General features: G+C 36.8%; 7 protein-coding genes, 2 long non-coding RNA genes and 3 other non-coding genes across 49 annotated transcripts in view; 2 read left to right on the top strand and 10 right to left on the bottom strand.

Annotated features, from left to right (window-relative positions):
• The window catches only part of tnrc6c1 (trinucleotide repeat containing adaptor 6C1), a 77,157-nt gene extending 56,642 nt beyond the window's left edge, over nt 1-20,515 (top strand). For 2 of the 12 annotated variants that reach the window (XM_073944709.1, XM_005164093.6), the window contains 19 exons: nt 2,305-4,677; nt 5,761-5,955; nt 6,848-7,011; nt 7,607-7,684; nt 7,760-7,817; nt 7,903-8,051; nt 8,557-8,688; nt 8,855-8,998; nt 9,088-9,207; nt 9,307-9,390; nt 10,278-10,524; nt 11,025-11,189; nt 11,303-11,491; nt 11,822-11,971; nt 12,218-12,319; nt 12,823-13,038; nt 15,805-15,875; nt 15,977-16,116; nt 16,202-20,515. In XM_073944709.1, coding sequence (XP_073800810.1) covers nt 2,305-4,677; nt 5,761-5,955; nt 6,848-7,011; nt 7,607-7,684; nt 7,760-7,817; nt 7,903-8,051; nt 8,557-8,688; nt 8,855-8,998; nt 9,088-9,207; nt 9,307-9,390; nt 10,278-10,524; nt 11,025-11,189; nt 11,303-11,491; nt 11,822-11,971; nt 12,218-12,319; nt 12,823-13,038; nt 15,805-15,875; nt 15,977-16,116; nt 16,202-16,577 — 5,153 coding nt within the window. In that variant the 3' untranslated portion in view covers nt 16,578-20,515. Of the gene's footprint in view, nt 1-1,085; nt 1,160-2,304; nt 4,678-5,760; nt 5,956-6,847; nt 7,012-7,606; nt 7,685-7,759; nt 7,818-7,902; nt 8,052-8,556; nt 8,689-8,854; nt 8,999-9,087; nt 9,208-9,306; nt 9,391-10,277; nt 10,525-11,024; nt 11,190-11,302; nt 11,492-11,821; nt 11,972-12,217; nt 12,320-12,822; nt 13,039-15,801; nt 15,876-15,976; nt 16,117-16,201 lie in introns of those variants that run through there. The other 10 variants (XM_009299599.5, XM_009299597.5, XM_073944712.1 and 7 more) reach the window with 7 other exon arrangements.
• A 10,501-nt stretch (nt 20,516-31,016) lies between these two features.
• On the bottom strand, nt 31,017-47,654 carry znf207a (zinc finger protein 207, a). Of its 14 annotated transcripts, XR_012398296.1 has the most exons (14): nt 47,546-47,654; nt 44,606-44,732; nt 44,363-44,501; nt 44,088-44,264; nt 42,991-43,066; nt 42,816-42,886; nt 42,590-42,735; nt 41,975-42,055; nt 38,428-38,646; nt 37,972-38,128; nt 37,198-37,382; nt 36,917-37,001; nt 35,224-35,278; nt 31,017-31,913 (listed from the first exon to the last, which is right to left on the bottom strand). XR_012398296.1 is itself a non-coding variant. In XM_009299526.5 (12 exons), the coding sequence occupies exons 1-11, from the start codon at nt 47,584-47,586 to the stop codon at nt 37,222-37,224; spliced, it is 1,395 nt and encodes a 464-aa protein (XP_009297801.1). In that variant the 5' UTR covers nt 47,587-47,654; the 3' UTR covers nt 36,669-37,001; nt 37,198-37,221. The 14 variants fall into 14 exon arrangements, 4 of the variants coding, with proteins under 4 accessions (XP_009297801.1, XP_005164066.1, XP_068072467.1 ...); XR_012398295.1 differs by lacking the exon at nt 31,017-31,913 and having other exon boundaries at nt 32,768-35,278; XR_012398305.1 differs by lacking the exons at nt 31,017-31,913; nt 41,975-42,055 and adding an exon at nt 32,768-33,360.
• Nucleotides 47,655-47,928: 274 nt separating this feature from the next.
• slc25a23b (solute carrier family 25 member 23b) lies at nt 47,929-62,134 on the bottom strand. 2 transcript variants are annotated; one of them, XM_021470903.3, is made up of 10 exons: nt 61,358-62,134; nt 59,260-59,383; nt 57,467-57,554; nt 57,147-57,289; nt 56,913-57,071; nt 56,669-56,815; nt 56,045-56,158; nt 53,921-54,088; nt 51,441-51,591; nt 47,929-51,310 (listed from the first exon to the last, which is right to left on the bottom strand). In XM_021470903.3, the coding sequence occupies exons 5-10, from the start codon at nt 57,069-57,071 to the stop codon at nt 51,129-51,131; spliced, it is 921 nt and encodes a 306-aa protein (XP_021326578.1). In that variant the 5' UTR covers nt 57,147-57,289; nt 57,467-57,554; nt 59,260-59,383; nt 61,358-62,134; the 3' UTR covers nt 47,929-51,128. The 2 variants fall into 2 exon arrangements, with proteins under 2 accessions (XP_021326578.1, NP_001038417.1); NM_001044952.1 differs by having other exon boundaries at nt 51,129-51,310; nt 57,178-57,289; nt 61,358-61,558.
• Nucleotides 62,135-64,838: 2,704 nt separating this feature from the next.
• LOC103910280 (uncharacterized) lies at nt 64,839-71,392 on the bottom strand. 2 transcript variants are annotated; one of them, XR_011010551.2, is made up of 6 exons: nt 71,318-71,392; nt 70,668-70,735; nt 70,508-70,578; nt 69,055-69,204; nt 68,869-68,960; nt 64,839-65,224 (listed from the first exon to the last, which is right to left on the bottom strand). It is a non-coding gene; the product is annotated as an uncharacterized lncRNA (long non-coding RNA). The 2 variants fall into 2 exon arrangements; XR_011010550.2 differs by lacking the exons at nt 64,839-65,224; nt 68,869-68,960; nt 69,055-69,204 and having other exon boundaries at nt 69,946-70,578; nt 71,318-71,389.
• A 12,643-nt stretch (nt 71,393-84,035) lies between these two features.
• mir181c (microRNA 181c) lies at nt 84,036-84,113 on the bottom strand. The gene has a single exon (NR_030100.1). It is a non-coding gene; the product is annotated as a microRNA 181c (primary transcript).
• Nucleotides 84,114-84,276: 163 nt separating this feature from the next.
• Nucleotides 84,277-84,360, bottom strand: mir181a-3 (microRNA mir-181a-3). Its single transcript, NR_161921.1, has one exon. It is a non-coding gene; the product is annotated as a microRNA mir-181a-3 (primary transcript).
• A 14,934-nt stretch (nt 84,361-99,294) lies between these two features.
• On the bottom strand, nt 99,295-100,915 carry timm29 (translocase of inner mitochondrial membrane 29). The gene is made up of 2 exons (NM_001020561.1): nt 100,803-100,915; nt 99,295-100,169 (listed from the first exon to the last, which is right to left on the bottom strand). Exons 1-2 carry the CDS (start codon nt 100,903-100,905, stop codon nt 99,514-99,516), a joined length of 759 nt encoding a protein of 252 aa, NP_001018397.1. The 5' UTR covers nt 100,906-100,915; the 3' UTR covers nt 99,295-99,513.
• On the top strand, nt 100,904-108,670 carry yipf2 (Yip1 domain family, member 2). 10 transcript variants are annotated; one of them, XR_012398690.1, is made up of 11 exons: nt 101,417-101,447; nt 101,617-101,674; nt 101,770-101,824; nt 101,924-102,075; nt 102,170-102,250; nt 103,096-103,183; nt 103,335-103,451; nt 104,739-104,905; nt 104,992-105,174; nt 107,370-108,000; nt 108,183-108,670. XR_012398690.1 is itself a non-coding variant. In XM_073939300.1 (10 exons), exons 3-10 carry the CDS (start codon nt 101,794-101,796, stop codon nt 107,463-107,465), a joined length of 915 nt encoding a protein of 304 aa, XP_073795401.1. In that variant the 5' UTR covers nt 100,904-101,051; nt 101,617-101,674; nt 101,753-101,793; the 3' UTR covers nt 107,466-108,670. The 10 variants fall into 10 exon arrangements, 6 of the variants coding, with proteins under 6 accessions (XP_073795401.1, XP_073795412.1, XP_021325990.1 ...); XR_012398676.1 differs by having other exon boundaries at nt 101,753-101,824; XM_073939300.1 differs by lacking the exon at nt 101,417-101,447 and adding an exon at nt 100,904-101,051 and having other exon boundaries at nt 101,753-101,824; nt 107,370-108,670.
• Nucleotides 106,597-107,439, bottom strand: LOC141381233 (uncharacterized). Its single transcript, XR_012401097.1, has 2 exons — nt 107,333-107,439; nt 106,597-107,074 (listed from the first exon to the last, which is right to left on the bottom strand). It is a non-coding gene; the product is annotated as an uncharacterized lncRNA (long non-coding RNA).
• Nucleotides 108,671-109,666: 996 nt separating the features above from the next.
• Nucleotides 109,667-132,559, bottom strand: carm1 (coactivator-associated arginine methyltransferase 1). 3 transcript variants are annotated; one of them, XR_012398746.1, is made up of 16 exons: nt 132,399-132,559; nt 128,595-128,720; nt 128,335-128,441; nt 128,074-128,178; nt 127,581-127,691; nt 124,710-124,887; nt 124,541-124,631; nt 124,223-124,304; nt 122,630-122,715; nt 122,441-122,530; nt 120,617-120,754; nt 119,847-119,936; nt 117,150-117,262; nt 115,547-115,645; nt 112,822-113,378; nt 109,667-112,218 (listed from the first exon to the last, which is right to left on the bottom strand). XR_012398746.1 is itself a non-coding variant. In XM_005164016.5 (16 exons), exons 1-16 carry the CDS (start codon nt 132,538-132,540, stop codon nt 111,230-111,232), a joined length of 1,749 nt encoding a protein of 582 aa, XP_005164073.1. In that variant the 5' UTR covers nt 132,541-132,559; the 3' UTR covers nt 109,667-111,229.
• On the bottom strand, nt 122,809-123,006 carry LOC137490804 (small nucleolar RNA SNORA74). The gene has a single exon (XR_011010865.1). It is a non-coding gene; the product is annotated as a small nucleolar RNA SNORA74 (small nucleolar RNA).
• A 2,221-nt stretch (nt 132,560-134,780) lies between the features above and the next one.
• si:dkey-204f11.64 lies at nt 134,781-141,394 on the bottom strand. Its single transcript, NM_001288641.1, has 3 exons — nt 141,242-141,394; nt 137,681-137,807; nt 134,781-137,573 (listed from the first exon to the last, which is right to left on the bottom strand). The coding sequence occupies exons 1-2, from the start codon at nt 141,326-141,328 to the stop codon at nt 137,682-137,684; spliced, it is 213 nt and encodes a 70-aa protein (NP_001275570.1). The 5' UTR covers nt 141,329-141,394; the 3' UTR covers nt 134,781-137,573; nt 137,681.
• Between the last annotated feature and the right edge of the window lie 2,785 nt (nt 141,395-144,179).

Below are 144,179 nucleotides of genomic sequence, written 5' to 3'. Positions count from 1 at the left end.
ACTCTTAGTATAATAGTTATAATAGGCACAAATAAAATCAACCCTTTAGTGTTTTGCTTGTGAAAGCAAACACATTTATATTTTCTTGTTTGAGTTTTTGTAAAGGGTCATTTGCAGACAAGGGAATAATCAATAATGAGGCTTTTATTACATCACTGCATTTCTGGCTAGAAAAAGCTAACATTGAGTTGGAGTATAATAAGAGTCTGTTCTCTTCGGACTTTGGTGTATTGTGTACATGGGAGGCTCTGGGATCATTTGTAAACAATGCCCTCCTTGATGCCAGGAGCTAGTGTGCTTCTGTAAGTGTTCATCTTGTTTTGCGAATTTCTATCTCCAGTGCTGGAGCCATCCCTTCTTTTCTCCCAGCATGCATGCTTTCCGGTTGTCTTTCTCCTCTGCATCATTAAAGCATGGGCACACACTGCATAGACATTTAGCCCTTGGCTACCTGCCTGCCTCTATGTGAGCTTTATTTGGTGCGTTTATCCTGTTTCCTATTCATGCTTTGAAGTGTTGTTTTCCTGTAAACTTGGTGACAACAAGCTACCACTTCACACACACCCACCGTACATTTAATATTACAAGAAATCAAGCAGTACACCAGGAGCTGTGTGGACGTTTCTGTGTTTGCAGTCCTGGCAGTGCAGCCTATGCTCTGAGGCTGGCTCGCTTTTGTGCATCTATTCAGCTCTCTCTATTGTGAGCAGCGGTGCTAATTGCAGCCTGAATGGTCTCAGCTAAATGTTTTGTGACAGTTTGAAAGCATGAAAGAAGAGAGGGGCGACAAGAAAAGGATTCCCTCTTTTTGTTTTGTTTTTCCTCCGTCCTAATGGCACAACGGAATGCTCTTGGCTTTAACCTTCAACTCCCATGCAACCCCATTCCCCTCCCTCACAAGAGAGAGTCTTCTCTCCGAATCAGGAATAGAGGTAGATATAAATAAAGCCTGGGTGAGGGAAGAGAGATCGGATACTGCCGAAGCCGAGTGGGACGAATGGGGCGGTCGCTCGCGTACTGAGCTGCAGCTACTTGGCAGCATTTCAAATATGAGCCTCAGAAGCCTCGCGAGCAGCAGACATATTGTAACAGGGATGGCCAGCGCTCTGCACACAGCTTAGGGCTTCTCTCAGGATGGTCGGGCGACATCTCTCTTCAGGTACTTTTCCACTTCTCTCCGACCCCACCCCCTCTATCCTCATAGTACAGTCTTCCGCGCACTGATAACAGGCATTTCCTTTGCTTTGCTTTGCTCTCTTCTGTACTGCTGCTGTTTGATTTGGAAGCAAAGCATTCAAATAACTGCAAATAAAATGCAAATCCCTGAAGCTATTGCATTGCTTGTTAGAGATTATTAGGGGGTAGAGGTTTGCTGTGCTTATCTGATAAGCTTTCTTTCGCTAGACACTGTAAGATCTTGACGGCAGCTCTAAGCTTTTTTGGCTTCAGTTCAGATTTGATAAAATGGCGTCCTTTACTACGCAGTGACTTTTCAGAAGGACAGCATTTGTGTTGGAAAAAGACTATCTTTCATACACTCCCCCCCTTTTTTTCCTATCTTTGGTTCAAAGGGGTTTTTGGTTTTGTTTTTTGCTGCGGTTGACAGAATGCCTGGTGTGCATGAGCGCTGCTGCTTTGCTCAGATCTGACACAGACTGAGTCTTTCCTGCGCATGCAAAGCCACACAAAAACAACAACAAGAGTTGAGCAAGTGCCAGGAGGCTGGGCAGCGTTTGCCAACTAATTAACACAACAGGATCCTGGTAGCCATATGTGGGCATTTGCATTGCATTCAAATTGGTTATCAGTGTGTCAAATTTAGAATGAACATTTTCTTTGAATGCAAAGTCTGTGATTGTAACCTGTCAGTCCAGCAGAGGGAGATGCTTGTGGTTGGAATAACCAAGGCTTTTTGGTGACAGCAGTTAAAGATGATGACTCCAAGCTAGGAGATGCATGTGAACCTGTACACACCGTTACTGGTGCATACGGTTTATATATGCATGTATACATATATGTATGATTTTTTTTGTATTTTGTGACCATAGCTATAAAGCAGAATCCTTTTTTTTTTTTTTTTTTTTTGCAGTTTTGTGGAATTTAGTGTGTGTGTAATACTTCTCTTTCTGAGGTTTTTGCATCTATATTTGTATGATTTATTTATTTGTTTTAATTTTAGTACTACAAAAACAATTTGAGTACAGCATAAAAGTCCCTTGTTTTTTTTTTTTTAAATGGAAATAATATACATTACATACATTCCATTGTATTAAATACTTTCTTTTTCTCCTTTTCCTTCTGTAGAGCTGCCCCCGCAAAGTGGCCTGACAGCGCATTATGAGAATATACCCCCCAGTCGCAGTGCCACTACAGCCTCTACTAACAGCTGCAGCAGCTGGGATCCACTGATTATTGACGAGCGCGATACGGAGGCTTGGCCATCAATTTCATGCAAAGAAAGCCACGTTCCTGCAGGATGCCCTTTGGACACTGAAAGTATCAGTGACATCAGCAGCATGAGCATGGCCACTGGAGCTGGCCAGCAAGGCCATTTCTCCGCCAATCACACAAGCAAAGCCAATGTCAGCCACTCAGGAGGCCTGCTCTCTAGTCAGGGTGGGGCCAGCAGAGGCTGGGGCTCTGGCCAATCTCCTGCCAGTGGAGAAGGGAAGAATGAAGTCTCCAGCACATCAGTGGGAGCCAGGGGTTGGGGCTCCTCTAACTTTAACTTGAACTTAAACCCTAATGCCAACCCCTCTGCCTGGCCAGTTCTGGGGCATGAAGGGTCTGGCATGGGTGGCGGCAGCTCAGGGGGAAGCAACCCTCCTCCTAATCTCTGTAGCCCACCGGGCACTCTGCCCAGCCAGGGCTCTAGCAACAGTGGCAGTATAGGTGGTCCCAATGGAAATTCTGCAAGTAATGGTGGCAGTGGCAATGGCAGTACCACATGGGGTAGTATTATGCCCAGTGACTCCTCAGAGCCACACTCCACCCCATCCACGAATGTGTCTTTCAGCTCTGAACCTCAGAACCTTAACACTGATGGACCAAATCACACTAAGCAGGAGCCCAGAAGTCCTGGTCACAGCCTGTCAAACTGGGGGGTTGGACCTCCAGGCATGGGCTCATTTGTTCAATCCCAAGGAGGATCCTCGCAGGTCAACGGGGATAGGGAACCTATTTGGGGTAATGGAGATGCCAAGTCTGGTGGTGGCTCAAAAGACTCTGATTGGGACTCAGGGCACTGGGTACAAGGAGGGGCCTCGGGCACTTCTGGCTGGGGACAAGCTGCCTCATCTGGTGACTGGGGTAAGCATTCCAACATTGACACCAAAGGATGGAATTCTTCAGGCTCTCCCACCCAAGAACAGCAGCTAAATTCTTGGGTCCGTGGGCCCAATGCCCCAGCTAGTGAGGGAAGTAGTGACAGCATGGAATGCCATCATCGCAGGAGGGATCGATCATCAAGAGATGAGACTTCTCCTATTCTGCCTGCCCAGGATATGGATCCTCGGGTTTTGTGCAACACAGGCTGGGGACAAACACCTGTGCGGCAGCATACTGCTTGGGAAACCGAAGAAGCTGCTCGCTCCAACCGCAAGAATGACATTGGAACTGAGGCCTGGGGCTCGTCTTCAAATGCAGCCAATGTAGGACCAACATCTAATTCTGGCAGTGCCAACCCAAACTCAGGCACTACATCCAGACCTGACTCTGGAGGCAAGAGTGAAGGCCCCTGCCCTAGTACTGGTGCTGCACCTGGATGGGGCACAGCAATGTCATCACCCCAGGCTGGCTCTGGTTGGGCAGATACAACCAGCAACAAGAAACCTTCAATTGGTCCTGGAGATTGGGGCAGCACCTCAGCTGGAGGCCCAGGAGGCAACCTGCAGAAAAGTGGTCAGACTTGGGGTTCGGAAGAGAAGTCTCCGACCTGGGAAGACAGTCACGCTAAAGCCAAACCACAGTGCTGGGTTGAGGGACCCAAATCTCACGGGTGGGGTAATGGACCTGGTGGAGAAAGTGGTTCTGGAGGAGAATGGGGTGAACCTGGAGATGGAAAGAAAAATGGTCCCTCCAGCTCTACCTGGGAGGGAGAGGGTACAGGCTTAAATGAGGGATCCAGAGGATGGACCAAGCCTTCTGCTGGAGTAGGAGGAAACTGGGGAGAAGCACAACGCCCCAGTGTGCCACCACAAGGATGGAATAACAAGCCTCAGGAGGGTACCAATGGCAATAGCACCAGTGGAAGCATGGGTTCTTGGGGAGGTCCTAGCTCGGTAAAGCAGAGTTGCTCTGGATGGAATGGAGGAAATGGTGGAGGTGTTAAACCTGACCACACTGGAGACCCCACTGGATGGGAGGAGCCCTCTCCACCCTCCATTCGCCGTAAGATGGAGATCGATGATGGTACCTCAGTTTGGGGTGACCCAAGCACTTACAACAAAACAGTCAATCTCTGGGACAGGAATAACCCTGGAATGCAAGGCAAACCAGGACCTAGCAATGCCAACAATGTACCCAACAACCATCATCATCATCCCCATCATAATCAGCCTCCCATACAATCCCACAACCATGGAGGGCCAAACTCAAACAATAATCACATTTCTCCTGATAACGCTGGCCCACATCAAACAGGGCCATCTCACAATAGAACAACCCACATGAATCCAGGTGAGAAACACAGCTTTTTACTTTTACCCTTTTAAATATAACTAGTTAACTAGATAGTAGTTATACTTTAGATTATGTTGTCATAAGTAAAATGTGAGTAATGCTGCAGTAATAGTGTTTGCATTCTGTCTATGAGTGAAGTTCAACATATTATTTGAGCCAGGATGCAGTGTGTAATTAGAGTTTGGCTGTCATCTGTGGGGAGTATCAGTAGGCCTCAGCAGGATACTTGGAACAGACCCGGCGCCCTCTGCTGTTTCTATGTAGATTTGCACTCCTTCTGCCAAAGCTGTATTTAACATGGCATCCTCAGATGTCCCCTGTGCCAAGAACTAAACAGACATTTAAAATTGCAGCATACTATTCCATTTAAGACAGAGGAGCTAATTTTTATTCCAATATGTTTTACAGTTACAGTTATAATTATGATGTTATTTGTCGAGGAAATATTGCAAAGTTGTTTTGCAAAAAAAAGTACAGGACATTAGCACAGTGCAAGTATACCAGTATAAGTAAAATTTAATGGTGTTTCAAAATATTACCTTAATTGTAATTTTCGGAATTGATTTGTTTAAAACTGTAAACATTTTTCAGATCTGACATTAGTGTTTTCATATTCTGTGTGCTTACGACAATAAAAGGAGTTGTCATAAATCTAAAGATCATTTTAGGAGATGTAAACAAAAACAATGGTCCCAATGTATTTTCTGTTTTACATTTTTCATTTCTTTAGCTGTCGAAAAAGAGCCACATATTGATAAATAATGTAATGACAGCTGATTTAACATTAAGTTACGATTGAATTGCCTCTTGTTACAGTTATGAAATCGTTTGATAACAAGCAGGAAATGTTCATGGGCCAATGACATGACCACATTGAAATGGTCTATATAAAGGTGTTGTCATATTATTAAAAATACCTAGGTTTACTTTGAAAATGGCAGAATATGATGATACGCTTTCCCCCTTATTTATTACATGAACTATTTATTAAATGATGCCCGTTTTATCATTGTTTAGCTATGTAGAAAAGGGTTGTGAAAACCCTGAATTTGTCCTGAAGTTTGCAGTATTCTTATGCAGGATGGGGAGAGATGACAAATGCCCATTCAAAACCTGAACCTTTATGGGGAGAGCCAGCAGCTCCTGCTGCAAGTGTGGACAATGGCACTTCAGCATGGGGCAAACCCCCAGGTAGCTGTGGCAGCTGGGGTGAAAACGGCCCTGAGGTCTATAGCCGAGGCAATGGACCCCCTGGATCTGCCCCCTGCAAACCTGGTTAGTTTCAATATTCTAATTGCTTTAAATTGTTATACAAGATTTTAAGGAATCGCATGCAATGATACTTTTTTTTTTATTTTGTATTTTTTTTTATTATGCATTAGTAATTTACAAATACAGCAAAAACAGGCAACAAGCAAAAATTCCAAAGATAATTAAAATAAAATAAAAAAAACAAAAAAAACAAAACAAAAGGAAGACATTCACAAGACGCCAAGAACAGATTCATAATAGCTTACAATAGACAGAGCTTTTACATTTTTTACAACTTTGAGAGACTTCTTTAACAGAATAATTTCGTTGACAAATATCTTGTATAAAGGAGGAGATTTTGAAAGTCGACATTTGTGGATGAAAAATTTACCATTTAAAATGATCAAATTAACAAAATTGTTAATTTGTTTATCACCATTTTCAAAATAAATAATTTCTTTTGCATTCAATGTTATCAACATATTATTTTTAGCAGAATAATCAGAAAAACAGTCCTTCCAAAATAATTGCACACTGACAATCAACGAATAAGTGACATAAGGATTCCTCACTGTTTTTACAAAATGAACATTCTTTCTCGATATCTAAAACTTTGGAAAGTAGCACATTGGTTGGGTATATTTTATGTAAAATCTTTAAATTAATTTTTCTTACTTTATTTAAAATGCAAAACACATGCAATGATACTGCTTTTGCGTTTGAGTGCTGAATGACATGGTGTCAGGTGCTAGTTATCAGAGCTTTGAATGTGTAACAACAGGGCCCCCTGTTGTTGCAAAAATGTACTGCAGGATTGCACAGGTTTTTCTAAATTAAGTAAAAGGGTTTGTTTCTGTTGTTTGTAAACCTGGGTAATTAAAAAAAAAAGAATAAAAAAACTTTTTTTTTTCTCCAGCCCCCAAATCTATGCAAGATAGTTGGGGAGGTGGTGAGGACATGGGCCTGTCTGCAGGGCAATGGGAGCAGGATGAGGGTGACATGTGGAACAACACTGCGTCTCAGGAGAGCAACTCCTCCTGCAGCTCCTGGGGCAACCCACCGAAAAAGGGCCCACCAAAGGTAAATAATTTATAAAATTTTTATATTTATATAATGGATTTATTCTGGTGTTCATCACAATTAGGCATGGTCTGGTATATGATTCTGACATTATGGTAACCTTGGATAAAAATATCATGGTTTCACGGTATTGTAATTACTGTTCTAAAATATATTCTTTTCTAATTGTCTGCGTAAAAAGAAAATTATCCTCTGAACACAATATATAAACATTTCAAACATAGAAAAATTTGAAACAGAAACATTCGAAATATAGAAACATTTGAAACATTTTGGAACAGTAAACATGTCAGGCTAAATAATTTAAATCAATCATTGACTTCTGCTGTCTTCATTTGTTTAAAAAACACATTTCTTTACATTTACATTACATTCTTTACAATATTTACAATTTCTGTTAGAGATACTCTTTTCCTAAATAAATATTTTTTTAAATCTTACACATGTCTTAGGAACAGTATAACAAAAAGTTTTGGCTGTTTTATAACCTTGATTTTTCTCAACCGTTTTATACCTTGAAAACAGTTATTATCCTGTGCCTAATCACTAAACTGTACATGCTTCAGAAAGAGCTCATCTATCTCTCTTTTTTAAGGGAAAAGTCACAAACAAACAGGATGAAACCTGGATAATGAATCGTCTCATCAAGCAGTTGACTGACATGGGCTTCCCTGTGAGTACTGCTTATATTTCATTTAGTAGGATTTCTCCATCTGCATGTTTGACTGTTGTCCCTTTGCCTTTGTAGAGAGACCCTGCCGAAGAAGCTCTTAAGAGCAACAACATGAACTTGGATCAGGCCATGAGTACGTTTTATACCCCCAAAATCTTTCATTCTTTTAAGAACTTTAAGAACGTCTTTACTAGAATATTGTGTTTGTTGTGTTGTAGGCGCCCTGTTAGAGAAGAAGACGGAACTAGATAAAAGGGGGATGGGAATGTCTGACTACAACAACGGCCTAGTCAATAAACCAATGGGCTGTAGGCCTTCAGTCATCTCCAAAGAATCCTCCTCAGATCGACCCCCTTTCCTGGACAAGGTATATCCTTCTTATAATAAAACAGGTCCCACTTTATATTAAGTGGCCTTAACTAATATGTACTTGCATAGGAACTAATAGTTTGTTACAATGTACTTATTGTGTAAATGCATGTATTTACTGTGTACTTAGGCTTGAGTAAATACATGTATGCAATTACATCTGTAATTAACTTTTGTCATTACGTTTGTAAATACACTGTTGACCATCCCTTACACCTTAACCCACCGTTAAACCTACCCATGCCACCAAACCTGTCCCTAACCCAACCTCTATGCCACCTCAAAAGCACTACAAGTGTTCTCAAATACATTATAAACACAGTAAGGACATTGTATTTATTTTTTGATGTAAGTACATAGTAGTTAAGGACACTTAATATAAAGTGGGACCATAAAACAAAATCAGCTCATAATGCTTATTGCTTCTAAAAAACTTTGCGATGCAGTGCATTTTGTTTGTCTTTGATATTCAGTTTTTTTTTTTGCTCTTTGCTCTTCTTTAGGATGCTGGGCTAGCAGATGATGCCCAAACCTCACCGTTTATGCCTTCTCCGAGCCTGAAGCTCCCAATGGGTAGTGCTGCACTCCCTGGCCAGAGTCTAGGAGTTGCCATGCAAAACTTGAACAACAGACAGGTGAGTCTAAGGATCCATACTCCGTTTTTATAACTGTTCTTTTATCAGTCTGTGTATCTTTCATCTTTTCAATCTGATTTCAATTTGAAAATATTCAAACGTCAAATTTCTGCATGCCTTCATGAAGTCAGATTCCCAATGAGATGTTTTGTGTGTGTTTCTGCAGATGCAGAGTGGAGTGTTTGGTAGTAGCGGAGCAGCACAAGCCCGGGCCCTGCAGCAGCAGCCTCCTCCCCAGCCGTCAGTGCCACCTCTCAACTCGTCCCAGCCTAGTCTACGCGCTCAAGTGCCTCAGTTTCTCAGCCCTCAGGTGTGCAAACGGGCTTAGCAATAAGTGGTTTTGTACACTGGGCTCACTTGGTATCAATATTAATATACCTTCCCCAATATCTCTGACAGGTTCAAGCACAGCTTTTACAGTTTGCAGCAAAAAACATTGGTCTCAACCCTGCACTTTTAACCTCACCAATAAACCCTCAGCATATGACCCTGTTGAACCAACTTTATCAGCTGCAACTGGTGTGTTCCAGTCTTTGGACATATTGTTGAGACTGTCATCTGTAAGTAAACTAAGATATTGTTTTTTTATGTGTAATGTAAATGTGGCACTTTTTGCAGGCGTACCAGCGTTTACAAATTCAGCAGCAGATGTTGCAGGCACAGCGCAGTGTTTCTGGCCCCATCCGACAGCAAGAGCAGCAAGTAAGTAATTCTATTAGTATCATCATGAAGAAGCTCTTAATGTTGATTCCCAGGGTTCCCACTGTCATGGAGTTTTTGGAATATCATGTATTTTTAAAGGTCCATTTCAGACATTGAAAGTCCAGGAATTGTTTTTAATATAATATAATATAATATAATATAATATAATATAATATAATATAATATAATATAATATAATATAATATAATATAATATAATATAATATAATATAATAATAAATATAAAATAATATACAGTGTAGTAAAAAGGTGTTTGCCCCTTACTGATTTATATTTTTTATGATCTGAAAATGTTTTTTTATATTGATCTGAAATTAAATTAAACAAAGTGTGTAAACACGCACAAAAGAAATTTAAAATAAGTAAGTAATCAAAACACCACTGTATCTATGTTTATCATTTTCTCTTGCTTCAGCAGCATTCTATTCCTTTGCACATTGCTCATCAACTTGTAGCCACTAACTTAAGTCAAATCGAGTCACTAGAGTGTACATGATAACTACGCCAAACCTGTCAGGCAATATACATTTTAAGAGCTTTAACTTAAAAATCTACTTAAAAAGAGAAGACAAAAAAGTTAAGTGTAGTGTTTGTAAAAGTACTATCTAGCTTTCAAACATGGGAGAAGGAGCAATTCACAGCCACACAAACAGCCAGTGCTTCAGATTTTTAAAAAAAATGTTTAGGTAAATTATCTATTGTTGTTCTTACGGTTATTTACAAACCAACGCCATCTTAATAATATAGTTTTATTATAACAATGGGGACCCTGTGATTCTGACTTTTTTTTTTCGTCATTATCACTTTTAAATCTCAACTTGTTTAAGCTGTGGAGTGTAGTCTGATCACAAGCATGTTATCTTGCAGGTTGCACGTACAATCAATAACATGCAGCAACAGATCCAACAGCACCAGCGGCAGCTGGCTCAGGCTCTGCTGATGAAACAACAGCAGCAGCAGCCGCCCCCCTCACACCCAGGCCTGCATCCCAATGCAGGCAAATCAGCTCTGGACACATTTCCATCCCACCCCCAGGCCTCCAGCCTCTCTGTTTCCGACCTTCAGACCAAAGAGCCGCAGTCTTCTCCAAACTCCTTCTCACCCTACCCTATTTGTAAGTTACAAATCCTTTTATTGTGTTTTTCTGTTCAGTCAGTTTCAGTTCAGTCAGTTTCATTTTTTTTAAACCTGGAAAAGTCATATAAATGTTGCTTGTCTAGTTATTTTATGATTTTTTTATTTTACGTATTTCTCAAATCCAGTCATTGAAACCCACTTCCTTAAAAGTTTTTTAAGTTTAAACCCCCTGCTTAACACACTAAGGTGTTTTGTGTATTTTCAGGGATCTGATCACAAGAGGTCAGTGCAGTTGCATTACAGTAGTGTCAGCCTAGTATTAATGTGTGACCATTTGGGTTTTTGTAAAGCCACTGCCCTCTTATATCATCATATTTTACATGACTTTTGTGTTTGTGCTCATTGCATTCAAATGTATTTAATGTGGGAAAGCTTTACTCAGTTATGAACGTTTTGGTATTTTATCTTACTTGCCAAATTCAACTGTTCAGAAGCGAGTTTAACCTCTCTCAATGCTTGCGAATGTGCTTTCTGTAGCTGGATTAAACCCTAACATGAATGTAAACTGCATGGAAGTGGGTGGCCTGTCCATTAAGGATTCTCCTCAGCCTCAGTCACGCCTGTCACAGTGGACACACCCAAACTCCATGGATAACCTCTCTGGCAACTCCTCCCCAATGGAGCCCAACTTCAACAAGCATGGTACACTGCATTTCTTTATTATTAGTCAACCTGTTATGGCATAGTAGTTAATAGCAGACCATAAACTGATGAAATTCCTAATATTCTCTGTAATTTTTGCCTATGTTATACAGGTGCCATCTCTGCAGGCCCAAGTTTGGGTCCCCCTAGTAAACCACCACTAGATGACTCCTACAGTCCCTACAATCTGATTTCCAGCTCAGATTCTCCTGCCAGCCCTCTGGCACCTCACGATAGCTGGGGCCAGGGAAAGAATGCCAATGACAAGATCTCCAATGGGACCAATGTTAACTGGCCTCCAGGTGAATTAAGTATTAAGTCTGAAGTTAGAGAATTTGGATACTTGGTGAAATAGCTTAATCTTATTACACTGGGTTAAAACATATAATATATAAATATAAGTACCAGGTGACTGATAACTATAAATATTGAATTTTTAATACATTTTTGTAATGTTGATTAATAATTACTGGGGGTATCACTACATTTTTGTTTTACTTTTTTGGCTGCTGAGAAAGTTCTCTAATTTAGAAAGTTGCTATTTAATCACAAAGATAATCATACATTGTTATGTGTCCAAATACCGACTCTAATATCTCTTATATTAATCTGTTTTTAATAATATCCCTCAGAGTTTTGTCCAGGAGTGCCATGGAAAGGACTGCAGAATATTGACCCCGAGACAGACCCAAATGTGACCCCAGGGAGTGTTCCCAGCGGGCCCACCATCAACACCAATATTCAGGATGTGAACCGCTACCTGCTGAGGGACAGGAGTGGAGGTAAGAGGACCAACCATTTTCCCCCTTTAAAAATCAATCAAATTGATCAAAAATCTTCCTGTGACACTAGAGTCACACAAGCTGAAATAAATCTTGTAGCATCACAGTTAAATCATTTTAGATTTTCTGAAAGGGATTTATTTTGTATTATTGTTTTTTATTTTTATTTTCATAAACCACTTTTTCTACATGCATTATTTTTCTGATTTCCACGTTGAATTCTTGCCTGCTTGGGACACGTCGTAGGTTCCACCCCAACTTCCTCACAGGGCGAGGCTCTGCCTCCCTCCAGCGATTGGCCAGTCACTAGCTCTTTCAGTCTGTCCTCTCCCGAGGCAGACAGCACAGGTACAACTCCCAGATTCCCCTTCCTGCCCTGAAAACACTCCCAATCATACTCTTTTCTTACCACTTAGTGTTCAACCTAGCATGGGGCCCCAAACAGTGGTCAAACTCCTGTTTATCTAGTGCATCTGACTCCAGTGTGGCCCTTTCCCCCATAGAGAGCTCTGTCCCGCCTACATTCATCTGTATATCCCCTCAGTGGTGTTAGTCACACTCTGTCCCTTTGTGCGGCATGGTCACTGACTATATGTTATTTTTATGAGGTGGAAGTGGTGAGCGGACGTTCTTTTTTTTTTGAGAGGCATGAAATCTAATGTCACATATTGACCTGGAGCCTCTCTTTCCTGTTTGTGGTGGCGCCTCAGTGGCTATAACGGCTGTGAATTTACCTTTCACCAGTTTACTATGTCTAATGCTGAGGTGCAAAGGAAGTCATGTCTGTTAGCATTCTTTGTGTTTCCTGTTTCTTGCTTTTTTTTTGACACATTCACATCTCTGATATACAGGCAAGCTGTCTGACATGAAGTCCACTTGGTCCCCGGGGCCCATCTCGCACACCCAGGCATCTCTATCTCATGAGCTTTGGAAAGTACCACAAGGGCCCCGCAACACGACAGCTCCCACACGGCCACCTCCAGGCCTGACCAACACCAAGCCCTCGTCCACATGGGGAGGAAACACACTTGGTCTGGTAGCTAGCTGGGGCGGCTCCTACTCCTCAGGTGTGTATGTGTGGAAGCTGCGGTTTAATAGCTGTCCGGATATATGCTTGTGCATCTATTCTTAGGCAAACATGTAGGCGTATCTAAACAGCAGTTTAATTTTCAGTTGACTTTGTGGGTGTGATGGGGTGAGGATTAAGACGGTTTGAGCACTTGTGATCACGGGCTCTGATGGCGTAGCAAACGTGGTGTTTTGTGGTCTCACATATGTTAGTCAACATTTCCATGCTGTTGCTTGATCATACTTCCTTGACATTTAACTGAAGCACAGTTGTTTACTAGACTTCTTGCCATTGGAAAATGATATGTTTAAACAATCCAACAATGCAAATCTTTTACTTACTCTCATGTTTCTCCAAACTAGGGGCTAAATGACTTTTGAATTGTTTTTTTGTTTTTTTTCATTAAAGTCTAATTAACGTTGACTAGCCACTAGTGACGTCATCAGTATTGTTTTGCAACATGCCACTATTTGCAGAAAAATGCTGTCTGACAGCTCATTAACACTGACTAATCTTGCAGAATAAATGCAGTCAACACACTCAACACTGGATGGTTAACTAGCAATGTAACAGTAACACTGACTAATCTAATTTATCAGTGGTCGCCACACCGCCAACTTATCCAGCATAGGTTTTACGCAGCGGATGCCCTTCTAGCCACAACCAAACACTGGGAATCACCCATACTCTCTTGCATTTACACACATAGACTACGACCAATTTAGCTTATTCAGTTCACCTGTACCGCATGTCTTTGGACTGTGGGGGTAACCGGAGCACCTGGAGGAAACCCACACCAATACAGAGAGAACATGCAAACTCCACACAGAAATGCCAACTGACCCAGTCGGGGCTTGAACCAGACACCCTTCTTGCTGCACCACCATGATGCCCTTCCTTAACAGCATTACTTGCAAAAGACAAAAGTTAAACTGTTCTCTTTGCTTAACTGTTCCATTCCGTGCTGATCCTGTCCTGTCTGTAAGGAAGCAGTTAAATTTTTTTTTATTGTGGTGCTGATAAAGGAACCCTTTTGAATGTAATACATATTTGTCAGTTGCTGCCTTGGTAACACAAGTGTAATGTAAACAATTCAGTTCAGTTTATGTTTATTTCTATAGTGCTTTTACAATGTAGATTGTGTCAAAGCAGGTTAACTGTCAGTCCAGTGATTTGGATGTTGTTTTGGAGCTCTTTTTTATGGAGCTAATAATATGCCAAAACAATCTGAATTTAAATTGTGTTAATTTAAATTATTGACAATTGTAATTTAATAAATCTGAATTTTTATATGCTGTTAAAATTGTTTTTATTTAATTTAAATTTCTTATTTTGAAATTCATAACTTGAATATTGAACATCTGAAATTTAAGACAACTGAATTTCAACATCAAATTCAAAATTCAGGAATTTAAAACCAGAAATTCAGATTGTGAAATTCAGATTTAGCAGAAGGTAGGTCAGAGGTGATCAACAAGGAAGAGTAGACGATCATCGAAAACTAAGCATTTTGGCCAATCACTGCGTGAGTTTACTGGTGTATGTGAGGCTCAGTACGACACAATTCTTCTGCAAACTGACTATCAGGGGTCAGCTTTTTTTAGTAGTTTGTGTTATAAATAAAACATGCTTCAGTTAACCAAATTCATTTATTTAATTCAATCACATCGTCTAATCTTCCCTGTAGATCCCCCTGACCTACTTTCTGAATCTGAATTTAACAATATGAATTTCTGGTTTTAAATTTTAGGATATTGAATTTGATGTTTTCAATTTCTTGAAATTTTAAAACTGTATTTTTACAAACTGGATATCTGCAATCTATGAATTCAGAACACAAACAATTTGAAGTTTAAAATCACGCCTATAAAAAAAGTCAGCCTATAAAAGTTAAGTTGTCTTAAATTTCTGATGTTCAATATTCTAGTTATGAAATTCAAATTAAGAAACTCAAATTAAAAACATTTTTAATAGATAAAAATTCAGATTTATTAAATTCCAATAATTCAAATGAACACAATTTAAATTCGGATTGTTTTGGCATATTATTAGCTCCATACTTTTTTCTGATACTTATTTCAGTGAATAACTAGAAGTAATTAAATAAATAGCAGATTTCTGTCCAGCCAGCTATGGAGAAACTGATATTCACACACTCAGACTCTCTACAAGTTCAGAATGGTTGTCTAATATTGCATAGAATGATACACAAGCTATATACAGTAGTTTGCCTCACCTGTTTATTATTTATATACACAAGTTTATTCACAAAATGTTCCAGTGTCAATGCTTTGCTGAAGACAACAACAAATCACAATACTTTTCCAGCATGAACAAGATTGGCAGGCATCTGCTTTATAGTATATATCCTTGGGGCGATGTAACTGGCTAACATTTGTGTTACAATTCAAAGTGTTTTCTGAAATTACCCAGCAGGCCCCTGACCAGTCCTCATGTTTATGTCAAAAGTCACATGATCTATGCAGTGCAACTAGTCGACATCAATCAAAGAGCATGATGGCAGAGCATTAAAGTTGACCTGTAGATCAGTAAACCAGTCTCTGCAACCCCTACTATAAAACCCAATGCCGCTGTTTTCCTTAACGAAAAAGGGATTGGTAGCCAGTAGTTTCTTAACACACGAAAAATAGAGTGAAAGAATATTAAAGTTCTGGGTATCAAAACACAGTTGGGTGCTTCATGGTTAAATTTGATATGTTACTGTGGTATAAATGTTTTAAGCATTCTTTCTCTCTCCAAGTAGGTACCACATGGAGTACAGACAGCTCCAGCAGGAGCACTAGCTGGCTGGTTTTGAGAAACCTCACACCTCAGGTATCGTTAAGGCTACTGTTAAGTAGTTAAGTTATTATCTTCATTCTTGGTTAATCGTGTACATTGTTATATTTCTGCTCTTTCTCTTCTGTGTTGTTTAGATTGATGGTTCAACACTCCGAACACTGTGCATGCAGCACGGCCCGCTCATCACATTCCATCTCAACCTGACACAGGGCAATGCTGTGGTCCGCTACAGTTCTAAAGAGGAGGCTGCCAAAGCCCAGAAATCCCTACACATGTGCGTCAATCTTTCCATCATTGTTTTTAAGCGGTTGTTCTCAGCTGTATGATCGCTGTATGATCTCTAAATGCTTTGCTTTCAGGTGTGTTCTGGGAAACACCACTATACTGGCAGAGTTTGCTGGAGAAGAGGAGGTGAACCGCTTCTTTGCACAGGGTCAGTCCCTAACACCCACCACCAGCTGGCAGGCCAACCCTGGCACCAATCAAACACGGCTGGGAGGCGGAGGGACGGCGGCCACGCACCCCATCGGCCACTGGAATAGCAGTAGTCTGGGAGGAGGAGGGGCCGGGACGGGGTCCGGCGGAAAGGCGAGCAACGAGCTGCTGTGGGGGGGTGTACCGCAGTACTCCAGCCTGTGGGGGCCACCCAGCGCTGAGGATGGCCGAGTTGTCGGCAGCCCCACCCCAATCAATACGCTGCTTCCTGGAGACCTGCTGAGCGGAGAGTCCATGTGAGAGTGCCAAGCGCTCGACCCCCTACGGCAGCGAAATATGAAACTTCACGAGCAAAAACCAAGCAAATCATTTGGCGATAATCAGCGTCAGTGGAACTGTGAAAACCAAGAGACAGGAGGCTGAGGCCACACTTGCATTAAGGCTGCTGACCTTCTTCCTTTTGTTTTTGTTTTGCGTCTTTTCATTGGTGTTCATTTGGCTTGGGTTGCAGTATTCTACAGACTTCTTACGAAGAATAGTGACTAAAAGAGAAGTGAACCTTTAATAACTGAAACCAGTGTGAAAGTGTATTTTACTATAAACTGATGAGACAAGCTGCCATTTTTTGAATTCCTCTGGCACGAGCACATCCTGTCAGTCCAATCACAGCATATCGGCCTGTCCCAGAAGATACGTGTCATTCCAAACCAACCCACCCCACTCTCTGTGTTTTGGACTGGATCCATGGCGTTTTTTCAGTTGTCATTTGGATTGTTTGGATTAATTAACAGCACTAAACTTTAGCCTTAACTGCTGATCAGTCCCGCTCCACTCCAACTCTGAAGAAACTCATTTTGAGAATTGCACATTTTCTCATTTCTGAGCCAGGACTGTCAATGGGTTTGATCTCATTTACACATTTGTCCTTCCTGTTTCCCTCGGTTGCCATCCTGTCCTTGTTACTCTGGAAAGGACGGACAGGTATCTGACCCCTCTGCACATTTATTCTTGAGCTGAGAGAACACGTTGAGGACTACACAAACCACTGCTCATGAAAAACTGTACAGACAAACTGCTCTCTCTTTTCCATTTTCCTAAGCAACCTCATTCTATCAAAAGATATAAGCCCTCGTTGTTGTTTGTCTGACGTGCAATATATGCCACAGACTCTTCCGTCCATCTGTACGCAGTGCTTTTTTTTTGCCGGCTACCGGTAGGAGCTTGCTTGGGGACGGGGGAAATCAAAGACTTGTCTCCTGCCGTGTCCACCAAGCGTGGGACTGAACAGAAGAGGACTCTCTCAGTGTGTAAGCCCATGGTGATGAAACATTCACAAGCACTTCCTCTACACACACTCAAGGACAATGTGTGACTACAGGGGCAACAGGGGCTTCAAACCAAATAAGAGGTGTTTTCTTGTAACCCAGTAGACAAAGTGCATTTTTTTGTTGTTGTTGTTGTTGTATTTGGTACAAAAGTATGGAAGGAAGAAGGCGTGGTTTCTTCATAGCACTTAGCAAGAGCATCAAGCTCCGACTTCAATGCCAACAAATTACACTTGGATGTGTGAAACTGACAAAAAGCAACGATGAAAAGCAATCTACCGAACTTCTCCTCCATGCTCCTTTTTGAACTCTAAACGGATTTTGCCGTTTCTTTTCTTCTTCTTTGTCGTCTTCTTTCCACGGTCTCTCGACTTTGAAATCAGACATTTCGAAAATGGTAGCAAAGGATGTCTGATGAGGATAAAACACCACAACAAGACTGAACGTTCATGTTTTTGTTTTTTTTTTTTCTTGGAGATGATATATATCAAAGTAAATATCACTGTTACAGTACTCCAAAATCATTAGCCTTTTTGTCTGGAGCTGATAGACATGTAATGTTTCTAATGGATTCAGTGGGGCCCCCTGCCCTGGCGGCCCTGCCTACCTGTATGATAAGTGTGGCCATTGAGTGCCTATCTGCTGTGGCACCTCAGGTGCCCACGCTCTGACTTTTGACCCGCTGTGCCAGGCCGGCGCACCAGATGCCAGAACGGACCCACCTGGGACGGAGCAGTGGCTCCATCAGACCTGGCCAATCAGTACGTACTACTACTGCGCCAGCACTCGACCTCGTCTCAACTTCACTCTCATAGACTCTTTTTCTCCCTCTCATGCAAAGATCACTTTAGCTGGAAGTGGACAGGTTCGTTTTATGTACTTTTTTGGGTTTTTCCCTTCTGGAATTGCCAGTGTTCTTTTTATTTTGTCTGTTTGTTTGGTCAACATTGCTGTTGTTATCTTCATTGCTGTTGTTGTTGATGTTAAATCATCATTTTGCGCTTTTTTTGTTTTTCGGTTTGTGAGTGTGTGTGTGTGTGTGTGTATGCGTGTATGTGTGTGTGTCAATGCAGTGGTCTCTATGGTAGCTGCTCTCACCAGCCCCTCTTACTGCGCATATGCAGAAACACTCTGACTAAGAGGCACACCTCAGTGTAAACGCCGACAATCGGCGTTGGCGATTGATATGAAATCACTCGTTGTGACGGAAATGGGTTGTTTTTTCTAAGACTGAACGCAAAGAAGAGTAGTTTGATGGTGCTCAGTTTGTCTTCTGCCTCTCCTCTGCACTTTCTTTCTGCCACAGTCCTGCCAGGCCACACGCTCACACTGGTGCTTTCGACAAAGGGCAGGCAGAGTACACTACTTTACCTGGTCGCCTCTTCTCACAGTAATAAACGCAAAACGATAATGGAGACTCGGCTCTCCACTTCTATGCAAAAGACAGGCCGAGAGGTGCAGTTCACGGCCTTCAGCTTCAGCTTCAGTCTGTAGTTCTCTCCAAGCCCACTCTTCAGCCCACCAGTTCATTGTGAGAAGGCAGCTTCCTTCCAGCGTGGCTTAAAGTAAGAAAGCGGCCCGCTTCGTTTGAACAGATGACCAGGCCCTCACTGTTTACTCTCTGAATGATCTCTTACATTATGTACACGCAGTCTCAGGGCAGCCTCAGAGAACCCCAAACTGTTGTATCATTATGAGGAGGGCGCAAATGTGTGTTACTGCATTATCTTTCAGTATGCTAAATACGTGGCCGAGTGGACTTGGAGAAGATTCACAGGAAGTCCCTTGTACCTAATCTTATCGTTGACTTAACTTAGATGTGAATCTATTCGAGCGGGACTCCTTATATCTTGAAATTTGATTTGTAAAGAGCACATGGAGACGGAGAGGTAGAATGCAGCTCGGCACCAAGACAGACGGGTAGCACCTTGTCCCAGGTATCAAATATGTAGGCCTGGGAGGACTGCTGAGAATTAAACAGGGAATCCAGAATGTTTAGGTGCACTGTAGATGGTTCGCATTTGGGTACATCTTTTTTTTTTAAACCAAAAAAGGTTTATGTCTCGTTGTGATTATTGTTGTTACAAAAGGAAACTTTAATTCTGTAGTACACTTTTGACTGAAGTGCTTCTCTCTGCAAGCCTTTTGACGCCCCAATGTGGCGGACAGATGACTCTGGGGTTGCTGTATTGATGGTATTAAATTCTGTCCCGAAACGGTGCAGATTACTTTTTATTTTTCGTCTTTTAACAGGTCCAGGTCCGATTGGACCTATTGTATCAGGAGACCTGGGGCACACGCCAGTTGATACCAAGTCTTATAAAGGGGGGGAATCTCCTTTCTGGTAGATTTTTCTTTTCTCTTTCGTTTGTTTTGTTTTTAACTTCACACTCGAGTGACACTAGCAACAATCACTATTGCCTGTTTTTGAAGATATATATATACATATATATTTTTAACTGCCTTTCTCTAAGCTGTACTCGAGACCACAGATTGAAGAAAAAAAAAAAAAAAAAAACGTCCAAAACTTGTTTAAAATCCAGAGGAATGCCTGGCTGACTAGCTGGCTAGCTAACAAGTGCCCAGTCCTCCATTGTGGGCATACTAGGTCTTATCTATAGGACTAATGTACCCCAGCTCCATGAGAACGACTCAGATGCAACTTTGTGTAGATCGTACAAAATATGATGAGCTCTAAGAAACACAAATCCTCTTTCTTAGGGCCGTGGCTAGAATATGCACATGCTGGTTGATATACATGTACATCTGAAATCCTGTGTATGTATATGTAACTGGTTCTTTTGTTTGATTTTTACTTTATTTTAAGGCCCCCCGTTTTCTTCTCTCCATGAATTTACCTAGAAGATAAGAAGCATAAACATATCAAAATTATACAAATAAAAAAAAAACTAACACACAAATACTTGAATCAAAAGAAGCGCCAATAATGTAATGTGAAAATTTTTTGTAATAATTTTGTCATTCATACACTTCCAAGCTTTTTGATAACATGGGTTCAAACTGAACAACAACAAAAAAAAAACTTATTTAAAAAAAATTATTAAAAAAATGTACAAAAAAACAAATACGAGAAAAAAAAAAGCAAAACGACATCGGTTGTATGTGAGTGTTTGCACAAGATTGCGTGTACTGTATGACGGATGAATGCGATCGTCTGAGTGGACTCGAACCAATGTATGCTAGTGATAACAGTGAATATGTTTGCGCCTTTTATGTTGCATTTTAAGCATCTTAGACTTTTTGTCTTTCTTTTGTTGGCTAGTCAGAAATATATTCAGATGTGTATTGTTCTTGTATTTGTTATTAGCTTTGTTATTAGAGTTGCACTGAGTGTCTGCTTCCCCTCATTCAGCTAATCGTACAGCATATTAAAGTACTAAGGGGACAAGGTGACAATTCATGTGTTAATGTTTACTCAAGGACTTATTGAGAAAAATAACAAGTGTGTTTTTTTTATCTGTAATACGATTATCTACCTTATAGTGGCTTTTATTGTGGAATAATCCATGAGAAAGAAATGGATTATTTTGAGTATTGCACCATTTTTGTTTTCAGATTATAAACAGAAGAGAAAAAAAATGCAAAATACTAACAAAAAAAAGAAGAAGAAGAAGTATATAAATATAAAATGTGGGGAAAATCTTTTCGAAGAACTGTGGCCATAGATCGATGTAGAGAGATTCCTCATGTTACGCCGTAATGAGCTGGATAGACATCTGGAGAAGAGTTTCTTACAAGACTCATTTCAGAGGTGCCTACCTTTCTGGTTTGCTTATTATTATTATTTTGGTTGTTGTCTTTTAATTTTGATTTCTGTTTTAGTTCTTTGCTCACTTTCTATGTGCAAGGCCACCAACAGTTTACAAGCATTTCATGTTTTTCTGAAGTTCAAGGAATGAAATTTTGCGATGGGATTGTAGTGTGAAGAAAAAAACAATTCTAAAGGACAAACTTCCATCAACTGAATAACAAAAACACTTTACAGAATGAAGATTATTGTGCTACTTGCAGAACTCTGGGATTGATCAGTGTTGTCATGTTTGTGTTTGTTTTGTTTTGTTATGTTGGCAATGTTAGGTTCCTAGAATATCAAAGCCTGTACTTTTTTTTTTTGGAAAGCAAAAAAAAAAAAAATTCCTTTTTTGAAAAAAGAGAAAAGAAGACATAATTGTTCACTATCTTGCACACACAAAAAAAGTGGATCATGTCTCAGGAAGGCAAGGGTTCCAGAGTACCTACTCCACGCCATTTAATGTTTGTTTTTAGAGAAAGAGGATAACAGGAAAAAAAAAGAAAAGAAAAAAACAGAAGCACTGAAGGTTATGGATTTCAGAAGAAGAAAAAACCTTTGTTTCTAAATCCGTAGCAGTTACGTATTTACCAAATAATGAACTCTTAATGAACTTTAAAAAATGGAGTGCTTTATATATAAATCTATATATTGAAATTGCTTTACATTTTAAACAAAATGATCAATGATTTTGATTGTTCAAATGACGGTGAAAGAACATACAGGTGCTGTATGTTTGAATCTTTATTGTATTTTCTTAACATGAGGTCCCTTCCTGTTGAAATCAGGACCATTGTGCATTACTATTTCTTTCCTCTTTGTCATTCTGTCTCTTGTTGGCGGGTATTACATAATGAGAATCGAAAGCGAGGGGTTTGGGGCAGGGGTTCTGTATCAATCTGATCGATTTAAAGAGATAAACGAAACAAGCTGGTTCATAAGGATCATGATCTATGCACAAGGGGGGGTGGGGTTCTTAAAGCCTCTGTGACCCATCTCTCATTGGGATTAGAGGGAATTTCTTTTCTTTTCTGTGTGTCTCATTTTGCTCTGTCGTCTCCCTCCCCCACCGACCCCATCTTATTTCCCATGTTTCTTACATACAGTACATCGCCATGCTGTGTATTCCTAAACCAATGAACGTCTCATTCTGAAGCACTGTGGGGGTTTTTTTGTAGCCCATGACTTTCAAGGTTGTTGTTTCGTGTGAATGAGCGCGTGAGCGTGTGTGTTATACTGAATGAGTGCGGATGGAGAAATTGGGTTGCTTTGCCTTTTGATTTTAAATGTTAAGGAAAATGTATGTACTGAGATTTTGAGAAGTCAGTGGCTTTTAATGTTTATTTCTCTCTTTACTCTCCTCATAGAATGTGATTGTTGACATGCACAGAAAAAAATGTTTTGAACTATGGAGCTTCTTTCAAATTAATAAATTGCATTTTTGTTCTTGGCTGTAAAGAATCGGGTTTGGTCATTGCTGGTCAACTTGTTGTGTTGAATACTTAAAGTAGGTAGTTAAAAGGAACACCACTTCTTTTTTTTTTTTTTTTTTTTTTTTTTTACAACTTCCCTGCAAGTTTAACTGTCGCGTTATCCCTTTTTTTTTTATTTATTCAGCCAATTTCTTGCTCTGGCGGGAGCACTTTTTAGCTTAGCATAGCATAAATCATTGAAACGCATTAGACCAGTAGCGTATTACTCAATGTTAATGTTCCTATTTAAAGCTTGACCCTTATGTAGTTGCATCAGGTGATAGAAAATTGAACTATGCTTTCGTTCTGGCCCAATATCCAAGGGACTTTGCTGCCGCACCATGGCTGCAGTGATGTTACTGTTGCCTTGAGACTATTTTCAGATGCATCATAATATCATTGCACCTGCTACCATATAACAGCAGTAGATTTCTTTGTTTTGTATGTCAGTATGAGAGAATAGGTACATTTTTTATTTATTTATTTTTTTTTAGCTAATAATCTAATTCAGTTTTGATTCCAAATGGTAAAATCGAATTGTTTAACTCTAAGGCGGTTGTAAAATTCAACTATTTCAAAAAATATTAAAGAAAGAAAGATGTTGTGATGTAAAGCACAATAACTTTCAGAAAAAATCTAACTAGTATAAAAAGTTTTCGTATTTCCAAAAAATATTAGAGTGTGCCTTTAAGATCAGACAGATGGATACAGTGAAAAAAATGATTTCTGCAAAACTGTTGCAAACAATTTATTTGTGTTAAATTTAAACAAACTAATTAAGTTAAATTATATTTAACTTTGTTTACATTTAACACAATTAAATAGTTTATAACCAATTAACGTAAAAAATTTGTAAATCCAAGAAATCATCTTTGAATATTTTTTTCAGTGTGTAGATAGATAGACAGACAGACAGACAGATTTCATTTTCATCTTCGAATTCATCTATTATGTCACTAATCTACATCTTACAAGGTGTTTCTTCTACCTAAGTTAGGTCAAGGTGCAAGATCCTGTAGATAAAGTCACCACTGAAATGCAAAATACAATTATAATAATAGTTTTTACTGCGGTCTTCAGCTTCCAATGTAAGGTAAAGTGATGGAAATGTCCTCCTTAGTGTTTTATCCTTCTGTCTTTGTCATCCCTCAAAATGGCCAAGGTTCTGTCCTGAACTCTTGTAAACTCACCATAATGACTGATATCCATTATAAGGTAATGTGTGGAACCACACAGATAGTTTCCCACACAGACTTCTGAGTAATGGCAGTCCAGCATTCACTCCTCCTCATGTGTAGCCACATACACATCCAGTTGTTCTTGAATAAATATAGTGATTTAATGAATTTTAATAACATGTCTATATTTCACATTATACATTACATTCAATTACACACTTCAGCGTTACAAGATTTCATGAATTGTTTCGTTATTTTCCAAGAGGCAGGTAAAAGTGTTTAAAAAGAAAAAAAAATCAAAACTTCAGTGTATTTCTGAAATTTAGTTGCAATTTTTATTTATTTTTTTATTTTTATTTTTTACTGCTGTGCATCTGTGTTGCATCAAGTCAAGTCAACTTCTGAATCTCAAAAACATGTATGCCAGCCTCAAAAAAACTGTCCCACATTTTTTTGAATATTGCTAATTTAAAATTGGGTTGAGATCAGGAGATTGTGCTGGCCACTCCATAATGTCAACCCTATTTACATTGCTGAACAATTAATGATACTACGATGTTTTTTGACAGAATAAACACATTTGCTTTTTAAACTTCACATTGCTATTATTTTCAACACCACCTTTTCAAAGCAATAAACAATTATTTAGAAGAAGCAGCACACAAGAGGAAACCATTGAGTTTGCTTATTTGTGGATAAACATACCCAACAATTTACTTGTGGATACATGTGCAATAGAAACAAAAAAAAAACGATCACAAATTCATCCACAAGTTCAATTTTTGCAATCCACAAATGTCACTACTGCTAATAGCAGGTTCAACAGATTACTGATGTTTTTTATTTATTTATTTATTTTTTTTGTTACAGTTTTTTTTAACCGCATGCATCATAATTACTAAACATGGCCCATAAAACAAGGCATTTCTTGGGAACAAAATCAGCATATTGTGAGCATAACACAAAATATAGATAGACAGATGTATGAATCACACACAGACACACAGAAACAATTGTATGCGTGAATAAATTACTTCAATCTGACATTATTTCAAAATTACAGAGGTCCTGGAAGCATATCCTTTTAATTACATTGCAAAACTGTAAATGAATCAGAATTTCACAATAACATGAGCAGCGTTCCATGACTCTTCCATGACTCTTAATTTGTGCTTTAGGCAAATACGGAGAGATTCTCCAGGACAGACTTCTTATTGGAGTTGCTCTTTGTCCAGCTGGGAGCCATGTTTCAGATTTTGACGGACAGATCTTGGGCCTCATTTATAAAGCAGGCAGTCTATGCTTGAACCATGGGAATGTTCATATTCATAAACACTGTCTTTGCTTGAAAAATGTGCTAAAACTTTATAAAACTGTATGTAATTAAATAAATGAGCATATCAAAATATGTTTAACCTTAGAGGAAAAAACAGTAAGCTATGCCGAGTTTTGGCTGCTTTCAAAACAGATAAAAAGGTCGCTACCTCCAACTTTGGCCTTACTAAAGTTCTTACTAAAGCCACTGCATACAGATGATGACTGACACTGTCATATAAGCTATTAATTAAGGATGATATTGTATTAATTAAGGGTTGTTTACAAGGCAGAGACGCAGTAAAATGAACAAAAACATTCACTTTGAGACTTCTTCACACCTAAACCAAAGAGCTTAGAATCACCAAGAGACTCAATAGAACGTTCCATTGCCGTCCATTGCTTTGTTTTGTTTTGTTTTATTTTAAAAGCGCATTAAAGTTGAAATAGAACTGGAAAGACGCCAATACAACACTTACTTTACAGTCATCAGCACTTTAAATAGTTTTTTTTTACAGGCTCAATTTTTATATTTTAACTATATCTATTTTCCTGGAACTGTCACTTTTAGGTGAGATTACTTTAAATTAATTTAATGTAATAGTTTATGCACTGGCTTAATATAAATTAATACTCGCATGTTAAATTAAATTAACATAACTTTCATGATGTTGATAACAGACTGACTACACTTTTTGTTGTAGTATTATGTTATAATAGTATATAGTATTTTTTTTCCGGCGTTGTCTGTTAAAGAAAGACTAATAAAGCTCATGTAAAAAGGAACTTTCTCCAAAATGATTGAATTCTGACATATAAATTCATATATATATATATATATATATATATATATATATATATATATATATAAAAACGCAATATCACACTCGTAGCATTGCGAAATGGCTGTATATCGGCACTGGTGGGAGACGTGCGTTGCCACGAGGCCGCAGGCCGAGTGCCTTAGTGCCCCCACCAGTGCCGATATATATATATATATATATATATATATATATATATATATATATATATATATATATATATATATTTTTTTTTTTTTTTTTTTTTTTTACTCTTTAACTCAATATTATTCATTCTGTGTAATGTTAGTTATCTGTGTTGTTCTATTGGAACTTTTATTCCAAAATGGCCGTTGCGTGACATTAGCGGTATCTAGTGGCTGTTTCCCAAATAGCAGCAGAGTGTCACCTCTTGGTGATTCTATGCTCTTTGCCCAAACATACACACTATACACTACAAATTATTCATTAATTCGTTTCTTATTCATTCATCAATAATTTCTTTGGCTTAGTCCCTTATTTATCAGGGGTCACCTTGGTGGCCAACTATTCTAGTATGACTAACATTCCCTTTCAACATGTTTAGGATGACTAATTCAAGTTCATATTTTTTAAAGTCAATTTCTTTTCTTTATGTGGTTCTGGCAATGCAATCTCACTGCAATTCTTAACTTTTTGATTTTGCGGCTAATTTGTTTAAATTTGTACGATTTCATTCGTACAATTTAGTACGATGTGCTCATCACCCAATGACGGTTGGGGTTAGGGGTGAGGTTAGGTGCCACGCCTCCTTTTTAAAATCGTACATTTTCGTACGACTGAACTCATACGAATTAGCCACTAAACTCACAAAACGTAAAATACTTATGTTTCCTTGTATGATCAGGCTGGTTCTGGCCTCTTGGACATTTTTTTCCTCAGTATTCTAATTATTTTTTGTTCACCTGAATTTTTCTTCAGAATAGAAACTTTATTATAATGCAAGCTTATGGTGGCCATCTTGAAATCTAACAGATGCAGTTAACATTTTTTCTACCGACCTTTAAAAAAAAAAATCCTTTTTTTTTTTGCATTTCCGAGTTTACATTCCACGCTGCTGTTTTGCCCCCCTAATATTACCATAAAACAGGGGTTCCCGAAATGGCGCGCACACACACCAATAGACCAAAGTCTATTCTTCGTTTATTTTTTTTTATGTATTTCAGTGCTTTAAATGGGCCAGAAAGTTTAACCTGGTGTTATAAAATCAATCTGCTGCATCTGACGCTATTGCTGTGTCTTTAATATAATGTATTTACCCCTGGGGTCTCAATCCAACAGAACAAGTAAATAAGCTACTATGGTAACTATAAACGACTGTTTTTTTCTCTTCAATTGGTTATAGATAAAATATGGTAATTCTTATGGTCTAATAATAATGAGTAGATTTTTGGAAATCACCAGGCGACCCCCCTTCACTGTTCCGCGACCCCTCAAGGGGTCCCGACCCCCACTTTGAGAACCACTGCCATAAAAACACAGGAGGACCCTTTTCAAACACATTTAGGACGATCTGTAATTATATATAAATGAGGCCCCTGTTGACTGTTTGCACTGCATCCTTTTCCTTGCACACTTGACATGTCTTCATAAATTGGAGGCGCTGTTTGAGCATATGGTTTTTTCTGAAAAGAGTTTTTAAAAGTGGAGTATTTGAACATTTGAATGACACTCAATTGCATGTAGCCATTTGTATCTAGTGTGTTAGGAAACTTACATAGTGCATCACGATGACAGCGGCGACTGCGAGCACAATAAGACACACTCCTGCTGAAAGTGTGTAGATGAGGAGAGAAAACCTTCTACAGGAGCACGACTCACCTGAGGCAGACAACAACGTGTGGTCAGATGCTTTCTTTCATACTTTATCATATTGTGTAACTGCAATTCATTTTTTTTTTGGCTCTTTTTGTTCGACCGTTCATTACACTGAAGTTAAGCAGGGCTGCGTCTAGAACTAAACTGCATTTCGTTGCCTTGTATTTGTACGTGTAATGACAATAAAGTTGAATCTAATCTAAAAAAAAAAAAAAAAAAAAAAAAACCTGTATGGGAGACCACATGGGAAAACTAGGTTGCTGCTGAAAGTGGTGTTAACGAGGCCAGCAGGGGGCGCTCAACCTGCGGTCTGTGTGGGTCCAAATGCCCCAGTATAGTGAAGGGGACTCTATACTGCTCATTGAGCACTGTCTTTTGGATGAGACGTTAAGTTCTCTGTAATCGTTAAAAATCCCAGGATGTCCTTCGAAAAAGAGGAGGGGTTTAGCATCCTGGCCAATTTTGCTTACTGGCCTCTGTCCATCATGGCCTTCGTAACCATCCCAATCATATTTGGCTTCATCGCTCTGTCTCCTCTCCATCAATCAGCTGGTGTGCGGTCTGGCACAATATGGCTGCCATTGCGTCATCCAGGTACATGCTGCACACTGGTGGTGGATGAGGATATTCCCCCAATGTGTAATGCACTTTGAGTGTCCAGAAAAGCGATATATAAATGTAAGGAATTATTATTATTATTATTTAACTGTTAAAAAAGTCACAGTTGCAAGATATAAATGAAGAAATTTGACTTTATTGGTTTAACCTTCTCTAGGGCATGGTCATTTATAAATGACACTAAGAAAATTCCATTTTTAAACACACTAATGATAGTTGTAAGAATTGAAATATTACAAATATTCTGATATCTTTGACAATTCAAAACATGAGCTGAAGACAGGGCCAATGGACTCCACAACCCACCAGGGGGAATGCGTGAAAAACCAGTTCCTGCTGCATTTGCATCTGACTATGCTGAGACTCAGCTTCATCCCCCCAACTCACACATATGGTCATTTCAATGTTTGAATGTTCTAGAATTAACCAAACTGACTTTAACCATCATGTTTGATATCATTTGAAATGTCTCAGTGCGATTGGTACAATGGTCTCATTCTCTCAGAAATAGACATAATCAGAACAATAAATATATAACTTCAGGCATCTTTTGATCCACTGTGAGGGGTGTGACTTTTCCACTAAGTGTGAATGCCTTCTTTGTTATTCACACCCCCTTCCTTAAGGGAATTCTTGGATTATTTAAGGTAAGGGTTGAGAAAAACTCAGCGCGATTCTGCCTAACCAGATCAGCCCATAACATGGCTTGCACCATGTTATGTATATTACAAAGTCAGGAATGCATCTTTTTCATCTTGGATTTATCTTTGATAATTTGATGGTTTGTATTGATAATTTATGAATTGACTGATTGAATTGGCATAATACATTTACCTGACTAATAAATTGTTATGTTTTGAATTATTCAAACCTCGTGTTATTATCACTGATAAATGTTGTTGTCCATAGCACTACAAGCCACTGTACAGGTTAGTAACGGACTAAAACATGTTAGACGGAGCAGCGTGGCACGCTAAACAATGTTGTTAGAGATCCGACTAGCAAATTGGCATTATTTCATGTATACGTAGACTGCAAAAGGCCAACTATGGGTTTTCTATTTAGAACAACAAAATATTGTTGAAACTACTTTAAATGTGGATATTTAGGCCTTCATCTACAAATTTATAATCCTGTGCGATTATTATTAAAATACTTTGTCTTGATTAAGTAGATAACAGATCTATGGGGACCACATGAAAATCTCCTAAATTGAGTAAGTAGGGTTCTGCCTTTTTAGGAGAGTGGTTAATCGCCTCTGTTTAATGACCAAGACTGACAAGCTTGTATTAAGAGATTGTATACCCGGCCGGTGCAAGACTCGAGATGCTATCGGAATCTGAGTAAATGAGAATAAGGTATAATAACAAACCAAAAGAATATTCAATCATAATCTAAAATAATGTGAAAAGGAAACAAAATAATCTTATCAATGTTTTATAATTGGAGTCAGATAAAACGAGGATAAACATATTAATATTCTAAACCATCTCATACTAAAATTGGAGTCAGATATGAGCTAAGTTTAATATAAATCAACATTGTGCACTGGAAAGACCGAACATGCAGTGAACCTTCATCCACCATTGGATACCGTCATTGGACCAACTGGCTGGACCCTACATAGTTAACCAATAAAATTAAATCTTTGTAATTTTGCATGACATCTCCTTTAGCCAATAAAATGAAAAGATAGTTGCCGTTTGTTTTACATAATTGGAAAACAAACTAAATGAGACCGCAACACACACTAGGTGACGTGCTCTCAAGGAAAAATGTGGAGTTCATTTTAACTATAAAAATATTAACCATATATATATATATATATATATATATATATATATATATATATATATATATATATATATATATATATATATATATATATATAGATATATATATATATATATATATATATATATATATATATATATATATAGATAGTACATTTTAGGATGTTTTCTAAAGATGTGTCATTTTTTATCCTCATTTTAGAGAAATAAATCAAAAGCACAAAAATCTGCATCATTTAAAAATGACAAAGACCTTTTAGGTAAACATATTCCCTGTGTAGCTGTCAATGTTATTCAGTACTATTAGGTAAACATATTCCCTGTGTAGCTGTCAATGTTATTCAGTACTATTAGGTAAACATATTCCCTGTGTAGCTGTCAATGTTATTCAGTACTATGAGGCAGTGTAAGAGTTTTTGTGTCTGATCTAGGTTGATGTTAGTAAGTTTTAGTTACACTACTATTATTGAAAAAGACATTCACACTATTTTGTAAAAATAAATTGTTACATTACGTTTTTTTGATTTTTTTTTACCATTAAAGTAAAAAAAAAAAAAAACACAAAAAACACTTGAAATAACAAAAAGAAATATATTTACCTTCTTTTGTGCTATTCAATAGTCATGTGTACACACTGACAGGTCAAATCTGCTTCTCTCTTTTTCAAGTTCAAAGCAAACTTGAATGCCAAAGCATTTACATATGTAAAATAGCCTATAAGATATACTGTCGTCATCATCAAACTAATAAAACAATCAGCAATGAATGAATAAAATGAATAAAAACATCGCAGTCGATTAAAACATGTAGATTGTTTAAATAAGGCAAATGTGTTGAATAATCATTACTAATGGTGTACTCTGAGTATACAGCAACGTTTTTCTGAATCTCGTCTTTCTCTCGCCTTTCGGCTGTGCGCGCTGTCAGCAGTGAAGCAAGCGGAAAGTAGGGTTTAATAAAAGAGTAATGCAAAAACATATAAGATTTAGAAAGCAAAAGCAAAAGTTGAATCCCGGACATCCAAGGAGATTTAGAAACCCGGTCGGGACAAACTTTTTAAGACCGGAAAAGGCGTTTTGCAGAGCACGCGCGACTGTCTGGTGGCAGGTAGATATATTAAGTAAATACTCACCTGATGTGTGCACATGCAGAAAGAAAACTGTGTTCGTTGAAGGCTGATGTGATAAGTTTCCAGAGAAATCACAGGTATAGAGTCCTGTGTCTGTGTGTTTTAAATGAGAAAGGGTCACAGTAACTGTGTGTAACTGTCCAGAAATCTTGATGCGTCCCTCAGTCCGTGCTTCTGCTCTTGCACTTCCATCTACAGAGATGTTCAACACACTTTCTGAATGAGCAGAGCTTCGTCGTAAATACAGATTTAGTGGGAATGATGCACTTGCTTGTGCACCACAAAACATGTCCACAGATTCACCCTCAAGCCTTTGGATGTAGCGGAAATGTTGATACGCTATAAAGTCATCATAAAAATAAGAACATTAAAAAGAAATTCATTCAAGCAATATGGATACATTTTTTATTTATTAAGAGATCCTTGTATATTCGACCCTACACGAGTTAAAACCACCCAGCATTTACAGCGTGCGGATAAAATGACATACAGTGACATTGTGTGTGTTTTTAAAGACTTTTTAATTTTAAAGACCGATTTTGTCTGCATCCTTAAACTATTATTTATCTTTGAGAGAGTACAAAATTATGATTTTTATCAACCTTAAGCTCACTCGCTGGTACTGAGAATATAACAGCTATAATAAAAGTAAATTGAAATCCTCAGAATAAAAATATTTCACTTTGACGATTTCTTAAATTATGGCACCTGTGCAAATTATACAAACTAATCTCCAAAAACCAAAGTGCTAGACTTTTTTTCAACTACTGTCACACATCAGAGACTCTGAAACTAAATAATGTCCATGTAAATCCCATTGAATTAACGCTAAATAATATTTTAATAGCAATAACATTTGTGTATCCACTAGTAACATACCTAATGTTTCTGCCAAAAATATCCAGAGTAAGTAGCAGACTCGCATGATGCGCTTATTGAACGTCGTTAAAAAATAGGCAACTTCCGAGGATCACCTCTACAGTCTCTTTTCAGCAGTGCTCCACCCAAACACAGACAACGAAAGTCTGCTTAATTTCCGGTGCGTTTTAGTTTTGTTGTGACAAAATCCTGTGCAGTACATATATATATTATAGAATTGATTTTTTTTGTCTTTACATTTTTTATCTAGGTCTAAATAATATATCTATATATTATTACACACAAATTTATATAAAAAAGACATACACAATTCATTCAGTTTCATCTCAGCTTTTATTACTATAGAACAGGACAATGGGAAATGAATCAGTCAAATATTGAAAAGAAGATACAGATACTACCTTGCAAGTAAAAAGAATAATTACTGAAGCTCTACACTCTTAAAAGTAAGGTTTCTTTTACTGACACTGCTGGTTCCATAAAAAACCTTTAGCATCCACATGACCTTTCTATTCACAGAAGATCGATTAAGTGTCCATCACACAATCGTAATAGTAGTAACTGAAAGGTTCATTTTGGAACCAAAAATCACCTACAGTTAATTCTACAGCATCACTTTTTAAAAATATATTTTGGAAGCATTATTTTTAAGAGTGTACAACATCGAGATTTACAAATCCACAATAATTGTACTTACTCAGTTTAACCTGTAAAGTGGATCCTGGGTTACATTTTCCTTAAACAAGAATCAATGGTAACCGGACAGATTTAAAAAAAAAAAAAAAAAAAAAAAAAAAAAACAACTCACAGACAGTACTTTACAAAACACCAAACTACCTGATTCATATGGTTGGCTAGATGCTAAATCAATCCTCGGAGCAGTCCTGCAAATTAATATTAAAACAAACTGTGGAGAAAGATCCATAATACACATTATTATTATTATTATTGTCAAACGTGTGCTAACCTTTTTCAAAAACCAGCGGAAAAGCTTGTGAATCAGTTAAATCACACAGGTGAGCCACTGCGCACAAACACTATAGCCTCATAACAACACGACATTTGATCAAAAAGCACACTATAGCTTACCACAAGGATTTAAATGAATGTTCTGGGTTTAAACAATGCTCATGGACCGAATCTGTGGCGTCTTGATTGATTGGGAATGAGGGGAACAATATAAAAAGCTTGGTGGAGGACTGTCTGCTGTTTTTTGCGGAGAGGTTAAGATACCTTTGATTAGACTGGCCTCTGATAGAGACCAAATTTCATGAGCATTTACTAAGACAAAATAATTAGCATGACTGCTAATTATGTTGCGTTTCATGCGAATGGTATATATTCAGCTCCTGGTGTTTCTGACAAACTGAGAGAGGTCAAAATCATCAACTGTGGTAATCGACAGCATGCTGACAGATGTGGTGCAAAATAACATTTTCTTTAACATACATTACTGTTCAAAAGTGTTGGGTTAGTAAGCTTTTTAATGGCTCTTCAAGAAATTTCACAGCAAAATCCTCAGAGTAAAATTTACTCAGTTCAGAGAGTATATGATCTCTCTTAAAATAAGGCCAAACAGGTTGGTATCAAGTAAAGCTGCGGTTTGTGGAGTTGCTTAATGATCCTCTGCTGAGATTTTGAGATTCAATGTATTATATTTCAGCTGATTTCATCAAAGGCTGTGACTGAAGTCAGTTTATCAACAGCAAATATTCATCATCAGTGCTCAATCATCACCTAATTTATCCTTAAGTGTCTCATTCACTTGAGTAACTTTAACTCCATTTAAAAAGGGGCCAAATAGTATCAAACTGGGTACATTTTACTCAGAGGGTTTTGCTGTGCCGACTGTGGTTGCATTTATGGGATTAACAAAATAGATCTAAAGTAATATTGTTAAATATTACCATTTGACAATATTAAGTTTTAGTTTGAATGCTTTATCTTATTTTTATGATGCAAAGCTTAGTTTTATGAATTGGTAATTTGTGAGCATCATTACTCGTCTTCATCTCATCCTTTAGGAATTACTCTAATATGCTGATTTGTGTTTGTTCACCCAAAAATGAATGTCATTTACTCACTATTTAACTTGTTTTAAACAGTGGTTTCCTATTTTTGTATACAACAGATATTTTGAAGAATGCCAAAAACCTGTGATCTGTCAGTATTTACAGGCTTTACATTTTCTTCAAAATATCTTGTGTATTGTTTGAAACCAATTGAGTTAAATAAAAACTTGTCATTTTTTTTTTATTTGCTTTTGACTCCTAAAGTGCAGAAGACTTGAATCATTAAGTTAAAATTTGTATGTAATGTTCTGTGAGAATAAAAAGATCTTCTAGATTTTGAATGGCCTGATGGAAAATTAGTAGACTTTCATTTTTGGCTAAATCATCCTACATTTATCAATGTTAAGTATAGTTTTACAGACTTTTCTGAAAACCATAACCACAGAAATGTTTTAAAAAGTAGCAATACTTTGAAATAGAAATCTTTTGTAGTGTTAAGGTATTTTCACTCCCTTTTCATAAATTTAATGTGATTACGAATTTAAAAAAAAATCTTACTGACCCCAAACTTTTGAAGCACGTTAGATACAATAGTCACAGCTAAAACTAAGAGTTAGTCAAAAAGACTTCCCTTAATATTAATAAAACCGAGGGCATCGCCAAACTTGCTCCAAGTTTGGGGACATTAATATCCAACAGCCAAATGGCTGTGAAGCCCCCTGAATACAGAAAGTAAAGAGAGAAAATACGAGACTTGCCTCAGCCTGGGCAGGACAACACTGAGACTCTGCCTCAGCCAGTCCCATGGCATCGCTACAAGGAGAAGAGAAATCCTCAGTTTAGGACAACAACCACAGGGAACTACAGTCACCTAACCTGTCTCTTCCTGAAAACCACACTATTACAGGGATCATTCACTCAAAAAAAAACTCATAATGGAAGACATTTCGAAGAATGTTGAAATCTTGCAGCTGCTGACTTCCACAGTATTTGATGTTCTTACTCTGGACATCAGTAGCAACCAATTTCTAGCATTCATCAAAATATCTTGTGTTCAACAGGAATAAAAAGACCACCTGAGTGTCAGTGAACCAAGTACATTTTCATTTTTGAGTGAACTAGCCCTTTAAAAAGGATAGTTTACCCAAAAATGAAAATGTATTTACAACTTTCCATTCAGTAGTTACAAACCTTTATGAGTTTCTTTCTTCTGTTGAATGCAAAATACATTTTGAAGAAAGCTGGAAACTTGTAAACAATGACTTCCATGAAACTCAAATGAATACTATCAAAGTCAATGGTTACAGGTTTTCAGCTATCTGCAAAACATCTTTTGAGTGTTCAACAGAAGAAACTCAAATAGCTTTGGAACAAGTGAAGGAGAAGTAAATACATTTTCATTTTTGAGTGAACCAAGCGCTTTAAAGGCCAATTCACACCAGGATTAAGTATAATGATAATGGCAATTTGGCATTACACCGATGCACAACATTGTTACTACGTGCCATTATGCATATAGCTGTAATGTAAACTTAGCTACATGATTGATGTCTTAAGTGTAATAGTCATTGGTGTGAACAGGCCTTTGGTCTGCATATAAACAATTCTGTGGATCATAAGGGTTACTGGAGTCCTTCCATTCTTAGGAAGACCGCTAACTGAAAGGTTGTTTATCTTGGTTTCTATAAGTGAACCATACATGTTCTTGCATAAAGAAATGAAAGGGGTCTTATTTCTTCTTTTTCATTTCACCAAAACAGTCACAATTAGATTTTTGATTTTTCTGAATTACTTTGTTGCAGCATTTTATACATTTCTATTTGAATGCTGATCATCTGTGCTGCTCAAATTGTGACACTTGACTAGATGAACTTTGGTCAAAGTTATAGTTTTAGATTGCGTTTTGTTTGGGTACAATAGACTGTGTATTTAGGACTGTTTTTGAGTTCTAAAAAGTTATATTAAAATGGCACAAAGTTTTTCTCAAAAGAAGCGAGTTTGATTCCTCATTATTTGACCCCTTAAACTTCAATATGAAAAAACTGGTAGGAACATAATAGGTAGAAGCAATCGCTTCAACTCTCATCACATCCATCAACACATTCTCACACACCATCTTCATACAAATAACAGCCATCATGTGTATCAACTGTAGTACAAACCTTGAGGGACTGGCCTTTACTTGCTCATGAAAAAACAGCCGTTAGATTTCAATCGTTTATTACAATTCAAAGTGGAACAATACAGATATCATTCACAGGAGTCCTTGTTATTGGCCCTACAGAGGGAACACTGTAAATGTAGACAAGCAGACATAGAAAAATAAACTCAACAGTGACAGCTATCTGAAGCCCTCACCAAGCAAAGCTGGGGACAGGACGCCCAACAGCACCTATGGGTGCTGCGAAGGCTTCACACTTTTAGTACAGTAGTATATTTACAGTGACTTGCCTTGATCTTGATAAAGGTGCTGTACGAAACTCCAGCCGCTTCAAATTAATACGAACCATATTTACTACACTTCACTTCTAAAAACCTAAACAAAACATGGGAAAAAAAGCCAAACTGTATGATCTGCAACAAAGGGTAGATCTAAAAATAAAAGACTGGGTAAAATCAGAATGTCCCATGCGTTACACAGTTTGATTCCTCATTGCAACAAGGAGGGTTACGGTTACTGATCTGGATAGTAAAGCACGCCACTAGATGGTAAAATGCTTGAATCGGCAAACCTAATGAAGACCAGCGGTGACGCTTCAATAGCGGCCTCCGGGAGACATTACAGGAGGCCTCATGCCAATGGCTGGCCGAGGGGGAGCAGCCTGGTAGGGAGGAACCATTGGTGGAGCTTGGCCATATGGTGGCATCCCACCCGGGACATACCCAGGCACTGCCTGCGGCGGAGCACCGTATGGACCTGCATGAGAAGAAATGGATAAGTTGCATTTAAAGCAGACATTCAAAAACAAAAAGAACTTTTGCAGTTGCTGCATTATGATTCCACACTTGCACATATCAACATTTGGAAAGGATGAGCTGTGTAATGGCAGCAAAGTACAGCATGTATTCATTTCCACTTTCTTTAGCACTGTATCATAACACTTTTCAGGACCCTTTCCTATGGGTACCTAGTATTACAGTACAATACAAAAAAAAGTTGAACTAGTCTTTTTGGTGAAGGCTATTGGTTAACCACAAATTGTCACTTGCACATATATAAACAGAGGGATTGACAACAAATGCACAACCGAAACATGACATTACTGTATTAATACAACAATGACCTATTTAGTTTACTAATGAAACATGCCATCTAATTCAAGTGATGTGCTGTATTTAGTTATTGATGTCTCCTGTTTGCTTACCGGCATTTGTAAACTTAATTTTCTAAATTCTTAAAATCTTTTTGCATTAAATTATAGAAAATAGTATTGATAATGATCACAGTTTTGGAATCAGTAACAAGACATTTGATTAGAGTTTTTGAGCAGTTAGACACACCCCACCTTGTATGGGATGCCTAACACCTGGCTGCTGTGCAGGAATGCCCTGCTGAGGGGGCAACACACCACCTCCTGGTGCAACTGGTGGTGAACTAACGTGGACCTGTCCTGCACTGGGGATTTTAAACTGGTAGCGAGGCAGCTGTGCTCTCAACTCCTCCTGTAACATACATAACACAAAAAACATTAGGACATGAATATGAACTTTTTTACTTCCTATATTCTGTGTAATACTAAAGACGACAAAGCGAAAGCTAAAAACAACACTTGAGCCATGTGCTGACTTCCACTATATGGACAAAAACACTCAAATTTCATAAATGCATGTTCCACTCAACAAGCTATGTCAAGTTCGGAGCGGTCTAGAATACTGAAACAGGTTTTATCAAACACAAGCAATAGATCATTCCAAAGATGATCAGTTATTTCTGCAAAGCTTAAAAATACAGGTTCACTTACCAGTGATATATCTTCATCGGGGTGGATCAACTTACTGGTTGCACTATTGGTGGTGAGGGTTGCAGGTTTACTTGTGACTGGGGTGCCGGGTTTGGTCACAGTGTTACTGGTGCTGGGCGCAGCAGTGGCGGAGGACTGGGTGTAGGCTGGGAATGTAGGTTTAGGAGCAGCAGAGGGTGCAGGGGAGCTCGCTGCTACACCAGAAACAGCTGGCTGGACCTGCAGAGAGACCAGGACAAGATTAGATACATTCACTGATTCAACACAACACTGCATTTAGGCACTACAGTAAACAGATGCCAAACAAAAATTTATGAATGCAGTGGCCCCAAAAAGTACACACAATATTTAAAAAAAAACGTTGTAATAACAGTCTAGAAATTAAAGGTGCAGTAGGTGATCGTCTTCAGAAACATTTTTTGTTGTGCTGGTTAAAATGATTACAGTAAATGATTAAATGTGTTAGTATGTATTTTTATATGCTGGGTAAAGCATAAAACTAAAAAATGTTTATCCAATTAAATAGAGTCAGACCGTCATCTCCCTTAATTCCGATAGGCAGGTCAGACTGTCTGTCAGCAAATGTAGATTTCGAACTCTGCGCATGTGTTCACGCAGATCCGCCATTAGCGCATGCCCGTCTGCATCACAAACGCATGCGCTCCGAGCGAGCTGCGGGCCGCTCGCAGATGCTGAGTCGGAGCCGGAGGCGCTGAAGGACAGCCGAGCTCGGGCCGATTACTGTAAAGCCAGGCGCGGGTATAATTCGCCCTTAAAGCGGCCGCGCGGTCACGAGACGGACCGGGAGAAATCAAAAGCTGAATTGAAACTTTTAAAAACCTGAATCAATATTGGAGTTACTTTAGCACGCTGGAGGAAGGACAACACCATGGCTGAAGTATTACTGTTAGACAGGTAATGTCCTGTTTTGAAACTATTTTATGTTAGATTGTGTTGTGTTATGAATGACTTATATGCACAGACGTGTTGTTCAGCCACTGAAATCTCCCGGTGAAAGATTGATGTGATTATTTTCAGTTTCATAAGGTTTTTTGACAGCATCTATAATGTAGATTTAAATTTAGTTTAACAACAAAACACCAGTAAAAAGCTCAATCAAGCAGGTTAGGCGGAATAGCGCTAAAGTTGCTTTTATATTCACATCGGGTCATTTTTGAACAATGATAGCCTTCCTATACTGTTTACCGCTACTCTGCCACACTTACATGCTATTTCAGAGCAAATATTTAAAGTATTTCATGTAATTTCTGCACGGCGCTGGCACTAACTAACTGGCGAATGACATGAACTAGTGGGTTGTCTGTCAGCTGTTGTGACGCGGTGCGCGGGCTCGCGATTTCAGGGGGTGTGGCTTTGAATCACAGTCCCTCCTTGCCGTCCAAAGATAATATGCTAAGCGGTTAGCATTTTGGCAGATCACCTACTGCACCTTTAAGCAAAGATTTAATAAGCATCAGATCAGTTATTGACTGATATTAGAATTATGTAAAAGAATTGTGCATATTATGTAGGTTCTGTCATCTAGCTTTCATTTAAAAAAAATGTCTTTGCTGCATGGCTTCCTTTTGGAAATGATCTTAAATACATAGCATGGGTCAAAATCACCAATTTACTGATTCCAAACATCAGTAGAATATGAAGTAAATATGTTCCATTAGAGCTGCACAATAAAATATTGAGATCTCGATTCGACACCCTGGACGATCTTAATCCAGCATTTCTACGATTCAGCCAATCATATTTTTAAGTTCAGAAGAGACGCAAAAGCAGTCGCACAAGGCCTCAAATAGTTTTACGTACAGTGTTTAGCAACGTGGACACCAATGGCGTTGAAAGAGTCACATACTGTATTCATAAGGTATAATTCACCCTAATTCATTCTGTCTTCATGTAATGATGTATTCGCGACCGCAAAATCTCACATGACGTGAGCTGACCATGACCTGTTACCACAGAGAGGGCGGGCGGACTGGTGCGCGCCTGTGAATCAAGTCTACTTTAGTGAACAAAACCTGGCTGTGAATAACAGGTAATAGAGTTGTAAATAATATTCAGTTTGTTGCACCAAGTGATCATTTTGAGCCGCGCGGGAAGTATGAAAGGCACTTAGTGAAAATTAAACCGAAAGCGAGCACATCATTTAAATAATCATATCACATTAAAGAGTTATGATTGCGACAAGCATTTGATATAGGTCCAAATTATTGTCTGTTCAAGACAAGGCCACCATTACAAGCCTATACAAAATTTAGCATTTTAACCAACTGTAGATGTACACATAATATGATTATATTTTTTATCGTATTATTAAGAAATAACAATAATAATAGCCCACTCGTATTAACCTTTATTTTACATCTACAGAATCGTGAGAAAATCGTGATCTTTATTTTAAACAAAAAAAAAAAAAAAAAAAAAAAAAAAAAAAATCGCGATTCTCATTTTAGCCAGAATCATGCAGCTCTATGTTCCATGATGATATTTTGCATATTTCTAACTGTAAATATATCAAAATAAATTTGATTAGTAATGTGTATTGTTGTCAAAATAGGCAACATTATAAGTGACCAGGCATGAGGAGATAACTTTTGAAGGATTGGAGAAGTCAAGGTTTTAAAACCACCAACATTTTGTGCTTTACCATTCCTACACTAGAAGTAAAATTTTTAGGAGAACAGCATCTCCAGCAGAAAAGTTACATTTGTTTTAAATTGTAATGAAATCAGTGTTTTTTAAACTAATGAAGACAGCAGTAGTTAATGATTCATTTTAATTATTTATCCTGACATGTTTACTGCTCCAAAATATTTGACGTTTTTCAAATTAAAATATATATTGTGTTCAAAGAGGAAAAAGGTTTGTTTTTTACTCTGACATTTAAAAGATTATATTTTAGAGCAGTAATCACAATACTGTGAAACCAAGATGTTTTTAATCTAAGGTTATCATAGCATCAGAATCTTTTACCGGCCAATGTCAATATAAGTAACTTCCTTAAATTCCAGATTTCAAAAAGTTATCTTGACCAGATAATAGCCTATCCTAACAAATTATACATCAATACAAAGCTTATTGATTCAGCTTATTGTTTAAAGTATAAAACATTTTGTTGATCAAAATAAAGTATTGTACCCTTTTTGGTTAAAAAATTTGAATCAGGATCAAGTGGATGCTGCACACTGGTGGTGATGTAAAGAGATCCCCACTTATGATTGTAAAGCACTTTGGATATATAACCATACATGACAAATGCACCATATAAATGCACATTATTTTCTCCCTCCAAAGTGTTGAAATAATTTTGGGGCCACTGTATTCACACACACACTTAAGCTATTTTACATAACACAAAATTAGCAAAACGGAAAAATGAGTCTCTATAAAACTTATTTGTCTATTCCGAAGCACTTCAGATGTCCTCTAGAATCAATTATTCAAGGAGGAAGTCTGAGGTCTGTCTGCTGTTACATGCCATCAATAGTTTTATAAAGCAGCTCTTTCACCGAGTCAGCAAGCTACTGCATACTTGGGACAGCGGTTTAGAGGATGCTGACAAGGTGTCCAGACTGGAGGAGGCTGAGCTTGTGCTTGGAGCTCGAGTCCCCATCTGCAGCGTGGAGAGAGAGCACACAATAAAGACCCTGTTTGATTCTGGACATGACTGATGCTCATCTCACTACCATCAACAAGTATAATTCAAAACCACACTCTCATGCTACAAGCTCTGGTATAAATTAAGAAATTTAGATGATTTTTATTTTTTTATTTTGTCTGATCTATCAGTTTTTTTATTGGTCCAACTTAAAGAATAAATAGTCCTTTTAAAGTGACAATAAAAATATTTCATATATACATCAGAAACATGATTTTTAAATACACTCAACAGTATTTAAAACAAAAAAGCACAAAAACAAACAAACCAATCATTATGGTATTCAGTAGAAACAATTCTTGTTTGTATTATCGATAAAGATCAAGCCTAAGCAAATTAATTTAAAGTGAAAGTGAAACTAGTGGCATGTGAGAAACAGCACCAAGTTAAATGTGTATGTTTTGTTTGCTTGATGTTTAACTACATGCTACTTGTAAATAGAATTCATAGTACATTTCAGATAATAAAAAAAAAAATGGGAAAACATACCTGTCCTGCACTGGGAAACAGTGGCTTGGAAACACTTGTCTGTGGTGTGGATACTGTGGTGGCAGGTACAGCTGGCCGGGCAGCAGCAGGAGGAGCCTGAGCCATGTGGGGTATGCCAGGGTGGTGGCCCATAGGAGGAGGTATACCTGAGCAGAACAAGCAAAAATAAATAAAGTACATACAATGCTTAAATTCAAAATGATCATTAAAGTGAAGGTTACTATACCTGGTGGCATGCCTGGCATCATTGGTGGCATTCCATGTGCCGGTGGCATCATTCCACTCATTGGCATCATGCTATTAAATAAAAATTACAAAAAAAGAAAAAGCTTAACTGGTAATGCAACAGCATAGATTTAATACACAAAAGAGTAATTCATTCAAACTCTATCAATGCTTACCCTGGAGGCATTCCTGGCATGACAGGGGGCATGCCTGGCATCATTGGAGGAACACCAGGCATCATTGGAGGCATTCCTTAGAGAGAAGCCATTTAAAAATAACATGTAGATGTCAATTTCCACAAAATGCCATGATAAACTTTTATTTAAATAAACAGTTCATTGATTACCCGAAAGCAATAATAATGCTAGATGGCTGCATTTACACTTCCAAGGTTTTTCATGTGGCACAGAACGGTTATAGCCCTTGTACGTATAAGCAGGAAAAAAATAAATAATCACATGAAATCCGATTTACTCAAATCAGATTCAGGCCTTATTCATGTTGAAATTTATCCGATATGATTCAGATCTGTGCCCTTGTGTCTGCAATGTAAGCAGGTAGATCTGATTTTCACCTGTTAATGCGAGTAATGCATCATTAAAAACCATAGCGAATGAAAGTATGACACTTATTTCAGAACAGATACAGCAGTCTCAAACTTCAAATCTCATACACAAAGGCTTAAAAAGACTTTTACATTGTCATGTAGCACAAATATTTAGGCATGTAAACGAGAGGGCAAGAGCGCACAATATCCGCCACATAACCAATATAAACTAATGTAAAACTGTTGCATAAATCACGTGCATAAATCACGCCATGGACATGACATTAAAATGCCTACTGGTTTAAAAACGTTTAGATAAAAAAAAGATGACCAAATGAGAACTTTTGCGTTATATAGTAAAACAGCTTGTCGAAAAGAATTTTTAAAAATGAAACCCTGCGAACAGATTAAACACAGGAATGGAGCAAAGAGCGCTCTTTTTATTATCAGCTGTCAGTAAGCTCCCTGCTCTTTTCTTCCTGGTCATTGCACCTTTGTCGTGTGCTGTGAAAATGCAGACAATCAGATACGAGCCACTTTTAAAAGATGATGTTAAGTGGGTCAGCAAAAAATAAAAATCGGATACAGACAAACTCGGAATTGACCATCAAGATCTGTAGTGTAAATGCAGCCTACATGTGTCTATCAACTTTGTGGATAATCAGCAATTCCTGCATCTCTACTACTTTGCATTAATTGAGTTATTTGAGAAATTAAAATGCACACCTGAGTAGCTTCCAGGTGGCATCCCTGGTGCTGGGACAGGGGCCATTCCGGGCTGAGTCATAGGGGCGTAGGCTGCCTGAGGCTGAACGGCTGCTGCTGGCTGTTGGAAAGAGGGTCCAGGCTCTTCATCATCATCATCTTCATCAGAATCATCCTGGTTCTGCTTTCGCTTCTGATCTGTTGCCAAAAAGTAAAAAAAAATGTAAACAATTGTTACTAAAGGGTTCTCTTTGGCAGTAAAAAATAAACAAAGAAAAGAAAATGAAATATGCTACCATGTGTTTTTTGTTCAAGTACACGTCTCCTCTCCTGCATGTCTTTCTCTGGAATACCCTCCATACCATAGATCTCCAGTTCTATGTCAGTCCTTCCAGGTATCGCATTAGGGACACCATCAATAGTTTCTTTGTGAACCTTAATTAAACAAACCAAAATAGAGAATTGGTCAATGTAAATCATATTAGAGAGATATTATATATTGGAGTATATATTACAAATGCAAAATTCAAACTACACACCTGCATACAATGAATGGCCAGACCAGGACCCGTGTATAACTTCTTGTGACATATGTGACACTTAAAATGCTTGGCCTTCTGATGCTGAATGAGAATCTTTTCATCATCAAAATCTCTGTTACAGTACCTGAGTTTGCAGTTAAAGCCGAATATACAAGAACAAGTTTTTACCAAAAAAAGACAGAAATTTATACAAAAAAAAAGCACTTGTAACAGGTACTTTAACAGCTATAACAAAGAATTAAATTTTGGTTTACTGTTTTATTATATGTATCATTCAGAGTAAACCATCAAATTTATTCAATTTCAAACTGATTAAGGCATTGCAAAAAGATTTTAATACACAACAGAAAAATCTTTAAAACTAGGTCTCATCAGTAAATGTTAGTTAATGCATTAAAGGTGCAGTAGGCGATTGTCTTCAGAAACATGTTTTGTTGTGCTGGTTAAAAGTCTCTACACATTCCAATAGCAATGATTAAAGTAAATGATCTAAATGTATTTATATGTATTTTACACTTGCACACAAGGGAGAGAGAGAGTGTGCGACCGCAAAAACAAATGCTGAATCAAAACCTTTAAAAATCCTGGATCAATACTGGAGTTACTTTTTGGACGCTGGAGGAGGGACAACACCATGGTTGAAGTATTTCTTTTAGACAGGTAATGTATTAATACTTTTTCAGTCATGCAGAGCTGAAGTAGATTTAATTATTTTATGAATGGACTATATGCACAGAAGTGTTGTTCAGTGTTGACTATTTTCAGTTTCATAAGGGACCTTTTACAGCAGGCATTTTCAAACTCGGTCCTGGAGGGCCAGTGTCCTGCTGAGTTTAGCTCCAACTTGCTTCAACACACCTGCCAGGATGTTTCTAGAAAGACCTTAGCTGCGTCCCAAATGACACACTATACACTATGCACTCATGCACTATGTACTTATGCACTTACACACTCAACAGGATAGTATATGTATGTAGTGTTGTCCCAAATGGCAAACTAATGTTTTTTTTACTAAACGGAAATTCAAACCGTTTCTCTGATGACGTTTGATGGTTGCCAAATCAGTGAAATAAACGATCGACTTATCAAATAATACCTGCCGTGAGTATTGTCGCATTCGCCATCGGGAGGCGCAATATTCACTCTCGTAGGAGAATTTTGCTTTCACCATCAAAAATAAATAAAGTTATTCAACATGTGCGTCCGATAGCTCCGCCCCTTCCGCTACGTAAGCAAACTTGCGGTCATTGAGTGCGTGAAGTGTCCATCATTCCACACTTCATTTTAGCGGCTGAATGAGTGCATCATCCGGGTAATTAAAGTGCACTCATTATTTTTAGAGTTTTCAGTGTGAACACACTACTTACACTATTTATACTACAAAAAAAGTAGAATAGTGCATAAGTATGCGATTTGGGACGCAGCTCTTGATTAACTGGTTCAAGTGTGTTTGATAATTGTTGGAGCTAAACTCTTCTGGACACTGGCCCTCCTGGACCGAGTTTGGACACCCCTGTTTAACAGCATCATTAATGTAGATCTTGATTTAGTTTAACAAAAACATAACCAAACAGTGCTATTCTGTCTAGCCTGCTTTACTGAGGTGAAGTTGGTTTTATATTCACATTGGTTCATTTTTGAACAATGGCAATCTGTGACGCGCTCACTATATTGTTCACCATGCTACTCTGAATATTCGCTCTGAAATAGCATCCAAGTATGGCTTAGTGATAAGTGTAATTCCTGCATGCCACCAGCCAACCACTAAGTATACAGGAGTCACTTTAGGACAGCAGGTAAGAAAGTGAGACCAGAGCTCCTTGCATGCATGAAATATTGCATTATGACAAGTTTTGCTTCTACACAACTGCTAAAGTGCTAAATATAATACAGTTTTTGTTCTGTATTGTAGTATTATACAGTACTATGAAGTTTTCTAACTGGTGAATGACATGATTTAACATAGTTGGTTGTCTACTGTCAATTTTAAGGTGTTCGTTCATGATATCAGGAGACATGGCTTTGGACAGCAGGGGTGGGACTGTGTTTCAAAGATATTATGCAAACCGTTCAGCATTTTGGCTGATTAACTACTGCACCTTTAACCAACATCAACTGTAAAAAACCACTACAAAAGATAGTATGTTAGTTTAAAAAAAGACTCGTTATTGGAAATTATTAGATCAATGAACAAAACAGTTACAACTTTTAGATTGAAGCTACACAATAGACTAAGAAAGATAAGGAAATTACATGACCTAAATAATATACGCTATACTGTACACATAATTTTTATCGATAGATTAAATCTAAAATTTATAACGTTAATTATACAAAGTTAGTCAGGGTATTGTGTAGTTTCCACGATCACAATATCATATTCATGCTCGTTATCACGGTATATTGTATTATTGAGTCGGCACAGGTGTAAGCATTGCCACCACGGGTGCTTCAATCATTTACATGCGAAGATTGCTGAACGTTTTATTAATATAATATCATAACACCAGGGTTAAGAATCTGTTCTAGCAAAAGGGGTAAACACGTTACACATTAAAAAGTAACAATAACACAAATTATCATATAACGTAAGTAATCTTAACAGCTATCGTGACATATACGTTAAAGTCAGTGAAGTCTTCGCTTCGATGACAATGACAGGTTGAGCGTACTTTATAACAATTCCGATCAACCCAAACCTCTTATTTTACTATTTTATTGTCGTTTGCTAGGGTAAATGCCCGCTTGCACTACAGAGGGTTCAGAATTCAAACACAAAACCAATTTGAAAGCGTCTATGATGTATGAAGACACGGCCTTGTTATCAGCTAAACATGCGAACAATGCGTTGGCCGCAAACAGGAAGTGAGCTCATTCGTACCAATAAACAAATACAAAAATGAAGAACAGCTGCGCGATATTTTTAAAGAAGGATACCAACACCAGGGCTTCATCTGCTTCTTCTTTTTTCTCCCCATGATTTATTCACCAGCGTCTGCAGCAAACACCACGCTCGACCCGATCAAAACATTAGCCGAAATAAAATGGAGTAAGAAGGAAGTGACGGTGAGATTTCAACGCAATGACTACTCATTACCAGTAATACCGCCACCAACTGGATAGGAGATCCACAACTTGAGCGAACTGCTTATGGATCTGACGACAAACTAGAATCTGTGTGTGTCTTCTTGCAACTCATTGTTATCTTTTATTAGACTCATTCTGACTGAATAAAGACAGTTTATGAGAATTTTTCTCTGAGAAATTGTAGTTAAGCTTTATGAAGCTATTTAGAAAATAATAAGAGACATTTAAACTTATTTAGGCTATTGTTTGATTTTTATTAATATTTTTTTCCAAGACAAACAGACTACATTCTTATTGTTCATACACTCCCAATCATTTTTAATCACTTATACATAAAGAAAGCAGGCAATCGTTTTCAAATAAGCTCAATGAAAACAGCATGCACATTTTTTAAAGTGAATACAGCATGTCAAGGCACACTACTCCAGATGTGATGTATTCAAGCAAAACAACCATAATATACAGTACAGTAGGCTTAACTAGTCAAAGCTGGTTGGCTGGTTTTAGCTGGTGGACCAGCCTGGTTTTAGAGGGGGTTTGGCCAATTGTGACATATATGGTTTAATCTGGGCATAGCCAGTTTTGCCTGGGTGCCCAGCCTGGCTGGGCTGGTCAAGCTAGTTTTAGCTGGTCATTTCCCAGCCTGACCAGCTAAGAACAGGCTAGAATTGACTGCGAACCAGCCTGGAAATGGAAAAAAAAACTCTAAAACCAAGCTGGTTGACCATCTAAAACCAGCCAACCATCCTTGGTTGGTTTAAGCTGGATTTTTCAGCAGGGCAGTTTCCTAATAGTCTACAATCTCCAGAGGTAATCATTTTGTAAGCTATTTTAAATATGCATTCGAATGGTAGTCATACCTAAAACTGTCTCAAAAATGAAAAAGGCAAGCATTTAAACATTCATATTCAGCAAAATCTGCATTATATGTATAGCCAGTTACATATTAAATATAGGTATTGAGAAATATGGATGGATATTTGTCTATAAAAATAGCATGTGATATAAATGTTGTCCATTTATTATAAAAACTAATTCAACAGCAATGCCTATTGTAACCTATAACCTGTGATTTCAAATCATCCATTGGTTTGTTTTTGGGTAATAGTAGTCATGTTGAATAAACACACATTTCCTGTCAGCTTTAACAGTTTTCTGCATGTTTTTGATATGGAAAAACTCATATAAAACATGCAAATTGTGTCACCACTTGCATCACTGACAACATGCACTACCAAAAGCCCTTTGATTTATACATTTTGAGCCGCATGTTTTAGCATTCACCATGCACAGCACATACATTAATAAAAACAAAGCATTCAAATCTAATGCAAAACTTCACTTGTAAACTCCCATTCGAATGCCCTTGATCGTGCTTCATTTGTTCAAGGCAGCAATTTTATAAATTACTTATAATTTTAACACTAAATCCTGAATTTCTCTCTACATCTTTACAATGAGGACTGAAATATCAGAAGATGTTAAAATTGTAAGAAGGTAGCAAAGCAGCATATGTTATTAAAGAACATCATGAGTCAGATTATTATATACATTCCACAATCATCAGAAGAGTGCAAATCGTTTGATCATTAAAGTGTAGCATACAACATGCTTAGCTCTCAATGGCCTTTACAAAAATAAACAAGTCATACCACAGTGCAAATCCCTGCTCAAACATGCTTGATAATTTATCATTCCTTCATCAATCTTATGAAACACCAGTAAAAAGAGAATATTTCAAATATCCATTGCTCCACCTTCTTCAACATTTTGGTACAGAAACTTTGGTTGTCATTTGAGAAAGATAAAGTCTAAAACTAACCATCTTAAAAATACAGGCAATAGGCTCACTATTTCTCCTCATCATGTTAAATATATTTCATTACCCATTAGTTATTAATGTCAACAGCATTCCTTAAAACATACCATAGTTTGGGCATTCCCCTTCACAGATAAGAAGTTGTTTGTGAGAAACAGCAGTTAAATAGTGTACAATAAACCTGAGATCTCCAAGCTGCCAGTCATAGAGATACACTTTGTTCCACAGAATCGTTGCTATTAAAGGGATAGTTCTGCCAGACATGAAAATTCAGTCATCTTTTACTCACATGATTCCAAAATCTCATGATCGCAACACAAATTAAGGTATTTTTAATAATTCTGAGAAATCGCTTTAACCAAACATTCATGAACTTGTGTAGTGAACATTATTAACAGCAATTAAATTTGGCAATGGAAGCTCAACAATAATTTAGCTTGACGCACAAGAACCAATGAGATGCATTCTTGAGTGTCACATGGCATAGTTGAGCTTCTGCACAAGTCAATGAGGTTTGTTCCCACACTGATTGTCTGTTTATGTTTGTTTATCATTATATTGTTATTCATTCATTCATTCATTTTATTTTCGGCTTAGTCCCTTTATTAATCTGGGGGCCAACTTATCCAGCATATGTTTTACGCAGCAGATGCCCTTCCAGCTGCAAACCATTGCAGGGAAATACACATCCATGCACACTCAATCACACACATACACTAGGGTCAATTTTAGCACACCCATAGCGCATGTATTTGGACTATGTGGGAAACCGGAGCACCTGGAGGAAACTTATGAAAACACAGGGAGAACATGCAAACTCCACACAGAAACGCCAACTGACCCAGCCAAGGCTCAAACCAGCAACTTTCTTGCTGTAAGGCGATTGTACTACCCGTTGTGCCAACACATCGCCTGATCATTGTTAATATGCGCAGATGGGTAGCATGATCGCCTCACAGCAAGAAGATCATGGGTTCGAGCCTCGGCTGGGTCAGTTAGGCTATAGGTGCACTGAATAAGCTAAATTATCCGTAGTGTATGAGTGTGAAAGAGTGTGCATTTCCCTGTGTTGGGTTGCTGCTGGAAGGGCATTTGCTGCGTAAAACATGTTGGATACGTTGGCAGTTCATTCCGCTGTAGCGATCCCAGATTAATAAAAGGACCAAGCTAAAAAGAAAATGATCAAGTGAATGAATGATCTCTTCAGAAGACTTCAGAAGACAAACCTAATTTATTTTTTAGCAATGTTCAGTACTAAAAAGGTGGTAAAATCTCTCACGTTTGTAAAAAATATCTCCATTTGTGTTTAGAGAATTATCAAAAGTCAGGAATGACATAAGGATGAGTAAATTAATTTTCATTGTAGCAGGGAACTAATCCTTTAATGGCTGCCTCAGCCTAAAACTAGCTTCCCGATCTGCTAAAGTCGGAATTGTCATGGGAATGTGATTGTGTACAATGTGGAGTAGATTTTTAGGTCATTCACCGACTACATTGTTCTTATCCTGGTCTCTAGAGGTCTTCGTTGCCTTCCTAAGGCCTGTTTTTATGAGGTACAGAAGTTACATTGTCCTCTTTAACTACGGGTTCTTCTCTTGGACCCTGCGTCTTCATTTAAGATCCCACTCCCAGTGCTTTCTTCATATGCTCATAAACCACATAAGAGATGCTCACAGCAGGAATGACTTTGAGGAAATTGGGGGCGATGCCACGGTACAGTCCTGGAACGCCCTCATGGGACACAATGTGCTTGAACTGACCAACCATCGACAGCTGAGGAGCGCCTTCTGCTGAGGCTGTCAAGAACAAAGGGAGAAATGAAAGAATATTATTGTGCTTGCGAACATATTTGGTCTCATAAAGAACTGCAAGGGAAGCGGAGTAATATGACTAGAGAATTATGTGATTGAATTAGATCTGGCTCACCCTGAGCCTGCATGCGGGTTCGGATTAAAGCGAGTGGGTAACTAGCCAGCTGTCCACATGTGCTGGACACAGTGCCACATGCCAGCAGCACCAGAACTCCTGGATCAGCCGAGCCCATACAGTACCGCTGGAGCCAAGCGTTCTTCAGTGTCTGAGAGAACAGGGTTATAGATATACTTTTAAATATATGTACAAAAAAATCTATAATTTTTTATTTTATTTTCGGCTTAGTCACTTTATTAATCAGGGGTCGCCACAGCGGAATAAACCATCAACTTATCCAGCATATGTTTATGCAGCAAATGCAATCCCATCACTGGGAAACATCCCTACACACTTATTCACACACATACACTAAGGACAATTCAGCTTACCCAATTCACCTATACCATGGGAAACCCATGCAAACACAAGGAGAACATGCAAACTCCACACAGAAATGCCAACTGACCCTGCCAAGGCTCGAACCAGCGACCTTCTTGTTGTGAGGCGAGAGCGCTACCCACTGCACCATCGCCACAAAATATATTCATTCATTCATTCATTTTATTAATCTGGGGTTGCCACAGTGGAATGAACCGCCAACTTATCCAGCATCTGTTTTACACAGCGGATGCCCTTCCAGCTGCAACCCATCTCTGGGAAACATCCATACACACTCATTCACTCATACACTATGGACAATTTAGCCTACCCAATTACATAAAATATATGTTTAATGTAAATAAATATATGCATAATATAATTTCATTATGATACATCAAAGACTAAACATTTATTTTGTTCAAATTAATACTTTTGAAATGACTTAAAATATATATTATTATGAAAATCTAAATTCAAAACCCCAAAAAAAGTATCGCTGTGAAATAAAATGACAATTTAATTGAATTATTTTCTATTATCATATTATTATTATTTATTTCATTCAATTTCACCAGCCGTTATTTAATTCTTCAGTGTCCCATAATCTAACAAACCAATTTAACTAATATTCAACTAATAAAAAAATTAACAAATAAAAGCGAATTAACAAACTAATAATAATATGCTGAAGTGTGCTGCTTGATATTTTAATGGAAACTGTCAGAATTCAGTGTAAAAATTTAAAACATTTAAATAAAATGTAAAAAATACTGTCCATTTTCACTAAAGTCAAACAATGCGAAATTATCACTGACTACGTTTACATGGACATCAGTAATCAAATTATTTGCTTTATTCTAAACAAGATAATAATATGACTAAGGTGTTTACATGAGTTGCTAAATGTTCCTTTCATGATGCCATTTTACATGTTAAAGCACATCATTCGATTAACATCATTGCGTCACCACGCTATCCACATTTATTCCAGAGTTTCATGTAATTATGGGCGTTTCTTTTTTATTTGTTGACTTTAACGCCAGTTTGACACTTTCACTTTCATTCAGGAACTTTTCAGGCATGCCCCCATGACAAACGAGATATTGGATGCGAGTATGAACTGCTGGAAGAGTGTAGTTTTAATGTAATTTGATACCGCACACCGAACAGGAGAAAAAAATCTCCACATTTCACAATGCAGGTGTCTGTGATCCTCCACTGACTCGGAAGGTACACAGAATAGTGTCAAACATCCTGGTGTATATAGACTAACCTGTTGTAAAATGCAGTGAAAATCCTACACGATGGTAATAGTTTGATTGCAGTGTTTACTGTACTGCACTGCACTTCAATAATGCGTATAAAATCGGCATACTCCGCATGTCTTAATTCCATTTCTGTTTAGTTTGATTATGACCTTAATTGGAATAAATTAATTAAAAATAGCTGTTTGCATGGTAGACTGTTAATCAGAGTATAGTCTTTATCGTATTAAAATCAGATTATTGGTGTCCATGTAAACATACTTATTGAAAACTTGTTATTTTTATAGCTTTTTTATTCAAAGAAGGAGAGAATTTAGTTTTTTTAATCTGAAAACAAAATCTCATTACCAAATTCCATGTGTCTCTGTTTTTTTAATTGCGCATTGTCCGCAGAAACAACTTTACACTCACATCTGTGCTTTTATAAGATTGCACTTAAGCTAACATTCCCTGTTCAGTGAATCTGGCCATGAACTATTTTACTAACAATTTTAATCAGTTTATTGCATGCTTGGCTGAATAAAAGATGTTTTTTGGCACCAAGTAAAGAATGACAAGGGGTTAATAGAGTTCAGCTGAAAAATAATCTGTGAGTTGTTGGGAAGAGACGACAGAACACAGCAACGTAAATACATAACATCGTTTAACAAACCATAGCAACTCAGAATGATGAATTCCCAGAGCTTGTCAATGGCATAAAGCATTCACAAACACTTTAATGTGTAAAACACACACGCACACACACACACACACACACACACACACACACACACACACACACACACACACACACACACACACACACACACGCACACACATACACACACACACACACACACAGAGCCATACCTCATAGACAGCCAGATCAATGCCAGCATAAGGGATGATGCCAAGTGTGTTGGGCACATAGCCCTTATAGAACGCACGCACTCCTTCTTTACGCAGTATCTGCTTGGCACAGTCTGCCATGCCAGAATACTGTCCAGTCTTCCGAAGGGTCAAACGGGTCTTCAACACCTGAGAAACAGAAAGGAACAGAGTAACAATACAGAAAATATAGAGAAAGCTTAGAGGTCCTGCAAGGAAACTGTAAGTATCAGCAGCTCTGTTCAGCATGTCTAATCAAGTGCTTTAAATAAATAAATGAAGTGTTTGGCTTCTAAAAATCCGATCTGCTCAATGAATAAATAATCGAAGACAGAAAAGAAGCTTGTTTTTTGCATTGAAGCCTACCAGGAGTAGACAATCGAAGATGTTCACAGTCAGACCCGGCTTATTTTCAGGCTCTTTGAGCATTTAGAATAGCATAAATTAACAAGCAAACAAATTAGGAACAACTTTGTTTAACAGCTTCCTCTGTTACATGATTCTCTGGTGTTTGAAATCTGTGAACACTACACACGACTTGAGATGACAGATACCTTTTCAGACAGACATTATGTGAGTCAGATCAGTAAAGAAATGTGCCAGGTCTGATTCTCATTTGATTTAATAATCCAAATCATTTAGATTTATAATTTTATATAGTGGTGAACATTTGAAGTGAATTAAAACCTTTCATCAAATTTATCCTAAAACTATTGAACAACACCACTCTTGTCTTAGAACTATTTTAAAAACCTTTTTTTGATCCACTTGTTAAATGTTGACTACTGTAGTACACACATCATATTAAAGGGGTATTTCCTCACCCTTTACTTGTTCCTAACCTGTTTGACTTTCTTTCTGTAGTCAAACACAAATGAAGATATGTTGAAGAATGCTAAAAACATGTAACACTGACTTTCATAACATATTTTTGCTAATAATTTGCTATAATGAACATGAATTGTTGCCAGATTTCAGTCTTTTTTAAAAAATATTTTATTTTGTTTTCAACAAAAGAAAGATCTAATAAATGTTTGGAACCACTTCAGAGCAAGAAAATACTGAGTAAATTAATATTTTTTAGGTTAACTACCCTTTTATCTTTAAAACAGTGTAATTTTTATTATTTATTGTTTTGCTCAATGTATTTCCCATGTAAGTGTCTTCATCTACGTTTGTCCAACATACAATTATTCATTATTCAATTATAATTATTCTAATAACATGCAAAACTCAAATTATTTTCTGTAGAAATTAACATTATTTTCTCAAAAAAATAAAAATAAGAAACACAAAACACTTTAAATGTTTTTTTTTACATTGTACTGTATTATATCTACACTAACATTTAAAAATTTGGGGTCTGTATGATTTTTCAATGATTACAATGCCTATATATATATATATATATATATATATATATATATATATATATATATATATATATATATATATATATATATATATATATATATATATATATATAGTTGAGGTCAGAATTATTAGCCCCCCTGCTGTTTCTTTTTTTCCCCAATTTCTGTTTAACAAAGATATTTTTTCCAACACATTTATACACATAATAGTTTTAATAACTCATTTCTAATAACTCATTTATTTTATCCTTGCAATGATGAAAGTAAATAATATTTGACTAGATATTTTTCAAGACACTTCTATGCAGCTTAAAGTGACATTTAAAGGCTTAACTAGGTTAATTAGGTATTTATTCATAAACGTAAACATAAGTAAGTACAGATATCAAATTGACAGATTAAGTTAAGCATTCCTGTCCTGTTTGCTCCATTGTCTAAAACTAAAAGATTGTTTTCTTTACATCCATAAACACCTGTATGCATTTATATTGCATTTATTTTATAATATCTGTAGAAGTGCTTATGATAAAGATGATGCTAAGTAGAAGTTTTTCACAGAGCTTTTCTTAGGTGCATTTGTAGGGCAACACGGAAGGGCTAATTTCCCAAGCATTTCCTTATTAATTTCCCAAAGGGTTTTAAGAATGGCAGTCCTTCGTTTAGGGTAGGAGTGAAATATTGTGGTTATATTCCATCTAGAGCTGAAAAGTGAAAGCTTCTTTATGTCTCTCACCTCCATGGGGTAGATGATGGTCTGAGCTGTAGCTCCAGCCAGAGAGCCAGCAATGAAGCGTTCTTGAACCCTCAGAGTACCTCCCTCCCTACGGCCTCTGATCAGCCATTTGATCTGCATAAAAACATTTAGAGCCACATTCACTACACATGACAAATAATCTCTTTCTGTGCACTTCATTATTTTGTAAAAGATGTATATGCCCTCATAATCTTTCATCGAATACCTTCACTCCCCCATCAAAATGACTTTTCTTCACTTCTGATCACATGGAATGCCTTTTGAGAAAGTCGATATGTGCATGTCTTATTTCTGCGCTGCTTTCGTCCATTCGTTAATCTTGTTAATCTAGCTTTATCTTCCTTAATAATGTTAAACTTTTAACGTCTCTGAAACTTTGTTGTTTTGAAGGTTGAGAGAGCTCCCAGATTTCATCTTAAATATCTTAATTTGTGTTTTGAAGATGAACAATTGTCTCAGGAGTGGAAATGAGTAATTATAAAACTTTTGTTTTGGGGTTAACTAACCCTTTAATTATTTGTGAGATTTACTAGCAATATCTAAGTAAAATCTGTTTCTATGCCACGACTGTAATATTTAATGTGTAGTTACAGTATTCATCACCTGTTCATAAGCCATGAATTTGATAGCTGACTCCGGGGCAATTTTGAGGACATTAATTCCGTTGCCTCTCCAAAGGGACCTCAATCCTCCCTCCCGCACCATACCTTGCAATCCACTAAACAAAGTCACACCACTGGTGCCATGAACCTGTTGAAAACCCAAAATGATCACATTCACTTCATTATGAGACTAATAAATTGCCAACAAAAAAGATGATTCTTAGACTTTTAAGAGTTAACTGAACCTGTAGGAAAACTTTCAGACGGTCCAAAGGGGCAGTTCCTGTTCGCGACACGGCTCCTGCCATTGCTCCGGCCACCAGCTGTCTCCACACAACACCAGACCGACGCTCCTTTTCTGAAAACTCATCCGGCACAGTCAGCTGCTCTCCAATGTCCAACATCTGAAATGCATAATTCATAGAATCAAACGGCAGTTGAAGCTGACAATTAAAAACATCTGTGAATATCAAGCCTACAATCTAATTCTGAAAAGAGCAGGATGTGAACCAGAGAGTGTTTCCAGTAGTGGGCGATGTCCTCCATGTTGTGCAAGGGGTTAAACAGAAAGTGGTCCCGCCACTCATTCCAGTCAATGGTCATAGTGCCATCTCTGTCTATGCTGACAGACGAAAGAAATATAAAAAGTTTAAAGCAAGTTTTGTCAGCGTTCACTGAAACTATGTGTGACTCAGCACATAACGCCACCAGAGTGGGAGGCAAATGTGTTCATGCCATTGATTATAAGCTTTAAAAACATACATGCACAGAGTTTTGTGAATAGCTGAAGTGCTCTAACCTTTGCAGGATTCTGGAGGCCTGCTCTGTGGATACATTCACTCCAAGGCTGCGCAAGGAGAGCTGAATCTCTGGAACGTCTATGTGACCTGAGGTTATAAAACACGTCATTGCTATTCTTTACACGGACAGCAGTGGACATACTAGAATTCAGAAGAAGGTAAAGTTCTTTACAATCATTGCTGTTCTAATGTGATCAATGTGTTTTCCACAAAGTAATGCCCTTTTATTTAAATGCCTTGGATGTTTTGTAAAAAGTGGTTCTGTTAGCATGGTACAACCGAGGTCTGCACAATATATTGTTTTAGCATCAAAGTATACAACAGTCAGGGAATCTGCAATGTGGAGTCAGGATTATAGTTGACCAAGAGCCACAGTTAAGCACAGTTAAAAAAATAATCTCATTTCAATGTGTAAAGTTTTTAAGGCCTTTGATTATGTAAGCATGTCAAGCCATTTTAAAGCATTCAGGCACATTGAATTTTAATAATGTTAACTTTGAGAAGGATTAAATGTATTTATGTATATTTAGGATGAAAAATACAGTGTTATTTTACACTGGATTATTCAATTTGTACACTTGAATACTGTTAGACTCCCAGAAAACTAGAAAGCACTGTTTATATTAGTTGTATATTTGCTCTACTGTATTTATTAATGCTTGTGTTTGATTTGTTATAATTTATGCAAATGAACTGCCCTATAAAATTATCACAATTAATGTCAAATTATAGCTTCTTTCCAAATAGAGCTATTCGTGTCAACTGGAGAAATTACGCTCAATACAGCAATATGTATCGCAGGAAAAATAAAATATCGCAATGTCATTTCTTTCCAATATCATGCAGCCCTACACTGAAAACCCTAATAAGTTGAATGAACTAAATTAATTGAGTAAACTCGTTGCCTCAATTTAATTGAATAACGGAGTCTCCTTAATTATTGTATTTAAATATCTAAGTATAATTTAATTATACTTAAATTGTTCAGTTCAGTGTGTGTGTCTGTGTGTGTAATTATTTACTATGAAAAAAACGTTTAAAAGAAAATTAAGTACCCATTTATTCCCATTATATTGAATATTTATACATGAAGCCTTGTTTTCTGATTGAAAAAAGACCTTGCAAAAGGTTGCACATATTAGAATTTTACAGTCAAAACATAAAAATACGAACAATTTTTTTTCAAAGGATTAGTTGTGATTTTGAGCTTACTATACTTGAAATCTCAAGTTTATGCATTTTCATTGTATATAAGTTAAATTAACTCATATTTTTAGGTGACATGACCAAAATGCTAAATTTTAAGTAATGTTCAGTCAACTTTACTTGACTGTTTAGGTAAAGACAACATTAGGGTTTACAGTGTAGTATAGCAACAAGTAAAACACCTTCAATGAAGATTACATAATTTCTGAGAGCAAAATAAATAAATAAAATGTTTATAAATAATGCTCCAATTTTGATTTCCTTATTTTAAAATTTTCAAAATGTAATTTATGCCTTTGAGCTGAAATTTTTGCAGTCCAGCTTTCAGTCGCACATGCTAATGCATCTAGCTGGTGCTTGTACTGCACCTTTGATCAATTCAATGTATCCTTGCTGAAAAAAGGTTTTACAATTTTCCAATTGCACTTTTTTCTATTCTGCAGTATGTACACCTACATGTTCTTACAGTATAAGAAACTATTAAGGCACTTTAAAATTAATCATGCAAAGTGGAATAGTTTCAGTGAATTATGAGGTTCATATACTGTGTGGTAATTACATTTTAATATAAAAGGTTAATGCAGACCATCGTTGTTGTGGTCCAGGCTGCTGAACATGAGTCGGAGCTCTTTCTCGTGTGTGCGTAGATACTGAGTAAATTCCTTAAAGTCCAGCTGGCCGTCATGATTGGTGTCGCTCACACGTACAATCTGAGGGTGGAGAAGTGCAAGTTTAAGGGAAACAATCTGAGGGTTTTGATAAAGCTATCCATGTGAACTTCAGAATGAGGAGAAAAAAAAAGGAGATAAAGGAGGCACTGCTCTAGGCTTACAGAGGCAAGATCTCTATGAAAAGCCAGTCACCCACACAATTGTGAACTACAGCTAATCTCTCCTCTTGCATCAAAGCACATGACTAACACAGTCCCACAGTGAACCCAACAACACAGACATACCACTGGCACAAATTGTTGCTCTAACGTGGAGTCTCCAAGTGAATTTCTTAATGGCGCTCTTATAATTTCAGCTTTCATGTTCTTTATTTGTAGCCTTAGCTGTTTCCCCTCACCGTAAGTCACTTTCGTATGAACAGAGATAATAATGAGTGAAAATTTAAACATGGCATTTTGAAATATCCGGTAAATAGTATTAAAACATCTGTTAAAGCAAACTTCACCATAAAAAAATAAAATAATTCTGCCATATTTACTTAACCTTCACTTGTTCAGACCCTATTTGAGTTTCTTTCTTCTGTTGAACACAAATGAAGATATTTTGAGGAATGCTGTGTGCTGCCACCCATTGACTTCCAATGTTATTTCCTAGTATGGAGGTTGATGGGTGCCAATTGGTGAACCCCTTTAAATCTTCTTATGAACACTATTATTTTGGGAATGACTTTTCTAATGTTTCTCAATTAGTGATGCCCTTTCTTTTTTCAGCTCGGCAAAAAAATATTTCAGTATTGTGAAAAATGGCTTTAAAGACCATGGTTTATAAAAAATATATATATATTGTAAATTGAATATTTTTTCAGTATTTAGAGCACATCCACTACAGTCACTGAACTAAAGCAGTTAAGCTTCTGCTGGTGCAGATTTGTTTCTCCAGTTGCCCCACATGTGAAGTCGGGACACTAGTGAGTGTTGTAACCCATTTTATTCAACATCTATAGCCCAGTGTAGTTTTGTACTTTGTGCTTCAAACTTAACTTTTTAATGTACTAAACCATGTAAATAAATCTTATGAAAAATCTCTGTTAGATCTCCCAAAAAATTGCTAGTGGGAATGTAGCCTACTAAACAGATTATAGAACATTTTAAATGTTACGCATTCATTTATTATACAAATGTTTTTTTTTCTTAGATAGCAATAAGTGGTGATGTAGACTAAATTTAACACAAACTATCCTGTTTACAAATTGGCTTGAAGGCCTCACACTGTTCAAATGCCAATGTTTCTCATTTCATTTAATTAATTAAGTTTAATTCAATTTATGGTTATTATGATTAATGACCATGCTTCATTTGTCATTTGTTATAATTGAGTCCTGTTGATAAAAATGCTGCATCTAAAAAGACTAACAATAGCAGAAGCTTAGCAGTTCTCATGATTATATGTCTTCTATGATGAATTAGCCTACTTGCTGTATCCCTCATTTGTAATTTGCTTTGTATAAAAGCATCTAAATTAATAAATGTAAATATTTATATTCATGAAAACATATTTTGCCACTCTAATATTATATATTGCATATCAAATAAAAATTATTTTTTACGCCATATAGTGTAAATGCAATAGGCTATCTGGTTTTAGTAAGGAGGGGGGAAGTTAAAATCCCCTGCTTCTCCAATCCCCTAGCTACTGGGTTAATCTATAAAACACTTTCCAGTCTGTCCTACACAAGAAGCGAAGTTGGTCTTAAGGTTTGTCAATATTGCAGTGTGGAAAGTCTTACTCTTGAATTAATTACACGGGATCGTTTGTCCTCGTTCGAGTCTTTTCTAATGGTTAAGTTTCACTCCTGCTAAACATAAACGGGGAAAACACTCAGTTACATAAAGTTCATGAAGTTCCAACAAAAGCAAAGTGCCGAGGTCTCAGATGTTTGCAATTCACCCCAGTTTACAGATCAGCTCCCAGAAATGAACAGGTTTAGAGGTAAAGGTGTGCCGAACGACCCACCTCGTCCACTTCACCGCGAACGATCCCCCATGCGGTTAATCCGGTGCGCAGCTCATTCAAATCGATCCTCCCGTCTTTATTAAGGTCCAACTGGTCAAACAGCTCGGCCCATCGTTTCTCCCGTTCTGGATCCGACACGCCGTTATCTTGACAGCGAGCCCATGTCCAACACGAAGGGAAGCGCGTTCCCTCCTCGCCCATATGAAGCAGTTCTCGGTGAATATTGCTCAAATGTGTTCTCCAGAACCAAGAGCTCTCAGAGCCGCGTGAGGCAAGGCAACTGCATCCCACCAGTCATTCACATCTGCTTCCTCGACAAACGCTGCTTAGAGGAAATTCAGCTGTAATGTGCAGCCTCGTTTACCTGTCTGGGTCCCGTCAGGGTCTTTCCAAAAGGACGCGGCGTTGAAATGGGCGCACTGTATCAGCAGCGTGTTGCTCCACTGTAGCCTGCTGCGATTACGGCAGAGTTAATCCGAGAAAGTATTAAACCTTCTGCCCCTCTGGCTAGAATAAAAATAATCCCCGTATCTGTTTCATCATTCCCTCAAACCTACGTCCACCTAAACTCGCGAACGTCCTGTTCTGGGCTCGGAGTGATCAAGAGCAGGCGCGCTGCCCGCACCGGTTACAGCATCGCGACGCGACGGAAAGATCGGCATGTAAACGCGCAGCTACAACTCGCGTTTTTGCTCATTTGATCGCTCTTCTCCGTGGTGTGCAGAAGGAGCACCGCTGCTGATGATGATGCTGAAGCACAGGCGTAGCCTATATAGTGGATGGGCTGGATGTCCCGAGCGCCTTGAAGAGCAATTTTATGTCATTTCCTCCGCAATGTGCAGGTTTTTCACTGGATTCCACCTGTCTGGTGTATTCAACTTTTTTAAGATCTCTGTGAAAACGGTAAAGAAGATGTTAATATATATTTCTAATGTAGCCCATTGAGCTCTAATAAAGTCATAAAGTGTAAGCTAATAAAATAAGCTTTGTTTTGCACTGCTGATGGCAAAATAAAGCGCTTTAGCGTGTTGCTATAGTAACCCTTTGAAGCGATCAATAACGCGCTCTGATTATTCATTTGCATTTTTCTTAGTTTTGTGGCTTGTTCTGTAAACACTTTAAAAACGCTAATGTGTTACTGATAGCTTATATAAATCACCCATCCACGACCACAATTCCCAGTGTGTTCATAATTCTCATGGCGAGATAAATGACAAATCACTCTAAAAAGCAATTGCATTATTTCTCATAGAATGAATTATAGCAACTCTTCTGTGGATTTCTAACAGTCTAAATGCACAGACAGTTTGCAGAATAGAGCGAGCTTAGTATGCAGGTGACGCACACTCTGTATTGATGGAGAGATGAATGGAAACTACTGACTCAACACTTAAGCAAGATTAGAAGGAACCCAGTGAAGGATTTTGTTATGACGATAAAGATGTCTCGTGTTCATTTAATTTAAGGTCAAACTCAAACAAATCCTTTGGATGCACTTTACTAATAGGTTGGACCCAGAATTGCAAACAGAACAGCATTACTTTCACATTTTGCCATGATAGTCACAAAATTGGGCTTTCCCCATTCCAGCACACCCTAAAGGTGCTGTTCTGGATTGACATAAGGTTAATGTGGAAAACATAATATATCCTTTTCACATATTCAAAAAACCCAGCAAACAATTTTGTTTAATTGACATCTAATAGACGTCTAAACATAGAGCTTGGCTGAAACAAGGCTAAACTTGGACTGTCAGTGAAAATTTAATAGACATCTAAGAATAGCCAAAAAGTCGTCAAATGGATTAGACAGACTTTATATGTGTAGGCATTCATTTCTGTTTATTTGACGACTAGTCAAGTCTTGGCCTATTCTTAGACGTCTATTAGATTTTCCCTGACTGCTCAAATTTATCCTTGTTTTAGCCAAGATTAGACATTTCAGACATCTTTTAAAAACAAAAAATGCTTGTTGGGACACCAGTTTATTTGAGTTTAGCATTTTATCTTACTGGAAGTATACCCATGAGCATAATGTAGTCATAATGGGATGGACATGGTCAGCAACAATGTTGAATTGATTCTAAGGTTCCCAAAGTAAGCGAAGGAAATATTATATATATAATATAATATATATAAGTGCAGGATCCATGCGTTCATGTTGCTAATGCAAAATTCTGACTCTGACATCCAAATGTTGCAGCAGAAACTTAGATGCATCAGACCAGAAAACTTTTTTACAACCTTTTGTTGTCCAGTTTCTGTGTTCTTGTGCTAGTTGTGGTCTCAGTTTGTTGTTCTTATAGCTGGCAGGTGTTTCTCCAGTGTGCTTTTCAGCTGCAGCTCATCTGCTTCAAAACAAGGAAGGTATTTTTGCATAGATGGCTTTGCATAAAAGTTCAAGTAGATTTTTAGGATTTTCTTGAAAAAATCAGATCAACCTGTTTATAACAATCAATCCATGTTTAAAGGCACTTGGTGCGATTTATTTATAAACTAATTTAGAGAGGATCACATGCTTATGATTGATCACGGCTAGTCCTGCATCAGCTAACATTATGCACCAATCAGATGAACTCAGTATATAAAAACGGAGTTTCTCACCTCAGTCATCTTTATCCTGAAGAATCCCCCTTCCACCCCCCTCTTCCTCCCATTTACTGATAGAGTTGCCCAGTGGGTATCACTGTTGCCTCACAGCAAGAACGTCACTGGTTCGAGTCCGTACCAGGCCAGTCTGCATTTCTGTGGGGAGTCTGCATGTTCTCCCCATGCTGGTGTGGGTTTTCCCCAGTTTCTTTCCATTATCCAAAGACATGCAACATAAGTAAATCGACTAATCATAGACGAACTCTTAGTCAGCTGTCTCTCATAGCAATTCCTAGCTCAGTTATTATAACAAGAAGGGGACTTCTCGAGACCTAACTAAGCTTAAACTCCCCTCTTGCTCTTCAAATGGGAGGGAGCCCCGGGCTCGAGGATATTCTGAGCTTGGGCCTCTCTCCCAGGACAGCATGCCAAACACACTTTATAACCAATCATCAGCTAAGTGTGAACACTTGAAAATCAATTTTCTTGCCCATCATGATGCTTCAGTAGATTGTCTGAGCAAGCATTTCTGTGGATATAATAAAGTGGCTTGAGAGTGTAAAACATTTAGTTTTACACTATTTCAAATTGCCATTTGACACATAATGGAGAAAAAGGTCTTAAATTTTGCCCTAATTAACAGAGCGGTGGGAATGGCAAACAGTCAATAGCTCTGTTTGCACTGCAGCTCTCTTAATTTGTGTTATAGTTAAAGCCACTAGACAACAACAGACAACACTTAAATACAGCCTACTGATTAAAAATATCATGCAGCAGAAGTGAAGTTAAAATGGTTGGCAGGAGCAGTGAATCTGTCACAAGCAGCAGTGCTTTAGTCCTAAACAAAAGGGAGGGGGTGTTTTCGTGCCACAGGTTTCTGAGCCATACAAAGCTTTCATTTGCAAATCTCTAGTTTATTGTGGTGAAAGTACAAAGGTAGATTTCAAGTGCAATCCCAGAAGCTCAGACGGTCATTTCTGGCTCAGCCCACACAGAGGTTTCTGAAAAACAATTTTTCACTATCACACGCCCGACTCCCACACAAAACCATCTGAAGGACTTCAAACTCCTCTCCAGTCATTTTTTGATTTGTCATTGTTGCACCATCACTATAGGCTATTATTGACCAGACAGAATGCTCCATACTTCAGGTTGCTTCAATACACCAGCGAAATGAAATATAAAGAGTCTCATAGTGCTTTGCAGACTATCATGCAAAGATTATGTAGTCTTTTAGCATGTATCCAGGGCAACCTCCACTGGCACTGAATATCACCACCTGTGAGCAGACACACACATACACACAAACACACACACACACACACACACACACACACACACACACACACACACACACACACACACACACACACACACACACACACACACACACACACACACACACACACATCTACACGCACACACACACACACACACACACACACACACACACACACACACACACATACAGACTAAACAAACACTGAGCAGATCACTATTCATGAGTGTGTGTTAATCATTCATTGTCAATTTATGAATCTTATCATCTATAATGAACTTGCTTCCAGCTCAATCCCTGCTTAGCAAACACAAGATTGTAGTTAATGTTTACTAATATAGTACAGGGGTAATTTTTGACACATTTCCTAGAATAGGCAATTCATTTACATAATTGATATTTTTACATGTAATTATGTTAATAATTGACAGTTTAATGAACCTGAGAGTAATGTCTGAATTCTTGAATAGTCAGAAGTGAGTCTCATTTTGTTAACGGTCCAAAAGTGTTTTCACAACAACAACACAGAACGCTGAGTCGAGGTTCCCAAAGGATTATTATATTAAAGAACCATTTTTTTTTTCTTGTGAAGGGTTTTGATAATCTAAGCAACCTTTTGTTAAACAACCCTAAATTATCAAATTTAAAGTTTCCATTGATCCTGAAGTTTCTTTATCGGAGGTCAGTAAAGAATCTTTGTAATTAAAAGTGTAAGTGCTAGTGTGAGGATTCAGCAATTGGGTGGATTCCCCTCTTCTGAGCTTAATGGATTTTAATAAAAACCCTTCATTGTGAGGACCCAGGCAACATTCTCTTAATGCCTAAAATCAAAACAAATGATACACATCATATACACTACCTAAAAGTTTTATGATCAGTAAGATTTTTTATGTGGGGACTAAGCAGAAGAAAAGAATAAGTGAGATTTATAATGTTTTTGTTGTTTTGATTTGTTTGTTATTGAGGTCTCTCTGTTCAGCTGTCTTAAATGACTGATTTCTATTTAAATATATTTTAATTTGTGATTTTGTTTATGTGATTTCAAAGCTGGGGAAACACGGTGGCGCAATGGGTCCCGCTGTCGCCTCACAACAAGAAAGTCGCCCGTTTAAGCCTCAGCTGGGTCAGTTGGCATTTCTATGTGGAGTTTGCATGTTCTCCCTGTGTTGGTGTGGGTTTCCTCCAGGTACTCCAGTTTCCCCCACAGTTCAAAGACACGCACTATAGGCAAATTGAATGAGCTAAATTGGCTGTAGTGTGAGTCTGAATGCAAGAGTGTATGAGTGTTTCCCAGTGCTGGGTTGTGGCTGGAAGGGCATCTGCTGTGTAAAACCCAAGGATAAGTTGGTGGTTCACTCTGCTGTGGCGACCCCTGTTTAATAAAGGGACTCACTAAGCCAAGAATAAATTAATGTATGATTTCAAAGCTGAATTTAGCATTCACACATTTACTCCAGTCACACAACCTTTCAGAAACTCTTCTAATATTCAACTGAACTTAAACACTAAAAACTGAACTACTCTGTTCCAGTTACTATGACCATTTATGTGAAGCTGCTTTGACACAATCTACATTGTAAAAGCGTTATACAAATAAAGCTGAATTGAATTGAATATTCATATTTTCTGCTCAATAAAACATTTATATTTGCTTCTTTTAAAACATGTATTTTTTACTGTTCTAAAACTTCTGACTTGCAAAGGATATGTTTACAATCACCCACTAGTACCACTAGTAAAATACAAGCAAATTAAATGAAGCTAAAAGGATTTGAAAGTTAAGGCAGATAAAACCTGAAGCTGTTAGTTCAAAAATGTGTGACTGTCACAATTCCTGGCCTTACTCAAAACAGGATGAAATGACAATAAAGGCAGCATTGCATGCCTCTTATCTACATCATAAAGCCTCTATACTCGACATATTGTTTAAAACAAGCTAAAGGGATAATGATCCACAATCAGTCTTGCAATGTATGTACTCTTCTAGCATGGTAAATATTGTGCTGTTACTTAAAAGGCCACAAGGGGGATCCAACAACTCAATCAAAGTACAAGCTCAAGTTAAAGACATGTTGATATTTTTCCTCAAATGTAGTAACTTTACAGGTACTTAGCCTGTAAAGTGGGGTTCGTAAGACCCACTGACAAAGGTCCAGAATTGGTCCCCTATATGAGCTCATTTATTTGTGGTTGCATTTATTTGTATTATGTTTGACTTGCTATCATAAATTGTGAAATTAACCAATAAAGAAGGCTTTAAGACCACGATGAATGTTCTGTTGGATCATTATTATTATTATGTTTAAATATTATGTGCGAATTATTCAAATAGCCAAATTCTGAATGAGGAATGTTGAATGTACTGGCCAGTTTGTTATTTGCGTATAGGCTTCATCTTTAATTTTAAACAAGTTTTAACAGATTCATAAAACATAATTTAATGATAGATGATAATAAAATTGTACTTTAAAAGTAAGTATCCTTTCATTTTTCTTCATTCTAAAGTTTTGAATTAAAAATGCTAATCTCAACATTATTTATAAAACTGTAATATAAAACTAACAGTTTAATCGCACATTTGTAAATAAAGACTAAAAATTGTAAAATAGTATAGTAAGTAATTTGGCAAAATGGTAAGAAATATTTCTCGTACATCAAAAAGTGTGGTCATGATCTATAGTGCTTAAAATGTCACTAAAATTCAGCATTTAAACCTCATGATTAAACAGAAAATGAGGCAAATAATTGCATTGTCCAGTTTTTCAGAAAAAAGAAAAACCCCTTTCAACAAGCTGGCTACAGGCCTGCCTGACTTTTGATAAAAGTGACGAGTAAATGTTTCCACAAAATATTAAGCAGCACAGCTATTTTCAACCTTGTTAATAAGAAATGTTTCTTGAAGATTAAATCAACATATTAGAATAATTTCTGAAGGATAACACTGAAGACATTGGTATGTTGCAAAAAAAAATCGTCAGAGAAATGAGTTACATTTCAAAGTATTTTCTTTTTGGCATTTTCTGAGATCAATGCAGTCTTGTATATAAAATAATATAGCATAATAATATAATATAATATAATATAATATAATATAATATAATATAATATAATATAATATAATATAATATAATATAATATAATATAATATAATATAATATAATATAATATAATGAAGGAAATTAGTATTTCGAAAATGAGAATTTGTCTTTTGTCCTATATTACTCAGAGCTCCTCTATTGTTAAAAATAAAGGTTAGAAAACTATTTTTATTAATTTTATAATTTCATAATCTTGTTCCCTCAAAACCCATTTTTTCATTTATAAAAAACATTTTAGCATGAAAAAATTCTCAAAGAACGTTTTGTAGAAGCAGCACTTGGGAAGTTCAATATTTTCCATGGAAACATCATTACGAGAAATGAGCTTTTATTTGTTTAAGGGTGAAAGGACATGAGCATTAATAACAAAACCTGCTTTGCTTTCAGTGAGACTGAAGAAACTATAGAAGTTAAAATTAATGGTGTGTATTTCAAGACATAAAACACAGGCAACACGCTAGATAAACAATTATTTTAGAGCTTAAATTGTAGCTAATGGACCAGAAAGGGATAGAAAAGATAATGAATTGAGAAGAAAAAACTGACTTGATTATCAGCAGAGTTTTGCGCAGTGGCCTCAGCATGGGGTTTGTCAGCAGGCTGGATGGAGAACTTCTGCCTTTCATCCCAAGCGTTCTCTGAGGGGAAAGAGAAGATGAAACATGCCTAAGGGAGCCTGTGAGGCCAGCATAATCTGGAGCATCAGTGAGGAAATTGAGGCCTGCTGATTACCATGCTGCTGCCTCTCTCTCTCTCATTATCTCCCTCCTCATTTAACAGCCCTCGGCCCTCAAAGCTCCTCAGCGTGAGTGGGTGAGAGACTGTTTCAACTGCAGCCTCTCCACTTCCACAGCCCTCACTTTTAATAACACCAAAGTGCATCTTTGAAAGACAAAATAACACAGATCCAGTGCTTCTCAAGTACAAATTTGCCTGTCCAGCAGCTATTGAAGTTGAACTTGACCCTGTTTTTTTCATATGTGACCCTGACCACAAAACATGGTCATAATGTCAGTTTTTTAAATTGAGATTTTTACAATTGAACTTAGAAAGATCAGCCCTCCTGTGAAATATATATATATATATATATATATATATATATATATATATATATATATATATATATATATATATATATATATATATATTTGGTAATTCTTTGAAAAAAATAAATAAAAATTGCACAGGAGGGCTAATAATTTTGATTTCAACTGTGCATCACCTGAAAGCTGAGTAAATAACTCTTCTATTAAAGTATACTTTGTCAGGATAGGACATTTGATACAAGAATTAGAATATCTAAAATATGGGGGTTAACAATTGTTTTTTTACTTTTTATTTTATTTATGTTTTTTAAGAAAAGTATTCTGTTTATCAACAAACATTAATTGAATGTAAAACTGTTAAATACTTATTACAATTTTAAATAACTGCTTTCTTATAGTATGTAGTTTCAAATGAAATGATTACTCCAGTGATTATTGCTTTTATTACCTTTACAATAAATATTATTATTATTAATAATAATAATAAAAATAATAATAATAATAATAATAATAATAATAATAATAATAATTATTATTATTATTATTATTATTATTATTTTATTTATTTATTTGTTTTACTATTAGAGTGATGTCTGACGGATCTTGTGAGTCTGAAGACTGGAGTAATGAAGATGAAACTCATCTTTAAAATAACTGGAATAAACTATTAAATTCATTTATAAACTTTTGAACCGTTATTTTTATAGTGCAATAACATTTTACAATTTGTACTGTATTTTTGATTACATAAATGCAGCCTTGGTGAGCAGGAGAAGCTTATTTTAAACAATTTAAAAATCCTACTGACACCAAATTTGACCGGTAATGTGTTTATCGTTTTGATACACACGTTTGAAAAAAATATGAATTAGGATATCAGCAAACATGAAATCTGACCAGGAGGTGGCGCTAACGAACCGGAATTTCCTCCCTTGAATGCCTCCGCTTTGGATTTAATTTATGAAATGGAGGGAAAAGCACCAGACAAACCATTAAGTTGACTTATGACCTTCATTGTTGACTTTATTATTTTGCATGCAGCTTCTGCGATCTATCAGCAACGCTTGGCATCTGGCTTCTCCTGAAGTTACAATGGCTGTTTGGTACAAGACCACACAGGATTTACAGCTCTGACCCACATCTACCACAGTCCAGTGCCTCAGGCAGGCACAGATGCTCCAAGATGCCCATCCAGAACGCACGCCAAAAGCTAGGGGAGAGATAGAGAGGAATGAGCGAGGATGAAAGGATGAAAGGAGCGAGAGAGTGTGTGTGCTGGTCGTGACAAACAGGTGGTACCTTGGCTGTGTCAGGTAGTAATGCCGTGTCCCCAGTCTGTTTCGTTTGGACAGCAGCCAGTTCAAAGTCTTCGTTATTGTGGCGTCCAGATTTGAGGTACACAGATTGTAAAAACAAGGAAGAACAAAATGTCTGTCATAGTCTGCATAATACCAGATTTTCTTGTTGCGATTAATCGCTGAGGCTTTTATTACAATACGCAGTAGTATCTTGATGTATAACAAAGCTACAAAAGGCTTTAACAACTATGATAAAATCCAAACAAAACTTAAGTGTATACATGTTCAGAGGACATGTTCAACCCATCACTGGAAAACATCCATACACACTCATTCACACACATACATACGGACAATTTAGCTTATATAATTCACCCATACCAGTGTTTCTCAACCACGATTGTGGAGGCCCACCAACACTGGATGTTTTGGAAGTCTCCTTTGTCACACCCATTGCAGGTCTTTCAGACTCTGCTAATGAGCTGGTGATCTGAATCATGTGTGTTTGTTTAAGGAGACATGGAAAATCTGCAGAGCTGGTGGTTCTCCAGGAACATGGTTGAGAAACACTGACCTAAACCACATGTCTTAGGACCAGCACCCAGAGGAAACCCATGCGAACACGGGGAGAACATGCAAATGCCGACTGACCCAACCGAGGCTTGAACCTGCGACCTTCTTGCTGTGAGGCGACCGTGCTACCCACTGCGCCCCTGTGATGCCCTGGAAATGAATGTTTTAAACAAATTAAACTCTAAAAGGATGATAATGGACAATATAGCACTTTAAAATGAAGTCTCATTAGTAAATTCTGGTTAATGCATTAAAACAAACAGAAAAAGGACTTATTATTGTTTAAGCTCATTTTAAAACTACAAATAAATTGTATTAGTTATTAACTCAATTTAATACAATGGTTACAACTTGTAATGCATTAATGTGGTTTAGCTAAAAATAATATGAGATTAATAAATGCTTTTGTAGTAGCTGCCATTACATTGACTTCAGTTAAATTTATGAATGTTAACACATAAAACAGTTAATAAACAAATGGCCTATAACTAGTCACTGAATTTTAAAAAACAGCCTATTAAATCTTCAACCATATAATCTGAATATTCTTAAAAGGCACTGTAAACGTTTAAATAATAAATACTTTTTCAATGCATTGTGCATGTTTATTATCATGGGATAACAAATTATTGAAAATCTGCAAATGTCGACTGCATATTATGAAAAGAAGATGGTGCTTGAAATCTCAGCAAAGTCATCTATATCATTTGCTTATTAGCCTTAATAGGATACAGTAATCTCATTTCTTTAACCAGCTAAAACTTCACAGTTCACAAATCACATGCTGCACTATTTGACCTAGACCAGTAAAGGATCAATAGCTAATTCACTTCCAGTCTTTGGAAATGTTTAATCTATAGCCAGCTATAAATCAAAACTGACCCAGAGAGATCAGATTTATAAAGTGGCTGAGTGCTTTTCATCATGAATGGCATTTTGTTAATGCAATACATCATATTGAGCTATTATGTGAATGAGCGGTGTCATCGGCTGCGAATGTTGGCGACATTTTTTTAGGTTCAGAAACGGAGACTTCGGGACAGAATTATCAACACAAACAGACTGTGGTTGACGAAACTTAGCAATCACAATTGGCTTGCGACTGGTGGATGTGTTCGGTTCGGCTAAATATAAGGCAAGATTTATAACAGCATCACAACAATTACATTTTCTACCCATTCCTAAGCATGGGTTCTTGTACCAAGTAAATGATTTCCTCGCAGTGATTCTTCAATGATGTTTTTCACAAGGCATAAGCCATTAAATGTGATTGATGGCTTGAGGGTTTAGATTGAGTTATTAGCAGCTGGGTTTGTCCGTCATCACAAAAACTCAGCAAATATCTCATATATTCAATATATACAACATTATCTAGTGATGACACTGTATATAATTTTGTGCTCAAGTCCTGTTGGAAGTATTGTATTCAAAGCTGTAATTATAAGTTTGAAACAAGATTTAAAAATAGCTAATGCATCCATATAATCCAAAACAACATGAAGAAATAAAAGTCATGAAAAAATTATATAAGTACAGTAATACAAAGAGTCAGACATCAGTTTGAAAAGCACAAGCTGGAATAGAGAAAGGTTAAGGAAATGGGAAAGAATAGAGGGTCGTTATATTTTAAATCTGAACTTTATCAAGCTATGACAAAACTTTTGTGCACACGTGAAACAAAATAACAAGTTTCTTTTTCTCAGTGTCAGTGTATTGCGCATGTTTATGAGCACCGTGCAGTAACCTAAAGTCGACTACCTGCTTTAAAAGCAATGGGTTTACTCACTTTAAAAAAAAAAGTAAACTCACCTTATTTTTTATAGTGTACACAGTTATCGACTTTGGCCTACAGCAAGGAATATACAGAGTTGTAAGTGCATATATATGTGTGAATATAATGGCCACATTTTACTAGTGCCAGGTTGGACCCATTTTTGCCTTCAGAACTGCCTTAATCTTTCATGGCATAGACTTAACTAGGTAATGGAAATATTTCTCAGAGATTTTTGTCGATACTGGCATGATAGCATCACTCAATTGCTGCAGATTTGTCGACTGCACATTCATGATGCGAATCTCCAGTTCCACCACATCCTAAAGGTGCTCTATTGGATTGAGCTGTGGGACTGTGGGCGCCATTAGAGTACAGTTAACTCATTGTCATGTTCAGGAAACCAGTCTGAGATGATTTGTGATTTATGACATGACGCATTATCCTGCTGGAAGTAGCCATCAAAAATTCTGACACCAAATTCTGACCCTACCATTTAAACGTTGCAGCAGAAATGGAGACTCATCAGACCAGGCAACATTTTTCCAATTTTTTATTGTTCAATTTTGGTGAGCCCGTGTGAATTGTAGCCTCAGTTTCCTGTTTTCAGCTGACAGGAGTAGCACCCGGTGTGGTCTTCTGCTGCTGTAGTCCATCGGCCTCAAGGTTCGACATGTTGTGCTTTTAGACATACTCTTCTGCATACCTCTGTTGTAACGAGTGGTTATTTGATTACTGTTGCTTTTCTATCAGCTGGAACCAGTCTGGCCATTGTCCTCTGACCTCTGGCATCACCAAGGCGTTTGTGCCCAGTGAACTGCTGCTCACTGAATATTTCCCCTTTTTAAGACTGTTCTCTGTAAATCCTAGAGATAGTTGTGCGTGAAAATCCCAGAAGATTAGCAGTTTCTGAAATACTCAGACTAGCCCATCTGGCATCAACAACCATGCTCAAACTCACTTAAATCACCTTTCTTCCCCATTCCGATGTTTGGCTTGAACTGCAGCAGATTATCTTAACCATGTCTACATACCTAAATGCATTGAGTTGTTGCCATGTGATTGGCAAGCAGTTGGACAGGTTTACCTAATAAAGTGGCCATAAACAGACCATAAACATCTTTTGTTTATTCTTATATTGAAGCAGAGTGTTGGGATTTTTGCTGACTTTGATGGAAATGAAATGAAATAACCAGACTATAACTACAGCATTTGCTGAACAACAGTACATGTGTTCTGGAGAACTTCTATGTGAAGCTGCTTTGACACAATCTACATTGTAAAAGCATGAGTAATAAACATGAGTTGAATTGAATTAGCACTTTCAGACTCCATTTAGTATATGACACTATTTTCATGTTTCTCATAATGAAAACACAAACTTTCAGTTTCATCACCATGCAATATAACTCAACAGATCCACATTCTACCCAAATTTGTGTTGAAACAGTACAGCATTTATTTAGAGGGATTGACAAGTGAAAAACATTCCAGAGGATTTAATTATAGGCTGTAGTACTGTAATCTTGTTGTAGTGTTGTCTTGTTGTTTGGCTGAGTGTTTAGTATGGTTGTTTCTTTTAGCAGAAGTCCTGCTCACCTCATAGGAGTTTCTTTTATGAGATAATTACCTAGTGATTGTGAATTACCTCTTTTATATAACATATCCAACTGCGGAGATGTTTCTCAGAGTTGGACTCCAGCCCAAAAAACAGCATTATTAAAGTAATAGCACAATGAAGACTAATAGGAGAGCTTACAGTGAGTCAGTCAAACTGGAGCCCCGTAAGATTTAGATGTGGGTGGCTGAGATAGCTGGTTTAAGTTGGTTTAGCGTTTGAATTCTTGCCCTCTTTCTTTTTATCGAGTCCTGCCTGAGGACATACATACATAATTAGACTGTGAGATTCATATATTATAATGAGCTGGAATGCATGGTTCAGTATGCACTTTATGACAAATTCAGAACATTACTTTCTTTTGTAGCTGTTGTTGGAGGATTGTAATATTATTACCATGAAATCAGTATTGTGTTCAAGCCCCAAGTCTTTTTATTTTCTCATTCTTTTTTTCATCCCTTTGAGCATCATCATCTGACAATCTGAAACACATTATCATCAGGATCACCCTGCACCTTACAAAAGTATAGAGAAATAAAAAAAATGTATTGAGATCTAAACCCTAAATATGCAGTCTTTTTCCAACAAGAGAGAACGCGGCAAACATGTAATTTTCGCTCAAGGAGATAAGTAGTTGCCTTTGAGCACGCAGGCCCCTCTCCCCCTCTGCACATGCCACTGAGGCTTTCATTTCCCCTGTAATGATAGGGAAAGGTGGCGAACAAACAGTGAAGCTCCTGACAGCAGCATTTGTGAAGATGTTCAGCTTGAGACTAATTGTCTATAGGTAAACACCTGCAGGTGCTCTTTGAGACTGGTTAATGGTGATGAGCGCTACTGAAACTGAGCTAAAGAATGTTTAGTGTATGTAGGGTATAACGTTTATTGTTTCTTGGGCTAAAGGTTTTATACAGAAATAAAATGAAAATACAAAACGTTTATAGTTACATATAAAAAAGATTTTTCATTTTGGTGTATGCATATTATTTTATGTTGATAGAAAGCATAATAAATGCAAGAAGAGTCTATTTTTTGTAACTTTTGTGACAACATTGTGTCAAAATAGGGGTAAAATAATATTCCGCTGTCATTCGATGAAACATATTCATTCATTTTCTTTTCAGTTTAGTTAAGCTGGGGTCACCATAGCGGAATGATCTGGCAACTTATCCAGCATATGTTTCTAAATATGTGTCATATGTTCACCTAAACCAAATGTCTTTGGACTTGCGGGGGAAACCGGAGCACCCGGAGGAAACCCATGGGGAGAACATGCAAACTCCATACGGAAAAAAAATATTGCGGACAAAAGGGTAAAGCCTAGTAGTTTTAGATTTAAATGATTTTAAAAGATTTAAAATGACAATTCATTTGAATTTTGTGTTGCACTGGGGTCATTGAAACCAAGGCACACTGCAGTGCAAACAACTGATTACAATAAAAAATGTGGACATCGAGTTGACACATTTTGTTTGCTCACAGGCCTATTTTATTTATTTCTTTAGCAGTGCATGTAGTATACATGTAGCTTGCATATATTGTAACAAGTAGGGTGTCTGCGGGGCCTTCAAAAGTCTTAAATTTAAAAACAAAATGTTCCACCTTAAAAAAATGACTGAAATATTGTCTTTTTTGTCTTATATCATTTTTAGCAGGTCTTTATTTCCTTCGTTTATATAAAGCTAACCAATTGATCCAAAGCATCCAATCACCAATTATACAACACTTTTAGTAAATCTCTATTTATAACTTGTCTGTTGTACAAACACTTAGTTTAGTTTTTTTTAGGTAATGTTGAATAAATGTAATGTATAAAGCTGCTTAAGTGTATAAGAGTCTGCTTGTTTTGACACATTTTTAAAAAATATTTGGCTAAAAAATAATTAATTAAAATGAGTTTTTTGATGGGGCAGATAAAAATATATATTTTTTAAATTGTAGGGTTTTGCCATATATAAGTCAGAAATGTCATTTTTTATAATTTTAAAAGGGTCTTAAAAAGTCTAAAATTGACTTGATGAAACCAGCAGAAACACTGGACTGGACTGTTGTTTTACATGTGAAAAAGGAGACTGAACAAGAACAACTGTTTATTGTCATTTTATAGGTTTAATTTTGACTGTTTGTTCTTTATTGTATCACTAGATTTATTGTTTATTTTAGCCCTGAGCTGCTTTTAAAATAGCATACTTCCCTACTAGTTGTAAAAAAAGATGTCTGAATTAAAAAAAATAAATTTGTAAATTAATGGTTTCCATATTTTGTGCTTCAATTGTGTTTTCAGTGTATTTATGGTTGTGAGTTGCATTATGGAATGTTGATCTCTGCTCTGTCGACTTTTAATGTTGAAAATTCAACTCTGCAGTTCAACTAAGTGACTTTTATTGACATTTTAGTGATTTTAAGTAATATAATGTATAAGAAATAATATACTGTATAGAGAAATTAGTCTGTAAAAAGGTTCTGTACCATAATATACAACACCAACCCAGACAATATATCACTTTAAACTATTAGATATTCATAAAAGTCACTTTTTCAAACTTTTCAAGGTTAAAAGCTGTTAAAGAAAGGTTAAGGTTTATTGTTGAAAACTCTACAGTTTAACAAAGTGACTTTTATTGACATTTTAGTAATATTAGTAATGGGCTATATGCACACAGACTTTTATTTTCAACCAGGGAGCTCAAGTGCTCAAAGAACTGTCTTTCCCTTAAAAAAATGTCATGTTAAATTGTCCTGCTTAAGTCTGTTCAACTGAATGTATTGTAATTACATTACAACATCGATGTTGTAAAAACAACCTTAAGTAATTGAAAATACTCACATTAAGCTTTCACTGTAAGTTCATTATGGCAAAAACTCTAGCTGTGCATGTAGCCCATCGTAATTAATGTTTTTGACATAATATAATGTATAAGAAATCATGTATAGTGAAATAAGTCTGCAAAATAACAGAACAAGTACTGGCAGTTCATCACAAGGCTTTTGTACCATAATATACAACACCAACCCAGAAAATAGATCACTTTAAAACTATTTTACTATTAAAAATGTTAATAAAAGTCACTTTTTACAACTTTTCAAGGTTAAAAGTTGTTGGAAGAAAGATTAATGTCCCATAATGTAATACAAAAGCTTAAACAAATTAGAAAAAAGTAAAACATGAAACATAATATATGGAAAACTGCTAATTTACAGATATTTATTACAGTGTAGGCATAGATGACAGCATGGCCAGTATGCATCATGCAGTGAATGCAATATGTCCAGATTACATTAATGCACACATTCTGCATAGTAAGAAGTAGGAAAGTAATTATTATGCAATTTTGGATGTAACCCTGGTTTCTGTACTGACATTGGCACTTGCTAGGTTGCTATGCTAGATTAGTAAGCTCTTTATTTTTGCAGTTTGTTCCCTTGTCTAGTTCATTTAACATAAAGAAAATTCCTATACTTAAACTATCAACTGGTGTGTACTTTGAAAGGCAGTGTTCGACTGTTCATGTGCAGTACACTAAAGGATAAATAAAAATAAGCATACTTTGGGTTTTAGGGATGAGGATGGGTGGACTTTCATGCTTAAGCTTACTCTTTTCAGTTTTTGTACATATAAAATGATAAAAATTTGACACCATTTCACCAATATGTAATACAGTTCCGTTTTCCCAATTAATCAGTCTGGGTTTACAAGAGTTTCAATGACAAGTCTCAGTTGCTAGTGCACATGGAGAGGAAGGTTTTACTTCTTGTTCTTTTAAGGCACATGTGTCAAACTTAGTTCCTGGATTGCCGCAGCTTTGCATAGTTTAGCTTTAACCCTAATTAAACACACCTGATCAGACTAATTTAGCCCTTCAAGATTGTTTTAAACCTCCAGGTAAGGCCCAATCCCGATTCTACCTCTTTCTACCCAATTCTTTACCCGTTCTGCCCTTCCCCTTACCCCTACCTCTCATTTTGCTCATTGGGTGTCCCAATACTATTTAGCTTGAAGGTGTAGGACTAAGGGAATGGGGTAAATAGCCCTTTGAACGAAGATTTTTCAGGACCACACTCAAAATCAAGGGGTAAGAAAATTTCACAGAATACTCCAGCCACAACGGCAGAATAGTTACACCCGGAAGTAAGGAAATCAACAAATTAGTATTTTTTGTCATTATTGCTAATTTTTCCCACAAACAAACACATGTTTTAATACATTCATAACTGTGTTTGTGTTTTACCATCATGCTTTAAAAAAAAAAGATAAACCCCGCTAAATTTCACAATCTATAATCCATAATCATAACTCCAGTATAGCAGACCCACAACATTCTAACTCTCGAATACCCTGTCAGAAAAGTCTGGTAGCTGGGAATGGGCTTTTTACAGTGTCTGCTATAATGTTAACGTTTTCGTGTGTTTACATAGATGAATATGGCCAGTAAATGCACATTATTTACGATCTAATTGTCACATTAGATCATTATGATAACATAATATATGCTTTCAGTGATTTCCTGAAGATAAATACCAAAAAATAACGCAACTGGAATCACTACAGCAGTCGTAATTGGCAGTCTGAAGCAAGAGATCACGATGACATCTGATGGCGTATGCAGGTGTTGTAGTGCTGTCCCAATATTAGGGGTAAATTTTGAAGCCCTTCCACTCCACACTCGGTTTTAAGGGCCAAGGGGAAGGAAACAGAGAAGAGGTAGGGCTACAAAAACAGAATTGGGATTTGTCCTAAGTGTGTTGAAGCAGGGTTAGAACTAAACTGTGCAGGGCTGAGGCCCTCAAGAATCTGAGTTTGACACCCCTGTTTTACGGTATAGATTGTTTTAACATTACTTTTCTCGTTTCTGCACCTCTTCACTTAATGAAGCCTCAAAGAACAACTAGAAGGAGAAGTAAAACCTTTTTGCCCGTGTGCACTAGCAACTGAAACTTGTCATTGAAACTCTTGTAAACCCCGACTGATTTATTGGGAAAACGGAACTAGATTACATATTGGTGAAATGGTGTCAAATGTATGTGAATTTGTATGATTTCATATTTACAAAAACAGCATGCTTTATAAATCAGTTTAGATGATTGAGATCATGATTTTCATAAGAGCCTTTTGCACATTTGCATAGAGCTCCCTATCTTATCTCTGTGATTAATACCGGTTATATTTCCATTTGCTGTGCCCGTACACCTGTATTTTAAAGCAGCAAGCAGTTCTTATCTTTCGACCGCAAGACAAATCGCTGTTCCCTGATAAGTGAAGACAGATCAGCTTCTTCTGAAGGAATTTGTTTCTAATGCACATCCACGAAATGTTTCCTTTGTGCGGCGCTTTATGTTGCGATGACCCCTGCCAGCTGCCAGCGGGATGAATTATGACTGCGTGCCTGCGATGGATGCCCGCACCGTGTTGTGATGCAGGTCTGCGGTGCGTGTGCAGACTGGGGATGACCGAGTGACTGTTCATCATCTGCACAGACAGAAGTAACAGCCCTGCAGGCCTGCCCAGATCGCCGCCTCAATTTTTTTCTCTCACTCTCTCTCTCTCTCTTCGCCAGGACTCTGTTGCCATGATAATGAATACAAATCTATCATCCGACTGTGCGCAATTGTGCCTCAGTGTATTGCTCAAAATTGCCCAAGCTTTGTGTCAGAGCAGCACAGTCTCTTGAAATGTTTCCAATCGGCTTTTCACAAACTGGTTTTGTGTCCGCACAGTTTAAAGAGTGACCCGCTTTTTGTCCTCGCTCTCTCGCTTTCATGTGGCACTCAGTCACTATGAAACCATCTTATGAATGTTGATTGTTTTCTTGCTTTACTCTCACCGCTTGCTAAGTAGAAATGATGGCTCCCGTTTTAGACAGTCCCATGTTGTTGACACATGTCTCTATATGGGGAAGCCTAGAGGATTTGCGTCTAGAATTCACAGGAGTTTCAAATTCCTCATACATTCAGCAGTCCCAACGCGCTCTCATTGTGTTACAATGATTTTCTGAAAAGCTCTAAGTTTTTTATTCAAATGTATTTATTTTTAGATCACAAAAGCGCTTAAGTTGTTTGTCAGTGTTCAGCTGATACAACAAGTGGTGCAACAGAAAAGAACCTACTGACAGCGGTGCTTTTCAGTGTTATCTGAGATATGGATGTGTGTGACGACAAGACAAAGTGTCTTTGACCTCCCTTCACCTCTCTTTCAAGTGTCTAATACTCACAGGTTGATAGCGGCATTGACCCGGGAAATAGAGAGGTGTGTGGGTGAAAGCAGAGGTACCGCTGGACCTGGAGATTGCTGAGGAAACAAATTATATAACTAGTGGAGAGTGTGCACTTCTTGCACTGAACTCTTATTTGAATACTTCTCTGATAAACAGTAGACCAAGAGAGATGTACATAGTATACTATTAAAAACAACTTTGGCAAAAATGACCTGTATGATTGAATACTTTCAGAGATATTCTGCCATATAGCACATGAGAGGACTTGTGTATGAAAGTGAAGTGACGCTACTGATGCTGAGAGGTCATGTGACAGTAATAACAGTACCTAATCAGAGTGTATGCTATTTTAGACACACCAATGAAAATATGAAGAGGTCATATGATTTAAAGTTGTAATTTTTATATATTTGAATGTGGTGGGAAGAGAAATTAACGTATGTGTATTAAAGATATGGGTGTGTCTCATTCTGTTTGCTCTTTCATGAATACAGTTAATATGAATTTACTGGCTAGGGCCTGGATTGACTAAACACCAATGGAGAGGTTTTAAATTGCAGTGTAATTGCTGTTTATTTAAAGTATTGATAGATTTAGCACATTTAAATACCACCAAATCACGTTACAGGTTCAAAACTTAAATATATATAAAATCCCATGTATAAAAACTTATTTATACAGTTGAAGTCAGAATTATTGGCCCCTCTGAATTATTAGCACACCTGTTTATTTCCCCCCCCCCTCCCCCCCAGGTTTTTGTTTAAAAGAGAGATTTTTTCCACATTTCTAAACATAATAGCTTTAACAACTAATTTCTAATAACTGATTTATTTTATCTTTGCCATGATGACAGTAAATAATATTTGACTAGATATTTTTCAAGACACTTCTATGCAGCTTAAAGTGACATTTAAAGGCTTAACTAGGTTAATTAGGTTAACTAGGCAGGTCAGGGTATTTGGCAAGTTATTGTATGATGATGCTTTGTTCTGTAGACAATCAAAATAAAAAAAGGTTAAAGGTTATAATAATTATAAGCTCATAATTTTGACCTTAAAATGTTTTTTTTTTTTTTAAGTTAAAAACTGCTTTTGTTCTAGCCAAAATAAAATGAATAAGACTTTCTCCAGAATAGAAAATAATGTCAGACATACTGTGAAAAATTCCTTGGCCTTTTAAGCATCATTTGCAAAATATATACCATTTACATTTTTTAAATAAGTACAATTAATTTACAGAATTTAAAATTACACTTTATTGATACCTTTTATGCAAATTAGGAAACTTTTTAGAGGGTTTGTTTAATTATGAAGATGAGATAAAACAAATATGAAGTACTGCATTTTTTTTCTAAAAAAAAAAAACTTTACGTCAAAAGTTACTTTTAATATTTTGTGTAATATTGATGTTTGTTAATGTAAATACTCAAAAACTTTTTGCACAGTAAAGGGAGTTATAGTATCTCCTATATGAAAGAACAGATACTAAACTGCCTGAAATAAATTGTCTTTTTCTTTTTTTTCTGCAAAAACCAATCCATAAAGGTGACAAATTTGCATGAAATTTCTAATATCAGTCTATGGTCTTTGCTGGCTATGAACATTGTTTGACACTTTAGTTGAAGCTTGGAAGGGTTTGGTTAATGTTATGGACGTATTGAAAATATGCTTTTTTTCTATGCTTTTAAAGCACTTCTTTCAAGAATAGACTTTCAGAAAGGAGGAGTTTACAGAGACTGACTCTTTAAACGACCCGTTTCAGACACTGTTAGACAACAGATGATGCTGAAATGTATATTACAATGTAAGTGAAAATGTAAGTGTTTTTTGCCCCTGGATGGCTGTAAACCTACTGTAGCGAAGCTCCAGAACAAATCGAAGTGCCTTTAAAATAGCATAATAAGGGCATTTTAACTCATGGCAGGAGATACAAACAATACCTGCAAGTGCATATACTGAACTCATTGCTTGGCAGACATTTGATTGGCACTAGTGCAGCAGTCAGCGTAACAAACAAGTGAATTAATTTCCCACTGTCAAACAAAAACACAGATCAATGTAGTAAACCAAGTAGTGCAAGTTTCTTTTTCATTTTTTCCCCCTGACTGGCAGTCTAGCCAGCGGATGCAGCTGATACAGTGGAGTCCTCAATCGGACCAGACAGCTGACTGCTCCAATCAGTCTCCCTTACTCTTCCCTTGGACCAATCCGGCCAACCCAATTACCAGAGTCACTCTCTAATTGGCTGCCGACCCCACTGGCAGGCACAATGAACTGGGTCAGCGACTCACAGCTTTATGCTGTTGTATTCTGATGTAACAGCATGCAGCATAAATGTATTATTGTTTGGGTAGGACTATTGTGATGGTAATTGCTTGAAGATTGTGATTCCCACTTGTTCGTAGCTGCAGTTCTCTAATGACTAGCTGCTGGGAGGTAAAGTGAAGCTCTTGTTCACAGTGTGGGAACAGCTCTGTCACAGAACCCCAAAACATATGGGTTCACTCATTAAGGCCTGTTCTCTCCATGCATGCATGGCACCTAATAATAGCACACGGCTCCTCAAGAGCTCCTTTATTTAGTCTCAAAATTCAAAGCTTTGTCTTGTGAGGAGTTCAAAACGCTCGTGTACCTTCTCTAAAATCGTGACAGTTTCCCTGGTGATCCTCCTCTCAGATTTACAAGACCATTTTTAGCTGCATACACACTGTGCCCGAGGAAGAACACTGTGCTGTGAGTAATGTTGACTCTGTCTTTGTCTGTGTGGGTCACATTGGCCAGTGAGCCGTTTGCTGGCTCCAGGGTTTTCCTTTGACTCTGTGGTTTCCATAACACTTGCTCCATGATTATACAAGTCATTTTTTTAGAAAAGACTATGGCATTTAAAAATTGAATATAGGGGTAGTTTGTAATTCGGTGATATTTTTAACCCCGATGTTGTTCCACACAAACCTGTATGACTTTAATCAGTGTGACATAAATAATACATAACAATATCTTCCTTCATTTTTAGTCAAACTCTCCCTTTAACTCTGAGCATAAAAACACAACAGATTCACAAATCTCACTTCACATCCTGTTTATTGAACTTCTGTGATGTACATGCGTTGAGTGAAACATCTTATAATGAAAAAAAAAAAGATTAACAGCCCTCACATTCACAAGCCACAGCTTTCGTTTCACATTAGCGCAGGAGGAGCCGTAGTTCTCATTCATTGTCCGGCGAGTCGAAGAGATAAAACCCACCGACAGCAATGAATGTGAATCAGGACCCAGAGCTGTGACAGTAGATGCAGAATCCAGTCTCTCGCTTCACTGATCAGCTGGGACAGCTTCACAGACACTATACAGCAGCCATCTTGGCCAGCTCAGCAACAAAATGGACTCACACATGTAGTCTCTGGCACTTAAAAGGTCTGTGTGGTCATGGAGTGTGTTCGAGAGGCAGGGTACACTCAACACTCGATGGTTTTTCTCACTTGCAAACTCACCGACAGCGTTGAATGTTCTCTGAGACTCGCCTGGGCACTGAAACACACTTAGGGCACTGCTGGGATTGTGTGGCTTTGGACATGCACACTATAAAATGGACATAAGCACACTCATGTATGTCATTTGATATTGGTCAGAAGACACTTTAGTTAGGTCACAATTCACTGCATTAACAAAGCATTAACTAACACTAATATATATATGTTTATTAGTAGTTAGTAAGGTAGAAGCTGGGTTTAGGATAGGATTAGGGATGCAGAAAAAGATCATACTTTATAACCACTAATAAATAGTTAATATCTTAATATAGGCAGGTTATAAGCCAGGAGCAAACAGCATGGATTGTGACCTAAACTAAAGTGTTACCGAAAGTTTCATTGTGTAAGTGAATGCACATCAACAAATAGCATACGGATAAACATAAATAATAAATTGGATTCAAATATGAAAGAAATGATTATAAAAAAAGAGAATAGCAATATGTAAACACATTTTTGAATAGATTTTTTTATCATTTTTATATAATGTTTTCAGTCTAAATATAGAATATATATATGATAATGCATTAAATCAAATCAACGCCTCACATTGATCTATCCTATACAGCAAATACACAAATACGTGACTAAAATTTCATGACCTTTTATAGTTTAGGCCGGTGTTTCTCGACCACATTCTTGTCCGACCACCAACACTGCATGTTTTGGATGTCTCCTTTGTCTGTCACACCCATTACAGGTCTTTCAGTCTCTGCTAATGAATTGGTGATCTAAATCAGGTGTGTTTGGTAAGGGAGACATGGAAAATATATGCAGAGCTGGTGGTTCTCCAGGAACGTGGTTGAGAAACACTGATTTATGCCAATCTACTTGACTATATTGTACTGTATTATATTGGATAGCAGTACAATTTAGTTATAATTAACACTAGTATATTTAGCATTGCTACACTATAATATACAGTACTATATTGGATAGTAGCACAATTTAGTAATAATTAACACTGTCTGAAAAGTTTGTACAGTAATAATGCATTCACACATGCACATAAAAATGACACAAAAATATATTTAAAATAATAGAACCACAATAATGCCAATCGACATTCACACCTATTCAATACAGCTAAAAACTTCATACAATTATAACATTGTATACTTATATATATATATATATATATATATATATATATATATATATATATATATATATATATATATATATATATATATATATATATATATATATATATATCACACTAGTGCATACATACTTATATAAATTATATTATCTATTGACAAATTAGTTTTTTGACACATAGGCACTGTGTGCTCTCAGTCCATGAGTGGAAGTTTGGGTGTCTGGTGATCTGAATCAGGTGTATTTTGTTAAGGAGATGTGGAAAGTAAGCTGGTGCTCCTCCAGGAATGTGGTTGAGAAACACTGGTTTAGGCCAATCTACTACACTATATTGTACTGTACTATCTCCGATAGCAGTACAATTTAGCTATAATTAACACTAGTATAATAGTTTAGGCCAGTTAAGCATTGCTACACTGTAATATACAGTACTATATTGGATAGTAGTACACTTTAGAAATAATAAACACTGTCTGAAAAGTGTGTACAGTAATAATGCATTCACACATGCACATAATAAAATACACAAATTATATAAAAAAAATAGAATCACAATAATGCACATCAACATTCATACATATTCAATACAGCAAAAAAAAAAATCTATAAATATATTATTACATAAATGCATATTTTATAAACACACACATATATAGTAATGCATTCAAAAATGTTTGGTAATTAAACACATATGCAGGTTTGGAAAAGTGTGTATGTACGTATGTTTGTATCTATTGACCAATTTGTTTTTTGACATAAGGCACTATAAGCTTCCAGTCCAAGTTTGGGTGTCTGGGGATCTGGTCATGTGCACAGGGAAGTGGCGCAGGTTCTGCATGAAGTATAGCATGAGCTCTGTTGGGTCTATTATCTGATTGTGGGGGGAAGGGAGAAGGAGCTGAGAGAGAGAGAGAGAGCGGGAACAGGGGATTGCCGATTGGAGAAAAAGAGTAGGGGGAAGGAGAAATCGAGGGAGCGGGCAGAAGAGTGGAGGTGGTGAGTGCATGTCTGGGCAAGGGGGTGTTGATCGATTCCAGGCTCTGCATTTCCAGACAGGCTGAATGGCAAAGGTCAAAGGGTCTCATTTCCTATGAAAGAGGGGCTGTCTGAAACGAGCCTCGTCCGTTTGTTGGCTTGATCGTGTTTGGAACGCACTCACGTACGCACGTGCAAACAGAAGGGGTGGCGTGCACGCAATCCCAAACATGAAAGCAAGTTTTAAAGGACTTCTGGAGTGAGTGATGCATTACATAACAACTATCCGGTAACAAAACCTGTTTTCAAGGCTGAAGCAATCTAGATCAGCTGCCGGCCCAAACGTTGCTCTTTCGACTGTGTGAGCAGGAAAAAGTAACAGGCCTGATGTTCGTGTTTGTCCAGCCATCGAAATGACGGCTACGTGAGATGCGGAAAAGAATGGGGGGAAGGGTCTGGAAGAAAAAACAAGGCTACCATGACAGACCCCCATCCCCCACTTGGGACTTGAACTCATGACCCTCTGGTGAATGAGTTCATAGGCGTCACAGCCAGTTTTGTGGAACAAGCGAGTTCACTGGGAAACTTTACAAACTAGATTTCAAGATGTAAAACGTTTAATTTGGAAACTCAAGTATAGCCTGCAAACTTTTTAAAGCCTTTTTTTACGAGCATCCATTCTTTTCCAGCAACATAAAAGTTGTCTTTAAAATAAAAATGACATCAAGATTACATAAAAAGTCCAAACCAACAATAAAAAAACTGACCTCACATTTCCTTCAAAGAAAAAGTTTTAGATTATGACATGCACATGAAGTTCACATGCTAGTGTGTATGTGCGTGTGCATCTGCGCAAAGGCTGCTCATTTACAACACACCCGCACACTTGACATGCCATAATTGTGTTGGTCACTTCTGTTGGTTTAGTTTGGGGTGCGAGATGATTATTGATGAAGATGTCTGCAGTAATGTGGATGGCCCTTCCCCCTCGTCTGGCCGACTGGGTGTATGTCTACCTGCTCCAGACTAAATCAATAGTTTAATCCAATTGCCATTCACTTCCATAGGGATTGATATCACCCCGCATGCATACACAAACATACACACACACAGCATTAGTAGACCATTACATCCAACACGTACAGATACACTCAGCATACTAATGTTTACCACCAACAATTAGTCAAAGTTAGTAGCTGAAAAAGAACAGTTAAATGTATGGTGTACGTTTTGTTAGGAAAAAGAGCATGTCCCAAAGCCCTAACTAGCATACAAACACATGCAAACACAACACTCATGCATGCCTTGGTGGATAACATCACATTAAAATGTCCTGCAGTGATGTCCGACCGCATAAGCAACACTTGTCACATTTGTCAAATCAAATTTGTATCACATTCTAATAGCATGACAATGCATCCAAATGGAAAAGTCCGCTCTCTCCCTCTCTTTCTCTCGTGCACTCAAACAGTCACAGCAGATCACACAGGCTCTGGGTTTAGGGAGGTGGCAGGGGTTCGAGAAGAAAAACGCACTTACCACAGATGCATACACCCAGTCTGGCTCCAGTCGATCTCTGCCCCCCTTCTCCATACGTCGAGCTCGGCTGTTCCACCCCTGCATTCCTCCACCTCCCTTTTTCTCTCTTCTATTTAAAACTCTTCGTCCTCTGCCTACTTACCTTCCAGACTGACAGCTCTTTGTGAATTGCATACCTCCTCTTTCTATTCTCACCCCTTCCGCCGGTCTTCTCGGGTTCTGTCGGCCCGGTCTCTCACTCACTCTTCTTGAAGCCGTCCTCTAGCTGCTGTTAACTTAACTGCAGACGCTCTCTCTCTGTGTGTATGTGTGTGTGTGTGGGGAGAGAGAGAGAGGGAGTGGGGAGTGCAAACCGGGACACACAGCCTATGTCAGTTTGAATGAAAATTGTGAATGCGCTCCGCTTCCTTCTCCTCCCCCTCTCTCTCTCTCTCTCCCTCTCTCTCTCCCTCACTCACTCTTCATTTCCTTCCCTCCCCCTTCATCCCCACCCTACTCTCTTGCGCACTCTTTTTTTTCCTCCTCTCACCCTTTTTTGGGTGCCTGTTCTGTCTGTATTCCCTCCCATCTTCAAACATTTTCACACTCCAGACAGACATTTATATTTTTATACTTACCCCTTCCCCTCTGTTTCTCTCTCATCACTCTCTCTCTCTCTCTTTCTTGCTCTTCTCCACATTTAAACACATGCACACACATTCATGCTTTCCTTGCCTTGTGCCAGACACTTAACCCTTCGCTTTCTGTGAGCCACTACCCTAAAAATAGTGTGCATTTTGATGTTTGTTTATTGTAATGTTTTTTTTTTTTTCAGATGTGTTCAGGTTTTTGCAGTTTGGGTGTAATTTTTTACAAGGATTTTCTTTCTTAAAAGTGCTTGTTGTAACTTCATTTGTGTTTAACTGTTGCAGGTCAGTTTTATTTTGTCCCCCTTTGTGAATGGGACGAGAACCGTTTTCAAGGTATAACGCGGTTTAGAAAAGTCAAGGTTTTAAACCTGCCAAATTTTTATACTATACTGTTTTTAAGGTATGTTTTTTAATTACATTTTTTTTAGATCAACGGTATCTCCAGCAGAAAAGATACCCAAAGATGCCGATTAAATCAGTGTTTTTGAAACTAATGAATCAGCAGAAGATTTGAATTATTTAGATGGACATGTTTACTGCTCCAAAATATTTGAAATGTTTCTCTAAATAAAATATAGTATGTTCAAAGAGGAAAAAAGTTTTAGTGTTTTACCTTTTACCCAGACATTTAAAAAGAAAATATTTTAGAGCAGTAACCACGAGACCATGAAACCGTGATATTTTTATCCAAGGTTATCATACCGTCAGAATCTTATAGTAGGCCCATGCCTACCCCCATGTAAATGTGTCTATTTTTGAACATGCATAAGGGGTGAATATCAATATTTTTACATACACTTGGATATGCAAACAAATTTACAAATCCATGATGCTAAATTCATGTTATGTATATATTTGTATAATTTATTATTTACAAACTACACATTTTGTTTAATAAACCCAGTAATCAAATTATTTTGTGTAGATTTTAATGCATTTTAAGAATTTTAATAATTACGCATTGACCAGTATAGTATTCTGATGGTATGATAACCTTGGATAAAAATAACACGGTTTCACGGTATTGTGATTTCTGCTCTGAAGTATATTCTTTTTCAATGTCTACAAACGTTTTCTCCTTTTGAACACAAAATATTTTATTTTGAGAAACAAATCAGGCTAAATAATTCAAATGAATCATCAGACTTCTGCTGTCTTCATTTGTTTCAAAAACACTGATTTCTTTACAATTTAAAACAGCATCTTTGGATATCTTTTCTGCTGTTGTCCTAAAAAAAAAAAAGAAAAAAAAAAGGTATAGCAGAAAATTTGACTTTTCAAATCTTGACTTTTCCAAACCACGATATACTTTGAAAGCGGTTATTATCCCATGCCTATTAAAAATACAAAAACTGAACATTCAGATAAATAAGCTATTTAAATTTTTTCATTATTCTTACATAAAATGCTTTTCTTTTTTTGTTTATTTTAGATGCATTTCGTAATATCGTCATCTTAGAATTATACGACTGACATTTTTGTCAAAATCGAGTTATTCACATATTCTTATTAAACGACAATTTATTCACATTATATGATGTTTTTTTTAATAGTTGTTTACATTTTAAGACTTTTAATTTAAAAAACAAAAAAGTTTTATCTGCAAAGTCGATCTCTAGCTTGGCTCTATAAGGTTGTTTCCGAGAGCAAATCAGCATTTTGAATGCACGCACAAAGACCAATCAGGATCATCTTTTTGTTTTTCGCTGGTTGTCAGCAGGAAATACCAGAAAGAAACAAAAAATCAGAGTCGACTAAATAATGTTGCACCACACAAAATTGAGACGAAACCTGAAACTGAAAAGATGTTTGTAAATGTGATGATTGCGAAGCATTTTTTGACATAGAGATGAAATGTTGCATTTTACATTGTTGAAAAAGAAACAGTTATTAAAAAAAATTATATTTTAAATGTGAAGTATTTTTTATTTGTGTTTATATAGTCAGTGAAACATTTTACAGTGTTTATAAAACTCATTTGCTCTTTGTCTTTTTTCTTTTAAAGTCTTTAAATTTGATATTAAACCTTGAAGGGCATATTAATTTAATTCATGGGGCATATAATTCATTCATTCATTTTCTTGTCGGCTTAGTCCCTTTATTAATCCGGGGTTGCCACAGCGGAATGAACCGCCAACTTATCCGCCGTTTTTACGCAGCGGATGCCCTTCCAGCCTCAACCCATCTCTGGGAAACATCCACACACACTCATACACTACGGACAATTTAGCCTACTCAATTGACCTGTACCGCATGTCTTTGGACTGTGGGGGAAACCTGAGCACCCGGAGGAAACCCACGCAAACGCAGGGAGAACATGCAAACTCCTCACAGAAACGCCAACTGAGCCGAGGCTCGAACCAGCGACCTTCTTGCTGTGAGGCGACAGCACTTCCTACTGTGCCACTGCGTCGTCCAGGCATATAATTCAAGATTTAATGATTCATATAAAGCATATAATTCAATAAATATGACCATATTAATTACATAAAATGAACATCTGCACTGGATAAAATATTTTGCATAGCGTTCTATGCTTGAACAAGAAAAAAAATCAATAATCCTAAAACCTTAAAAAAATGTTATAAAAAGCTAAATTTTACTTTCTTAATAATCAACATATTGTTACAACACCAATTATTATTTTTATATTCAATTAATAAGCAGACTGATCGTATTTCCTGAAAAGTAATGCTTCACTTGAAGATCTGCTAGATAAAACCTTATAAGTTCAAGCAGAAAATGACTTTTAGGAATTAGAAGATTCGATCTGCATTTGCCCTGTTTTTTTATCTGAATTTACAAATGTGTTAGAACTTTGCAAATTTACATTTAGAGCATTTAGGGTCTCTGTCATGTTAATGTATGAAACAGAACTGTTACACACATATTGTTTGCTGTATGGAATGCAAAAACTTTGAAGCTCAATAATTCAAATCCATTCAACGCAGATAAAACCTTATAATTCTAAGGCGACAATATTTGTTTTCATGACATTTGAAGGTATATATGAATTTGATGTTTACATTTCTGCTGCAGTGTTTCATCCAAACTACAAAAAACACCCTACAGTAATAATGCCATTTTCAAACACCAAGTGGGAGTGTGAACAAGTAACGCTTTGCCATCAAACAGATAGAACTGCATCAAATATTTCCTTACAGACACAAGGCTGAACAACAGCACTTTCAGACGCTGCATTAACGGATCCTGTGTCTGCTCGGGTCGACATGCCTTTAACATTTTCCTCCCCCTCGTGCTCACTCTCCATACTCTCTCCATCCATACTGCCATATTGATCAGACATAATGGTAGGGGGTGGTGGAGCTGTGGTCACGGGGGTCAAAGCAGTGGCTAGACTCCCTCACCCCTACACATGACCCCCGCCCCCCTTCCCAACACGTCCTCGCTGACCCCGCGCTCCCCCTCTCCAGACTGACCAGTGATCAGCCTCAGCCACTGCAACCGTCTGATGCTGGCAGCAGATAATAGATAGGCAGAGTGACAGTCGATAGTCAATACAGGACAGGTTGTGGAGAATCTGCGTCGATTAATGGATAAACACGGAGGAAGACATGCATAGCACACCCAGAAATTATAATTCTGTCATCTTAACTTGATTTTTCATCATTAAAACATGGTTTACACATTCACTTTTGACACGCTATATACTGATGTAGGCAGTGTTTAACATGATTAAAGTGAGTCCACTTTTGACCACATGCAGAGGTAGTTTCGTAGCTTCTCATGTGGTCCACAAAAGACCCCCTACTCTCCACTGACCTGATGTGATTGTTGTGGGATAGGTTTTAAGTGCACCAAAATAAGGCATTCATACTTGTATGTTAATACCAAGTAAAAAGAGATGGTCCGTCCTAAATTGCATACTTATGCACTATTCTACGCCATTTTTGTAGTGTAAGTAGTGCGTTCAAACTGAAAATTCTATAAATTATAAGTGCACTTTAATTACCAGGATGATGCATTTATTCAACTGGTAAACAGAAGTGTGGAATCATGGACACTTCACACTCAAGGGCCGCTGCTTTGCTTACGTAGAGGAGGAGGTGGAGCTTTTGGGTGCTCATGTTGGATTATTTAATTTAATTTGGATTTTGACAGAAAAAATCTCCTTTGAGAGTGATCCCGATGGTGAACGCGGTATACTCATGGCAGGTATTGAGTACTTCCCTACGGGCACAGGACGTAAACATGACATCATGTCGATGTTGTTAATCAACGTCGTGGGGATGTTGGATTTTGTTTGGAAATAAAAAATCAGGTCAGACCGATGTCAATTTCCAACCTAAAATCAACCAAATATCAATGTCTAATCATGTTACACCTTGACGTTGTGTGGATGTTACCACTATGACATCTCTCAGACGTTAGATTTTTGTCACTTTCCAACACAACCAAAAATCGACCAAATATCGAAGTAATTAGATGTATTTATTGGACATGAAAATAACATACTTAGACGCTGGCTAGACATTAAATTTGGTCATCTGCCATTATGACCTAAATCTAACCTAACATTAACGTCTTATTATGATGTGTGCCTGATGGGTTTGGTCATTTATTTCACTAATAGTAAATATTTATTTCAATAATAGTAATAGATTTCCGCATAGTAAAAAACATTAGTGATCCATTTGGGACGACACCACATACATATACTGTGCTGTTGAGTGTGTGAGTGTATAAGTACATAGTGTATAGTGTGCCATTTGGGCCGGAGTTAGTGACTTCGTAGTGCACTCTAATTCCTCTTACTAAGTGACCATAATTAAAATAATAAAAGATTTTTCCATGTCGTTAGTTTAGGGTTGTACAACAAGATTTCAATTAAAGAGATGCTGCTCTGTTGCACCAAAGGAACATATCTACATCCCTGTGTTAGATAACTTCTAGCAAAAAGTTAAGGGTGCACTCAAACTGTGCTATCCGAACTGTGCCCAGGCGTGTTTCCCAGTTCATTTGACAAGTGTGAGTGCTCCGAATTGGGCCCAGGCATGGTTCAGTTGGCTAGCCCTGGCCTAGTTGGAAGAAGTGTGCCAAAGTGTTGGTTGGGCTTTGGCACAGTATGCTTGTAGTGTGAGTGCAAAGCACGCCTGAGCCCGAAACTGAATACGCAACGTCACTATTAAGAGACTGTTTCATGTGGATTTATTAATCATTTACACTGTTCAATGAATGCAAGCTGTCGTAGTTTATTAAAGATGCAAAGCCCTCACTGCACGACAGCCGCACCCTCACCAAACCTTTCAAAATGTGCAGCACAAGGACTTCCATGATAACTTATTAGTGTTAAAAGTGGCTGATCTGTTCGGCAAACTATTTTACTGCGTGTTACTGCATATCAAAAATATATAAATTATATAACTAAAATGATCTCCACAGTGCTGGGCGAGAGAGCTTCTCTTCCTGTTAAACTGAACAGTTGCATCATCAATGACGTAAGTGTGCTCTGGCTCGGAAGGCAAAATGCAGTGTGTGTGCAGGCCATCGTGGGAAAGGGGAGGGGGGACAATCATGATTCGGCACGGTTCAAGGAAACTACCTAGTGTGAGTACGCCCTCAGTTACCTTTAAAAGAATTTGCTTTATTGTAGCATACAATATACCAGATGAGCAAGTATAAAAGAGACTGATCTAAACTTCAATTTTACTGATTTTACTGAATTGAACATGCAGTCCTAACTAAGCCTTTATTCTGTAGATCTTCTTACTGGCAGCCGTGATTTCATAAAGAACTTTGAACATCCAAGTGTTTCACAAATTATTTATAGGCCCTTTATTGTTGAAAGAGCTTCTTAAGAAAGAAACGATGGCTCTTGGAAGAACTGTTTTTATAAAGTCGTTTAGGGAGGCAAAAATGATTCTTCAGCATCACTAGAAAAAACATTGGAACTTTCATTTTTAACAGTGTGAAATTTCTAAAAAGCATTCAAGAGTTGCTTCAACTCATTTTTACAAAGTCTTCCAGTGCTGTTTTGCACTATGAAAGGCCAAAATCATTTAGAACGACCAACAACTTCTAATTCTCCAAAAAAGAAAGAAGCATTACATGTTTAGAACAGCACAAAGGCAAATTAATTAAAACAGGCTTATGTTTTTGTCAGTACCATCCCATAAATATTATATAAATATTCCTATTTTAGTATCACATGGCTATGAAAAAACTAAAAGTAGCTTCAGACAACGAAGAGCCAAGGATCCATGAAATATAAAGACAAAGCAAATGCAAAAATGAATGAGTCGCCTACCAGTTTTCCATCTCCCTCATCATTCAGCCTAGTAAAAAAGCAAACAAGACAGCAGCGACACTACCTGAAAAACATGGTGGGCTTCCACTCCATTGCTTCCCACTGCCTAGTTATCTCAGATCAGTGAGCTTGAAGGCAATAAGACAGGGCAGGGACAGCACTTTAAAAGCACTGGGACGCAGCGGTGGTGCGTCTGAGCGGAGAGTGTCTCACAGAGAGCGCTGCACTGTTAGGAAAAAGCTCCTCCATTTTAGCAATCAGCCAATGTCTTGGTCCCTGTGGACGCCCTGATGGACAGACAGAGTGCTTCAGTACATTATGAGGATCGAGGCACATCAGATACCGCTGCCCCGAGGCTACAGCAACATCCTCCTGGCGGCTGAAAATCTTTAGTGATTGGATAACGGCAGCGTGATAATGCTAAGTGACCATTTCAATATACAACAGTTTATAACAGTGGAGAAGTTAAAAGGCCGTCGTTAGGATTGCCTGAAGCCACCTAAAGGTCTGGTCTCATTAATACTCGTCTCCAGTGACACGCAATATTTCTGTTAGGCAGTTTGTAAATGCACACTAATGAGATTATTATTTCAACATTGACTGTAGCGAGGTTGAGTTACACCCCGGACTATTAGAAACCTCTTGGAAAGGGCCTCCCACACTTTCATTAGCGCATCTTAAGTGCTTTTCATCATTAAGTGCGTACTAGTAGACTTAACTTTCATTATTAGCTCTATCGCTGAGAATATAATCTGGTTTAGCTTGTTGCGAACGGGTCAGTGCAGCGTTCGTATGGTTTATTGCAGGAGAGCCGCACATCAGAATGAACAATCTTCTTTAGGAGCTGAGATACCAATCAGAAAAAAAAGAGCACAGAATGCAGCTCCATGAGCCAGCGAATCAATACCAACCATCTTAGGAAGGACTGCATGGGGGGAGCGAGTGAAAGACTAATGGGGGAAGACAAGCCAGAGAGAGGAAGAGTAAAGAGATTAATGTAAAAGAGGATTTCCCTTGAAAATGAATCAAAGTCAGCCACTGCAATAGAAGGTCAAAGGTAATGGGATTAATGGCTATAATTAAGCCAACTCTCTTTTTTTTTTACATGAATTCCTTTTTTTTTTTGGAAGGCAGCAAAAATGTTGTTGGTTAGTAAAGTGAATGGTCAATCAGCAGTTTATTTGCCTAAAAACGCAGTGGTCATATTGTGAAATATTGTTACAATTACAAATGGCTGTTTTTATTCATTCATTCTTGTTTTGGGCTTAGTCCCATTATTAATCAGGGGTCGCAACAGTGGAATAAACCACCAACTTATCCAGCATATGTTTTACGCAGTGGATGCCCTTCCAGCTGCAACCCATCACTGGGAAACACCCATACACTCTCATTCACACACATACACTACGGACAATTTCAAGAGTTGACACTTAGCTGATGGTTGATTTTAAAGCGAGTAATAGAAGAGAGCCCAGAACTCATGAGATCCTTGAGCCCAGGGCTCCCTCTTGTTTGCAGTTTGAGCTAAGGTAGGTCTCGAGAACTTCCCTGCTTGTTTCAGGTGAATGCAGGTTAAGAATTACTTTGGCGAGATATATTGCTGAGGAAGCGCTCGTCTGTGGTGTCGATTTGATTTGGTCAATTTACCTATGTAACATGTCTATGGGAGGAAACCGGAGAGCCCAGGGGAAACGCACGCAAACACAGGAAGAACATGTAAACTTCACACAGAAATGTCAACTTTGCCAGGTTAAGACTTGAACCAGTGACATTCTTGCTGTGAGGCAACGGTGCTAACCCCCGGGCCGCCCTGTCAAGGAAAAAGGGGTGGAAGGGAGGATTCTTCAAGATGAAGATGCTACGGTGCTCTGGTTTTTTTATAGTGATTTAGGAATCATCTAATTGGTGGATCATGCGTTAGCTAATGCAGGACCAGCTCCAGTCAATCATAAACACGAGTCTCAAAATTAGTTTATGAATAAACTTCACTTAGCTTACGAGCAATTTTATGCAAGTGTCAACCATGCCATGAAAAAAAAGCAAGTTTACATAAAAATAGCAAAATAATTTCTTTGTTTTTTGTGGAAGCAAGTATTTACTTTAAAAAGTACTCAAAAATGTCTCGGTCAATGTTTTCAAATTATTATAATTGATTTACCAAAGTCACACAAGTACCAACATTACATCTGTCACATCCATAACACAAGCTTTTTTCTTGTAAAGGCAAAAATGTCAAATCAAGTAAAATCAATAATTTTTGTTCTATTGTGAGCCGACACTTATCCCTTTAATTAGCATCATTTCTTTTGGTTGCATGTTTATTTTAAAATCTAAAACATGTTCACAGATTGATATTTTCCAGATCCCATAACTCTGTGGTTAGTTGTTTTGGAAAATATAAACTGTTGCTTCAATATAATGTTAACGTATACTTTCTCTGTTTTTTTTTTTATGCGAATTTATGCAAATTTCACATCCATAACACTGGATGTACCCTTACCCAATTCAGCTTTAGCACGTCTTTGGACTTATGGGGGAAACTGGAGCACCCAGAGGAAACCCACGCCAACATGGGGAGAACATTCAATTCAGTTCAATTCACCTTTATTTGTATAGCACTTTTACAATGTAGATTGTGTCAAAGCAGCTTCACATAAAGATCATAGTAAACTGGAACAGTGTAGTTCAGTTTTTAGTGTTTTAGATTCAGTATTTAGTGCATGTTTCACATAGAAATGCCAACTGACCCAGCTGGGGTCAGTCACCCTTTCACCCTTTAAATTGAATACTTTAATGCCTAACAAACATTTTATTACTATAAAACATTGAAAAAGGGTTGTACTGCTTAATATATTTGTGTAAATATTTTTGCGTTCTCTGCTGAAGAGAAACGTCTAAATTATTGAAATGTATGTATATACATTTATATTTAATCACATAACTATACAATGAATATAAATTGTAAATCCAGAGACATAGTGGCAAAAGGTCCAAAAATAAATAAAAATATCGAGACACTGCCTCTTTAGCTCTCAAAAAATTGAAATGTAACAATTTTTAAATTTAAAAAATAAAATAAAATTTAAGAGCTAAAGTGGCAATGTCTCAATTTTCCTTTGACCTTTTGCCACTGTGTTTGTTTTTGATCGAGCACCTGCCACCTGCCATTGAGAATCCTACATGTGCACACATTTCTGTTTTTGGATGCTTAAATACAGAGACATACACATTGAATTAATGGTTTTAAGTTATGTATTTTAAAAAAGCTGTTTGTTTTATACCACAAACTAATGAAATCTTCCAAACTAAATTCTTCCAAATATATATATATATATATATATATATATATATATATATATATATATATATATATATATATATAAATATATATATATTGCATAAAATAGCAAAAAAAAGGTGCAATGTTTTTAGTCTTATATATTGATCAAAGTAAGGGCCTACTCAGACTATGCTATCCGAACCGTATCGGGATCATTTGAGAAGTGTGAGTTCGCTGAATCGGGCTCAGGCACGGTTCACTTGGCTGGCCCTGGCCCTGTTGGAAGAGGTGGGCCTGAGCGGGGTTCACTTGGGTTTTGACACGAGAAGTTTGCAGTGTGAGTGCCAAACACGTTTAAGCCCGAAACTGAAAACGAGACGTGACTTTAAAGGGACTGTTTCATATGGATTTATTAATCATTCTTACTGTTTAATGAGCGCAAACTCAGTTTATTAAGGACCAAACCCCTCACTGCACGACAGCTGCGCGCCTTCAGCAGACCTCCTCATTCCTGCAGCATGAAAGCTTTGTGATTGTTTATGAGCGCCAAAAGTGGCAGATCTGTACGGCGAAATATCTGACTGCGTGTCACCGCATCCCTAAGGACTGTTTGGCGAAATATTTGACTGCATGTCAACGCATAACAAACGACTGAAACTATATAACTAGAGAAATCTCCACTGTGCTGCTGAGTGACAGCGCTTCTCACTGAACAGCGCAGCATCGATGACGTAAGTGTGCCCAGGCCCGATTGTAGTGTGAGTGCAGGCCGTCGGGGGAGACAAGAGGGGGGACAAGCGTGCTTTGGCCCGGTTCGAGGCAACTGTACCTAGTGTGAGTACGGCCTAATTTAGACAACACAGCTTAAAATTAAGAAAGCAACTTTTCACATTTGTTTACCCTTTGTTTTCTGAAAATGCCATTTTAAAAAAAATAATAAAACCTTTAAATAACAATATTTTAGGAAAATTTTTTAAATAGAATTCTGAACAAAACAAATACACACAACATTATACCTTTGCCTAAATATTGTGTGAGTTTTCCTTCACTGACGGAGAATTAATCAACTTAAAAGACATTCATATTTTTGCTGAGCTGATGTAGTACTAATAATCCATTCACATAACACAATGTCAGCATATACTGCAGCTGTTTTAATGTACTTGTAGGCAGCAAGTCACACTTTTCTGCATATCTTTAGTGGTAAAATGTTTCTTTACTTGCATAAACACATTCTAATCATCATTCCTCGTCTTTAGTAGTACAAGAATGTCTCCTACTACATTCCTTGTTAACAGTTGATCCTTCTTGTATGAAAAACAGCATTAATTTTACCACGTCCATCAATACATTTATGCTTTGATGCTTTCTTTTCCTTTATCAGCTGTGTCCATGTCTTTCTGTACACCCTCTAACTCACTGCTCTCCTCATCCATCACAACAGCTTTCCATGAGTCCTCATGCAGCTTTTCGTTTCTTTCAGTTATTTGTGGTGATGGTGGGACTGTTGCCACCAGAGCGGGAGGAAGATGTTTGAACTCCTCCTCGTTTATATCAAAGTCCTTCATTTTATGATCAAGCACCCACCAGCGTCCCGCAAAGCCCACGTCCAGCACACGCTTATGCAGCTCGGACCAGGGCACAGAGATGGCAGAGCATCGCGCTTCATACAGGCTAGACTCAGCATCGTAGTCTGCGTAATAAGTCAAAGAGGCGATGCCCAGACTGGCATAGCGCAGCCTGCCCTCGTTTCGCAGCTTCACAAGGGTCTGGATGTGTCCATCTGAGGTGCCACTGCGTATCCATGGCGACAGGAGAGCTAGGCGGTTGGAGGTTTCCAGCAGGCTGGTCTCAAAGGAGGAATCATCAGGGTTGGTGTAACAGCAAGCGTACATTCCTCCCAGAACACCCAGGTAGACTGAAGCTTTGAGGGGTCGATCACGGGCCCCTACCACCGCCTCACGACAAGCCTCCTTATAGTCAGTTAAAAGACTGCGGAACCATACACCTGAAAACAGCCGAGAGATTAACAGAGTTTAGACAAACCATTCACTGCTGGCTAGACCTAAACTGCGTTTCGTTGCATTGTACTTGTACATGTGTAATGACAATAGTTTAAAAGTTTAATCGAATCTAAAATTCAGTTTATATAAAGTCATTTATTACAATTAAAACAGTACGTTCACTCAGATATTTTAATTACGTCTTTATATAGTCAGTTTTTTTTTCTTTAAACCTACTTAGTCTCTTTAGATATTTAGAATAATGCTGAAAACACAGTTGTGATTGACTATTATGGTATTTTCCCCATCTAAGAATATCAATGGCTTCCAATTGCAACATTTTTCAAAGTATCTTCTGCATTTTTTAAGGGATGGAGCTATATTTTAATTAGGAATACTACAAACTGAAATACATTCTTAATGCTATACTGTAAATCTGAATGAATTATAATAAAGTTATTGCATAAGTTGCTGCTGCGGTTATGCAGGTAAATGTTAACATGTATACATTACCCAGAAATCAGATAAATACAAGAAACTTACACTGGACTAGCGTATCTGGGTAGCTAAGGGTAATATCAATCTTATCTTTAATACTCATTCCAGAAATGGGGAAAATGATAAGCATTTAGTCTTACCTGCGCGACCGTTTCTTAGCCTTTCCCACCGTGTGCCCTTGGCTGTCACTGTAACGTTAGCTGCCGTGGAGCACCATCTCTTCAGCAGCCACGAGGCGGCCATGTTAGCAAATGAACTCGAGTAAGTGTGAAAGTTCAGAGTTCACGGTGAATGTGCACAGGAAGAGGTTTCAGCCGAGAGTTTCCAAATCTTGATAAACGTAATAGTGCTGCATGGTGAAACTGTTGAGCCAAAATGGCGAGTACACGGTACGTGAAATGTTATTGTTCCGGAGAGGAAACACAAAGTTCCTTGCCCCATTCCACCAAACAAAATTTTGCCCCGTTTTGTCAGTTATAACAGATGTCAATCGAAGGTCCATACGGACTAAGACATACACATTAATAACAGTATACTAACGCTACAACACTGAATAGAAAAGATAAAGTATGTTTAATTAAACAATACAATAGTTTGCATAATTTCAATCACATTAAGAAGAAAAACACAATTCCATGTTTTATAGCTAGTAATAATAGTTTATAGTAATTTTATCATATTATGCTCAGGTTGTTTTCAATTCCCATTCAGGTAGCCAACACACATTTTAGTTCCGGCTTTGTTCCGGTCACGTGATTGTGTTTTGACGCAGCGGAACCCTGCAGGTGACGTGGAATATGGGGACGATAACGCTAAATCCTTGTGTATTAAAACTGCATCAAATGATTTCTATCTGTAATCGAATCGTTTGCAGATATTATTGATCCCACTTAGCCAAAGGGTGTTACAAAACACCAGCCGAGCTGACAAAACGATTGTTTTTGTATTTGCTAGCTCGACACAAGCTGAATAATAGCAGCATCAGGAAACACACTGCTGGATTATCAGCCAGGTGAGTGAGTCAAGTCTAAATCTGTTCAGATTTCAGTGGTAACAGCTGTCGTGTGATTAAATTATTTGTAATTTACAGTCGTTTTTCCCTTGAAGAGTGAATTCGTATGATCTCCAGTCATGGCTAGTCCAGATGATTTAAAGTTTCAAGGTAAGGATTGTGTTCATCTGTAACGTTATGTACCTTACTGTTCAGGTGTCTCTGTTTTAATCTGTTTTAAGTTGTGTCTGTTGTTTTTCACATGTTCAGAGTTTGAAGAAGCCGAAGATCTCCTGTCCTCAAATCCTGGAGCCTCAACCCTCAGCATCTCCAGCTCAAACCCAGCAGCAGCAGCAGCCCCATCTGGAGAGGTCAGACTCGACCTGTCCGACGATGAAGAGAATCAGCAGGAGAGTTCAGAGGTGACACGCCAAACAAAACGGTCACAACATATCACAAGCAGCTAATTTAGTCACTCACTGGTTGTTTTTCCACATTGTGCAATATTCTCCACAGTTGCTTGGAGGGGAAAAGAAAACTGGTGGGTTTTGGACGTTTGAATACTATCAGTCGTTCTTCAACGTAGATACAGTGCAGGTGTGTTTCTTTTTTTTACCTCTTCAGCTGTGGTAAATATCTGAGTGTGTTCATTATGGTACAAATGTAATTGACCGTAATTTAGGTACATTGTTTATTCATTATAGTTACAATTTCAAAATGCATTACGTTTAGGTGTAATAGTTTTTTTTATGCTGACAAAACAAGTAAAACATCGTGGTTTCTATTAGAAAGATGCACTGTGCTTCTTTTTAATGTCTTTTTCTAAATAAGTCCTGATATACAAACTTGAAACACTGAATAAATAAAACAACAATTTTGTAAATCATTTAAAATGTATTCTTGTCAAGGTAGTTTTCGTCTGAAGAATAAAACAAGACTTTATCTAATCTAGAAAATGAAAAAACATATGAAGACATCATTTGCAAATACAGAATCAGTTTTTAGACATTTTTGGGTATTTATAACTTATCAATACTCAAAGTAAACATGATTTCTGAAAACTATTAAAAAGCTACAGTTTTAGTCATTTCCATAAATCATGTTTTTTTTTTTGCAGCTGTACTCATCAATGCACAATATATAAAACGTGATATCTGAATTTTAATAAAAGTGGAGTTAACTGTTTTTGTTAATAAACTCTTCATATGCTAACTAGTATTTCCACCAAGTAATAATGGTAAAAAAACAAAACTGCACTATAAAATATAATGTTGTCCTCTTAAAATCTAATTTCTTAATATATATTTGATCAGATTACTAGCAATCTAAAGGGCAATCCTGATTTCTTTGTCATGTACCTACTCATAGCTGTCACACTCAATTATGTACATCAACAGCTTGTGTCTTGTATATTACAGATAATATTATTTTCATCATTGTAGGTGCTGGATAGGATAAAGGGCTCAGTTATGCCTTTGCCAGGAAGGAATTTCATCAAACATCATATACGAAGCAACCCTGATCTATATGGTAATGGACCATGTTTCTCAAATCTTCAAAACATGCCCAAATTATAATTATTTTTTGTTTATATATAAATATATATATATATATTTCACTGTATTTTTGCTTTAGTGGTTTATTAAGCAACTGACACTTTTTGTTCCCTTTCTCTTTTCAGGTCCTTTCTGGATCTGTGTGACTCTAGTGTTCTCACTGGCCATCAGCGGGAACCTCTCCACATTTTTGAGTGAGATGGGAAATCCAGAGTATCACTACAGACCTCAATTTCACAGAGGTAAGATGCCTGTAGGAATGGGAAATGAGGCTATGTTCATGATAACAGTGTAATAAAAACAGATTTTTGTCCATTGCATTTTTAAAAGACTCATACATTGAAAAATCCTTCTTTGCTAAAATATTTGATTTTGTAAAAAAGTAAAGTATATATATATATATATATATATATATATATATATATATATATATATATATACACATCAATATTCCAATAAATATGAAAACTACTGAAAGCCCAAATTAAATATTCCATTATTTTGTAGGCTGGGATAAATATTTACATGTGAACCAAATGACAATTCATGAATTTATGTGTAAAATATATTGTCTAATTTATAAAAACTACTGGTGAAAATTTCTATTTTGACCTCAAAAGTAAATTACTCATAGTAAATATGTAATATTTTGGCTTTCTTTTTTTGTTTTCTTTCTTTTATTAAAAAACAAAACACTGGTTGAGTTCAGAATTAACCCACTATATGTAAAAATATCATAGATAAAAGGTTATGAAAGGATGTTTGTTTTTAAAGTCATACATTTTTAAAAGGGGCTTCATGGGTAGCACGATAGCCTCACAGAAAGATGTTTGCTGGTTCGAGCCTTGGCTGGGTCAGTTTTTCTGTGGATTTTTGTGTGGAGTTTGCATGTTCTCCCCATGTTTACATGGGTTTCCTCCAGGTTTCTCTGGTTTCTCCTACAGTCAAAAGACTTGCACTGTAGGTGAATTGAATGACCATAGTTTATGAGTGTGTGTGTGTGTGAATGAGAGTATATAGGTGTTGTGGCTGGAAGGGCATCTGCTGTGTAAAACATGATGGATAAGTTGGTGGTTCATTCCGCTGTGGCAACACCTGATTAATAAAGGGACTAAGATGAAAAGAAAATGAATGAATGTTTAAAAGGTAAAACTGCGCTGTGTATGTGAATTGTTAGAATTTGTAGAGAAAATTGAATTTTCAAACTACCTTTGTACACACACCCAAAACACCCTTTCATGAAAACATGCATATTCCGAGGATTATTCTTATCTTCTATATTGTACAATTGTTTTGGGCTGGACAATAAAGAGTTTTGCTTACCTCTTGGGAGGGAAATCCACCTGTAAATTACAAAGATGTTGAAGTCAGTGAACATTAAACATGTTTATGATCATTTATTTTTACATTTAAAAAAAATCTTTTAGAAAATCTTATTTCCTCTTTAACTACACATTATACAAACAGCCTGCCAGTCAGTGAATGTGAAAGTCAAGATCTGCTTTTAATCTGAACTCTTCTTCTTGTAGTCTCCATTGCAGCAGTCACGGTGTTCCTCTATGCATGGCTGGTGCCACTAGGAGTTTGGGGCTTCCTCACGTGGCGTCAAAGTGTCGAGAGACAGATCAACGGATACACATTTTTAGAGACAGTCTGTGTCTACGGCTACTCTTTGTTCATTTACATTCCTACCTCGGTAAGATTGGGAAAATCTTCAAAAGCACACAAACAATCAGCCTTGTTGATTTTAGACGCGGTAAGTGATGCTCCATTTGTTTTTAGGTATTATGGACTATTCCTTTCAACTGGCTCCAGTGGTTGTTGATTGTGGTTGCAATGGTGATCTCTGGTTCGGTGTTGGTGATCACGTTCTGGCCGGCGGTTCGTGATGATACTAAACTAACGGCTTTCGCCACTGTGGCTGTTATCGTGGCACTTCACGCACTGCTGGCTGTCGGCTGTAAGGTGAGAGAAACTCTTTAGAGGAATTTTTCAGGCCTGATACACCTTGGCTGATAAACAGAACAGTCATTTTTACTTGTCTTTGAGTAAATTCCTGTTATCCTGGTATGAGTTGATAGATTGTACTTCTCACATTTCATTTAAAATGTTTTGATAGAAAAAACTTGCTCTGCTTGCCATTCTAATGTTTGGGCTCAGTAATTTTATTATACTTTTTAAACCCTCTGGTTACCTAGAAGTCAGAATCACACTTGTGCCCTTCCCGATCAAAAGTGACCAAAGACCTGTGGAATAACATTTTATTTTCAGGAAAATCATTTAATTTATTTTAGTTTAATACTATTAATCTCTTTTATTTAGCATTTTAGGGGGTTTGGTTAAAAAAAAAAACTTTTTTTGCAGTAATTAAGATAAATTTTATCACCATTGAAAACGATTACTATATTTGTTTGTTCTAATTAATGCAGTATTTCTAGTTAGAATAGAGACTCTCCCACTCGAATCCAATTTTATAAAGTCAGTTTAGTGCCATCTGCTTGTAAAGGTGTTAAATTACATGCTGTACCACTAGGATGCCTGTATAGCTCTCTACAAAGTAGCTTAATTGCAGTTCTTTTCAGACAATTTCATATATTTTTTGATGTAAGACTTTAATATAGGTTTTACATTCCCATTAGTGTATTTACTAACATGAACATACAGTACATTTATTTACAGTATTTATTAATCTTTACTAACATTACTAATTGAAAATAAAGCTGTTCATTGCTAGTTCACGTTAGTACATTTATTTACAGTATTTATTAATCTTTACTAACATTACTAATTGAAAATAAAGCTGTTCATTGCTAGTTCACGTTAACTTACAGTGCATTAATTGTTATCAAGTGTAACTTTGGCTTTTAATAAAGCATTAGTCAATTTTGAATGATTAATAAAGGCTGTACAATGTTTCATTTAGTTCATGTTTGTAAACACATTAGCAGAAAATAATTTTAAAGAGTTACCCCATAAGTTAATTTTATTATATTTATCAACAAGAACTAATGATGAACAGTATTATTAATTATTGTTCAACATTTTCTAATGCGTTTATTTACTAGTGCTTGTTAATATGATCTAACAATTAACTAATATTTTCATTAATGTTAAAGATAAATAAACACTATATTTTTTATTGTTCCTGTTAGTTAATACACCAACTAATGGAAACTTATAGTTACATTTTATACAATAAAAGGGATGCAAAGCTATTATGTGATATGACTATTTTCTATTTCACATAAATGCTGTTTTTTAAACTTTCCATACCCTAAAGGATTCTGAAAATCAACTATTAGTTTTATAAAAAACATTTCAAGTTGTTCAAATCCTATGAGAATGATTTCTGAAGGATCACGTGAAATTAAAGAAAAAAATCTGGACTAATTCATGAATAAATCGTGTTTTAAATAAAAAAAACATTAAGGTAGTTAAACACTCATGTATAACCATTCTAGTATTACCTTAGTGTGCACTGTAGTCAAAACATTATAATTAGGGATGTATCATATTAGGGCGACATGGTGGTGCAGCGAGTAGCGATGTCGCCTCACAGCAAGAATGTTGCTGGATCAAGCCTCAGCAGGGTCAGTTGGCATTTCTGTGTGGAGTTTGCATGTTCTCCCAGTGTTCGCGTAGGTATCCTCTGTGTTCGCCAGTTTCCCTCACAGTCCAAAGACATGCGCTATAGTTGAATTGAATAAGCTAAAATGGCCGAAGTGTGTGTTTGTGTGTGTGAATGAGTATGTCAGTGTTTCCCAGTTCTAGGTTGCGCCTGGAAGGGCATCCGCTGAGTAAAACATGCTGGATAAGTTGGCTGTTCATTCCACTGTTGCTACCCCTGAATAATAAAGAGACTAAGCTGAAAAGAAAATGAATATTAATAGAATGTTCATACACACTTTACCAAAAACACACACTATCAGTACAGACATCTGCTATCAGTCAAAAGGGGCTTGAAAATATCTCCTTACTGGATATTACAAGAATCCACTATCATGCATCCCTAAATAAAAATATTACCAACCCCAAAGTAGAAATCTGAATTCGATCCTGTGAGATTGAAAATTATAATCTTTTAGAGATGTACTGGTGTTTTTTGTGTGTGTGATGCACTTACACCATATCCACTGAAGAAATCTCCACTGTCGTTTCAGCTCTACTTCTTCCACACGGCAGAGGACACCCGATCTCCACACCCAGGACAGCATATTACTCCAGCCTCAAATCACACAACAGCACTTAAAACTTAATGACGAACCACAGGACAACAGATGAGTCTTTACATTCAAGGGACATTAAAAAAAAGTGTTGTAGTTGAGCGATGAAGGAGATCTGATCAGTGTGCTAAAGCTAGAAGCACACATCCATTCCCAGCAAACAGCTTGAAAATGTTAACTAACCCAGCAGAAGAAATAACCGCCCTTTAATTTTGTGTTATGGTCGTTTATGTTCATTACCTTTAATTTAATGGGCTAGTTTTGAGTTTGTCATTCAATATTGAGTAATTTAAGAGTGATCATGCTTTACTGTGAATTGATTTGAGGTTTGCCTTACAACCCTTGACTGCTTCCTTTTCTTTCAAGTCTGTTGTTTTCCTTCATTGATGTAATTTAAGAGAGAAAACACCAGTGTGTGTGAAATATTTAATTTTCCTTTCCTGAACAGTTTTTTTTTCTTTTTTTGGTTTATGACACCATTGATTAAAATCTGACTTGTCAGGGTAAATCTTGTCATTTTGAGCTTGTTCGGGTTGAATGAGGACATTTAAATTACAAATTACATTACATGAGAAAGTCTTTCAACCATGTTCCTGGAGGTCCACCAACACTGCATGTTTCGGATGTCTCGTTTGTCTGTCACTCCCATTACAGGTCTTTCAGTCTCTGTTAATGAGCTAATGATCAGAATCAGGCGTGTTTGGTTAAAGAGACATGGAATATGTGCAGAGTTTGTGGTTCTCCAGGAACATGGTTGAGAAACACTGACATGGTATTGAAGCAAAGAGGGAAATTTCTGTCATTTGCTCACCTTCTACTCATTTATGAATTTCATAGGAAAGAGAAGTATTTTTCATTTAAAGAATTTTGGTGCATACAGATGTATGGAAAACTTTTGAGACATTTTACAATTTCTTTTTTCATTTTCACAATAGAAACCTTGTTTTTTTTGTTTTTTTTTTAAGTAATGAAAGTGAGTAAATGACAGCATTTTTTTGTGTTTGAAAGGAATTTTACTTTTCAAAAGTATTTGAAGGACATCTTACCCAACAATTCTATATTATCGTTCTGAAATCTTGACTTGTTTCTTCCACCAATCTAGTTTTTTGTTTGTTGTATCCAGTAAAAAGTGGACAGTGACTAATGGTTGACAGGTAAAAATGCCAAAAAGCACCTTAAAAGGAATCCCTATGACTGGATCCAATACAATAAAATGATACAATGGCTTTCTACAGAAACAGTCTTAAGTCATAAATGAAACTGCACTGCCTAAACTATGTAAAAGTCATTACGTTTCCTCTTATGTTCCTTAAAAGATGTCATGTGGGTGCACGCAATGTTCCATGGGTTATCAAAATGGCTGACATGAACTAATAATAGGGATGCACTGATCAGGATTTTTGCAGCCGATTCAGAATACCGATCCTTTGTTATTGTGATTGGCCGATATGGAGTACTGTTTCTGATGCTTCAAGCTTCATAATGCATTTTTCTTCCATGTATGACACTTAAGTGGAGATCTCGCCTTATCCAAGAGAATAAATTAAGAATGCTGCACATAATCCCTTAAAGGCATCTCTCATAACCATTGTGTGGACATACCATGGCCAGAAGCAGCTTTACAGAAAATAATATAACACAGATATAAAAACTCCTCTGCATGTGAACTCATCAACAAACCACCTGCGATCGGTTCATGAGATCAGCCAGATTGGCGAACACCGTTCAAGTCATTAAATGTGATTATCGGCCGATACCAATCTTCAGCAGATTGATTGGAGCATCCAAAACTAAGAAGTAATATTTTTGCAGCTTACCTTAGTAAATGTTGATTTCTAAATGCAATATTCACCTTATTCTTCCCGTACGAGCGATTCCTAGTCATTTCTGTCATAGGCAACTGAAACGGAAATTCTAAAACAATAGCAAAAACAATCGCATTTCCACATTGAAGGATAAGGTAAATAGCACTTCAAGTTGTACAGTGCTAATATAAATACATTACATACACATGAAGAATAGTATAACCAGGCATTACCTTAATAAATGGCTTATAAAATGATTCATTCGTAACGCCAAACTAATAGAAACAAACTGAACATCAATATTACACGTTACTGTGTTTGTAATATTCTTAATCATCTATAAATCATCCAGAAGGTGAGACTTTCCTGCTTTGTGTGTGCAGTCGTCAAAAAACAGAACAAATGCTACTATAAGTAGCCACTCGCATGGACTTCTCCATCAACATTTAATATGCTCCTTTTTTTGTCTGTTGCTTTTTTTGTGAAAGAAAACAAAAAAACGAAACAAAAAGTTAACTCTACAAACTACCAGACAAGGTTGTTTTTCCATCTCATGATCCTTGCTAAATCAAACCAAATGAACCCCAAAACAAAACCAAAAAAATTGAGTGGAAGCGGTGCATACGACTTCAGAGTCTTGGATGGGGTAATGGTCAAATCCCCAGTGAAGGAGTGAAAGGAGGAAAGCTGGAGCTGCTCAGGCGTCACTTCATCTCCTCCTTTCCTCAACGAGTCTCACAACACACAGAAGTTCAGATAAGGGTTTACTGGGGGGGGCGGGGGCGTAAACTAGGATACTGCAATTCCCAAACAGTTGTCCTGCTGCTGTGGTCAGTGTGTGCGTGTGTCCACAGACCTAACTGTTTTTTTATTTTTATTTTATCATTCATGCATCAATCTTCCTCCCCCCCCAGTGCTGACTGTCCATCCCAGCATCTACCCTCCTTCCCTGGCTGGTAGTGAAGGGTTTGGTGCTGGTCTTTGTATTCCTAAACCATTTGTGTCCATATAATTGTCAGCGAATCTGCCAAATGATGAAGTCAGATTTGCGTGGTGTTGGAGTCTCGATTAAACCATGCTCAGAATTCACCTCGGGGAACACCAAGCGACACACGTCAACTGCACTACATTAAAACACACAGTCAGAAATGGAATGGAAAGAAAGACGATCTCTATCTACGCTATGGTTGTCTACAGGCAGGATCCAGCGGTACTGCGCTAGTAGTCGTAATGAAGTCTGCGAGCATCTACAGCACGTGTCCGTCTCTTTCTCGAGAGGCCTGGACGAACATTTAGGTCAACTCAAGATGGCCGCCGAAAGCCCATGCTGAGAGAAGTTGATATGCGACGGCCTGTCCATGTTGCTGGAAACGTTAAAAAGCCAACGGTGAAGTGAAGGTACGATGAAGATCCTCGAAACTCAAATTCATATTAAGAGTCAATGATGGAGTTTGTGAAGCTAAAAAAGTGGGAGTTCATGAAGGGTGGGAGGGGGCGTGCACATTTGTAAAGCATTTATTTAAAAAGAAAAGAAAAAACAAAAGTGTCCCATCGTTAGCGTTCTGACCGAGTCCTTTGAGTTGAGTCTTGAGTCTCTGGTTTGTGCTTTTTCAGCATGCTTACAGACAAGTGCTGCCTCCTAGTGGCTGGTTGTGGAGCAGGCGCTGCATGTGGCTTTGGAGGAGGGGGATTTGTGAGTAACAGTGACAACTCAGGCACGTTGAACTGGCCAAATGCCTGCGCACGCTAACATTATAGGGCCGCGGGACGGATATGTAAGAATAAAACGCCAGTGAAAGAAATTTTAGAATATATACATATAAGTATACATGTATATCTATATATATATATATGTAGAGACAGAGAGAGAGTATAAAGTGATGGTCAGAGACTGGTGCACTGGTTTTGGTTTTCTGAATTTGGCTGTTGGTTTGCAGGGGGGGTAAAGGGGACGTTTGGAGAATCGGACATGCAGAGGCCGTCCCCTCAGCCTTAGCTCCCGTAGTGCATGGTGTTGCTGGGGATGGCCATTGGAGATGCCATGGAGATCGCCGGGCCGCCCATGGTGAACTGGTTGGTGACGGGGTAATGAAGACTGGCGCTGCTTGGACCCTGCTGCGCAGTTGTTGCCCCTGAGAAGAAAAATGCAACATTATAACCTTTGTATCTCAGAACATTTAATGATCAAGGCCTTAAAGTGCTCACATTGTGCCATCTTAAAACTTTGTGATTTATAGAGATGTGAAGTTTGAATCATTTTACTGACTTGGACCTTTGAGTCTCGTTTGTTGAGATGAACAAATCTTGTTTTTTTTTTCTTGAGTCATTTCGTTCAATTTGCCTAAAATATTAAAAGGCTACGAGTTGCTTTAAAACTCATCTATAACTAGCCCAAACATTCATCACACTACAAACAAGTCATAACTAGAATGCTGTAAGAAAGTAATGTAAACACTTGTTTGTAGAGAAAGTAGTTTGATCATTTTATTATTCCAAGTCATTTCTCTCATAGACGACTGAATCGGAAGTCCTAAAACAAATTGCAAAATGAGCGCACTTCCGCATTACAGAATAAAGTCAATAGCACTTCAAGTTGAATAGTACTTATATTAATATATTACATACAAATGAATTATAGTATAACCTGGCACTGATTGAAATGATTCATTTGTAACACCAAACTAATTTAAACAAACTGAACATCAGTATAAAGAGTTACTTTTTTATAAGATTCTTAATCTACAACTCATCCAGAAGGTGTGACTTTCCTGCTTTGTGTGTGCAGTCGTCAAAAAAACAACAGATACTACTGTTAGTAGCCACTCGCATGGACTTCTCCATCAACATTTAATATGCGCCTAATAGAGAAAATAATCATTTCTTGTTTATCTGCTCTTTTGTCTATGATCATGTCAGCTCACCTTTTCTGACAGCTTAAATTTGAGTCATTCGTTTACGTCACACAGACAGTTCCATATAAGCTTAACCAATGCACACAGTCTGCGCTGAAAGGAGCCATGATTAGTTCACCTTTCAAGTTTTCTGGTTTTTGAGTCGTTCGTTCATCATGTGACAGCATGTAAAGCATAGGTCACAAACTCAATTCCTGGCTCTGCACAGTTTTGCTCCAACCCTAATCAAACACAGCTGATCCAAACAATCGGAGAGGGTGCTCGCTGCAGAGCCATTTGAGCAGAGCTGAGCTCCAGCGAGGGGGAGCATGAGCTCTCGCTCCTCCTCCTGTAAGCTGTTTTAATGCGTACACCAACCCCACCCCTAACCCTACCCCCAGTGACATCACTCGTAGAAGAAGTGCAAAAAAGGTGGAGCTCAAGCTCAAGCTCCCCCTCGCTGGAGCTCAGCTCGCCCAAATGGCTCTGCAGCGAGCACCACTTGAACAATCGAGTTGCTCAAAAAGGTTTAGAACACCTTATTTAGTGGCATCAGCTGTGTTGGATTAGGGTTGGAGCAAAACTGTGCAGAGCTGCAGCCCTCCCCGAATTGACTTTGAGACCTATGATGTAAAAAACAGTCGAACAGTATTCAGGTATACAGTAATTGAATAATCAAATGTACAATAATACTGCATAGTCTTTTATTTAAAAACTCAATAAAACTTATCATGGTTAATTTGTTAAGGGCACAAACAGTACAATATTTAAAGCCTGAATGCTTTTAAAACTCTCAAAAAGTCCTCAAAAAAAAAAAAAAACTTGTGAAATAATAAATTATAATTCAGACTCAACATTGCATATTCTCGCGATGTGACTATTGCAAATGATCAGATTGTGATATCGATCCTGAATTGATACATTGTGCAGCTCTACAATAAAGCACATAAGAGCACTTTAAAAGCTGATGTGCAGCAAATCATGTTAAAAACTCTACATAAATGCAATCATTCATATTCAAAATAAACAATTGACTTTATTAACATTTCTTGTTTTGCTTGTAAGAAAGCTTATTTGTATGAAGTAGTTGATCAAAGTCTCCCTATTTGTTTAATATGACATGATGGTGAGAAAATCATACATTTAAAGAGTGATGTACATTTCTAGAAATAGACACTCACCCTGGACGATTCCTGTGCTCATTATAGAGCCCATTCTGGAGTGAGTGTGGTTCACGATCCCCGTGTTCACTGGAGAGGAACGAACACAAACAAACCCCTCTTCAATTTACACAGACAATGTCATCTACATCAACACCTTAATACTTGGAGACTGAAACAGAGTCTTAAACTAAGGCTTTTAGAATGGATATTAAAGGGGTCACATTTATTTATTTTTATTTCCACAAGGTCCAATTATAAATGGCATTTTCTGATCATCCAACAGTAGTCAATGAATACTGCACATAGACTATATCAAATGCCTTCCACCAACAAAACTCATAATGGGCCATTCAAGTAGCTTTATAGCTTAGCTTTAAAATGGATTTTAAATGTTTTGATGTATGCAAGTAACAGAAATATTAACAGGGTTCCCACTGAAAGCCAAATGTCAAATTCCCTGACTTTCACTGAGTAAAAAGCTGAATTTTCATGACCTTTTATGAACAGAAAAAACAGGAAGCTGTTGTGTCGAGCGGTCCATCCACATTTGGGCAACCAGGACATGGATCAGTTTTATATTAAATAGCATATTCACATATAGAAAGTGCTCAACTAGTGTGTGATCTCTTGAGCCGTCATAGACACGGTACACTAGGGCTGGGCGATATGCCAAAAACCTAACCTTATTATTATCCATATTGAATGATAATGATATATATTAACGCAAGTTGATAATGCTTTCAGATTTAAGAGTACCCCAACAATGACTGAAGCCACAAAAATCAGAGAGTCCATTACCAGGGTATATGCAGGAACCCTCATTTGAATTAAGACTTTTTAAAGACCTTCTCTAAATATTTTAATACTTCATCGCCAGTTCAAGTTCAACTAATGAAAGTTCTAGTAATGTGGAACCAAACCTTTAACTTAATTAACAGTTGTAGATAAAAAAATTAAATGGAGCACAACCATGCAACAGAACACGGATAAGCTCGGAAGGAACAAAGCATGAAATACAAATTACGTGGTTGTTTTCAGCGACAGGCTTCAGCCACTGTTTACACTCATCTTTCCTCAATTAGAGTACGCAAACTTACATTTTACCAACTGTTTCACTCTATGGTTTTGCTACATGCGAAGAGTGTCACATCACCTTCCCACGTTTGTCGCAGATTACATCACCCATGGAGGAGCTAGAACACACCGCAGCACGAACCAATGGCATTGATCGAGTACGCCGTTGTTAATATTAGGAGAAAAATAAATATATTTATGCTTTTTTGGAGTCAAACACTTTGGACAACGCTTGAACAAAATTTAAGACCTCGTAAAATGTGACTAAGACTTTTTAATCCTTTTTAAGGGCCTTAATTTTCTCATAACTGATTTATCAACTTAATACTTTAAGACCCCGCAGACACCCTAACTAAGTGATAGAACATTTTTGACTGATAAATTTTCAGTGGCCAAAAATTCGGTACATTCTAATTTTAACTCACTTTTAGATTCCCATAGCTGTACATTTCTGCTCTGTGATTGGCTCTAAGATCAATAAAGAGTGAAAAAGTGCAGAGTCTATCAATGTTTTTGACATAAATTTGATCATGACTGATTAAAATAGCATTTATTGGACTAGCCCTACGGGACGGTACAGTATGGTATGGCATGGCACTGCACTTCTGCACTTAGGTCTGTGACGTGTTTCACATCAAGTTGTATTATTGCAATGAACATTCAGCCACAGCAAAAACAAACAAACAATTTCCATACATTTATGCTACAATAATAAAAAAATTTCCCCTACAAAACTCAGGAAGGACTGGTTGAGCACTGCGCAGTTAAAAACAGCCACAAGTACAGCATGATGAATGCATTTGATTGGTGATAGCAAAGTAAAAAAAATAAAATGGCAGTGAAAAATAGCCTAACCATAACAACAGGCAAAACCATGTGAAACAACACATCAAACATGGTACAGAAATGGGAAGTTAAATGACAAATAAAAGTCCCTGATATTCCATGACTTGACATGAAAAATATGTAAAATTCTCTGACTTTTAATGACTTGAATACCCTGATAAAACTCCATAATATTCCAGAAATGTCATGACCTGTGGAAACCCTGAATTGAAACGGGATCCTTCACGATGTGGCCCCTTTAATACTTCATGTAATTTCTTTAAAACTTCAGTTGGGATCTTAGAGGGCTAGAAAGTATTATGTGTATTTGTGAGCGTGTGTGTAAATATCCATACGTGCATGCGTGTCTGTACCAAGGGGGATGAGATTGTTGTGGGACACGGTTGTCCCACTGCCACCAATGACAGTACTGAGGTCATAGGCTGTAGGCATCCCTGAAACACAAAGAGAGAGAGAGAGAGAAACATCTGAGTCGCATCACAACAGTCAGGGTTCATTTTACCTTTACTTTCAGGTAAATATTCATGATCTAATGTGTCATGCGAAGTCTCTGTATACAAGGTAAATAATAAGTAAAAATGCATGTGCACTTTCAACACAGCATTTCATAAAATATGTGACAATACATGCAATTTATATTTATTTTATGTCTATGTAAAATGTATGATATATTATTTTATTTAACATTGATGTGTGGAAGCATTATGTGAGAGCATGTGATTGGCCAAGGCTATACCATTAATTGTAATTTCTACACACAATTTACAAATAATGATAAACATTACTGATAACAAATGATAAAACTAATAACAAAAAAGACAAATCCTTCATAACATTAATAATAAAAGCTTAAATCAGTGTTAACTATAAGTAAAGATTGGAAGGAGGCTAAATACTATATGCACCTATTTTCAGAAAATAAAAGTTTCACACTTGGCAAACCAAAACACAAGGTATTACGATAACTCAATTCTGACTCCAGCTATTTTATAGTTTAACATAACATTTTTAAATAAATAGATTAACTGGTTCATGTTGATATTAATATGATTAACAAACAGCATCACTTCACTAATTAAGCAATAATAACTTTCAGAAAAGAAATGTAAGGTACCAATCCAAAATACCAATCTAGGGTAAAAACTGAAGAATACTGTGGGCTCCACTAGATGGGGCCACTTGCTAGTGCTGCACATCAACCCACATGCAAGAATAATATTTAATAATTTGACATTATTTTGTTAACCCTTTGTTTTAACATGACCTATAAAACATAAGTTAGTGTATATAGCAAAAACCCTGACAAATATCACTGACAAATATCTTCTATTGCAAAATTGAGCTTATGTTAAAGTGAAACCAAAATCCAGTTACTTCAATAGGTTACATATTAAACATTTATGATAAAACACTCTGTTCCGATAAATTTGCAGAAGGCGGTTTCTATAAATAAGGACAGTCCTCAAGTACATAAATATGAGAGCATGCATTCACCACATACAAACTACTGTATAGCTGATATCTTGCCGTTTGTGTGATCATATTTTAAAAAATTATAGACTTATAAGAATACAAATTCAACAGTATCTTGCCTCTGCAGTTTGCGATTGTTTCTGAGCACAGCACTCAACATATTCCTTGACTTAAGTATAATTAATTTTCTTTTAAGCTCACGAAGACAAAGTCACATTGAGAGACCGACCGCACAATTATACATAAAAATGTAACTAATAATACCAATTAAAATGTTTTCGAGTATACACATATTTGTTAAACAAATTTCCATGACTTTTCCAAAACATTGCGGGTTTGTCTTTCCAAAATGTTTTACAGGCCTGAAAGATGCCATGTCAAAATTCCATGACTATACCAGGTTTTCCCATGAGGAGAATTTAGGGAATACATTTAGAATTTGTAAGAAGCGTCCAGGTGCTGTACCTGACACAGCCATGCCTTGGCTCATGCTGTATGTTCCCCCAGTGTTCCACATGTTCTCTGAGGGAGAGCTATAATGTGAACCTGGAGGAGGGGCAGGTGTTGTGCCCGTGTACCTGTGAAACACAACACAGAATAAGGGAATTATGGTCAACTAACTTGGAGCCATGGAAAAACAAATTATTTTTTAAGTTAATGAAATATGAATATTTCATATTCCTCCCCAAAATGTACAAGACAACATTCCTTGTTTTTGGTTAGGTTAAAATGAAAGTAAACTAAAACTAAAAATAGAATTGAAACTATACAGACATTTTAACAAAAATAAAAAGGACTGAAAATTACCACAACTTCAATAAAGGCTACATAGAAAACAGAAACTAGAAAAATAAAATCTATTTCAAAATATTAATTAAAACTGCAGGATCTTTTCCACTGTTCTGGGTTCTGCTTCTAACTCCAGGTAAAGGAATGGAAAAACCCATTACTTTTGCATAATAACACCACACTAAGGAGCCAAGCAAGTATAGTGTGATATTACGTGATGTTAGAACATCACAGCCAATCATGTGCTTCATTTTTTGGACAGTCATGGAAATAGTGCTTTGTACAAACAATTCTTTAAATTGACAGATTACATGTAAACAGGCTGCATGCTGTGCTCAAATCAATAGCCAGGTTTCATATAATTTTGTTTTGTTGTTGACAAAATAAATGTATAAGAAATAACATTTGACACTCGCCATCTACAACCTTTGCCGTTCCAATCTTTTCATAATAAACAGGTGTGCATGATGACATCACGATTGACGAAAGGTAAATATGGAGTTACTGCAAATGTATAACAGCAGTTTCCGTCCATTATTTCATGTTAGAAATTATTCCCAAACACCCTACGTCTACCCCTCCTCCTCAAAAAACAACAACCACCATTTAGTGTTCTGACAGTTAGTCTCGCATAGCCAGACCTCAGATTGACGACTGTAGCTCTGAGAACTTTAGCCACTTTAATGGTCAAGGAATGCCTATGTTATTTGACTGACAAGTGAACTAACCAATCACATTTTGTGTCATGCAATGTTTGTGGGTGTGGAAATGTCCTGAAGATAAATAGTCTGTCAAGCAACTGCAAATCACTCTTTCACTATTGTCTTTAAACGTTTACAACGACGCATCAATATCCTTAATTATCTGTCAGCAAAACATATAGGATATCTGTAAGGCTTTGTTCTGAGATTCGTTCATTATTCATGAAGTATTTCTTCATAAGAGAAGACAGACTGAGTGAAAGTTTTCTTTGTTCGTTAAAAGCAAGGTTTTGTTAGATTTGTGAGCATCCACAAGTGAAAAAAGCAACTGTTTTGAATGATGCGTTTCTCTTTATCACCAAAATGATAGAAAATCTGAAGGATTTCACTGCCATTTAGAAAAAAAATATATATATATATGCATACCTGTGGTTTGTCGACATCACGGGTTGAAGCTTTTTTTGCAGCGAGTATTGCATTTAATAATCCAGCATTTAAGTTCAATTGATAAATGCTCCAAGTTTTCCTTACAGTATTAGATGTGAAGTCAGTATATCTCTGATTCATCAATTTCTCAGAAAGTTATACGTTAAATGAACACTGTCCTCAATATAAACATCACAGCTTTGTTTTCATACAGGCTAATTAAGCTTGTTGCACATTTGACTGCCAGAAAGTCTGTATAATTAAACCAATCAGAGGACAAATGAGGATCTGCTAAAGTGTTTCCAGAAATGTGTGCCACATGCATCAGACATTTAGAAAAAAAGGTCTGTGGGTGGTGCTTGATGTGATGTCTGAGACTATCGGACAGTTTACTGATCTCAATATGATTAAAATTTCACAAATAATTGAAAAGATAGATTGAATCTAATTTAGTTTAAAGGAACAGCACTTTTACTGCAAAACTCACTGTGGGTCTACTGAAATTCTTTGAGACATCTTGCAGCACCGGTTTACAGTGTTGCTGAATGGGACACACCTGCCTATTCTTCCCCAACTGAAGGCTACAGTGATTACATTAAATTGCAAAGGGTGGACATCTGTTGTTCTCCAGGCCCTTGTTGATGACAGGTGCAGAATAGAAGAGGTTTGCATTGGAAGTGCACATGATGCACTGGTGTTTGCAGCTTGGCATCTGCACAGGTGAGCCTACCATTCAATATGCTCCTGAAAATGTGTTATGTGACACCATGTGTGTGAAAGAATGTCCAGAATAGTTTTTGTAACGTTTAAAGTATCAATACAGAATTCATGAACCAAAGTTAAATATATATAGTGACATTTGCTTAAAATAATTGCTAATTGGCACTTAAGCTTTATTGTAAGAAATGTTTATCCATTAAAACTTGTAGCAAAAGATCTCTTGCATGGCAACCTGGCTAATGACACTTATACTACAAATGTGCATAATAAAGATGTTATTTTAGGAATATACATTATGAAACATCAGCATTCTTAAACTATATCCAAGATTATTTGTTAACCCCATCTAATTTATGAAATATGCAAACCAGAAGCAATACAACCTATGATTCAGTTTATCATTATCTAGCTCTATTGTTATGTGAAAAGCCCTTATAATGTTATGTCAAAGAAACTAAAACAACACTGGTACGCAGCATGTGTTCTGCATTGTTTAGTTGGTTTCCAAAGAAATGCATTCACTCACCGGAAGAAAGGGTTCTTGAGATCAAGTAGATTACTGGATTTGGAGCCTGTCTGATCCACTTGAGCAACAATACTAATATCGTAGCTTTGTCTGAGAGAGGAAATGGAAACAAATGAGTCTGTTAACCACAAAAAACACAAAAAAGAGGTTTAACCAGAGCATCTGAAAGGTTTTACAAATCAAAGGTTTTAAAGACCCTTTTAGTATCTACAAAAGCTTTTTTGGATCCTAAATACTTAACTGTATATGAACAAAAATCAGCACACAGTCACTTCTGATCTCAAAATGCAATTTAATAAAAATACAAAGTTTTTAGCAAAAGGTCTCCAACAGGCAAACACACAAAGACCTTTAGGTAAAAATAATGCATTTTAAAATAAATTTCTTCTTTTTTTTTTTACTAAACGCAGCACTGGCAGAGTGCCAGTTATTTTAATGAAAGTTCAGCAATTCTTTTGATGAAACACCTGCCTCAGGTTTTTTGAATGTGTGCACATTATACTTTCATTATTAGCATCCTAAACCATAACATGACTAGAAATCAAGGATTAAACAACATTTTACATTTTATACATCAACATTTTATGGTAGACATTTTTTAAAACAAGTGCACAATTCCAGAAAAGTAAAGCAAAAATGTTATGTGTGGTTCCCAAATGACAGACTAATTATTATGACAATGGTGTCATTCAAGATACGGATCAAGAGAGACCAAATTTAATGCAAATGAATTTGAAAGCATGTTAATTCTGTACATTGTGTGTCCTTACCTCTTGTTGGCGATTAAAAGTGCAGTGCCTGACATTGTGTCCCCTGCCTTGGCAAAGAGAGGTGACTGCAGCAGACAGCGCACTTGGTACCAGTGAGTGAGGGGCTCTGTGGGGGCCGTCGAGAGCCACACCGTCATCCTAAACACATAAACAAGAGCAAACCTGTCACAGATTATAAAACAGTACATCTGCTCCCTCACATCCAAATAGTGGAATTATTAATAAGTTTACACAATGTTTAAATTTCAACACAGCAATTCTTTACAGTTATCTTTAAAAACTGTTACAACAACAAAGTTGTTAAAGTTTTAAAGTTAAGTTACATAAAGGAGTACAACAGAAGTATGACATTGGAAATGATTAGTAATCTTTTTTTAATCATGCACATGCTTGTGTTTCAGTTCTAAAAATCTAACCAAGTAAAACAATTCTAAATAATAATAATTTAATTTAAAAGTAACACCAATGTGACTACTGCTTTTCCTATAAGAATGCACATTTGAATCTGTACAATAGCAATTTTTTGAGAAATGTTGTAAATTACTTCATGATTAGCACATTGGGTTCACTTTGTTTTCATATTTCATTCCAAATATTTATTATCATAATTAATGTTGTAGTAATAATACGACACTACTTTTAGAACTATAAACAGTGCACACAATACTTAAATTGTACAGTATATAAATTCATAAAAATATAAAAATTTAAATTGTTTCACATTATGACTACTCTAGATATATTGGGGAAATAAACACACAATTTCATTATTATAATACCTGTTATTTTTATTGTATTATTTACATTACACACTTTTTTTTTAGGTAAAGTTTGTTTCTTTCAGAATGGACTCAAATGTGAAAACATCACTAATGGCCCATTTCCACTGAGTGGTTCGGTACAGGTCACCTTTATCAGGGTTGTGTTTCCACTGCCAAAAAGGTACCAATGTACCAGCATACGTTTAGTCCTTATTTGGGTTTAAAAACAACATGCAACATATAGTCTACAGTCAGTACAAACCTCTCATCTGTATCTTTAATCTTCACCAGCACATGTAACCTCTTGTTAAAAAGGAATTACGTCATTCCAAGTTCAAAGTCCATAAGGTGATAATAATAGTCCAAAAGCAGATGATAATAGTTAAGCATGGCAGTTAGTTCAGTTTTAGGTTGCTGAAGGAAGATCAGCTCCTTTGTTTTTTCTGGCTTTTCCTTTGTTTTTTTTTGTTTTTTTGCGCTTCACTCTCAAGTTTGTCAGTTTCTGAAAGGATTGAACGTCTGAAGCACTTCAGTAATTACGCGCACGTTATTATCATGAGAAGTTCGTTATTTTTAAGTATAGACGCACAGCGAGCGCACACAAGCTCTCTGGAAAAAATAAAACCACACACGCTTTTAAATGCCCTCGTAAAACAACAATAGGACACAGCAGATTTTGTTTTTGTAGCCTTTTTGACTGTTCATCAAGACGAAGACAAGGTTTGTTTGAGCTCGGGTCGACCATGGCTCATTATTATTTGCATTTAGTATTACAATATAATATCTTGGCTGTGTATTTAAAAATAATGCTGTTGGTTTACAGAGATGTGTCACTAGCTTGTGCACAAGCCAGGAGAATGAAAACAAAGGAAGCCCCATTCTTACTCCACCTTTTGGTATCCTTTTGTCATGCTAGGTACGCTTTGGAAAGGGTACCCAAAAAGTAGTATGGTACAGTTTGCTTTTTTTGGTACCTTTTGACAGTGAAAACACCATAAAAGTGTACCGACCCATACCGTACCACTCAGTGGTAACGGGTCATAATAGCAGGTTTGTAACTTACACTGATCCTATGAATGCAACATCAAACCAGAATGCCAGCCCATGTACAAGCCCTGAATGCATCATGTGGAATTTGAAGGGGATTTCTATCCTGGAAAGGACAAGAAAACAACAAAAAGTGGAGAGTGTATCTTATACTACACATCTTAAAAAGGCTGCAAGGTAAATCGGATTTTGGGTGTAAACGTACTTGTAAAGATCCTCTTCTTTAGCTTCTAAAAAGTTGACTGTGTATTTGACAGATTTAGCCATCAGGATCCTGATATCAAAAGTGTCCTGAAAGAAATCAGAGGATAAATGAGAGCAGGCAGAATAACCTTCAGCCCTGAATCTGGATCAGGAAGTGGGTCAAATCAAACACAACGACGTTCTGTGAGGCCTCCTGTCAAGGGCTGAGCCACAGCGAAGCAGACTCAGTCCTAGCTCAGAGGGCTCTCCTGCCTCCAGCTGAACTCTGAAAGACGCTACAACAGCGCCATCTAGAGCCAGACCGCGGCAGGTCACTGTCCCAGCAGTATAACACCGTTACAGGCACTGAAAATGCCTGAACAGCTGACTAATGCTGGGCATACAGCACACAAACAGACTGGAAACTACAACTGGGACATATTGAAATAAAAACTGGGGAATATGACAAAAAAAAAAAAAACTATCATGGCAAACAGGATACAAACAGAAACTCTGGTTTATGTAATAATTACATGAAAAACTCCAATGTAAATACAATAATAAACAGAAAACAGTGTAATAGTTCCCTACATTAACAATATAACAAATCATATCTCTCAACCCTGCCACAATGGCATAGCGCCGTAAATACTAGCATGTTAAATCCATGGTAAATCAATCGTTTATGGCATAGTGTTTCTCCTGTTCATCAGTGCCATTTCATATTCCTTTAAACTAAATAATATAAACATTTTCAAATTCAAAGTGCTGCCCTTTAATGTTTGCACGATCAATACGAGACATATCCGCATGTAAAACAAAGCTAAACACTCACACAAGTAATTCTGCTTTAAAGCATATTAAATTAGACCAAACATATTGAACATGCAATTGTTTAATCATGGAACATTTAGTTAATTATCATTACAGTTTCATCACCCAGCCCACCTGTAAACTATTTAAGAAAATCTGCAAAATAAAATTCACACAAAAAGCACAGTCGACAACTTGCAATAATTGGCTTCTCAAGAGGAAACAGCAACTCTTACACCAACGACCCCTGAAGCAAAATTACACGTGGACTTTCTGTACATACAAAGATATGCTTTTATATACTCTTCTAGATGGGCGAAAATTCATTGCATTCCCACCGACCATACAAAAACAGTAAGTTCGGAAACCCTGACCACAAAGTAAAGCCTTTCATCACGCACATAAAGGCGAGCTCACATACTTCACTTCAGTCTCCTATATACAACCACCACTGAATCTATTTTGCTAATCCATGAAGCAAACTGGCTTTCTCCTCTTCCTAGAAACATCCTCCCTTCTCATTTGAGCTTAAGTATGAAACTCAATCCTGTCCGTATTTACCCCCCCCCCCCCAATGCTCACTGCTTATCTATAACTGGTGTGGAGGCAAATCTCCAGTTACCTTCATACTTCACACACTATTTATCAGGGTAATCTTTCCCCTGAAGGCACAAACACAAGCTCGTGTGTTTTATGGCCTCCTGCCTTACCAACTTTCCAAACTGTAGCCAAGTCTAAAAAGCCAGCATGTCCTTTAACTAGCACACACCCAATCTGCTAGTCATTCCCTCCCATTTCTCACCACAATAGGCTGTCTGAAGTATTCATCTACTGCAGCTCCTCTCAGCGCAGACAAATCCACTCCGTGAAAAGACGGCTGGTACCTGAAAAACAAGAAAATTCTGTTTTTCAAGAGGAAACATTAAGTAAATCATCCTGAGTTGTCATCCTCAACAGTCTTAAATCACTGTTTATCTACACTTTTTGTCTATCATTTGAAATCTGCTACCGGTATGATGACACACTTATTTGCACACACTTCTTGTCGTACATGCTGTTCTTTACTCTCTCCCTCTCTCTCTCCCCACCCAGTGTCCATGTCCTCTTTAAGAAAGCTCACCAAAAATTGGCCTTTGTAAACTGCTCCATGTAAAGCTGCTCATCTGTGAACGGAGCGAGGTGAACGTCTCCAATGGTGGGAAACATTTTGCCTGTGAAGAGAGCAGAGGTGTAATATGTACAGATGTTTGTATATGTCAGTGTTTTTGAATAAGACTTTTTTCACTCACCACTGGGCTTGAGGAATTTCTTGGCGTGTAGGTAACTCTCCAGCATCCTTTCATTGAACAGCATGTAGCCCATGGGTTCGGATATGATAATGTCCACCTGCTCAGGTAAAGACACTTCCTCCACTTTCCCAGGAATCACCACAACACGCTCTGACAGCCTGTTACTGTTTACAAGAACCTGTGGATACACAATTATCATTAGTACCACCATATTGGCATAACCACCACTATTGTATCCAAATCAATTTTCCATGCATTCAAATAATTTATATACTAAAAACACGTTTGAAATGATGCAGTATTAAAATCATGAAATTGATAATCTATTTTCTGGATTCGTACTAGGGCTGTGCAATTATCTAATTGCCATTTTTTTTTTACAGATATTGCGATTTGAATTTGATTTGTTATTTATTTTGTAGTCAAGCTTCAGCTTAATAATCTGTATCATAGCTTCTTGCTGCTAAAATGCAGTGAGTGTTAGGCCGTACACAAACTATGCTATCTGAACCATGACCAGGCCCGTTTCTCTGATCGTTTGGGAAGTGTAAGTGCTCTGAATCGGGTTCAGGCTTGGTTCACTTGGCCAGCCCTGGCCCTGCTGGAAGAGGTGTGACAGAGCGCGGTTCACTTGGGCTCAGGCCCGGTACGCCTGTAGTGTGAGTGCAAAACATGACTGAACCCGAAACTGAAGACCAGACGCGAGTTTAAGGGACTGTTTCATATGGATTTATTAATCATTCTTACTGTTCAATGAACGCAAACTGTCATAGATTATTAAAGACGCAAGCCCCTCACTGCACCTTCTGCAAACCTCCTAATTCCTGCAGCACTAGGATTTTATGATCATTTATGAGTGTCAAAAGTGGCTGATCTGTTCAGCAAAATATTTGACTGCGTGTCACTGCATATTAAACAACTAAAATGATATAACGATATAAAGAAATCTCCACTGTGCTGAGCGAGAGCGCTTCTTTAACTGAACAGAGCATTATCCATGACGTACGCATGCTCAGGCCCGAATGTGATGCGAGTGCGGGCCGTCGGGGGAAACGGGAGGGGGAGATGAGTGTGCTTCGGCTCGGTTCAAGGCAACTGTACATAGAGTTTGTATGCCCTTAGTTAAAAAAAAAAAAAGGAACTGAAAAGATAGCAACTTATATTAGCAAACAACTCTAAAATTGTACTTAGCTTGATACTAGATTGTGTATCATTGACCGTAATTTTAGTTGACTTTTTAGCAAGACGCTTCTCATATAGATGCCCGTGGTACTTTTTTTAGGTGCTGGTTGTATTTCCTCGTTCTGTGGCAACAATTCTGCGACAACTCTTACAAATTACCTGGTTTTGTTTGGTGTCAGTGACTTTGAAACCAAGATATTCCCATATTATCGTCATGCGTTTTTTTCTTTGATATTAATTTGTCTATTAATGCTTCTAAAGCTGCAGACACCGTCATCTCACTCGTTTGCGCTTTCCTGTTTGTTTGTATTTTATTTTGGGCATTCCGCATAGTTTGATTGTGCAATTCTGATTGGGCAGAATGCAAGTGTGCTCACTTAATTGGCTAGTAAGACTGTCACACACAGATGGCAGTTACACATTTGGTCTGGGTGGGAAAGTTAATATATATTTCATATAGCAGCCTTTTGCCATTCGCTAATCGAAATGTTTCAAATAACGATTGCTATTCGATTTCGATTAATCGCACAGCCCTATTTTGTTCATATGAGACCTCAAACCTATGCAACAAAACAATGCAAGACTAAGAACTCAAAAGTGACTCCTTAAGTGTAAAATATGAATGATAGTTTTCAGCACGGCCTAAAAATAAACATTAAACTGTTAGTTTTGGTATCTGGCTGTGTCATCTACCCCATTAACCAATCAGGTTCAATTTGCTCCTTTACATTAGGTAGTGTACTTGTGCATAGATGTGTTAAAAAGTGTTAAAGCGCAAATAAAAAGTTGATTATTTCAAAGCATGGTAATATCCCAGGACAGCGTTAAAAAAATCTCAATAGAACAGTACATCAGCCCAGTTTTCATGTTTTAGCACAGTTTTTCCAAAATGTTAGGTGCATGAGCAGCATCGTATGATAAACTTATTTAAAAGAGTTATTTTCTATAAAAGCTAATCTGTAAAATTATCTCTGCAGCAAAGAACTTATTATACATGTTAGAGCAGAAATAAATAAAAACAACTTTAATGGCGAAATAACCTCCCTACAAAAACACAAGAGGAAAAGGACTTTTGATTTTTTTTTCTATTTAAAAATAAAAATATATTGTAAATACTGTTAGTTACTGTAAGAGTAGAACAACGGGCCGTTTACAAAGAGTTTATGGCTAAAATGACCCTATTAAATTATCTTAACAACCTTAAGTATTTTTCTTTGAGTTATTTTATTTGTGAGTCTGTGGTAAAGATAAATTATCCAAACTTTTACGCTTTGCTGTGCAACAAACATATTTTACTCATATAAATGTTTATTTTTATTTTCAAATGTAGTAAGAATGTGTGTGTGTGTGTGTGTGTGTGTGTGTGTGTGTGTGTGTGTGTGTGTGTAACGTTCACATTGTACAATAAAACCTCCAAGTACCAACTCCTAAACTGTAAAACCTTCAGTGAACAAGTGGCAAATTAGAGTTTTGGTTTTTAACGTCATCTTTGCATAGGTCTATTACAATGATTTGTGGATGATCATGTGAAACTGAGAACTGGAGTGATGATGCTGAAAACTCAGTTTTGCCATTAGAAGCATAAACTCAATTTTAATATATACAAAAATGCTGCCTTGGTAAAAATAAGAGACTAATCTACCTTTTTTGAACAGAAGCGCATGTCAGTGATTGAGGAATGTGTCTAACCTCTGCATGTTGAGCCATGGTGCTGGCCTCCACAGCATAAACTTTACGGGCACCAGCTTGAGCTGCAAAAAATGAGAGAATGCCAGAGCCACAACCTACATCCAGCACCACCTGAGACAAAAAAAAAAAAGATAAAAGGATGCATAAGAATCACAAGACAAGGCAAGACCAAGTCCAAACCACAGATTTAATCTAATAAGAAATCATTCAGAAAAACATCATTCAAAAAAAAGAGCAACCTTTCAAAATAAATTTGACTCAGGTGTCCCCTTTTACTTTGTCGCAATAAGTCAACTGTTCCAGCTTTAGGTATTTAAGTCTGAACAACATCAAAGCTAAACCTTAAAGTCATAAAAGCAAAAATGCCTGACTAATGACATTTAGGAACAAAAAATGCTCAAATAAGCACTGAAAAAACAGTTTGAAAACTTCTCAACTTGTAAGCACATTTAACACAGAAAAGGAGAAGAGAAAATAAAGAGAATAGCTTTACTTTATCCTTGAAGTCAGTATGATTCTGGAGGATGGCTCGTTGATATGTTCCAGTTCGTACATAATCCTGCATCATGTTTTGTTGCTGAGAGAGATACCCATAAAACTGAGAGAAAGAAAATGGAGGGAAAAAGATGTTCACAACATGCCAATTCCGGTCATGCTAGTCAGATTTTCTCTAAACTTGTTCTTCATGGTTCAGCTTGTAAGGCAAAATCAAATGAATATCTGCACGTGCAGGGCAATAAGAAGCCAGACACACCTGAAAATACTGTACAGCTGAAGACTCCTCTGTCCTGTCACTAAAGACTGAACGGTCGCCTTTTTGTCCACGACAAATTTTCAAGAGGTTATAGAACGACGAGAAATCTAGTGAAAAACAACAGCAGTGAACACATTAGGACGAGCTTGATTCTTTTATTTAATTGAGTTTGCACACCAGCTGACTGGCGATGCACTTGTCTGAAGGTCTGATAAATCACAATGAAGGATTATGGGCTTGTAAAAGAAGCTGTGTTTTACCTGCTGGAGATGCAAACTGCAAGAGGACACTGTTACAGCCTAGAGTTATGATGAAGGACTGCTTCCCGACACGACTGCACTCTGTCTCCCGCAATACTGTACACTTAAAGACACACGTCTCCTCATCTGTGGAGGGGAGCAAAACATTTCCTTTAGAATTCAATAACAGTGTTATTATAAATCTAATAGGCAGTCTGCATTAAAACAACTCATAAGTTTGGATATTATTGACCATTTTAAGTGAAGAAACAACAACTAATTGTTCTGAAAATGTACGTTTCAAAACATTATCCATACAGTCACAGTCAATGATCAATGTCAATGGTGCAAAACAACACTGGACTGGCATTTACAGCGATAACAAGATTGATTTTAACATTTGTGCTCCACAGGAAAATAAAAAACTTTAATAAACTGGAATAAAAGGGAGTATAAATGATAATTTCTTCACTTTTAAGTGAATAATTGTTTAAAAATTTGTGAGGAAAAAGTTCATTTTAGTGTTGTTTAAAGATTAAATGTGACTAATTGCATGCGAAAATTACCTTACATGAGTGTAAAAGGCTTTGGGTGTATGGTAATAAATGCACTATATAAAACCATATTACATTACAAAATAAAAGCTTTTATTTACTTAATACATGTACTGTGGATATGTATTATGTATACATAAAAAGCACACACATACATGTGTATACTTTAAATATATTTGCATTTATAATACTCATCTTTCCTGGGAGTTGTTTGCTGATTTAATGTTACCATTACAAGCTTAAACAAAATCAAACCAACCAGCCTTGTTCAAAGACATTAAGTTGGCGAGCTCTCGACACTGCAACAGTAAAAGGTGATGCCAGGATGAGGGATTTTGTCATTTATTTCCCCAGCTGTTGTAGGATTATCTCAAGCTTTCCACAGACAGATTAGGCTGGTAGTCAATTATATAATTGAGTTGAAAACAAATACAGTCTCTACAGCAGCTCAAGAAAACCCCACTTTAACAGAGGCTAGGTGACTGAAGCCAACCTATGATAATCTGAGCTTTACATCAGGAGTGCTGCTTGTCAACTTGTCAGTCTTTGCTCTGTTAGTGCTCAATGTTGTACTTTTTTCCCCCATTAAATATACATTTGCAATTAGCCACTAAACTTGGTCTAAAGGGGTTTGGAGTAAACATGGGACGATAATGAATTTTATTTGGAAAAGTCAAGGTTTTAAAACAGCTAACATTTTCTGTTATACCGTTCCTAAAGTACCTAAAGTTCCTTTTTTTTAATGACAGTAGAAAAACAGTAGGCAACAGTAGAAAAGGACCAGGATTCAGGAAACATCTGAAAAGCAAACCTTTAAGCTGAACATTGCAGTTGCTTTACTTAATATCCAAAAAAGGAAAGATATGCAAAGATGCCTTTTCAAGTTAAAAAGAAATCTGTGAATGAATTCTAATGAAGACAGCAGAAGTCAATGACTTTTTAAAATGATTTAGCCTGACTTACCGTTTCAAAATATTTTAAATGTAACTTTTTTTTTAACCAAGACATTCAAAAAGAACATATTTTAGAGCAGTAATTACTGTGAAATATATACTGTTATATAGTGAAACTGTGGTATTTTTACTCAAGGTCATCATACCATCAGAAACTTATACCGGCCCATGCCTAGTGTGGACTGAAAGTAATGTGTAAAAATACTGTTAACTAGCAAAGAATGTTTGTGTACACTTTAATACTTTGTTAATTTATAGAGTATACATGAGTGTAAAGCTTTGAACCATTAAGACTTGTTAAAAATGTTTTTAAGTGTCTTTTGTTCACCAAGGCTGCACTGATTTGATCAAAAATACAATAAACTCTGGAGAAAAGGTTTTTCACATAAAAAATAACTGTCAATACAATTTACTGTATTTTATTTCTTTCAATGAAATGTCTTCTCCGATCTACTGTTTCACATGAGTCTTCGAAAATGATGATCTGGTGCTCAAGAAACATTTCTAACAATTATCAATGTTGAAAACATTTGTGCTTCAAGTTTTGTGGAAATCATGACATGACAATTCAAATAATGTTTGATCAAATAATATGTAAAATGCATTTTGGTTTATGATGACAATTTCCAAAGGATAGTGTCTTTAATGAATCACAAATTACATTTTAAAATATATTAACATAGAAAACAGCCATTTCAAGTTGAATAAAAAATATAAATGTATTGTATTTTTGACTAAACTATTTGGTAAGTAGATAACTTGTATAAATATTTTTAAACGTGCAAATTATAATTTGTTGTTTTAGCATTGGAGTAATGATGAAAATTACAAATATAATACTATAATACAATCTCATTTTTATTCGCTTTGTGTACACAACTAAATGTTTTACCGATGCTAATAAATATATACTTTTGTAAATACTCAAATAACATTAAATAAAAATTTTAATCTTATTATAATTTTAATTCAATTTTATCATTTTATTATAATCAGCAACCTTGTCAACCACACAACAAGGTCTGCCACGTGACGTCAACACTGCAGGACGCAGAAGGGGGAGACCCGCTACACGAAACAACAAACAGACCCTTACGTCATAATTATTCATCTCACACCAGTGTACATTTTATTCATATTCACAGAAAGTGTTCAGTCCACAGTGAGAGACACAAATACTTTAGTTTAACAGATTTTTTCCTCATAAAGACTGAAGGTGAATAAAGATGCGCAAAAATGCAACTCATAAATATGATATTCTTAAATATATATTAATTAATAAATAAATATTATTTCGCCTGAAAATGCTGAGAGAGCTGCGGCATTTGGCGCTCGAAAACTTCTCAATGAGAAATCTATACGATGTGGGTCGCGCATCTGTTTCAGTAAGACATTCATCTCATCCACGGGACATCGGCAGCATGAGGCTCCAAACAAAAGCCCTGAGCGCTGAATGAACAGGCGGGACGCTGGAGGAAAGGAGGCGGGGGACCAGCTATTGTTCCCCGCAGAACAAAGATGAATGCCCAAACGGTGCTGCCATAAGAAACCGCTCTGTGACTATAACATTATAAACTTTAGCAACATTCCCTGCACTCTCAGGGATAACCAAATGCTTTTGGTGTGTAACTAGTGAAAGTGGAGAGGTGGTGCAGAACTGTGCGCAGTCAATCAAGTAAACTCAGCATGCCCATTCATTCCACCAAACAACCAGCCGAAAACACTTTCGACAAACCCGTTACATGTTTACACAAAGGAAGCCCCTGAAAACACAACAAGAGATGTGTCCACATCACTTTCTGAAGCTTAACAGTATGACTGAAGCTCCAGTCCGCGGCTAACTTTATAGGCGCCAATCCACTTTCTCGAAAAGTCCGGACGAAGAAAGCCTGGATGCCCAGGACACGCGCCTGCAAGGATCCTCATGCACGGGACATGTGTTTATTTCACATTAGGGAAACACATTCACTGCTGAATTGCCGCGGCTTGTACATATTAGCTGGGTAGCAGCAGCTAACTATAAGCAGCTTAACACAATACGAAGTGTTTACAGATGCTAACATGCTACTATCAACGTGGTTTGTGGCAACCATGTTGCAACCAAACCTCAATATTAGGCAGCTTTAAATCTTTTAAAGAACATGTACGGGTCCGAGAGCCGCTTTTGATCCAATACTTCGCACGCCTCCGTTCCCGGTGTCCAGGCGGCGCAACGCACGCACACACGCCGCACGCGCATCACTCTCCTTCGGCTAGGCTAGGATACACCGCTCAGCTGAGGCCGGATGCAAAGTGTCCACAAAGCCGCATCTACTCACTGTTCGAGAGGATGATTTGAGCCGCGTCCTGGTTCATCTTGATCTCCAGTCGCAGAGGCTGCTGCTCTGAATGCCGCTGGATGTCTCCATTGGCGTCTCCGATGGAGAGGAGGCGCACGCCTGAGAACACGGACACCGCCATCTTCGATCTGGAGAGAGTCAGAGACAGCAGCGTGCAGCGGCTCAGATCTGCGCTGGAGTCAGTGGTCAAGACAGGCCTGACTTACTACTGCCTCCACATGGCCACTTCTCGCCTTTCTCCCACAAACATTCGGAGTAAGTTACATTTATCATTAAGTGTGTAAATATTCCAAATCAAATTGTTTATATCAAATTCAAGTTTGTTAGTTTAAAAAGATTTCCTTTTTCAACATTGCAATAGATAAATTCTGGGTTCAAAGTTATTTTTATTTTTCTAGAATATCATGTTTTGTTTTGTTTTTAAAAGAACATGTGACCCTTGTGCAAAAGAATAAAATAAAAAATTAATAAATAAAAAAATTGTCGCATAGGTATACTTTTGTCAATGGCCAGAAATAGCCAGATTGTATGGCTAAATTATGCATTTTCATTTTATGCCAAACATTATTAGAATTATAAGTAGTATCCTGAATACATCTTATAACTTTTCCACTGTAAATATATCAAAATTAATGTTTGATTTGCAACAAGCACTTCTTTTTTTATTGACCTTTAGATTTTTAAATATTTTTTGTCACAAATATTGTGACAAAATAGCCTCTTTTTTATTTCTTAAATATTTCCCAAATTATTGTTAACAGAGCAAGAAAATGTGGCCATACTAAAAAAACTGGAAATCTTCTTTTCCTCCTCCTTTTCGAACCTGGTTAATGGATATGGCCTCCATTGTCCACTTAGAAAGGCTCAGATTTATCAAGACTAATTCCAAAGAAAAATTCTTTGTTACCTGGGAACTCTTTCTTGGATACTTAGACCTGAAACGTGCTCTATCCAAATCCAGCACCCTTTATGAAAACTGACTGGCACACTACCTTATAGGACTTTTTGATGTCTACATACAATGTGACATTACATTTTTTATCCCCAACAGCTGAACCCACATGTATGGCAATTCATATATTTACCTGCAAAGTGTGTATATTCTGAGACAATATTGTTTGTTTGTTGTGTTCTTTGGTACTTTTTAAGGTAAAAAAAACAACCTTAAAAGTATAAAAAACAGAGCAAGAAAATGTTCACAGTATGTCTGATAATGTTTTTACTTCTAGATAAATTCTTATTTGTTTTATTTTGGCTAGAATAAAAGCAGTTTTTAATTTTTTAAAAGCCATTTTAAGTTCAAAATTGTAAACTATATATAAGCTTTATTTTTTCTCAATAGTCTACAGAACAAACCATTGTTATACATAACTTGCCTAATTACCTTAATCTGCCTACTTATCCTAACCTAGTTAAGCCTTTAAATGTTACTTTAAACTGCAAAGAAGTGTCTTGAAAAATACCTAGTCAAAAATTATTTACTGTTATCATGACAAAGATAAAAAAAAACAGTTATTAGAGATGAGTTATTAAAACTATTATGATTAGAAATGTGTTGAAAAAAATCTTCTCTCTGTTAAACAGAAATTGTGAAAACAAACACAGGGGGTTTATAATTCGGGGGGCATAGACATGGCTATTATCATTATGTTATAAAATATATATTTTAAAAGGTCTCCTATTTTTATGTTCTCATATTTTATTTAAATTGGTTTACTATATAATAAAATCACATGCTTGGTTTATTGTTTGTTTTCTCAGGTTTGTAATTTAAGTTAAACAAACTAATGTCTGTTTGCTGCTAAAGAAGCGTTTTACAGTTTCCATCTAATATTTGTTTTAGGTAAAACTTGTAAAAATTTTAATACTGCTTATTAGTTAACACAAACAAACAAAAACATAATAATGCTTCAGCACTAAAATCAAATGTTAATGTTATTTAATACCACATTTTTTAAACCAATAGTTGTTTTATTAACAATAAAGTTAACACGTCGGAAGTTATCAAACAAACAACAATACATTAACTAAGCATGTTTTAAAAAAATATTGTCTTATGTTGCTTTTTTATAATATACTACAATATTTTATTTTACTTCAGCTATGTTTAAACTGTTCAATTACCTTGTTAATTAGGGATAATGCCTATGCAAATGTAGTTTCCAGCAACTGATCACTGTTGATTATTGTTAAAACACTAAAATGAAAACAGGATCTTGTCCAAAGAGTGGGAGATAGTTTAAGACTATTTGATTGGATTTTTTTCAACAGGATCTTAATTGTTATAGTTCTTCAGCAAACAAATCAGATGTGTCTCCAGTAGGCATAATCAAACTTAAAACACAAGACACTAGACACACATAGGGTAAACAGACTGAAAAAGTTCATTTAGGACAAGAATAAAATCCCAAAGTACAAATGACATTTGCATGAATGTCCAGTGTTTGACTGATAAAGATACAGTACAGATATAATACAAGCGGTGGGAGCAGAGAGTATGCAAAAATAAGCCAGATGATGCACTCAGTCATGTTGTGTTCTGAAACCAGACTTTAAAGTGCAACAGAAAGTCAAGCACCCTTTCACTTAGAATAGTCACAGACGTAATAGTTCTGAACTTCTGCCTTTTAGGAGAAAGTATAGACACTGAATGACAGAAAATACATTTGAATAAAAAGTAGTACCTCATTTAGTTTTCAGAAAAGTGAAAATATATCACACAGCATTAAACTTTATCAAAAAGAACCTGAGATTCAAGACATCTCACTCCCTCTCCTTCAATACAGCTAACTAGTTAATACAATTAACATGAGTTTCTTGGCAATAACACTCTGTGTATTGGTCTTATTGCATTAATCAACAAATAAAGAGATTTAGTGTTTCATCATAAACCCAAAACATTACAAGAACACTGTTTTTTTCTTCAGTTTTTCCTGTGTAAGGCTGGTATTTAAATGGACCTGGCAATAAAACAGGTTGGATATATGTATTTGTATATTTACCATGACTTATCCAAAGAACTTGTTGACAAGCTGAGTGTGTTAATTTCCTCCTGAATTCATTGTTTTGAGTATATTTTGTACTATAACGTCCGTTATTGGCAATATTATTTTTACAGTAGAAGTGAGCACAGCCATTTGTCATTTAAATGTGTACAAAAACATGCTACTGTTTTGCTAACTGATATTGTAAATAGTGCTGGGTAGTTTTGATTAAATGTGCATTATATAATGATTAAAAAAAGCTTAGATTATGTTTTTGAAATCTAATAATCTGGTAAAAGTTACATTATTACAGCATGATTAACATTTTTCCACACAAACGCAGTCTATTATTTATTTACTGAATCTCTTTTGAATATTATTTTACCTAACAAATCACCACTAGTATTTATTTAAATAGTTGCAAGTGACAATATAGTAAATACTACACTGCAAAACACAACAGTCAACTTTATCAAATGAAATGAGTGTAGTTAACTCAAAATTGACTGAAAGTTAATTCTACTCATTTGAAAAGAGTTTTGAACTAAGTCATGAAGGTAATGAGTTAATTAAATAGCTCATTACTTCAAATTAAATGGAGTAAGTACTCATATAGATTATTTGTAAAAAAAGAAAAATTGTAGCAATCGGTTTCCTCCAATGGTTTGAGTTGCCTTAACTTATTGGGTTTTACAGTACTCAGTTGGTTTGAGTTCTCTTCATTTGTTGGGTTTTACTGTGCTTAAGTTCACAGTACTCATTAGGATTAGTTTTTGAACTTAAATGGTTTGTTGCAATCAGTTACCTCAAATGGTTTAAGTTACCTTAACTGATTGGGTTTTGCATTGTAGTATTTATGTGGCAAAATGCCAGATATTTTAGATTTGTTACTAGTAACAACATTATGATTATAAGTCACTATACTGAAACAAATATGTAAAGAATAAGTTGTCACCTTGGAATTATAAGGTTCTATCTGCGCTCTGAATGATTTTGAGATATTGAGCTTCAAAGTTTTTGCATTCCATATAACAAACAGCATGTATGTAACATTTGTTTTTTTTAAATAAAAGTCTTAAAATGTAAACAACTTATAAAAACACATCCTATAATGTAAATAAGCTGTCATTAAATAAGAAAATATCATAAACTTAATTTTGAAAAAAAAAAAGTCAAACAGAACCTTATAATTCTAAGGTGATGAAGTATCCTAATTTAATTATTTAGATGATAAATTCCTATATCTAATAAATAAGTACTACTGGGGCTTTAAAAATTATTGATTTTGACACCACATGATAATAAAATTTCTTAAATGCCAATTTCCTGTTAAGCATGTTTATAAAAACAAATGACTGGTCATTAGTAGGCCCAGACGGAATCTGCGTGCGCAGAATTCCGCAGATTTCTGCAGATTTTTAGCCCATTATTAATTCTGTTTATTTACTTAAGTAAATGTGTAAATCTGAATTTATTCAGTTTTAATTCAGTAATTTTTTACTTTTTATTTAATATATTAAGGTTTTAGTTATGATACTCCGATGGATACTCCCAAAATAATTCCGCAGAATTTTACCAAAATTCTCTGCAGAAATAGCAAAAAACGTCCGCAGATTCCGTCTGGCCCTGGTCATTAGGCTCGTGTGCTACAGCTACAGACTGTGATTGGCGCAGAAAGTCATTGCTTCAACACTCCTCACCAGAGTTTTTAAACTAGTTTTTCCTTTTTTTTTTCCTACTAAAAATGTTTGAACTCTCACATCATTTAGAGCTCATATCATATCAGAAACAGATCATATTTAAGTAATCTACCCAGCACAAACTGAAAATCAGTATTTGTTTTCATATGTTTTAAAATTATTATTGGCACCAGACACACCCTGCTTTGTAGGGCAAATAGTTCAGCTTTTTGAAAATTCTTCTAGTAGTTAATGCAATTAATCGTAATCTAAAGTTGTGCACACAAAACAGCTCCGTTCCACATTACAAAACAATCAAACACTTTTTCTTCATAAATCACATTATTAAACAATCAAAACGTCTCGTGAGAATGCAGCTATCCAAGATAAAGAATTTAGTGTAGTCATATCGATGATGCAGCTCGGGGTCTGATGAAAGGTGGTTTAAATGCTTGCAATGTTCAGAAGTTTCTCAGCATTCTTCATGACTCCTTTTAGGGGGAAGAGAAAGAAGAAAAGGTCCACAATCTTGTTCACATTCTGGTTAAACAGGAAGTACAACCAAAAGCAAAAGTAACACTGAGCTGATCATTGATACCTCAGAGGAGAACACATGATTTTGCGGGTCGGAAGGGGTTGTCATTGGGTGGCACCCCTTTAATGAGAGGGTCTTTACTGGCATTTTTTAAGCAGAATGCTTTTAGATCGTCTGCAGCTTGAGAAACCTGGAAGTAGGAGAGATTGTTTGAAGTATAGAGCTATACACATATGCATACTACATACAGACAAAAAGGGGGTTGTGGAGCAATAAAGGCTTTATTGGCCATCACAATTTCCTACAAATCACGCGGTTAGAAGTTACACAGTTTATTTGATTCATGATTAATCTGATATAACAACACATAAAGACTTCGGTTGTTTTTAAAATAGTGTGTTTTGGGGCAAGTGGTTACTAATATAGATTTGGATTTTTCCAGCCAACAAATGTGACACTGTGTCACACACACTTACAATCAACAAAGAGCTCCACTGTGAGCAGCACGACAACACACACACACACACGCGCGCACACACGCGCACACACACACACGCACACACACACACAGGGAGAGAGAGGGAGGGAGAGAAGGAGGGAGGAAGAGAGGGAGGGAGAGAGGGAGAAAGAGAGAGAGCGAGCAGTGTCTGCCTGTATGGCAAGCTGTTTTAAGATTTATTCTTAAGTTTCTTCAGGTACTAGTATATTTAAAAAAAATAGTAGAACATATTCCTTAGATTGATTAGTTATTATTAGATACTAGTACCCATTCATTAGATAACAATATATGTAAATTACAGATGGACATTTATTATTAGATAATAGCATTAATCCTCGAATACTAGTACATATCCAATATGTATTAGTACACATTTACTACATACCAATTCTATTTGTTACTACTAAGTTTTTTGTAATTATTTTACTTGAAAGATTTTTATTTGAACTCTGCCTATTGTGACAAGACATCAAAGACCAGTAAAAAAGCAGCTTTTACTAATAATAATTACAAAACAAACTAATGTCCACTCAATGTACTGGTACCTTACAAATCACTATTGAAACACTTGCACTATTTATTGAAATAGTTGCAAGGGAAAATTTAGTAAACAGTATTTATATGGCAGAATGGCAGATTTTTAAGATTTGTTACTAGTAACAACATAATGGTTACTAGGCACTAGTAAAACAACTATGTAGAGAATAAGAACCATTATCTAATAATTTAGATGAAAAATTCCTATAGCTAATGAATAAGTACACAGCAAACTCCTCAGAGTTAAATTCTCGATGTTAAAGCATTTCAGAGTAAAGTGTTAAAATTACAGAGCTAGATATTTATAAATAAACATGATCAGAGTTCAAAGCTGATTTGATCCAGTGTAAAATCAAGGAGTTACAGGTAACCAACACTTGATGGTGTTTTTTTCCAACATTTACTTCACCATAAATCTGAATTGAACATAAAAGTTATGCCATTTTTTTAAATCCTTTAAAGTTATAAAAAGTGTTAATTTGTAAAAAGTGTCAATTTGTAGTGCTGGCTGTCCAGTGTTAACATGTTTTGTTAATAGAAATGATTAATAACATAATTGGGATTTTTTTTTCAGTCATTCTTGGAGAATTGTCCTATGCAAGTTATTTTAACTATCAGTCGCGAGTATTGTAATGTCAACTAAGTAGACAAGAGTAAAATTCTCTCTATAAAGTGTTGAATTTTCACTCTTTACACTAGAGTCAGGATCAGTCAATTCCCTGTAGTGTAGACCAGAGTTATTTTAACTCAATACAGTGAAAAAATATCTCATTTATAGTGTTGTCAAGTAACTCTCAAGAGTGTTATTTTAACTCTGAAAATATTGGAACAACATGTTCACTCATTTGGAGTTGGTTTTAACTCTGATAGAGTTAAATCGGGAGAACCGGGAGAATTCCCGGTGGGCCGTTCCGTTTTTTGGCCGTGAGGGCCGGTGTCCCTAGATTGCACTCTCAGCATTTGCGATTTTTTCAATTATTTGTTTATTTTACCATAACCTCACTCTTTTTATTCATTATTTTGCCACAGCTCCGCTCTTTTTATTTTTTTTCTCGCAGCCTCGTGAACAAAATGCAGTCTGCAGGTTTATGATGATCATCATTTACCTGCGGGCTGGACCCCATTCCACTCCAAACAGCCGCACCTTAGGGATTATTAATTAATATAAATGAATATTACACCTGCTCAATGAAAATCAGACGATTCACTACATTAATAAATCTAACATAACTTGATCAGAAGTCTTAAAAGGGGAGAAAAAGAGTAGGGCAAAAAAAAGAGTAGACATCAATAGCTGCAGATAACAGTGCAGTGCTTACGAGCGCCATCGTGGTCTGGTGGTTAGCATGTTACGTTACAACGCCGCTGATCCGAGTTCGAACCTCACCAGAGTTTAATAAATTTTTTTCATTTTCAGTGTTAAGACATAAAATACTGTTTGGTTTACTTATGTAGGGGTACATATTTTTTGTGTGTGTGACGACCGTTGACTGGATATCTATAAAGAATTAATGTTCTCATATTTATGAAAAACATTTGAAGTTCTAAAGCAGCTGTGTCCTTGAAAAAGACATGTTAGTGTCATTTGAAACTGAATTGGAAATAACGTTATTTTATATGTTCAGTCGTTGACTGAAGTGTTCCGATCTAAGGCTTGAAACTCCAGAGCTAAAAAGGAGTCCCACTCCGGCCCTGACTGGGCTCATGTGCTACAGCTACAGACTGTAATAGGCCTCAAAAGGTCATTGCTTCACGAGAGTTCACTAAGCTCAATCACATATACACGGAAGCATTTGAATGTCGCGTCTATCAGCTGATCTATCAGCAGACAGATGGATCAGCTGATAGATTCATCTTTCAAATTATCTAGTGTGCAAGCTTTTAGAACTTTGAAATTTTCAGTATCAGACAGTTGATGCCAAAATCTAAACTTTTGAAAAACTTAAGTACGACTATCTTTTAAAAAGACCCCCCCAGGTTTAAGACTGAATGTTTTGTACTTTATTTGTTACTATGTTGTTACCTCTAAGATATTTGTTATTCGATGTTAATAATAGTAAAAAGATAGTATAATGGTATGGGAGAGATACTGATAATAGTAATGGAAAATAAACTAGTATCTAAAAAAGTAGGCTACTAGTAGCATGAAAATATATTGAAAGTTAAATCAGCTTGCCATACTGCTTAGAGTTAGCAGGGAATCAAAAATACGGATGTGGAACAGTTTGGAGACTTTTAAGCGGATTATGATTTATTGATTGTTGACTTAGATTATCATACACCTCAAAAACGTACTGAAACATATTGCTGTTGGCAGACAACCTTTGATAGCACTCGATTAAACGCCAGCTGTCATCGTTTGGTGAAAACGAAGGTAAGTGATATAAGGCATAGTAAACTGCGGTTCAAACACGAAATACATTGGACACATTATGGTTACACTTGTAAGATGTTATAATAACTCAAGAAATGTTAAAACACACTACATTAGTGAAATACAAAGGCAGACATGATCGACAAGTCTGTCAAGTCACACCCAGTAAGCAAAGATTTTCATTCTTTTGAGTTTATAATTATTTTCAACTCACCATAATTCTGTCAAATGATGCTTCAAATCGCAGTTGATTGACGCTTTTTTGCAAGCTCGACAAACCACTCGTGCTGTTATTCGACATGACTCTCGCAGCAGATCAGCCAAAGTTTGCAGTGCCGTCAGGACGAGTCTGATGTGGGCAGAGACTGAGATTCTGTTGACTCTATTGCGCCCCTTTCTGCGAACAGTAGTGAATGACGGAGAATGAGGACACCTGCTGACACGACGAGGATTTCTCACCCATTAACAAGCTATAGTCGTAAATAACTAACTAGGGTACCTGAACAAAACTTTCTATTCTATGTTTAGCTCTAATTGCTCTGGAAATCACTATCACTTCTATCACTATCTATTTTTATTCTATATTTTGTTAAAAGAAAAGACTCTTGTCCTCCTGTGCATATACAAAATTGCACACATAATCATAACTTGGATTTTATGTTCCTTTTCTATTTTCTTTTTCTTTCTATGAAAAGAGCTAACACAAATACATACACACGCATGCACGCAGTGTTTTTCATTAACTTTTTTCATAAAGACATAAGAGGCTGTTAATTTTACATTATTTCCCTCGTAGAGACATTACAGTGCTCAGCATAAATGAGTACACCCCCCTTTTAAAAAGTAATTGTTTTTTAAATATTTTTTTCAGTATACAGTAAATAAGTTTTGGTGCATTTTAACATTCATTCATTTTCTTTCAGCTTAGTCCCTGATTTATCAGAGGTCACCACAACGGAATGAACCCCCAACTATTCCAGTATATCTTTTACGCAGCGGATTATTCAGTTCACCTATGGTGCTTGTCTTTGGACTGTGGGGGAAACCAGAGCACCAGGAGAAAACCCATGCGAACACGGGAAGAACATGCAAACTCCTGACTTTTTGACCTTCTTGTTGTGAGGCAACAGTGCTAACCACTGAGACACCGTGCTGCCCATGCAGGCCCGGCGCTACGGGGGGGCAAAGGGGGGCATTGCCCCCTCAGAAAGAGTTTGTGCCCCCCCAGTTTTTATAAAGGACTCAAACTGAAAATTCTTTCTGTCATTAATTATTAACACTCCCGTCGTTCCAACCTTTAGAACACACATTTACATATTTTAAAATATATGACATAGCAATTGAATTATGAAAATAGTGATATTAAAGCTAGTCCTATAGTTCAGAGATCCGGTCCCAGCGTCAGGTCAGGTGCGGCCGTAAATAGCCTTTAAAACGCGCACACGGTGATGGAGGCGCACTCAACTCACAAGGGAGAAAAGTGGGTGACATGATAGGAGCAGCTTAATTCATTACATGCTTTGGTTAACTAATTATTTAAACACAACTCTCTTGAGCTCTAAAAGGAAAAAACACATAAGAAATTTGCTGTTAAATTAATTTTAGCAGAGACGCAACTGCCAGTCATTTATTAGTTCGGGAAGATGTAGCCTAATAAAAATGTTTTAATAAAAACAAATAGTTTACTGCACAGTCCCACAGTAGGCTACACTATAAATAATATTTTAATTTTATTTATTAATATTATTATTAATATTATTACAATTAAACTAAAATTGACAAAACGCAGAACCCTTTGAATGTTTGCTTTCATTTTGCTAAAAAGCGCACTTTTACAGTTGTGTAGAGAAACATCCCATTATGCAGCAGCAGTCAAGGTATAACACATAATAAATGCCTTTTGCGTTTATTAAGTCAAGTTTGTAGTGTTATAAATGGAATATGGTGCTTAAGTGGATTTATCGCGGATCAACCGAGAAACTCTCACGCGCTGCAGGTAAGCAGAATGATAATCTTTTAAAAATATGTCATTTAGGCTATACAGCTTTTTGCTCATGCAAAATTAAACAAAATATATTGTAGATCTATTTTAAGAGCTAAAATACAACATATCGAGTTTGTTTTGACTTGTAGCTCATGGCCCTAAAATGAAAATAACCTGAAAACAAGCTATTTAAAAAAGGCTTAATTAATTAAATAATTAATAAATAAAATTACGGGTAGGCTTAGTAACCTAATGGTTTATGATGGTTTACAATATCACGAAAAAAACACACTTATGATAGCCTAAGATAAATCTTTGTTTTTACATTTAAAATCATGAATAAAAAGTTATAAAGCATATTGAGTGTTATCCGTGCCAAAATTTAACCAATTTTCACGGTAATAACATGTGAATTTTGGTATCTTTTTAGGTATTTTTCTGGCTACACTAATGCCTTAAAATGAAACTAAGTAATTGTTTTAAATGACATTAAATTGTAACATTTAGCTTTTCCCTAACAATGATGTTGGTTGGATAATACGTGAAGCGGGATGACTCGGTTAAGCTGATTTTACTATATTTATTTACCGGTTAAATGAATAGTCTGATGGTGGGTCAGCTTGCATGCGTGGGCATAATTTGACGTCTTTACCTAAAACTTTAAACATTCATATGCCTGTTATTTGAAATAAAACGGAAATAAGGAGAATAACATATGATTTAAAGCACTCGTTTGGCACTGAAGCCATCATCCGTCTGCATTAATAAGCGGCATGCATTACTATCGTTAATAAAATTCGTAATAGCGAAACTGCATATTGTTATTACTATTAAAACGTAGCCTATATTACTGCCTTAGTTCAGTAACTTAGGCAGTAATGCAAAGTAATAATAAATGTGAATAAATAGCCTAAATGAAAGAAACAAGAGACCAAAATGAGTCACCAGGTCTAGTGCCCCCCTATGGATTTAAAGTGCCCCCTCAGTTTTGACTTCCTGGCGCCGGGCCTGTGCCCATGCATTTTAACAAAACAGTTTTATTAAACAATTGTATATTTATTAAAATACTATGATTAATTAAAAAAGACTATGGTCACCTAACATCTTCAGGAATAGAAATATAATACATTTAAATTCAAGAGTTATTGAGAAAAAAATACACACACCA

Source organism: Danio rerio, chromosome 3, assembly GCF_049306965.1.
Source record: "Danio rerio strain Tuebingen ecotype United States chromosome 3, GRCz12tu, whole genome shotgun sequence".
Classification (NCBI taxonomy): Eukaryota; Metazoa; Chordata; class Actinopteri; order Cypriniformes; family Danionidae; genus Danio; species Danio rerio.
The sequence above is the reverse complement of the archived record's forward strand: the minus strand, read 5'-3'. Positions and strand labels throughout refer to the sequence as shown.

Excerpts from the sequence above, each read along its gene's own strand:
- znf207a (XM_005164009.6), bottom strand. The coding sequence starts at position 47,586 with ATGGGGAGAAAAAAGAAGAAGCAGATGAAGCCCTGGTGTTG. Across the intron at positions 42,887-42,990 it reads ATGCCAGGAATGCCTCCAGG|CATGATGCCAATGAGTGGAA; the intron begins GTAAGCATTGAT and ends TTTATTTAATAG. Across the intron at positions 42,736-42,815 it reads GATGCCAGGCATGCCACCAG|GTATACCTCCTCCTATGGGC; the intron begins GTATAGTAACCT and ends TGTTCTGCTCAG.
- slc25a23b (NM_001044952.1), bottom strand. The coding sequence starts at position 61,558 with ATGGGCGAGGAGGGAACGCGCTTCCCTTCGTGTTGGACATGGGCTCGC. Across the intron at positions 59,384-61,357 it reads TTCGCGGTGAAGTGGACGAG|ATTGTACGTGTGAGCGACAC; the intron begins GTGGGTCGTTCG and ends CTCCACCCTCAG. Across the intron at positions 56,816-56,912 it reads GTCTGAAAGTTTTCCTACAG|GTTCATGGCACCAGTGGTGT; the intron begins GTTCAGTTAACT and ends GGTTTTCAACAG.
- timm29 (NM_001020561.1), bottom strand. The coding sequence starts at position 100,905 with ATGGCCGCCTCGTGGCTGCTGAAGAGATGGTGCTCCACGGCAGCTAAC. Across the intron at positions 100,170-100,802 it reads GCTAAGAAACGGTCGCGCAG|GTGTATGGTTCCGCAGTCTT; the intron begins GTAAGACTAAAT and ends GGCTGTTTTCAG.
- yipf2 (XM_073939300.1), top strand. The coding sequence starts at position 101,794 with ATGGCTAGTCCAGATGATTTAAAGTTTCAAG. Across the intron at positions 102,076-102,169 it reads ATCAGCAGGAGAGTTCAGAG|TTGCTTGGAGGGGAAAAGAA; the intron begins GTGACACGCCAA and ends TATTCTCCACAG. Across the intron at positions 103,452-104,738 it reads CAGACCTCAATTTCACAGAG|TCTCCATTGCAGCAGTCACG; the intron begins GTAAGATGCCTG and ends TTCTTCTTGTAG.
- carm1 (XM_005164016.5), bottom strand. The coding sequence starts at position 132,540 with ATGGCGGTGTCCGTGTTCTCAGGCGTGCGCCTCCTCTCCATCGGAGAC. Across the intron at positions 128,721-132,398 it reads TCAAATCATCCTCTCGAACA|ATGAGGAGACGTGTGTCTTT; the intron begins GTGAGTAGATGC and ends TCCCCTCCACAG. Across the intron at positions 124,632-124,709 it reads GAAATTCCTCAAGCCCAGTG|GCAAAATGTTTCCCACCATT; the intron begins GTGAGTGAAAAA and ends CTCTCTTCACAG.
- si:dkey-204f11.64 (NM_001288641.1), bottom strand. The coding sequence starts at position 141,328 with ATGTCGAATAACAGCACGAGTGGTTTGTCGAGCTTGCAAAAAAGCGTC. Across the intron at positions 137,808-141,241 it reads CATCATTTGACAGAATTATG|GTTTCTCAAGCTGCAGACGA; the intron begins GTGAGTTGAAAA and ends TCCTACTTCCAG.